The sequence below is a fragment of the Microtus pennsylvanicus genome, chromosome 17, assembly GCF_037038515.1.
Source record: "Microtus pennsylvanicus isolate mMicPen1 chromosome 17, mMicPen1.hap1, whole genome shotgun sequence".
Lineage (NCBI taxonomy): Eukaryota > Metazoa > Chordata > Mammalia > Rodentia > Cricetidae > Microtus > Microtus pennsylvanicus.
Window position 1 is genome coordinate 16,048,671 of NC_134595.1, and position 103,169 is coordinate 16,151,839.

General features: G+C 44.5%; 2 protein-coding genes, 1 non-coding gene and 1 pseudogene across 7 annotated transcripts; 3 read left to right on the forward strand and 1 right to left on the reverse strand.

Moving 5' to 3' along the window:
* Positions 1–5,511: 5,511 nt before the first annotated feature.
* Ralbp1 (ralA binding protein 1) lies at positions 5,512–42,102 on the forward strand. 2 transcript variants are annotated; one of them, XM_075951453.1, is made up of 10 exons: positions 5,512–5,633; positions 25,289–25,591; positions 29,952–30,395; positions 32,038–32,387; positions 33,666–33,827; positions 34,852–34,983; positions 37,820–37,927; positions 39,148–39,269; positions 39,392–39,515; positions 41,562–42,102. In XM_075951453.1, the coding sequence occupies exons 2-10, from the start codon at positions 25,348–25,350 to the stop codon at positions 41,805–41,807; spliced, it is 1,932 nt and encodes a 643-aa protein (XP_075807568.1). In that variant the 5' UTR covers positions 5,512–5,633; positions 25,289–25,347; the 3' UTR covers positions 41,808–42,102. The 2 variants fall into 2 exon arrangements, with proteins under 2 accessions (XP_075807568.1, XP_075807567.1); XM_075951452.1 differs by lacking the exon at positions 5,512–5,633 and adding an exon at positions 5,890–6,129.
* LOC142837187 (PRELI domain-containing protein 1, mitochondrial pseudogene) lies at positions 16,715–17,624 on the forward strand (annotated as a pseudogene).
* A 3,485-nt stretch (positions 42,103–45,587) lies between the features above and the next one.
* Positions 45,588–102,653, reverse strand: Ppp4r1 (protein phosphatase 4 regulatory subunit 1). Of its 4 annotated transcripts, none has more exons than XM_075951445.1 (20): positions 102,159–102,293; positions 101,940–101,984; positions 81,859–81,943; positions 81,093–81,199; positions 73,849–73,991; positions 73,149–73,295; positions 70,921–71,028; positions 70,743–70,808; positions 70,109–70,267; positions 68,592–68,719; positions 62,435–62,946; positions 57,321–57,493; positions 55,801–55,893; positions 52,950–53,135; positions 51,423–51,584; positions 50,408–50,508; positions 49,018–49,138; positions 48,797–48,931; positions 47,933–48,074; positions 45,588–46,583 (listed from the first exon to the last, which is right to left on the reverse strand). In XM_075951445.1, exons 1-20 carry the CDS (start codon positions 102,163–102,165, stop codon positions 46,420–46,422), a joined length of 2,784 nt encoding a protein of 927 aa, XP_075807560.1. In that variant the 5' UTR covers positions 102,166–102,293; the 3' UTR covers positions 45,588–46,419. The 4 variants fall into 4 exon arrangements, with proteins under 4 accessions (XP_075807560.1, XP_075807561.1, XP_075807563.1 ...); XM_075951446.1 differs by lacking the exon at positions 102,159–102,293 and adding an exon at positions 102,601–102,653 and having other exon boundaries at positions 46,281–46,583; XM_075951448.1 differs by having other exon boundaries at positions 46,281–46,583; positions 81,859–81,994; positions 102,159–102,396.
* LOC142837230 (U6 spliceosomal RNA) lies at positions 89,920–90,026 on the forward strand. Its single transcript, XR_012908220.1, has one exon. It is a non-coding gene; the product is annotated as a U6 spliceosomal RNA (small nuclear RNA).
* Positions 102,654–103,169: the final 516 nt, after the last annotated feature.

Consider the following 103,169-nt stretch of genomic DNA (forward strand, 5'->3'; position numbering starts at 1 on the left):
CCAGGTCAGTTCAGGCTTTATTTCTTTCTGTCAGGCAACCAAGGAGTGGTGTTGGCAGTAACAGGGTCTTACTGTCTAGTTACAGTGGGCAGCCAAGAACAACCGCAATAGCCTGTGTTGTTTGGGGGGTACTGGGGCCTCCCTGACAAATGACTTGTCCAGAGGAATCCCACACCTGGGTACCTCACATTTAATAGCCCATGTTTTCTGGGTTAAGCATTGTTCGCTCATGGAGGTTATCTCTGTTTAAATACCTTCTTTTTAAAAAAATCCTATTCTAAATAAGCTTACATAGTAGTGCTTTTCTTAAGGCTTTTTTCAACATATCGTTAGTTTTTGTTAACCTACACCCCACCCCTTCTCTCTCCCAGAAATTGTAAATATTCCTTTTAAAAATGTTTCTGGACTGAAGAGATGGGTCAGTGGCTAAGAGCACTCGTGGCTCTTCCAGAGGCCCCTGGTTTGCTTTCCAGCACCACATGCTGACTTATAACCATTCGTAACTCTAGTCGGAGAGGATCCGATGCCCTCTTCTGATCCCCACAAGCACCAAGTACACACGGCACACAAGCATACATGCATGTAAAACACTCAGATAGGTAAAATACATAAATCTAAAAATATTTATTTTTTAAAAAAAGCAGAGCCGGGCAGTGGTGGCAAACCTCTTTAATCCCAGCACTGGGAGGCAGAGGCAGGCGGATCTCTGTGAGTTCGAGACCAGCCTGGTCTACAAGAGCTAGTTCCAGGACAGGCACCAAAAACTACAGAGAAACCCTGTCTCGAAAATCCAAAATAAATAAATAAATAAATAAAAATAAAAAAATAAAAGAGCAGTTTCCTTTAATTATGATGATTCTTACTTTTTTTAAATTGATGTTTGAAACTAGAATTGCCTCAATTTTGCCTTCCATCCCTGCCATTCCTGATATTTGTTCTTCTGCTTTATCTTGTTTATATGTAATACTTTCTTTCCCCTGTGGCTTTTAATTTATTGATTTTTTTGTTTTGTATTCTGAGACAGGATTTCTCTGTGTAACAGTCCTGAAACTCGCCCTGTAGACCAAGCTAGCTTTTGAACTCTCAGATCCACCTGCCTCTGCCTCCGAGTGCTGGGATTAAAGCCAGGCTTAAATTTTTTTAAATTTATTTATTTATTAAAGATTTCTGTCTCTTCCCCGCCACCGCCTCCCATTTCCCCCCCTCCCCCAATTAAGTCCCCCCCCCTATCCCGAAAAGCAATCAGGGTTCCCTGTCCTGTGGGAAGTCCAAGGAACCCCCACCTCCATCCAGGTCTAGTAAGTTGAGCATCCATACTGCCTAGGCTCCCACAAAGTCAGTGCGTGCAGTAGGATCAGAAACCCATTGCCATTGTTCTTGAGTTCTCAGTAGTCCTCATTGTCTGCTATGTTCAGAGAGTCCGGTTTTATCCCAGGCTTTTCCAGACCCAGGCCAGCTGGTCTTGGTGAGTTCCCAGTAAAGCATCCCCATTGTCTCAGTGTGTGGGTGCACCCCTCGCGGTCCTGAGTTCCTTGCTCATGCTCTCTCTCCTTCTGCTTCTGATTTGGACCTTGAGATTTCAGTCCTGTGCTCCAATGTGGGTCTCTGTCTCTGTCTCCTTTCATCGCTTGCTGAAGGTTAATATTCAGGAGGATGCCTATATGTTTTTCTTTGGGTCAGGCTTAAATTTTGGTTATGTGCATGTATCTATGTGAGTGTGCTGCAGGTGTATGGGTGCTCACAGAGGCCAGAAGATGGCACCAGATCCCCTGGAGCTAGAGTCAGGCAGTGTGAGCTGCTTGTGGGTGCTGGAACTGAATGAACCCAAGCTCAGCGTCTCCTTTGGAAGAGCCACATACGCTCTTTAATAGGTTTCCTGTACCCCGAGAATCAAGCAGAATTGAAAAGGTAAAAGAACAGGTTTATTTTGAGCAAAGTAACTCCCAGTGAGTCCTCTAGCCCCCAAGATCCGATGTGAGAGATCAAGGCAGGAGAAGTCACACACTCAAACTAAAGCAGGAAGATTATATAGCTTGTAGGTGAGGGGTGATGACGTGTCCACCACAAGCTGGGTTTGTGCCCAAGTATGGTCAAAAGCTGAGGGCTTTAGGTGGGGACTTGGACTGCTGGCTACTTCAGGGAGGAGCTGCTATAGACACCAAGAATGTGGAACTGAGTTTTTTGGAGCCTTCCCTTTGTTGGAGATTCTCTGAGAGGGCGGGGTTTGGAGAGGAATGAGGTTTTCACAGGAGCAAGCTGGAAATTCCAGCTGAACACTCTTAACTGTTGAGCTTATTTCTCCAGGCCCAGAATTACCGAGATTTTCATTCTCAGTACATCTGTTCACTTTTCTTCTTAAAAAGCTTAGTTCTCATGTTGAATTTCATCTATTGCTGACTTTCTCATTAAAACAACCAAATTTCTTCTCTGGGTCCTGCATTGATTTCCTTACTTCTTCTTCCCCGCCTCCCAAGACAGGGTTTTTTTCTGTGGCTTTGGAGCCTGTCCTGGTTCTTATAGACCAGGCCTTGAATTCACGGAGATCCGCCTGCCTCTGCCTCCCAAGTGCTGGGATTAAAAGCCTGCGCCACCACTGCCTGGCAACTTCTTTCATTACTTACTTAATCTTGAGTCATTGACAATTTTTCCAAGTACACTTTTGAATTCTTTGTCTAGCATTTCAATCATTTTAGTTTCTTTGGATTCAGCAGTTGAAGAATCATGGTCTGTGGAGGAGCCATATAGTCTTGATGATGTGTGTGTCTCTGTGCTGTGATTTGCCTATCTCTCAGCTTTGTTTGGAGATCTCAGTGCACAGCCTTCTCTTGACAGCACAATTCCCATTACTGCTCAGTGAATGAAATCACTGTAACGGCTACAGAACCAACACACGGATACAGTAATAAACTCTGGTTAGTGCCAACTGCCATACCACAATGGCACACCAAATGGCAACAATAATACAGAGAAGCTGTGAACTACAAATAAGAATGGAGAAAAATGGTATAAATGACAAAAAAGCACAATGTTAAAAAAAAATCTGGTTGCACAATGAACCAAAAAAGGAATAAATGGAGTTAGGCAAACATAAGAGACTAGAAAATAAAAATAAAGTCAAAATATTACTAAAGCATAATAAAGGGGAAATGGGAAAACATAAAGTGTAAAACTAAGGAAAAAAACAAAGTATCAGAAAGATAACAGTTTCCCAGCAGTCTATTATTATTATTACTGGAGCCTTTAATAGTGTAGTCTGAAAGATGGGCAGGACGGTCAGTCAAGCTTGGAGTTTCCTTTCTTTCCCAACACCCCCCCCCCACACCTACACACCCACCCACCCACCCCCACATCCACCCACCCACCCCCACACACATACCCACACACCCACACCCCCCCCACACCTACACACACACACACCCCCACACCCCCACACCCACACACCCCTCCCACACCCCCCCCACCCCCCCCACACACACCCCTTGTGCTTGTGAATAGCATTCATAGTCTTAGCCCACGTAAGTGTTTGATTCAAATTATTAAAGTAGGTTACTGGGGGCGATAAAGTTTGTTTGCATGTATGACAGGAGTATGGTGGGGTGGATGGGGTTGGGTTAGGGAAGGAAAGCTTCCTACATATTCCATGCGACTAAATCAATTGGTCGGTATAAAGTGTCAATAGCGGGAGGGAGCTGAAGTTTGATCTTAAAGTGATCGCACATTAGCCACAGATCACAGATGCTGATGGACGTTATGAGATTTCTGGGTCAGGACTGTATGTTTTCCTCCTAGTTAAAAGGGGTTGCCTACAGCTGCCTGAAAACACAGATTACATTACAATTCATTACAGTAGCAAAATTACAGTTATGAAGCAGCAACAAAAATAATTTTATGGTTGGGATCACCACAACATGAGGAACTGTATGTACTAAAGGGTCTCAGCGTTAGGAATGTTGAGAACCACTACTCTAGAGCAACAAGCTTCCTGTTCACATTGGCTTTCCCCGTCCCCAGTCCCTCGGTGATGATGCAAGTCAGTTCAGCTGGATGTTGCACAAGCAGAAGGTTTGCATCATAGCCGAAGAATGCGTGGATGAGAAAACCCTGGTCTTGTGCTGGACTTCAGTGGTGGGATGCTTGCCTAGCACGTGTTAAGGCCCTAGGTTCAAGCTCTAAGCCTTGCAAAAAGCAACATAAACCAAACTTTTTATAATGGGCTGCAAACAAACCCACCTAACTTTTGTTCAAGAACACATTGTATTTGTTTGACATTAAACTCCTTAAATTCTCATCTGTTTAGCTTTTCCCTGGGAGGAGTCAAAACGGCTCCTACGTTTGCTGATCGCAAATACTTGACTGTACCAGGAAAGAGAGGCGGCCTCGGTCTGGCTTTGGGGGTTCATCGGTTCTGGCTGGACGCGATGCCTATTTCTAAGTTACCAGCGGAAATGGTTATGTGGTGACACTTAAGTGGGAGGGAAAAGTGCTGAGATACGATAAACACGCTCATATTTGGACCTCCATTAGCACAAATAAACAGTGTGTAGAGATTTTTCATGCGTTGGCTCACCCATGTAGGCTCACGTAAACAGGGCACTTACGGATCTGCATAAACTACAGCTCCGAGGGAGTCAAGCCGGTCTTCACCGACAGCTCCTGCCTTTCTGTGTCCTCCACCCCTACTTTAGGCCTCATTCACTTCCACGGCGGACAGGCCAGGTGATGGTACAGTCACTATGTCCACCAGTATAAAACGCCTCTTCCCACCCCCACTGTTCTGCATTCATTTATCACTTTCAGGAGAGGGTTCTATAAAGCCCTGCTTGGTCAGTGCCTATTCCTTGGCCAAATCAGCGCTGCCAGCGGGAAGGAATATTTTAATTGGCATTCTTTCACAAGGCCATCTCCTCACGGAGGCTATTTTGCTGCTACAGGGGCTCTAGGAAGGTTCCTCTGGAACCTTCTGTACAAGGGATAGAGCTGTCATATTTGAGGAAAGATGGCTTGGGAGCACAGTACACGAAGGAGCACAGTGATCAGTTTGAATCGGTAATGTAGTTCTAGAATGGGGCTCTTGGGAATGGCAGTGACCGTGAAGAATCATCCACTAGACAGCCCATCTCCCTTCTGACTGCCAATATCATAAAACCAGAAGACTTCAAAAGACTACTGTTTTTCACGGTTTCGGTATGCTCCAGAGAACACTCCTTTAGCCTTCGTGAGGGTCTTCTGGAGGACATCCAGCTGCTTCCATTTGCCAGCTGAACGAGATGCTATGCGGCTTTAACTCGGGTGCTGATTGCTAAGTGCTGAGGCAAGAGGGTGGGAGAGAGCCAACCAGCACCCACTTCAGAGATCCTGCGGACTGCCCCGCACAGGCCCCACAAGCTTCGTCCCTCCAATCCCCCGGCAGGAACTCTGCAAACGAAGATCCCCACCCAGAGAAAGCCAGCAAGGTGCTCCGCCCAGAGGCGGGGTGGGTCGGCAGCCCAGGCTGGTTTAAATGGTTGGAACCACCAAAGTACGCAGTCGCAGAAAAAAAAAAGTGTCACTTTAGGAAGCCGAGGACGTCAGGCCACAGCTCGAGGAGGAAAGCAGAGCGCGGCAGGGTTCCCACACTGCTGGGATTCGCTCCGGTAGGTGTGCGTTTCGCTCGGTCCCCAGGACACTGCGCAAGCGCCTGCAGAGCTCTAGCGCTTGGCACGTCCTCTCGCGGGGTCCCCAGTCTCCCCAGCGAGTTCCAGCCCCGGGAAGCACGGGGCTTTCTGGGTGTTGTGGTTTATGTCCAAGGCCCTGCGGCGGGGTGTCGGGGTTACTAGAACTACAACTCCCGGCGTGCTCCGCGCGAGGGCACGGGGCGTCTGCCCTGGACGGCCTTAGCCGTCAAGAGCCAAGAATCCGAGGACCCGGGAAGCCGGCTGCGGCGGGAGGTGGGAGTGCGCGTGCGCGCTGGGCCCGCCCGGTCCTGTTCTGTCCCAATCATTGTAAACAGGCGGAGGCTGGGCGGGGTGGGAATGGGGCTCCCGCGGCCGGCCAGGGGGAAAGCGCAGGAGGCGGCGGTCGTGGCGGCCGCGTGAGTGCGAGGAGGCGGCGGCTGCAGCGGAGCCGACGGTCGCTGGGCGGCAGGCACTGGTCAGTGGCGGGGAGCGGTCGCTTGCGGGGGTCGCGGCGCTGCGGCGCGGTGCCCGTGCGAGCCGTCGTCTGGCGCCCGGCCTCGCGCCCGCGCCTGTCAGGCGGCATGCTGGGCTTGGGATCCCGGGCTCGGAATTGGAGTTGGGGGTGGGGGGCGTGGCTGCCGCGCCTTCTGTTCTCCGGGAAGGCTCCCCCGCACCCCCCACGCTTGCTCTTTTCGGGGTGGGTCACGCTGCCTGCCCGAGAGGCCTCCCCGAGTGCTCCCAGCTCTGTCCTGTGCTGCTCCCGGAGCCGGGGACGATCCGGGAACCCAGCAGGTTTCTCGGAGCTTCCAGGCCGCGGGGCATCTGTGCGAGCCACACCTGGCCGGAGCAGCGCCGGAGGCCTGGCCTTCCCCAGCCTTCCGGCTTGCGAGTCGCACCTGGCTGCCCACCTGTCCCCGCGGTGGAGTCGGGGAGCAGCTCCAGCTGTTGCCCGCGGCCGGTGTTGGGGCCGGGGGGCGCTCCTGGTTGCAGAGGTCCTTGTTTCGGGTTTCAATGGCAGTGGGCGCCAGAGCTGGAGTTCAGAACTCCATACTCCAGGCACTTTTCAAGCGTTTTTGTGCCAGCTTTCTTTTTCGTCTTTTAAATATGTCGTTGGGAGACAGGTTGGACCAAATTTTCCACTTCCCAGTCTTCTGAAGTAGTGCTGGTTCAAGTTTGGAGATTATCTCAAGCGTTCTTCCGGAGAGAGCAGCTTGCGTACCCTGAGGTTTGGTGTGGTTCTTGCGGATCCCTGACGTTTCCGTTGGTGGTCTCTACTTGTGACAGAAGTGCTCCCGTGTGGACGTTGAGCTGCTGCACCCCCCCAGTCTTTGGCTTTAATGGGTCTGGGCTAATGCTGTGTGCTTTGGGTAGCCTTCCATCATACTTGGCAGTCATTCACAACACATTTAAGTGATGATAAGGAACAGGCTCACTTTTGGTGTAGTGTTCAGGTTGCCGGCACTTGTAAAGGAAGGAACAAGACTGTGAATGAAAAAGGTCACACACTTTCTGTGGTAGGAATTAACTTGGTCATGTCAAGACCCTGTGTATCTTCCCCGAAGTGAGTAATTTTCGGGCAGTATTATTAGGGGTTAGAATGGTTCCCACTTTTCAGAGTATCTCATAGATCCAAGAGAGACAGATTATTAGTTCAATAGTAGCTGCTGTTAAATAAGTTTTAAAACAAAGTATCTAAACCCAAGGTAAGGTAACTGAATTTGCCGTCTTTACAAAGGTGGCTTCTCATCGTAGAATTCCCAGGGTCTGGGGGGCTGGAGAGATGGCTCAGTGGTTAAGAGCATTGCCTGCTCTTCCAAAGGTCCTGAGTTCAATTCCCGGCAACCACATGGTGGCTCACAATAATCTGTAATGAGATCTGGCGCCCTCTTCTGGCCTGCAGACATACAGACAGAATATTGTATACATAATAAATAAGTATTAAAAAAAAAAAGAATTCCCAGGGTCCATTTTCTCCGTCATTTAGAAAGATAGAAGTGGTATTTTAAAGAGTGTGCATTGGGACTGGAGACTTGGCTCGCTGGGTAAGAAAGAGGCTTGCTGCTTTTGGAGTATGTCGGGGTTCCATTCCGGGACCCACATCAGGCTGCTCCACACAAGGACTTACTGCCTGTAAGTCCAGTTCCCAAAGGAATCAGACAGCTCTAGCTTTGGTCTCCACAGGTAATTGCACACCTCCCCAAGGATTGAAATCTGAAGAAGGAAATACTTTTTTTGTATAATTAATTTGCACAGTTGATTGCTTGACAAGGGAGATTAGTCCAGAACATTGTCCCAAAGTGTGTCCTGTTGTGTGTCTTTATTGCAGGGAGGTTCAGGATCTCACTGTGTAACCCTGGCTGTCCTGGAACCTCCCTAAAACCAGGCTGGCCCTCTAACTCAGATCTCCTTGCTTCTGGCTTCCAAGTGCTGGTATTAAAGGCATGTGCCACCTTGTCTAGCCATTATTTTCTTTTAAAAAGAAAGCCCCTGCTAGAACTTTTGCTAGTATATGTAAGACAGAACATGGGAAAAATGCAGATTTTTTAGAATAGAAGAGTTATGATGTTTAGGGCCTCTTCCAAATGAAGAGGACTTGAAGATGGATAAACCCACCTGCTCTCAGATGGTCAAGTGTATCTCTTGAATTGTCAACAAGTAATACATATGTATGTATAAAATACGTTGTTTATACACACATGTACAGATACATGCTGGGGATTGAACCCAGGGCCTTGGACACATTAGGAAAGCATTTAACCACTGCGCTGCAACACTCAACCTACAAACTAGCATGTTTCTAAGATTGCTTTCTAGAAAATGTGAGGGTTTTGTGAATGTATCCAGGAGGTAATCTCTGTTTCTTAAGGGAGAAGCCACGGAAGAGGGCAGTAGTTAGAAAAGAGCCACACATAAACACCAGTGAAAGCACAGGCTGGGAATGCTCAGGGGAAGAGATCTAACGCTTTAGACAGCCATAGGAATGATGGGCACTTACACAGGGAGTAGTGTAAGCAAAAGTGTATAAAACTAACTACATCTGCAAGGTGTGTGTGTGTGTGGTGTCTCGAGTATAGCTGGGTACTGAGACATGAAACTGGGGAGGTCGTCTGTATACCATCAAAGCTATTTCAGCTTCATCCTGCAAGGAAGTAGCAGTCCTTGAGCCTGAACAGAGACAGGAAGGGGATGGGGTGGGAAAAGCAGACTGGCCAACCTATGCCAGTCCAATCAGTGTTCAATCCTCTGTTATAAATGTTATGTCCTTAAGGATCCAGCAGAATTAATTAGAAAAGGGACTTAAGGCTGAGGGTGAACAGAGACATGCAGGAAGCATGGGCACTTTTTGGAACATCACAGACAGGTGAGTCAACAGCTGTAGCGTCGGTTGTGGACAAGGGAGCGAAGATGAGGCTGTATTAATAAATCTTCAAAAATTGTATGTCATGCCAAGGATTTTAGCGCTGACCCCCATAGGTTTACAAACAATACATACAAAATAATGCAGTGTTTTTATTTTAGAAAGATCATCCTAGAATTGTAGAATGTAGATGTCAGAGCGTGGAGGCTGTGTAAAATTAAGTGCAGAAATGCTTTAAGAAAGTCTTTGTTCTCGTCAGTAACTGAAGTGAGAAATAGGGTCTAAAACTATTGCAGCCTCAGGATACAGATAGCAGAAATATTTAGAGAATACAATGAATAGGATTAGCAAAAATTGGTATTGGAAAGTGAGGATGAAATAACTGGATACAATGACTTTGATTTCATCCTGGGTCCTTGAGAAAACAGTGATAAGATATACTGAGACAGAATTCAGGAAGGGGAGTAAATTTGAGAGGAACTCAATGTTGGCTTCTGGCATATTGAGTAGATGTTATTTGTGAACCTCTAGGTAGAATCTGCTTCAGAGTTTTCCGTGTGTGTGTGTGTGTGTGTGTGTGTGTGTGTGTGTGTGTGAGATGAACTGTCAGCACACTGTATCATCTTTTTAGTTGTGAGTCTTTAGCAGTTGAGCCTGTGTGTGTGTGTGTGTACGTGTGATGAGTGGTCAGCACACTGTATTGTCATTTTAGTTGTGAGTCTTTAGCAGTTGAGCTAAAGTCTCTCCAGTCTCATCACAGTATATTGTAAGTGGTAGCTGAAGCCTTGATTTAGGGACCACCACCCAGGAAGAGTTTGCTGACAGCCAGCAGTTCTAGAAGTAGGCCGCAGAGGACCTTTAAATTCAGACAGAGGAGGGTGTGTTGGAAAGTGATATTCAAAAATGGTTTGTTAGCCAGGTGGTGGTGGCGCACACCTTTAATGTATTTGGGAGACAGATGTATTTGGGAGGTTGGTGGATCTCTGTGATTCCAGGCCAGCCTGGTCTACAGAACAAGTTTTAGAATAGCCAGGACCACACAGAGAAATCCTGTCTTGAAAAACCAAAGACAAAAAAGGTTGATGTTGAGGCATCATGAGAACTCAAAATAGGGTCTTGTCTTTTCTTCTTTTTTTCTTTTCATTTCCCTCCCTCCCTCCCTCCTTCCCTCCCTTCCTTCCTTCCTTTTCTTGAGATTGGGTCTCATTCTGTAGTCCAGCTAGCCTTGACCTTCTGCCTCAGCTGTCTAAATGTTGGGCTGGAAGATATGAGTCACTGAGTCCCCTTGCTAGGACTCATTTTTAGAGAAGGCTACTATCTTCACAACTACAGAAAAGAAAGATGAAAGCCCACCCAGATGTGACGTTGGTACCTGTAATCCCAGGGAGACTGGCAGGAAGTTCACGACCAGAGAGAAAGACTTAGCTCAAAATACAAAAGGGGACATCAGCACCGGGTGGGGAGGTGGGGAGAAAAAGCCAAGCCGTACTTGAAATTCCCTGAGGAGGGGCTAGAGAGATGGCTCGGCAGATAGGAGCTCTCACTGCTGTTTCAGGGACCTGAGGCCCATTCCCAGCACCCATACTGAGTTTTTCATAGCTGCCCAAAACTGCAGCTCCTGAGGGAACCAACACTTCTGGCTTCCAGGGGTGCTCAAACTAACCCCACATTTTATTTATTTGTTTTTTTTTTTTAATCTGTCTGTCTATCTATAGACAGGGTCTTTCTATGTAATCTTGGCTGTCCTGGAACTCACAGTATAGACCAGGCGAACTCAGAGAGTCCTCTGCCTCCTGAGTGCTGGGATTAAAGGTACATAATTAAAAATAAGGAAAATAAATCTTTAATTGCTCTGAGTAGTTGGTCAGAATAAGATTTTCAGAATCTTTTGAATTTGATAAAGATTCTTAGGAGTGTGTTGGATTAAATTTGTGATGGTTTGGTAGGATGGTTGAGGAAGAAACTCATGTTCATTAAGAGGTCAGAGTAGAGAAAGCAGAGTGAGTCCTCCCCCCAGCACTCACCTTCCCGTCTTTTCGTTTTGTGAAAGGGTCTTACTCCTGTTTATGCTCGCCTGGACTCATAGTCCTGTCTTGGCCTCCTGCTTGCTGGAGTAACAGGCATGCATGTTATTTGTGAGAAGTGTAAAAGGGTTGGTAGCCGAAGGTGATAAGACCGTAGACTTGAACCTGCTTTAGAAAATAATACCTTGCCGGGCGGTGGTGGCTCACGCCTTTAATCCCAGCACTCGGGAGGCAGAGGCAGGTGGATCTCTGTGAGTTCGAGACCAGCCTGGTCTACAAGAGCTAGTTCCAGGACAGGCTCCAAAACCACAGAGAAACCCTGTCTCGAAAAACCAAAAAAAAAAAAAATACCTTTTCTGGAATATAATCCCTGTACCCATATAATGACTGTCTTGTGTGTGTGTGTGTGTGTGTGTGTGTGTGTGTGTGTGTGTGTGTACACATGCATCTGGAGACAGAGGTTGAGTTGTGTGTGTGTGTGTGTGTGTGTGTGTGTGTACACATGCATCTGGAGACAGGTTGAGTTGGGTGCCTCCCTCAGTAGCTCTCCGCCTTATGCTTTGCGGCAAGGGCTCTACTCAACCTTGGAGCTCGCTGATTCAGCTGGAAGGCTAACAAACTGTGGAGGTCTCCTGCCTCCGCCTCCCCAGCACCAGGCGTATGGGTGCTTGGAACCTGTGCTGCACCCAGCCTTCAGTGGTTCTGGGGGGCTGAGCTTAGGCTCTCATCCTTCCGTAGCAAGGAGCTTAGGGAATGAGCCATCTTCCAAATTAAAATTTAGTCTTTTAAAAAGTTACAGTTGGGTTTTTTTTTAAGTGTATTTAAAGTTGTGTGGCCATAACAATTAAGTTACTGGCTTTACTGCTGTAGTATTGTGTTCTGGTAACCTTACGTCATAGCTCACACTGTGCCTCCGTCATCCACCTCGCACCTCACACTGGACCTCACGCACCTCATCATCATGGCAGATCCAGACGGGTTAGTAAAATGCTGTATTTCGAGAGGTCATACATATTTCACACCTTTTATAACAGTATCTTGTCATAATTGTTGTATTTTATCATTAGTTACTATTACTAATCTCTTCATTAATCTTTATTGTACGTGTGCATAGTAAAACATACAATAGAGGCTTTGGAACTTTTATTTTTTTTAGGTACTAACTGGGGGAGAGGTCTTATTTAGCCTTTATACATTCTTAACTTTCAGTCGGCTAAGTTTCTACGAATAAAGGAATAATTTGCTAGGAAAACATTGCGGGGAGCAACCAGAACTTGGGGCTGGGAGCTCTTTGCCAGAGGAACCAACTGCATGATTATCTGTTGGAATTTTCTTTCCTAGCTGGGAGTAAGGTGGGAGGGGAAGCTGCAGTTTGTTTGGTTACCAATGGCCAATGAGTGTACCTTTGAAATGAGACCTCCATAAAAGCCCTTCAACAGAGCTGGAGAGAGGGCCCAGCACTTAAGAACTCATGCTGCTCCTGTGGAAGATCCTAGTTCAATTCCCAGTGACCTGAGTTCAGTCTCCAGGACCCGTAAAATGTTGTGGTGATTTCAAACACAGCTCCTTAAACTGTGGGTTGTGGAGCTGTGATAAACTGCAGGGGACAAGGTTTCTGCTCTTGAGACAACCAAAAGTTCATCCACAATCAAGTGGGTAAGGAAGCCCAAGTGTGGCAGTGCTTGCTCATATTGGATTGTGACTTTGCTGTACCCTGGGTTCTGAACGACGAATGCGTGCACCTAGCACCACGCAGTGTTCGTGAATGCTGCTTAAAACCCCTCTGCTCAGACTGGAGACTTGTATGCTATGAACTGCGGTGTTACTGCATCCCCAGTTTCTGCTCTTAGAGAAACATAGTGATTTCATTACTGAAAATGAAGACTTAGTGGTTTTCTACCATCGCTCTTCAACATGTAAATATCAAATCAGTACATCTCTGGATTTTTTTTTTTTAAGAATGTTTGACTTTTAAAATTGGACCCGGTAAGATGGGTAAAAGTTCTATATTTGGAACTCACTGTGGAAGAGACCCCATTTCCCAAAATTGTCGTCTGACCTCCACACAAGTGCTGTGGCACTCACATACACATGCATCACACATACACACATACAATAATAATTTTTTGTTAAACAACAGTGCTTGAGAATCTTGGGAGCTGGCTCAGATGGTGATATGCTGGCTGTGTAAACATGAAGACCCAAGTTCAGATCCCTGGCTTCTTTGTAAAAGCTGGGCATGGTGGCACAGCCTGTACCCTGTGCCGGGGCGGGGCATGATGACATGGGCCTGAACCCCACCCACACACACTGTACTGGGGTGGGGTATGGTGGCACGGGCCTGCACACCACACACCCCACGCTGGGGCAGCAGAGACAGGCAGATTGTGGGAGTTCACTGACTGGCCAGTTCAGGTTCGGTGAACAATTCTGTCTCAGAAACTAAGTGCAGAGTGACTAAGGAAGGCAACTGTGTTGACTGACTTCTAACTGATGTGCACACATGTGCATGTGTACCTGCATGTCACATACATGAACCCTCCACACACAGTTGCTGGAGTTGCTGACTTGATAAATACCAAATGTTTATTCAAGATTTTTTATGTGCAGTGGTGTGGAGGTGTCAGATCCTCTGGAACTGGAATTACAGACAGTTGTAAGCTACCATGTGGATGACCGGAATTGATCCTGGCATTGATCCTCTGGGAGAGCAGCCAGTGCTCTTAACCTCCGAGTCATCTCTCCAGTCCCAGGATTTGATTCTTTATGTAAAAATAAAGTCACATCCATCTTGTTAATGGGTAGGATTGCTTCTGTCTTTAAGGTGCTAAGTTTACATATACTGACCAAAAAAGCTTGTAAATGTTTTGTTTGTGTGTCAGGGACGTTGTAGGACAGCCTGTGGAAGTCAGTGTTCTCCTGCTTCACGGGTCAGGGTATCAGATTTGTGGACAAGCACCTTTACCCACTCAGCTATTTTGCAGGGCCCCCAAATTGTTTTAAAATACATTCCTTTATTATCGTCAGTAAAATACCTATATACCTGAAATAATATAAAAATTTCTTAAGAAGGGAGTCATGCGTGGTAAAAATGTAAGAATCTCTGATTTATATTACGTGGGAAGATGTGCATATATTATATGCAAATAATATATCACTTTATATAAGGTGCTTGGATACCCTCAGACTTCGATGTCTGCAGGATCCTTAGAATAAGATCCTGTGACCATAACAATATCACTTAGTAGCCACTTGAAAAAATAATATACTTAAGTTGAAGGAAAAAAAATAGCATTTTATTTTATTCTTAAATAGGTAAAATTTCTAGTGGCTGTGTATGTCTGTGGGACTACAGCTTCTAATCTTTGAGGGCTAACTGTCACTCTCATTTCCTGCTTTGAGTTTTTTTTTTTTGCAGAGCACTTTTTTCATTTTTTTGTCATACTGGCCCAGAAAATGGCTGTTTACAGAGGCAGTAAGAGGCGTGAGGACAACCTGCTGTTGAAAGGGAACTGCTAGCTAGAGGTGCGGTGCCCAGCAGGTACAGGACCCACTGCTTCCCTCAGAGTTTGCTGGTGTCCTTGGGCACTTTGGTGCAGTACTGGAGACCATGGTGCGCTAAGTTTATCCAGTTCTGTTCTGACCAGTACTTTGAACTTTATCCCCCTCTCCTTGCACAAGTCTGCAGTTCAGGTTTACTTGAGAACAGATAATGAGATCATGACATTGTGTCAGGTAAGAGGTCTCCCTCTAGGAGGGGTATGATAGTTCTTCAAAAATGCTTCATTGTTTAGTTCCTGGTGATAATTAAAAAAGAACATTACTATTATTTTTTCTATCTATCTATCTTCTCCCTCCCTCCCTCCCTCCCTCCCTCCCTCCCTCCCTCCCTCCCTCCTTCCCTCCCAGAAAGGGTTTCTCTGTGTAGCCATGGCTGTCCTGGAACTCACTCTGTAGACCAGGCTGGCCTCAAACTCAGAGATCTGACTGCCACTGCCTCCCAAGTGCTGGGATTAAAGGTGTGTGCCGCCACTGCCTCCCAAGTGCTGGGATTAAAGGTGTGTGCCACCACTGCCTGCCCTATTTTTATTATTTTTAATTATGTGTGGCTTGTCTGTATTAGGTATTTGCATGTGAATGCAGGTGCCCAAGGAGGCCAGCCACCTCAGTTGCTTTGAGCTGGAGTAGTAGGTGCTTGAACTGCCTGGTGTGGGTGCTGGGGACTGAACAGTGCTTCTGGAAGAGCAGCAAGTGTTAACTGCTGAGCCGTCTGTCCAGCCCCTTGCTTATTACATTTACGTGTGTATGTGTGTAAATATCTGTGCGTTACATTTAAGTGTGCATGTATATATGTATATATACATTTATTTATTTTTTTTGGGGGGGGCAATCAACTCACGTGTTTATTGAGTGCCTGTTATGTGCTAAATATTGTTCAGGGTACTTGGGACACATCAGAGAATAAAACAAGGAGCCCTGCCCTCGTGGAGCGCACAGTCTATATCATGTGTCGCTGCTTCACCTGTGTACTGCTTCTGACCCTGGGCAAGTCACTGCGCCTTTCTGCCCAATGGGGTAAAAGGAGGCTGGGCTCAGTAGACGCTGAGCCGGGTGTACTGCAGATGCGGACCAGGACACCACCCGAACCCACCACCCAGACAGCAGAGAGGGCTGGAGGCGCATCTTTAATAATCAAGTACAGTGAGGAGAAGGGAGAGGAAGGGAGCAGCTACACCAGCTGCTGCTGCTGCTGCTGCTTGGTGGCGGCCTTGTTGGCCAGGTCCTTGGCCTTTTCTGTAGCTGCCAGTGCCTTCTCCTTTGCTTTTTCTTTGGCCTCTTTGGCTGTCTCAACGAGTGTTCTGGAAGGAGCCTCCCCTTGTAGCTTGGCCAAGATGTGCTCAAAGCCCTTCATCGTCTTGGTCACATTGCTTTTGAACCGGGCAAGGCCAAATTAGAAATAATCCTCTAGACTGAGCAGCAGCAAGAGCCTCCCATGAACACGTGTAAGGCATATGACAACCCATTTACAGGAGGAGTAATTCATAATTCTTAATAGTCCATAATTTCCTTGTAAATCATCAGCCTTAATCTTACACTAAATTTCCCTACCCCTAGGTGCTTATCCAAACAAGTAAACTCTTAATTAAAGAGTCCCCACATGTTGTTTCCCACACAGGTTCCTAGCATCCCGAGGCAGAGTGAAATAACATGCCTAAAGCAAGTCATGTGATATTCCAAAATTACAACAGGTGCCATTACACTGTCTTCCTTATTAACAGCAAAGGACTAATGGGCAGAAAATGGATAAATTAAGTCACCTTAGAACACTGCTGTCAGTGTAAAATTAACCTTAAGAAGCAGCTAAAATCTAAAGAAGCACACACGGCCAGTGTTTATGTGAAAGCTTTAATGCTAAGAGTCCGGATATTAGATGTTGAAAACTCACAGGAGAAACCAACGGCACCCTGATAATTGCAGCTACTGCCTGCAGGAAGGGAGCACCTGCAGCACTGCAAATTGCTGCCAGCACCAAAGAGGATCCTCGAAAAACCCACACTGGGCTTCCGCCTGCAAACAAAACCAAAATGCTAGTTAGGTAAAGACCAAAAGGCTTTCTTTGGAGAAAGGGAAAAGTTTCTCTATATATAAATATATAAATGGGCAGTCTTATAGTCCCTCATGGTGGCCGTAGGGACTTGGGCGCGGCACGGTGGTGACTGAGCTACGAGCCTGGCCGGCGTCCGCTGAGCCACGTGCCTCCCACCCCCAGGCTCTTCACCCTGATGCTGCACGGGTGCTGAGCCCGTCTGGGTCGGGACGATGGTGAACTATTTCCTGGGCCAGAGCGTGCTCCGAAGTTCCTGGGACCAAGTGTTCGCTGCCTTCTGGCAACGGTACCCGAATCCCTATAGCAAACATGTCTTAACGGAAGACATAGTACACCGGGAGGTGACCCCTGACCAGAAGCTTCTGTCTCGGAGACTCCTGACCAAGACCAACAGGATGCCATGTTGGGCAGAGCGACTTTTTCCTGCCAACGTTGCTCTCTCGGTGTACATCCTGGAGGACTCTATTGTGGACCCACAGAACCAGACCATGACCACCTTCACCTGGAACATCGATGGTGGTGGAGGAACGATGTGTTTACTGTGTGAACTTTGACAACAGCGGCTGGACCGAAATCCGTCGACTCATTTCAAGGTTAACAGATAGTGTTTATATTCTAGAGTGCGTTTCACATATTTTAAAAGATTTATGACTTTTTTCTTTTGTGAACGTGGATTTTATTAAGTTTTTAAGTTGAATCCAAGTAATTAGGCAGGATAGCTAGGAAGTGATGTGTGCTTCTGTAGGGAGCTACTGCAGCAGACCTCAGACCAACCTTAGGCCAGCTGGAAAGCTGGAGACACGCGTGTCCACTCCAGGTCCTCGGATGAAACATTCCCTGGTGTCCAGAGTGGTGCACTGCACCTAGACACCACAAGCAAGACAAAGGCCTATGTAGGAGGAGGAGGAGGTGCTCCGAAGTTCCTGGGACCAAGTGTTCGCTGGACGACCTTGGGTGCTGGGTCTCTGAGTGCCCCTTGAAGGAGGAATAGAGCCTGGCCAGTGTGATGCGTGACTGAAGTCTCCTGGGCAGCCCGGGCCTGGTTTCCTCTGACTTTCGCCCGGCTCACCTTTACATTGCTGTTTTGTTTGTATCCTTTCTGCACAGTTTTAGCTGTGAGTACAACTTACATGTCAGTTACATGACATCTAGCAGGGTCAGCCTGGGCATCTGGGGACTCGAACACAGAATCAACACTGTTTCTGCCCCAATCTTGAACCCTCTCAGTTGTAGCATTTTTCTTTCAGGTATTTCTTTTGGAATTATTTTTCTGTCTCAATATATTTAAGTTCCTCCCTCCCTCCCTCCCTCCCTCCCTCCCTCCCTCCCTCCCTCCCTCCCTCCCTCCCTCCCTTCCTTTTAGCAAGGTTGCTATGTACAAAACTGCCTTGATGCCCTCATCTCCTCAGTGCTGGGAATTACAGGTGTGCAGTACCGTGGTCATCTCTTAAACCGCTATTTCTTGAGACACCGGTTTTGAAGATATCTGGCGGACTCTGCAGCAGATGGAGATGTCTGTCTCTGGCACCTTTGCTCCGGTTCCGTGCTTTCGGTCCTCTACTGTGGCATAGCCCCATGTTTGGTTATGTCTGCACTCATCCTCGTGATAGCTAGACAGTTACTCCGTAGTACAGTCAAGTAGTGGCTCGAGTTTTGTTTCCTCCTCTTTCTTTCTCTTGAGGTGATGGTTCTGTCGTCTGCTTCCTTTGCTCTGTCCTTAGGGCACGGTTATCCCACAGCCCCCGCGGTTTCTTCACATGTCAGCTCATGTTCTCCTGTGTCTGGACTAGGTGGTTTCAGACTGCTTTGCCTGCTGCCTCCATCACCAGTTTTCCTCCTGCTCAGTCAGTGCTCTGGGTTTGTGGCTTCTTGAGAAGCACATGTCGGAAGCAGGTTCTTGGGGTCCTGCTTGAAAACAGGAGCTTTGTTTGGCCCGCATCCCTGAATGACTTGGGAATGGCCCACCATTGTAAGATACGACTTTAATGTCCCTAAGCTGCAGTGTCTGTTAGGTTGGACCTGTTTTTTTTTTTTTAAACTCTGTGCTCATAAATTTCATGAAATGCTTGTGGGTGTGCGTGTGTGCATGCATGCATGTTGTTTGAGACACTTAGTGACCTTACAGTTTGGACTGTCTTGTTCTGGGACGGTCCTCTTTATTTGCAAAACAAGAATGAATTATTTAACAAACACTGCTTATAAGACAGACATTCCTGAGCAGGTGATCTGAGGTTTCGGCAGGTTGATTGGCAGGAATGAAGACCAGCCTGTCCTTCAGGCCAGTGTGGGCCACAGAACAAGATTCTGTCTCAGAAAAGCAGCAACCAAACCCACAGATCCTCACAAAAAGTACTACAATAATACTCTGAAATATAGGCCGGCGGTAGTGGAGCATGCCTTTTATCAAAGCACTTGGGAGGCAGAGGCAGGTGGATCTTTGTGAGTTCAAAGCCAGCCTGGTCTACAGAGCGAGTTCCAGGACAGGCTCCAAAACTACAGAGAATCCCTGTTTTAAAAAACCAAAAAAAAAAAAACCTCTGAAACGTTAGGTTCATGTTTCATGTTAGTTAATGTTCAGTATACAAGGCCTCCAATATTTAGATACTTGGATCCTTGGTAGGTTAGGTTAAAGACTTCTAATTTATACATTATTATTTTTAAGATTTATTTTAATACACACACAGAGTATTCTGTCTGTATGTATGCCTGCATGCCAGAAGAGGGCATCAAATCTCATTACAGATGGTTGTAAGCTACCACGTGGTTGTTGGGAATTGAACTTAGGTCCTCTGGAAGAGCAGTCAGTGTTCTTAACCTCTGAGCCATTGTTCCAGTTCCATAGATTATTTTTAAGAACCATAAAACGAGAAAAAGTGGGCAGGAGAGATGCCTTAGTGGTTCAGAACACTTGCTGCTCCTGCAGAGGACCTGATCTGGGTTCTCAATACCTCTGTCAGGGGCCTCAGAGCTCCCCATAATTCTAGCTCTAGGGGAGCTGATGCCTTTGGCCTGCTCTCTTTTTCTCTCTCCTAGATCTCTCAGTTGCTATCTCTCTCTCTTGCTCTCACAAACACACCCACTCATTTATAAAAGGAAATCTTATTAATACGGACATTACAAAAGACTGAATTTAACTTATAATTGGCTGAGTAAGCTGTTGGTTTTTCTTTTGTTTTTGTGTGATTTTTTTTTCTGAGACAGGGTTTCTCTGTGTAGCCCTGGCTGTCCTGAAACTCACTCTGTAGACCAGGTTGGCCTCAAATTCAGAGTTATTCCTGCTTCTCCCTTCTGAGTACTGGCATTAAAGGTGTGTGCCACCAGGCCAAGCAGTTACAGGTTTTCTAGAATACGCTTTTAATGTTTGAACGGTGTTTAGTGAATCGGTAGGTTTGATTTTGGAAGCTCATGACAGGAGATTTAAATTTAGTAATCTTAATTTTTTGTCCTGTATTTATATTGCTCTCTGTTTGCATGAGTGGGCGAGTCTTGTCTTTTGTGCTGATTAATTGGTACAGGAGCAGAGAAACCACTTGAAGGAGTATGTGCCGTGCTTCTTTGGAGAAATGTTCTTAAACATTTGTCTGATAATTGTGAGCTCAGGTCTCTCTGGAGAGAGTTTGTCCTGTCACATGAACCAGCATGGGACTTCATTTTAGACTCACTGGAAATCGACACACCTGTTCTAAGTGAGAGTGGTGTAGAATGCTGCCCTTTGGAAGGGAAGAGCCATCTTTTTAATAACTCATCAAATACCTATGGTCTTTTTATTTCTTCTTTACAGTTTATATTCAGTGAAATACATCATTTTGATAACTTTGAACAGATGTCTAGTTCATATGCCTCTCTGAACAGAATGTTCTCTCACGTTCCTGTTCACACAGCTCCTCCTCATGGGACCTAGATGGCAGCTTGTTTTTAGAGCCTATCATAAATACAGGTTGATCCTACACTGGGCGTTAGTGGAAAGATTGAGAAGTAATAGTGAAATCCATAGGGTGTTATTTATCTGAAATACTTAGGAACAGAGCGTTCTCTGTTTTTCTTTCATTTTTGGAGTATTTGCATCAATGCAGTGAGATAATCTTCAGGATTGTGTTCAAGATAATATGTTTCATATTTACCTCAAAACATTGCTGTTTTCAATGTCTGGTTCAGACTGACCCCTCAGAGATCAGACTAGAATCTGTTAGCTAGGATGTCAGTGTTCAAAGTTTCTTGTAGTGTTTCTAGTTTTAACTGCTGTTTATTTGTTTTTGTTTTTCGTGACAGGGTTTCTCTGTGTAGTCTTGACTGTCCTAGAACTCCTGTAGACCAGGCTGTCCCCAGACTCACAGATATCCTCCTCCTTTGTCTCCCAAGTGCTGGGATTAAAGTTGTATGTACACCACCGTGCCTGGCTAACAGTATCTACTCTGGTCATTTCTGTCTTTTTGTTTCTAATTCTCTTGGGTGGATGTTCATGAATGGAATTGTTGGATCATGTGGGAAGGTATGTTGACTGGGGTACTGGCAAACACATTCCACCATCAATATTTAGACTTCTGGGTGCCCCGAGTCCACACCAGTATTGGGAATTGCCATTTCTTTAAATATTATCCTTTCTAAATGATGACTATGATAGCTTAAGATATTTTACTTTTCATTTATTTCTTGGATGGTTAGAGATACAGAGCTTTATTCCTTGAATTTATTGATCACTGGTATACTTTTGTTAGTGAACTGTACAACTCAGCAAGTTCTTTTAGATTATGCTATGATTTAGATTTTTTGAGGGTTCTCAGAAACCCATTTCCTTAAGGGTTGGTCCCTAGGTTGGCATTATTTGGGAGTTGTTAAGATGCTTAAAAGATGGGGTGCAGTGAGAAGTTGGGTCATTGAACTCACGTTGTCCAAAGGGGTAGTAGGGCCGCAGCTACTTCCTATCTTTTTGCTGATTTCTGGCCATGTGACCAGTGAGTGTCTTTGCCCCGACATCTTCTCTAACAGGATGTACAGCCTCACAGCAGGCCTAAGAAAACAGTACCAAATTCCTTGCAATCATGAGACAGACTTGTTCTATAAAGTTGATTTACCTCAAATTGTTACACTGTGGTGTCTTAGAGTTTTTATTGCTGCACAAAATACCATGACCACAGCAGCTTGGGGGAAGAAAGGGTTTGTTTATTTCAGTTTACACTTCCAGTAATCATCCATTATTGTAGGAAGTCAGGAACCTGAAAGCAGCAGCTAATGCAGAGGCCATGGAGGAACACTGCTTACCGGCCTGCTCCCTGTGGCTTGTTCTGCCTGCTTTCTTATGCAATCCAGGACCATCTGCACAGGGTGGAACCACCCACAGTGGGATGGGCCCTCTTGTATCTACAGTGCGTGGGTGCGCGCGTGTGTGTACACACACACCCCCCCTCCCAGAGAGAGAAAGAGTGCTCACCACGGGGAGGAGGGTGGAAGAAGGAACAAAAGCTTGGGAAACTCACCCCAAGTCTCATTTGTCTTTAGGTTCTTAACTAGCCTGTCTTCTCCTCCTCCTCGTACTCCTCTTCCCTCTCTCTCTCTCTCTCTCTCTCTCTCTCTCTCTCTCTCTCTCTCTCTCTCTTTTAAATCTACTATCTAGAAATTTTAGTTATTACTAGTAGGAATACGTATAAACTCTTTATTCAAATTGAGAAAAATGCCAGATTTCCTTTTGCATTACAAATAGGAATTCCTGGGATTTGATATTTATTATCTTGTCTTTGGATATTTATACTTAAACTTACGGCATATATACCATTTGAATTCTTTCTCTTCTACTCACCTATGCAATTCCAATTTGCTGTAGCACCCTTCTGGTCTAACACATTGTTCTTCCTCATATTTGACTCCCACAGTTCTTCATATCTGCCCCAAACTCCAGCTCTTTCCATCTATATTCAACTCAGGATGTCTTATCATAGTGCTTTAACAGAATTCAAAACTGGTTCTACTCATTGCTTTGGAGGCTGGGTAGCCTAAGATCAGTGTCTTGGGCCTGCTTGCTGTGTTCTGTAGTGAAAGAAAGGTGAACTCTGAGCTCTTCAGTCCTTGAAGATTCAAATTTCTATGTGGGATTGGGGGAGACACATTCAGTCCATAGTATAAATAAAGTATTCTTTGGGCCAGTTTTGCAAGATAATTGTTTTATGAACAAAATTCTTATTTTTGCCAATTTAGTATGGAAATTTAATAAAAATCATAGTAAGTCAGGATTATATGAAAATGTAGTTAGTTTTTAAAATGCTTTGGGAGCACAAGAGGCTGACTTGTCAGAATCTGGTTTGGTTTGGGACTGGAGAGATGGCTCAGTGGTTAAGAGCACTTGCTACTCTTGCAGACGACCCAGGTTTGGTTTCCAGCACCCGCACTGGGTAATTCATAGTTGCTTGTAACCCCAGTTCCAGGGATCTGATGGACTCTTCCTCCTCCATGGGGACTGCATGCATTTCATGTACGTGCATGGACGCTTTCTCATATGGGTAAACTGCAAATAAGCAATCTTAAACAAACCCGGCGTTCTCTGCAGGTCTTTCTGCCCTTGGGCTGTGCTCAGTACATTTGTGCTTCATTAATTGGTTGACCTGGAGTTTGCTCCCTAAGTCCCATGTGCTCCTTTTTTTTTTTCCCCTCTCATACTGACTTTTGTAAATATGCATGAGGGCGGTGATGTGGAAAGTAGGGTTTTATCTTTATTTAGTTGTGTGATTTTTAAGCTCTCTGAGCCTTAGTTTTTCTGTTTGTAAACCGAAAGCCACTAATTTCCCCGGAGGATGTGCTAACTGTATTAACTATATGAATTCCCAAAGGAACTAAGGAACTCCTGTAAAGGACCCCCCCCCCACCTTTTTATTTTTTTCTGGATTGTAATTGAAAACTAAGGGCAAGGTTTGTGGCTTCATTTTATCAGCAGTACACATGTTGGGAACAAATAATAGTTTATTAAATAGTCATTTGAATATTTGGATGCTTTGGATTGTATTAGCAAGGAAGGCAGACAGATACATGAATATATAATTCAAATAGGTGTATTCAAATTGTGGGGGCCTGTGAGTAGTGGATAGAGTGGCTTACTAGTGCTGGGAAGGGCTACTGATGATTGCCTTTTTTTCATAAAGCTTTATTGAGGTTTAATTTGTGTACAATAAAAATTACCAAGAGCCAGATCTGTCTGGTGGCCCATGCCTGTGACCCCAGCACTATGGAGGTAGAGGCAGGAAGGTTAGAAGTTCAGGGTTATTCATGGCCACATAAAGAGTTTGAAGCCAGCCTGGGCTACATGAGGCTGTCTTAAAAACAAAATGAAAGCAGGCAAGCCAGGCGTGGTGGTGCACACCCTGCAGGATCTCTGTGAGGTCAAGGCCAGCCAGATCTACATAACAAGTTACACACCAACCAGGGCTATGTAGTAAGACTCTGGTCTTGAAAAAAAAATGTTTTCTTTTAAGGACAGTGTGTAGCTGTACGGCCTGGTCTGGCCTTGAACTTGCTTTTCTGTAGTCCAGGCTGGTCTTAGCCTTGGAATCTACTTGGCTCTCATTTCTGAGGATTAGGGTTACAGGTGCGCACCTCAGCTTCTAAGTAGCTTTTGAACACAGAACTTTGTGTATACTCTGTCTGAAAAGGAGAAGCAACCAACTGGAACACCTCTTATGCTTGTTTATTGTAGTGAAACACTTCCTGGGCAGGCATGATGAAATGAAGCTGCTTTGTATCTTCCGTGTAGCTGTCATACAAAATAGACTAGTTATTCCCACACATGAACCATCTGATTACACACACACAGAATTATAGTTAGTGAGCTCTTATGTGGGCCATTAAACATTATTTTAGCCGTTGTAAATAATAATGATATGACATGTATGAACTGTTCTTGTTATAGTTATATGACTTTTGTAATTTCTTTTTGATGAGCACAGTTTAAAAATAAGGTTTTATGTTGAATATCTATTAAAATGAAGCCCTTTATATTGATGAGTTATTTTAAAAATTTTAAAATTTATTTAATTAATTACTTTTTTTTTTCGAGGCAGGGTTTCTCTGTGGCTTTGGAGCCTGTCCTGGAACTAGCTCTGTAGACCAGGCTGGTCTCGAACTCACAGAGATCCGCCTGCCTCTGCCTCCCGAGTGCTGGGATTAAAGGTGTGCGCCACCACCGCCCAGCTTGCTTTTTTTTTTTTTAAGAAAAAAAAGACAGTCTTCATATAACCCTGGCTGTACTGGCACTTACTATATAGACTAGATTGGCCTCAAACTCAGATCTGCGTGCCTCAGCCTCCTAAATGCTGGGATAAAAGGTGTGCATCACTATACCCAGAGATAAGTTACTTTTAAAAGGGACTCATTATTATTATTCCTTTGTTTGAGACAGGGTCTCACTCTGTAGCCCAAAATATCTTGGAATTTACTGTGTTCAAGTTGGCCTCAGACTTGTAGCTCAGCTTCTGACTGCTGGAATTACAGGCACCTGTGTCTCAGTTGTGGCGGCTCTGGTTTTCATCTGTGCCTGAGCTCTGAGAACCGAAGTAGATGACGCGTAGAGAGGACCGTGTGGGACTAGTCGGGGGTACCCGTTAGTGCAGGATTCGGCGGGGTGTCCACGGTAGTGTGCTGACTGCATGCTTTCTCCACGCAGGTGTGACAGATGGATAGGTAACAGAGAAGACCGCTTCCCTTTCTTGTCAGGGCGTCAGCATGACCGAGTGCTTCCTGCCCCCCACCAGCAGCCCCAGTGAACACCGCAGGGCAGAGCATGGCAGCGGGCTGACTCGAACCCCCAGCTCTGAGGAGATCAGCCCTACAAAATTTCCTGGATTGTACCGGACGGGTGAGCCCTCGCCTCCTCATGACATCCTCCATGAGCCTCCTGATACAGTGTCGGATGATGAGAAAGACCATGGGAAGAAAAAAGGAAAATTTAAGAAAAAGGAAAAAAGGAGTAAGTACTGGTTTTCATTTTATTTATATTTTCATCTATCTGTCTGTCTATCTATCCATCTATCCATCCATCCATCCATCTATTGGTTTTTCGAGACAGGGTTTCTCTGTAGCTTTGGAGCCTGTCCTGGAACTAGCTCTTGTAGACCATGCTGGCCTTGAGTTCACAGAGATCTGGCTGAGATTAAAGGTGTGCGCCACTACCACCCAGCTTATTTATTTATTTAAAAATTTTTATAACAATTTTTTTTAATCTTTGGTTATTTTCACATCATATATCCCAACCGTACTAATTTCTCAGTCCTTCCATATCTCCCCTCCACCCTTGTAGCCTCCCAAAAGTAAATAAAAAATAATGTAAGGGCTGGAGAGATGGCTCAGGTTAAGAGCACTGGCTGCTTTTTCCAGCAGTCCTGAGTTCAATTCCCAGCAACCACATGGTAACTTAAAACCATCTGTGATGAGATCTGGTGCCCTCTTCTGGTGTGTGTAGGTAAGACACTGTATACATAATAGATAAATCTTTTAAAAATTTTTAGAAAAGGAAAGAAAGAAGAAAGAGAAATCAAAACGCCTGTTGACCCCTCCGGGCAGTGACCCCATCACCACAGTGTCTGTGCATGTCCCGTGTGCTCCTCCAGCTTTCCCTCATCTTCACCACGCGCCCGGTAGTTTATCCTAGTGGCGTCCAAGCTGTGGTGAACGCAGTACAGCCTTTTTCCCAAACAGCTTTACTTGCAAGTGTTCATTGCAATGAGGTGTTAGGTTAGTTCAAGGCCTCTGGCTTCTGCTACAGCATCAATACTGAACCCTAATAGAGACTCAGAGATCCGCTGTTGCCTTGAGTCATGAGGATCCGGAGGTCAGCCGCTCACTTACTCCAGCAGCTGGGGTGAACCAACTCAAAGCCCTGGAACTGGGCCTGGGGGGTATTGAGTTGATCAGCCTGCCTGCTCTCCCACAGTCACGCCACCAGAGCCGAGCCAGTATTGGTTTTCTTTATGCTTTTGAAGGGTTTCTTGAGGGATTACAGGCACATACCATATCGGGGTTTATGTTGGGATCAAGCCCCACTAAAGGATTGCTATAGCAGGTGAAAACTGGCTGAGATATCTCCTCAGATATCTAAACGAAATAAATTAGCTTAATAAGTCTTTATCATGTCTCATTATTCTTCCTATGCTCTCTCCAATGCTCTCTCCGTCTTTTGCTATTCTACTCATCCCACATGGTTTCCCTTTTATGTACCCACACAGACAGTTAACAAGCATGCATTTCACAGAATCACAAAAATAGGTAAAGGAGGCAGGCGCATTGCCTCTCGGGGGGGGGGGGGGTGTGTGGCTGTGAAGCTCTCTGGCAGATACCAGGAGGATTAATTAAGGATTAGTACAAAATTCTAAGAAGTTTTCATGCAGTAACTACATTTCTTAAGTGTGATTAGTTAAGCTAGAAGTTTGTGATTAATAATTGTAGAAAAATGCAGCAGCGCTGTTGCGTTCTCTAAGCCCTGCAGCTTCTTCCCCAGCAGCGGGGCACACAGCATAGGTAACTGTAGTAAACCTGCGGGCCTGCGAGGAAGGCAAAAGTACTTGATTGCATTAGTGTCTAGCTAGCTGAGTTAAAAGGAATTTCTTTGGAGATGGAGCTTCTAGCTCTCGTGGGGTGCCTGCCAGCACCCAGATGAGAGGGAATTTCTTTCTCTGGGGCTGGTTTAGCAACTCAAGCCTTTTCCCTGTATTTCTAGAGGTAAAGGCATAAACAGTTAATTTCCTGGGTTAATCTTACATTAACTGAAACCAAGGTGAAGGGGAAATACAGAATATTAGTAGCTTGTTAGGTTAGAGCAAAGACCAGTAGATTATACCTTCCTGAGTCTGCTGCTAGAGAATTCTGGGCCACCCAGACCTGTTTATCAGTGAGAGCAGACTCTGCTCAGTGCCTCCTGCTTGGGGCTCCTTTCTTATCAGTGAGTCCTGTCAATAAGGGTAATTGTGGGAGTTTAGCTTCATGTAGATTTGACTTTGAGAACAAAGGTTTGGCTGAGTGAATGTTCACACCAGGGCACCATAGTGTGGGAGAAAGTATACAGTTGTAAGAAAGAAGTTATCTCAACGAATGATTTATACACTGCTGGGGTATTTTGGGAATGAATCCCATTATGGATGGGAGAAACATGATTTCACAAGATTTTTACAGAATTGATAGTGACTGTCCAAAAGGCAGGTGTTCCCGAAGCTCTGTCTAGTGGTCTGTCAGCTGTACTTTTACTGTATAATACTTATGGGCTCACATCGCCAACACACCTAGCTTGGCATGTTTGAGATATGCTTCTGCTCTACTCAAGTGTTCCATTGTCTTCGGAAATAGTCTAGGCAGAATCTCTCATTTCCCATTTCTGGGTTTTGTTTTGATTTTTTTTTTTTGAGACAGGGTTTCTCTGTAGTTTTGGAGCCTGCCTGGAACTAGCTCTTGTAGACCAGGCTGGCCTCAATCTCACAGAGATCCGCCTGCTTCTGCCTCCCGAGTGCTGGGATTAAAGCTGTGCGCCACCACCGCCCAGCTTGCCCTTAAGATCTTTACCATTCTGGTGAGTAGTGCAAGGTTCATGGTGTTTGAATTAAACGGTAACTTGTGAGCTACGTTTATTCTGTGTTATAAAGTACCTCGGAAGGTAGTTAGCTACTGGAAAGAAGAATTAGGGCTATTACAAAAAAGCAACAAAGTAGGGCTAGAGTATAGCTCAGCAGTTCAGAACGCTTGCGGCTCGCAGAACCAATAACCTCATAACCACCTGTGACTGTGGATCCGGGGCACCTGATGCCCTCTTCTGACTTCCATGGGCACATGTAGCACACACTGATGTAGACACACACATAAAATAATAGTATGAGAAAATTTGCCCCAAGCGTTGTAGCGCATGCCTTTAATCCTAGCGCTCAAAGGTAGAAGCAGGTGGAACCGAGTTGGAGGCCAGCCTGGTCTACAGAGTGAGTTACAGGACAGTCAGAGCTGTATCCAGTATAAAGAAAAAGCCAGATGCAGTGATACATGCCTGTAGTTGAACTATTCTGGAGGCCGATGCAGGAGCATTGTCTGTGCCTAGTTTAAGGCAGCCTAAGTAACGTAGTGAAACTCCATCCTAAAAACAAACAAAAAGAAAAGCAAACTGACAATTCTGAATTGGTGTTAAGACAATTAGTGTCTTTGTCAAAATGCAAAAATTACTTCTAATGTGGCAGCCAAAGTGAGGGAATAATTGCATTTGGCATTCAGTTTAAAGGAGTTTGTAGTCCCTGCTCTAGTTTTTCCAGAAAGGGAGGAGTAGTGGTGGAGCTGTGCCTCGTGAATGCCGTTAGAGGACGAACAGTCGCCGAGCAGCAGCAGCACCCGCTCTGCCCTGTAGGCTTCACCTCGTTAGTCCTCTGTTCAGTGTTTGTGTGTGTTCATACTTGTTTCCAGAGCTCTGCATACATTCACTGTGAAATATAAAACTTCCTCTCAACATCGGCATTGCAAGGATCGCTGCTGTCTGTTGCCCTCTTGTGGTCATTAGATGTCATCACACCATTGCTCTTTTGCTGGTTTTCTGGAGACCCTAGAGGTGGAAAGCTGTATAGCTTCTGCCAGGTGGAATCTTTTTTTTTGTTTAAGAAGCATGTGTATATTCCATACTTTCTTCATCCATTCTTCCATTGAAGGGCATCTAGGTTGTTTCCAGGTTCTGGCTATTACAAACAATGCTGTTATGAACATAGTTGAACATATACTTTTGTTGTATGATAGGGTGTCTCTTGGGTATATTCCCAAGAGTGGTATTGCTGGGTCCAGAGGTAGGTTGATCCTGAATTTCCTGAGAAACCGCCACACTGCTTTCCAGAGTAGTTGCACAAGTTTGCATTCCCACCAGCAATGGATGAGGGTACCCCTTTCTCCACAACCTCTCCAGCAAAGGCTATCATTGGTGTTTTTTATTTTAGCCATTCTGACAGGTGTAAGATGGTATCTTAAAGTTGTCTTGATTTGCATTTCCATGATCGCTAAGGAAGTTGAGCATGACCATAAGTGTCTTTTGGCCATTTGAACTTCTTCTGTCGAGAATTCTCTGTTCAGCTCAGCTCACCTTACTAGACCTGGATGGAGGTGGGTGGTCCTTGGACTTCCCACAGGTCAGGGAACCCTGATTGCTCTTCGAGCTGATGAGGGAGGGGGACTTGGGAGGGGGAGGGGGAGGGAAATGGGAGGCGGTGGCGGGGAGGAGGCAGAAATCTTTAATAAATAAATAAATAAGTAAATAAAAGAAGCATGTGGACAGTTTGACATTGAAAATGTAATTTATACCTACTGTGTTTCTTTGGCAGCTGAAGGCTATGCTGCCTTCCAGGAAGATAGCTCTGGAGATGAAGCCGAAAGTCCATCCAAGATGAAGAGGTCCAAGGGAATCCATGTGTTCAAGAAGCCCAGCTTCTCTAAAAAGAAGGAGAAGGATTTTAAAATCAAAGAAAAACCCAAAGAAGAAAAGCATAAAGAAGAAAAGCACAAAGAAAAGAAATCTAAAGACTTGACAGCAGCTGATGTTGTTAAACAGTGGAAGGAAAAGAAGAAAAAGAAAAAGCCAATTCAGGAGCCAGAGGTACCTCAGGTTGATGTTCCGAGTGTCAGACCCATTTTTGGTGTTCCCTTGGCTGACGCGGTAGAGCGGACCATGATGTATGACGGTGTGCGCTTGCCAGCTGTCTTCCGTGAGTGCATAGATTACATGGAGAAGCACGGCATGAAGTGCGAAGGCATCTACAGAGTTTCAGGTATCGGGGACATACATGTTGCTTGATGGTTTTCAAAAATTAGCTTCTCTTTATTTCCTAAAGGAAGGAAAGACTATTAACTTGTAAGGAACACTTTGGTTTGGATCTAAACCTTCCTCACGCCCTTGGTCCTTGCACCACGTTTGATTTTCCATTAGGATTTATTCCTAAGTTATTCACAGCTGCAGCTGGGCAGAGTGAATCACCTCTCAGGATGCTGTGCCAAGCCTGGGCTCGCCTCTCTAAGTCTCGGCCCAGTGGTGGGGAGTCTGAGGTTGGTGTGAAGGAAGCTTCTCAGCCAAGATGAATGACTAATGACATGGCCATGTTATGTGTTTCCTTAGCCTGACTAAAGACGCCAAGTGCTGTTTGCTAAGTAGCTGGGCCCCAAATGTGTATACTCCGCCAGCCACGTAGAGCTATTGCAGCTGTCCCCAAGACTGACCCATTCATTTACATAGTTTATGCGAACCATTGTAGTGCATACTTGGCCAGAATGTGTTTCCTATTAGATATCTAAGCAGTACAAAGATTTCTTTCTTCAAAAGCAGCATGAGTTTTGTGTTGCCATGGCGTTCAGGTCCCAGGCTGAGCAGTGTCTGTGCATCAGTCATTATGCTCCCCAGGGGGCTGTTGTGATGAAGCCCCTGACCACACATCTCTTCATGGGGTGAGAGGTAAGTCATGTGCATTCAGAGAGAAAGAGTAAGCAAAGTTTCCACTTGATTGGTTCATATCCTTTCCAGGAGATAGATTTGATACTTGGGATAACATTTCTGTGACTCAGTAGATAAATGCTGCATTGCTACTATTTTATACAAAGTAAAACAGTGCATTTTTGTATAATTTACTTCCTTATAAAATTAAAGACAAACTTGCAAATTTGATTTTTAAGCGTTTATTATATATTGAAAAGTTTTGAAGGTTTAAACAATGTTAGAAACTATTTCCTATATGATCTTGATAAGCATGAAGACATTTTTGGGGGGGATAAAAGTTTCTCTGAAATTTTCTGTAACTTTGTTCAAAGAATTCTTTTGTTTCTGACCTGTCTTTGATATTTGCAGTGAGTCTGATAAACTAGGAAACTTTGTCTCTTATTTACAAAGCGACAGCTTGTCTACTGCCCTGTGGATAAGCTACTTGTGTGTGGGAGCTTCTTTTTACATTGTCTGTCTTGTGAGGAGTTAGAAAGTTGCCTTTTATTTGTACAGTGTATATGCTTGGTTTATAGTTTCATTTCCCCCTGAATTTTTATCTAATTGCCATTATATTTAATTTTTCTGGATTAAGCATATTTTCTTAGTATACTATGGCTTCTGGGAATATTCAGTTTTTCATTGTATTTTATGTGCTTATGTTTGTAGGGAGTTGTATGGCTCACGTGCAGTACTAATTCCCATCAGGAGGGCTCTTATTTAGTTCTGAGCAGGGTCTTGCTCTGTAGCCCAGACTGGCCTTGAACTTGAAGCTGTCCTCTTGCCTCAGCCTCCAAGTAGAGAGATTACCCGTGTGAGTCACCACACCTGGCTTCCAGAGGTGGTTCCTGGATGTTTCTGTGTCTCTGCAGCAGGCGTGTATGGGGGGGAGAAAGCATTTCTGATTTCTGGTATTCTTTCTCTTTTAAATTTAATGTTTTAAGGAATCAAATCAAAGGTAGATGAGCTAAAAGCGGCCTATGACCGAGAGGAGTCTCCAAACTTGGAAGAATATGAGCCCAACACTGTAGCCAGTTTGCTGAAGCAGTATTTGCGAGACCTTCCAGAGAATTTGCTTACCAAAGAGCTTATGCCCCGATTTGAAGAGGCTTGTGGGAGGACCACGGAGATGGAGAAAGTACAGGAATTCCAGCGCTTGCTCAAGGAACTGCCAGAATGTAACCATCTTCTGATTTCCTGGCTCATTGTGCACATGGACCACGTCATCGCGAAGGAGCTAGAGACGAAAATGAATATCCAGAACATCTCCATAGTACTTAGCCCGACCGTCCAGGTATGGGTCCTGTCTGCACGTCCCTTTGGGTGTCGACACTGGGAAATTAGGGAGCAGTCTGTTGCCAGAGTGTCTGTGAAACATTGACTCCAAGAAGGTGAATGATGGGTAACCCAGTCATAACATACCTGGCATTCTTTTCTGTTCATATGTAGGAATTGCATGTGTGTGGTATGCATATTTATGTGGAGGTGTAGGACAAACTCAAGTATTGTTCCTTAGATACTAACCATCCACCTTTTCCCCCTCCTTTAGACAGTGTCTCTCACTGGCCTAAACTGACAAATAGGCTAAGCTGGCTGGCCAGCAAACCATCGGGACCCTCCTGTCCCTGCCTCCCCAGCACTGGATTGCAAGTGTGTACAGTCATGCACCTGTGAACTGGGGAGATGGAGCTCAGGTCCTCCTGCCTGCACCATAGGTGCTTTAGTGACTAAGCTGTCCTCCTAGCCTCCTCTCCCCTCACCACTGCTCAGTGATGCTGTCCAGGACTGTGTTTGCATTTGTAGTAAATTATACCTTATTGTGTCAAAAGAAAAGAGGAGATAGTAGGTCTAAATTTTGTTTTGTTTTGGTGTTTTGAGATGGGGTTTCTCTGGGAAAATCCAGCTGGTCTCAAACTCAAAGACCTACCTGCCACTGCCTCCTGAATGCTGGGATTAAAGGCGTGCACCAACATTGCCCGGGAAACAAACTTTATTAAATTTCTCAAATATCAGTTTTGTTAGCCTGGGTTTCAGAGTTTGGTCAATACTACATTGTTACTCATTGCCATAGCAGGGGTGCTTATACCACAGAAGCTCTAGAGGAATTTTAAGAGAAAGTTTGAACCAGGAAAAAACTTGTCTCCATTGTTTAGCCATCCTGCAGTCCTGACTTCCTAGTCTGGGAACATCATGGAATGCTGGTGCACGCCCCACAAGACTGCCAGCTCTGACACCTGCAGGTGCTCCACCACCAGCTGTGTGTGAAAGGTCTCGAATACAGTGGAGAGGACCATTAGGGTAGTCAAAGCCAGCTAATGGGTGACAGGAAAGTGCAAATTGGTGGTCATGTGTTTTGTATCCTTTCCAGGCTTTTCCCTTATGGTGCTTGAGACATGATTAAGTCAGGCTTTCGTATTCTCTTCTTACATTGACCATTCTTTAGTAAAGCCCTTTTGTCTCTGCTGTGGAGTTTCCTTTCCGTGTCCAGGATTAACGGATGCACTGTGACCGGTGCCGATGGAGTAAGAGATCTCCTCAGCGGTTTTATGAACTCTGCACCTATTTTCTACAGATCAGCAACCGTGTCCTGTATGTGCTCTTCACACATGTGCAAGAGCTCTTTGGCACTGTGGTCCTAAAGCAAGTGACAAGACCTCTGCGTTGGTCCAACATGGCTACAATGCCCACACTGCCAGAGACCCAGGCAGGCATCAAGGAAGAGATCAGGAGACAGGTGTGTACTTGGCCTCTGCCCCTGCCCTGCTCTGACCCCACCCTCTCCTTGCCTGCTTCTGTGCTGACCACATGAACTCTAGCTTCCTGAGTAGTGTGGCTCCTGTGTGCCTTCCTCCATCTCTTGGTGCACCCTGGGGATGGAGCACAGGCCTGACGGAAGCCCTCCGCTCCTCCCTCTGAACTCGGCCCTGTCTTAGGAACATGCTCTTCATGGCATGTTTTCAGCTGACCCTAGTCACACCACATAAGTAACCATGGTGGGAATGGCATAGGATTTTAAACTGGAAGAACTGGTTTCAAGCTCCTGCTCTGCTCATTCCTGACATGCTAATTTTAGGCAAATTGTTCAACATTCGTAGCAAGCCTTGGTCTTCTCATTTTAAAATGGATGAGCTCCGGAATTAATGTGGGGGATAATACCTGGAAGGAATCACCACAGCCAGGATCTCAAAAATGTGCTGTTATCCATCATATTTTATAGCTAAAATACTGGAAAGGGAAGTTTTAGTAATTTACTTTGTGGCATAATTTCTAGACTATGTAACCAATATTTAGCTCAAAATTTGAACTTTCCCACTATGCTGCTTTGATATAAAGGAAATCCAGTAAATGTGTGTGTGCCTATGTGTGTGTGTGTGCGTGTGTGTGTGTGTGTAAGGAGGAGGTGGAGAGACTGAGATGACCTGGTAAGAAATTCAAGACTGAATAAAAAGCTTGCATACATTGTGTTTGCATGAACATGGTCACATGTCTGCTTCTCTGCTGCGTTCTCCTCGTCAGTTGCTGTGAGGAGGAGACAGAAGGAAGTGCATTGGTTGCTGTTGAACTGCTAGAAACACATGAATGAGGGCCTAATTCCTCGGTAAAGCAAATGAAGGGTGGGTTTGCAAGTCAGCGGCAGCCTTGTGGAGAGAACAGTCGGCACTGTTTCCCTCAGAGAGCTGGTTCTTCATCATAGAAGTCGCGCGTGCTGCCTTTAGACAAGACGTGAACAGCTTTCCACTTGTCCTTTTGTTTTCTAGGAGTTTCTTTTGAATTGTTTACATCGAGATCTGCAGGGTGGGATAAAGGACTTATCTAAAGAAGAAAGATTATGGGAAGTACAAAGGATTCTGACCGCCCTCAAGAGAAAACTGAGGGAAGCTAAAAGACAAGTGAGTGCAGTGTGGGGGAGTCTTCTGTACACTGACTGTAACAGACACGGAGATTTAATATCGTTAGGAATGCTTGGCCTTACCTGAAGCTTGTCCCACTAGCTCTTGTAACTCCATTTATCCTGTTTCCCATAGCAGCAGTTTGACTTGGAAATGTTTACCTTTCTGTCATTCTGTATGTTCTGCTTCACTGCTCCCTCTGTGTCTGTCTGTCTGGCAGCTGCCTGGCTGACCCCAGGCATTTTGCTCTTTTTCTCCCCCATTCTCTCTTGAGCCTGGATTCCTTCTCCTACTTATTCTCTCTGCCCTGGCAGCCCTGCCTATCCCTCTCCTGCCTAGCTATTGGCCGCTCAGCTCTTTATTAGACCTATTGTACCTTAGGCAGGCAAGGTGAAACAAATGGCAGTACATCTTACATAGTTAAACAGATGCAGCACAAACAGTTGTAACACACCATTACACAGTTTAATTAATATCTGCAACATAAACAAATGTAACACATCTTTACATTGTTATATGTTATTTCTTTTAAAAGTAATAGGTATGGCCGGGCGGTGGTGGCGCACGCCTTTAATCCCAGCACTCGGGAGGCAGAGGCAGGCGGATCTCTGTGAGTTCGAGACCAGCCTGGTCTATAGAGCTAGTTCCAGGACAGGCTCCAAAACCACAGAGAAACCCTGTCTCGAAAAACCAAAAAAAAAAAAAAAAGTAATAGGTATGTATATGATTGACAAATTCTCTAGTGGAAAATTTATTCATAAATGTTTCTTGTGCTGTGTTATTCATATTTTAGCTTGGTAGAAATCAAATGTTTCATTAAGTTTAGACATTTTTTTTTATTTGAATTAAGAAGGTGTTTATTTCCTGCCTGGTTTGTGTGTGTAAACAACTCTCTAAGGGTGAGAAGCAGGCTGGGTGTGAGACCTTTGGAGACTTCCGAGAAGTTTGAATTTTGAATAGAAATGCAGGGATGAAGGCCTAGGAGGGTTCCACACAGCAGGGGAGGAGCTGTGTGCAACTGCCGCTGCAGATAGAGTTCACAGGTCACACTTTAAGGTGTGACTTTAAGTCTCACTAGTTTAAGGTGCGAGGCTTGGTACTGGACTCAGTTTCCTGGCCGCACCAAAGCTAAAATACACATCCCCAGAAGTTCTTGCAATCTACATGCAGATCCAGCAACAAGATTCAAGCAGCACACTCTACAGAGACATTGACTAAAAAAAAAGAGAGAGAAAGAAGGAAGATGGAGAATTGATTGAGGAATAACATCCAACAAATGCCTTCTAGCCTCTATATACAGGCACCCAAGTCCACAAATGTGCACACATGCACATAGGGAATTCTGGATTGAAACCAGAGGCAGTATAGCAGTTTGAAAAGGACGAATATCTTCTTTTTATTAGCCTGTATTTCTTCCCCTACCATTCCCTCTTCTTGCTTTTTTTTTTTTGTAGCTGTACCCCCAGATTCCATTGTGTTGACTTAGCCTTTGAGGGTAAAATGACTTAGAGACAGAAGTAGCATCATTCAGTGGATTAGTGACTAAAAATAAGAAAAATACAGTATCAATTTAAACCACGATATCATCTGGTCACTTTCTTATAAAAGTGTACCAGAAATTTGTCCTCTAAGAGAGCAGCAGCCCTTAAGCCTTCAGAGTATCTGCGAAGTGTTCATAACAGCAGAGAGCAGCAGAGGACTCTGAGCCTCTGGCGGTTGAGCACATCCGTGCCCTGGCCGTCACTCAGCTACTCACATCAGCACAGTAGACAGAAGCATCTTAAGCTAAGTGTGCGGCTCGAGAGCCTGCTGACTGATGGAGTCAGCTCATCCGAAACGGAGAGAGACTGTAGGGATAGAAAGCAGGCTCATAGTTGCTGGGTGTCAGCAGATAGTGGAGCCAAGGGGATGTTTTCTAACAAGGGGCGGCAGCTTCTTGATTGTGTGTGTATGGTAAAATTAGTTAAACCAGGCTTAGAACTGACGGCCCTAGTAGCCCCCTTCAAGGCATCACACGTGGTACTAAAGTAGTGAGCATACTCATGAGAGCTGAGCATTCTTCATAGTGCGGCCACAGGCTAAGGGGAACCATGTTATGCTCTCTTCTTACCTTTACATTTGTATTATTTATTTGTGTGTTAGTGTGCACTTGTGTGTGGACATGCCACAGTGTGCATGTGGACAACCAAGGACAACTTGCAGGAATCAGTGTTCTTTATCATGTGGGTTCCAGGGAGGGGATGAACTCAGGTTGTCAGGCTTCCTGACAGCAAATGTCTTTACCACTGAACTACCTTGCTGTTTCTACTCATATTATATTCTTGTTTTGGTTTGTGTTTGTGGGTTTTTTTTTTTGGTTTTGTTTTGTTTTTTGTTTTCGAGACAGGGTTTCTCTGTGGCTTTGGAGCCTGTCCTGGAACTAGCTCTGTAGACCAGGTTGGCCTCGAGCTCACAGAGATCCACCTGCCTCTGCCTCCCGAGTGCTGGGATTAAAGGCGTGCGCCACCACCGCCCAGCCTGTTTTTGTTTTTTTGAGACAAGATTTTTCTATGCCATCCTGTCCTGGAATTCATTCTGTAGACCAGGCTGGTCTCAAACTCACAGAGATCCTCCTGTCTCTGCCTCCCAAGATCTGGGGTTAAAAGTGTGCGCCACCACCATGCCTGGTTCTACACACATTATTTTCTAAGCCCAGTTAGCAAATGCCCATCCATCCTGTTAGGCAGTGCCCCTGATGACTGCTGGGGTTTTCTGTAATTTTGGTAAGTTAAGAGAGACGTTTGTTGGCTGTTTTAGACATGCGCTGAACAGTTAGTTCATTTGTCTGCTTTGACAGGAGTGTGAGACCAAGATTGCACAGGAGATAGCCAGTCTTTCGAAAGAGGACGTTTCCAAAGAAGAAACGAATGAAAATGAAGAAGTTATAAATATCCTCCTTGCCCAGGTAAGCTAAACTCTTTAATTTCTGAGGTCATTTATTGGTCATTTTTTTCAAATAGAAGCTCAACTATAGACTTTTTAAACCAAAATTGTAAAGTGACTCCCAAGGACTTGTGATCTATGGCCCTGCCCTGTGTGGTGTTTGTGTGGAGGAGAAGCGGCCTTCTGTCTAGTTTCTTAGTTTTGTCCACAAGTAAGTTTATGTTGTAGGCTTTTTTCTGGATTTACAGGTGTCAGCGAGAACAGGAGAGAATAAAGTTCTACATTATTCTCTTCAAGGTTTTCCGTCTGAGATTTCTTGGAATATTAACTACATAGGTATCCCAAGGCAAAGGGGAAGTGTCTGTGTTTAAACACGGAGAAGTAACTTTCTTGATAGCTTTTCCATACTTACTGTATCATGACCATGGTGCCTTCCCTTCCCCCTTCTTTGGAAAGATGCTGAAGCTTTTGTCTCCAGCTCCTCATTCCCGCTGACTGCTTTCCCTAGGCTGGGGGACCCTGGATTGTGAGGATAGAGGTTATCCCCATATGATTATCTGTCAAGCAGATCAGGATGGTTAACTTGTCAAGTAGAGTTCTCTCTTTTATCTGGAGGGCGTGGCCAAGTGCAACGAGGAAGTAAGATCTGTAACTTTCCTTCTCTGGTCTGCCTTCCACTGGCGCTGGAACCAGCTACACATCATCTCTTGGGGTCCTTCTTTTCCTAGTGACCGTGAATTCTGAGAGACAGGAAGCCAAAGCAGATGATTTTTAGATTGTGCTTTTTATTTGTGTGTATGTGTTGCACACACATGCTCAGGTACCTGCTGAGGCCAGAAGAGGGTGTTGGCTCCCCTGAAGCTGGTTCCATATGGTTGTGGGTACCCCAGTGCCAGTGCTGAGGGCTGAACTGGGTTCTCTGTAAGAAAAGCAAGTACTCCTAACTGCTAAGCAATCTGTTTAGCCCCCGGAAATCTGAAGCAGATTTTGACTTTGATCCTTGGTGTTGGAGTGGTAGGCTCATAGGGAGCCTTGCAAAAAGAACACAACAGGTTCTTGCATATACCCTGTTGTTGTGGAGAGTCTAGACGGTCTCTCAAAATAACTGTGTAACCTTTCTTGATTCTGAGGAAATATGTGATTTTGGTTGAAGTAACTCATGTTCAGCACCAAGCTGGTGGTGACTGGAAAGGGGGCATTGCCTCTACCAGAACTCGGAAAGGTGTTCTGCAATCGTTTCAGGAGAATGAGATCTTGACTGAGCAGGAGGAGCTCCTGGCCATGGAGCAGTTTCTGCGACGTCAGATTGCTTCAGAGAAGGAAGAGATTGAGCGCCTCCGAGCTGAGATTGCAGAGATCCAGAGGTAAAGGAGAGCTGTGGAGCTTCTTATCAGGTCTTAAAACAGCGCAGGTAAATTCCTGAGCATGGGAGACCTCAGAGAGCTGGCCACCAAGCCACAGTAGAGTTCCCTTTGTCTCTTCACAGTCGCCAGCAGCACGGCCGGAGCGAGACCGAGGAGTACTCCTCTGAGAGCGAAAGTGAGAGCGAGGATGAGGAGGAGCTGCAGATCATCCTGGAAGACTTACAGAGACAGAACGAAGAGCTAGAAGTGAGTTTGGGTAGACACCAGCCAGAAATCAGTAGTTTCTAAAATGTGCTTGAGACTGCTGCCTATTTTCCCACTGCAGACTCGCAGAGAGGAGTCCAAGGGCCTTCTACCCAGCATGAAATATGTGATCTTGGCTGCTTGAAGTGTGGTAGCCTTGACCTTAGTGTACAAATGGGCATTCCTTTGCATGGGCTAGCCCTTCCACTGGCAGAGATGAGGTGCAAGAGGTAAAGTGAGCGACAGTTGTCTTGTCCTTGTGCCACAAAGTCAGTGTGACAGAAAGCTCTGGGCAGCAGCTGTGCTGGGAAGAGAAGGTTGATTTAAAAGATCTCCTTTCTTATCCGAAGTAAAATGTTGTCTTTTGTGGTAGGACCCAGTGAGCAGAGGGACAGCTTGCTTTATTCGTGGTCATCGAACTGCCAAACAAAGCGTAGCCATGCCCATGTGGGCGTCAAGAGTTGCACAGAACCTGGGCCTAGGGACACACATCTATAATCCAGCACTCACAAGGCAGAGGCCGTGAATTTCTAAGTTGGAGGCCAACCTAGTCTACAGAGTTAATTCCAGGACAGTTGGGTTCAAAAAAAAAACAACAAGAAAAGATCTGAAAACTATCATTTTAGGGGCTGGAAGATGGCTCAGCAGTTGAGAGCCCTGGGTCCTCTGGAAGAGGACCCAGGTTCAATTTCTAGCACCCATATGGCAGCTCACAACTGTCTGTAACTCTAATCCCAGGGGATCTAATACTTTCACATAAATATACGTGCAGGCAAAACACCATTGCACATAAAAGTAAATAAAATTTAAAAATATTTAAGAATTGCCCAGGACCTCTGCCCTCCCACTGTCTGTGTGGAGGGTGGGCAGAGTGAGAGGAGGTGCTGGTGTCAGAAATACCTGTTGCTGCAGGAGTCCGTCCTGGGGGAGAGGTGCAGGGATCCAGGGAGGTGGCCCAGCAGGTGAACATGCTGCTCTGCAGCTGAGGATCTGAGTTAGAGGAAGACAGCTCCCTCCTGCAGGACAAGTTGTCCTCTCATCCCCATATGCATGCACCGTGTATCCATGCCTATGAAGTGATCCCAGGACTTAGGAAGGCAGAGGCAATTGGGACTCCATGAGTCTGAGGCCAGCCTGGTCTGCACAGTGAGACCTTGTTTAAAACAAAAACAGGAAAGGAAATAAGCAGAAATGAGATGTGGGTCTTTGGGAAGTCTGCTATTTAGAAGACAACATTGGCACATTAGTTTGATCTCTTCATTTTACTGAACAGGAAGACAAATGGCAGAATCCGCGTAGTGTTTTATTGTTCGGATTGTGTAGGCCCATTATTCACAGAGCTTTCCCATTTGGGGCCAAAGTGGCTGCCCTGAGTCTTGCCATGTATTAGTAGGGGAGGGAAGGATCCAGGACACCCAGTGTCATGTTGGGTCATACAAGTAGGACTTATCCTTGTCTCAACCCATTTGAACAAGGGATGCTGGGAAATACTGAGGACGAAGAGAGGGCTCTGAAGGATGGAGGCAGTTGCTGCCAGAAAGAGCCTGGGATTAGCAAACTCTGCTGAATGAGGGAGTGTACATCATTTAGAAGTGAGCATGGTTTCCTGTAGACTTTAAAGTAGCACACTTCGAATATAGTCATACAGACGGATTTTGATATGGAAAAGAGTTGCAGCTCCAATTCCCTCTCCTAATTGCGGCTAAAATTATCTTTGTACTCTCCTTGAAGTCTGTTCAGAAAACAGTGTAAGGAAAAACCCATCTAAACACTAAAATACTTCCTAGAACAACTGTTTCTGTTGACACCTTGTTTTCTAGATGTGTTTACTCCTTTGTAACTCCAGGCAGAGTTTATATTCTCCCCCATTCAGAGCTGTATTTATCTGGTCATTTGCATATTCATGTTTGTGTCTTCTGTTGAACCAGCCAGGTTGGCTAAAATAGAAGTAGATCTTTGTGTGGGAGGGCTTGCAGCTTGTGCTCTGCCCCATTCCCTGTTCTTCTGACCTTGCTCAAGAGGTGACTGCCCTTTTTGTTGTCCCCTAAGATAAAGAACAACCACCTGAACCAGGCAGTCCACGAGGAGCGGGAGGCCATCATTGAGCTGCGTGTGCAGCTCCGACTGCTCCAGATGCAGCGAGCCAAGTCTGAGCAGCAGCTGCAGGATGACGAGGAGCCTGAGAGGCGAGGGGGCATAGGCCCGCCGCCCTGTGATGGCGTCCTCGAGGTCAAAGCAGCTAAGGAGCAGGTGAAGCCCTCCCCCAGCAAAGACCGGAAGGAGACGCCCATCTGAACTGCCTGCCGGGCCCTGTGCGTCTTACTGTAAGCAAGTCAGCGGACTCTGCTGCTATCCCTGCTGTAGAGGTTCTCACAGATGCTTCCTCTTGTACACATCTGACTCCTCGTCAGGCTCAGGTCCTGGGAGGGTGAAGCAGTGGACACACCAGGGGCTTACAGGGAACACATGAGTTTCCAGATAGTGTCAGCTCATTTGAAAATTAATTTTCTTTGTTAAAAATAACTATTTTAACCCTTGAGTGGCTTCTTTTTAAACCAAAAATTGTCTTTCTTTGCTTTTTTTTTTTTTTAATCACAGCAGAATCAGGATCTCTTATCAAAGGGTGGGAACCAAACCAGGTCACTTCTGCACCTGCCTTGTGGACGCTTGTGGTCTCGCCAGCCCCACAGGGTCTCTGGCCACTCTTGCTTGTGCCTTCCACACCTTTTGGTGCAGATTGTTCAGTGGGGAGCTGCCTCATATTTTCTGACTGGCCAAAAAGGCTCTCTCTGGGTGTTCCTTCCCTGCCCTATACCACTTTGCTTTTACAGTTAAAAATCGAGTCCGTCAGTGTGAGTTATCAGGATGGCCTAGTCTGGTGGCAAATAGAAGTTCTGTGTGCGTGGAGCCTGCCACCAGTCGGCAGTGCAGGCCCAGTCACTCACTGCCAGGGATCAGCAAAGGCCTTTTCACTGAGGTGGTCAGAGGTGACCACCTTGACCCTGAGACATTAACACAAAGGATGCGTCTCAAGCCAGAAACCTTTTACATAACTGACCTTCCAGGGAAACCAGACGATTTCAGTTGCTTGCTTGGGCTAGGATGTGCACACCTCTGCCAGAGTAAGCTAGGTGGATGCTGTCATGCAGAAGTTCTTTCTCATTCACATCCTCTCCAGGAGCTACTCAGGACTCCCTCTGACAACACTGAGCAGAGGAAGACATGATCCCACCTGATTTTGCTTCTAGATCAGGTGACTGCTCCGAGGTGTCTAGGAGGCCTGACTCTGGGCAGCCAGCCAGATTGGCCCCCTTGGGAGGTCCCCTGAGGCTCTGAAGACAAACTCCACACACTAAAGTGAGAAACAAACCCACACGAGGGCTCTAGTCTCCTAGTTAGTATTTATTTCAGCACCTGTTTAATGCAATTTTTTTTTTGTTTTAGCCTCTACCTATTGCACTGTTGTGACTTGTTGGCCATTATTTGATTTTTGTACGGAAAAAAAGCTTTGTTATAGAAATCAGCATACTATTTTTTTAAATCTGGAGAGAAGATATTATGGTGACTGGAAATATGGTCAGGTGTCAAATATAAATGTATAAACGCCTTGCTGTGTCCTGTCAGACGTACTACATTCATTTTATATTTGCTGGCATATTGAAGACTTCTTTTTGTTTGTGTAAACTCTAATTTCTATCAAGGTATCATGGGTTTTTAAAATTAGTATTTCATTACAAATGTCTCAATGTTGGTTAACTAACTTTTGCCAGGATCGATATTGATCAAGGAAATAAATTCAACAGCCATTTGAGAAAAAAAGAAGTTTTTCTTGTACACTGTTTTCTTTGAACTAATTGCATGCCCAGCAGCTGCCACAGAGTTGGCACCGGAGCTTCATTCAGGTTGAGTGATGAGATGTTACTCCCTGTGCTCCTCACCAGGGCACACGCAGACCATGTCCTGCTTGTAGTCTTCCACCTTCGTCTCACCCGTGCTTGTTGCTGATCCCGCTGCCCACAGGCTCAGTCTGCAGTTCCTGAACTCTGACAGTTTTCTGATGCTGTTGGGAAAGCAAGCTCTGCCTTCCAGGTCAAGTCCAGGCCCATCTTGGCCCTGGTTGTTGGTGTTTACAGAGGTTTGCATTTTAATTTTTTTTTAAATTTATTTATTTATTAAGGATTCCTGCCTCCTCCCCGCAACCGCCTCCCATTTCCCTCCCCCTCCCCCGATCAAGTCCCCCTCCCTCATCTGCTCAAAAAGCAATCAGGGTTCCCTGACCTGTGGGAAGCCCAAGGACCGCCCACCTCTATCCACGTCTCGTAAGGTGAGCATCCAAACTGCCTAGGCTCCCCCAAAGCCAGTATGTGCAGTAGGATCAAAAACCCACTGTGATTGTCAAGGTCCAAATCAGGAGCAGAAGAAGACGGAGCATGAGCAAGGAACTCAGGACCACGAGGGGTGCACCCACACACTGAGACAATGGGGATGTTCTATCGGGAACTCACCAAGGCCAGCTGGCCTGGGTCTGAAAAAGCATGGGATAAATCCGGACTAGCTGAACATAGCGGACAATGAGGAATACTGAGAACTCAAGAGGTTTGCATTTTAAATATGAAATGAGGACTTAGAACAGTTAGCATGCTGGGAATGGACAGGTCTAGAATAAAACAGCCTTCTCATTTTGTTTTTTTCTTTGGGGGGGGGATAACTTAAATTTCACAATTAAAATATCTAATATTTAAAGCATGACAAATATCTGGATTCTCTATTTTGTATAGTTAAACTATACAACAATATTTATGTAGGTGACTTGGTTTCCAGACATCCTGATGTGACATTTAACTTCAGGGATCTGAGATAGAAGGGTGAGGATGTGGATCAACTCCCAACCAGGAACCATGGCTTTCATGGTGGTCAGCTTTTTACTGCAGATGTTTCTATGCTAAGTGATGTTTCTCATGGACTGGAGCCAGCACGAAGGGTAAGTGCTTGTACAAGCATGAAGATATGAGTTCAGTTCTCAGGACCCACATAAAAGCTGGGTGTGAGTTGGGGAGATAGTTTAGTGTATCACTAACGTGTTTGCCATGTGTGCATGAAGACCTGAATATATTATTCCCTGGTATCCACATAGGAAGCCAGGAGTGGTGGGAACACCTGTAATTCTTCCTCTGCATTCACTGGAGAGTAATTCACCAGGAAGGCTTTTGTACGCACTGTGTTGCGGCTGCTCAGCAGTGCAGCGGCCTGTCTACAGTGACTGCACTGAGCTCTGAAGGAAGCCTGGTGTCTAGAGGCTACACCTTTTAGCACTCTTAACTTGCCGCAGTTGACTTCCTTCACCCTAAAATAGTTTCCATTGCCACTGTCTTCAGAAACTGCACCTGCTAACATCAGTTACAGAACTGAAGTTCTGAGGGGCAAGATTACTGTTGTAGAACGTGAAATTCTGCAGTTAGAGCAAACTAAGGGGAGATGACCCTCTCCCCAAACACAGCTCTGGTGTTGTCTTCAGAAGTCTGTGCGAGCCAACACCCAGAGCAATTACTGTCCTGGCCCACCCATGAGTGTTAGCGTGCATTTCTTGCCCACACTTCCATTTTTATTGCACAGGCTTGTCTGTGGGAGTTTACATGGAAGCAATCTATGTCTTCTGATAGCAGTTCCGAGCAGTATAAGTCAGCCCGTCACTGGGACCGCAGAACAGACAGGGATTGCACAGCAGGAACTAGACTCTGCATTCAGCACAGTGCCTTCGCACGCCCTCATGCAATTACACAACTCTGTGGGAAACAGGGTTTTTCTAGTTCCCATCTAGATAAGTAAATCGAGACTTTGAGGTGTCTCTCTATATTTCAGAAGCTTCAGGATAAGGTTGCTGATCTCAGCATCCCTGGTCTTTAGGCCGCTGCTGTCTGCCAAGGAGTGATGGATGAACACCTGGCAGATTTCAAACAGACTACTGAGCTAAGTGAAGACATTTTAATTTTTCCCCCGTCTTATGCTAGCTAAGTAATACAGGTCACACATTACATTTATTTGTAGACATTTAGAAAACGAAGTGGGTGATATCTCTTTATAGATCCTATTAATAAATTTTATTTGGAACTTGTACCACAACAGTTCTAACAGCATGATTAAGGCTGCACGCCCCAGAGTGGTCACAGGTGTGTGCAGCATGGGACGAAAAGGTTGCACCTCAGAGCTGACCATGATCAAGTTAAAACACCTGACACAATATTCGTGCTAAGAAATTTCCTTCAGGTCATGACCAGCATGAAAGAAATCAGGAGAGAGATTCTGCAAACATTCTGTAAATGTGTACAGCAATGTGCTGCAATAGGAGTCAAAATTCTATTTAGTGTTAACATCAAGCCCTTAGGAGAAAAAAAATCTCCTTTGTCTCATATATATACCAAGAACTATTCACACTGAGGGCTGGGCAGGGCAGCCAAGGAGCTGAACAGGCTCCGCACCTGTAAGGAATGCTTAGGCTAATACTGAAGGTCTTTCCCGACGTGCACATCCACCTCCGGCCTTGAGAATCTCAATTATCAGCCATTAAATAAAACCAGGAGAAAGCAATGCAGATCTCTGGGAACCTCATCCTTTCCAAAGGGAAAATGCTCTGCCAATTCAAGTCATTCAGTCAGGAAGATGAAGTAACAAGTTAAGGCTTTGGTGACAGTTATAATCCTCTGAGAAATTACTTTCCCTTAAGTCAAGATAAGATAATAGTGTTTACTGTACTTTCTCTTGACTCTTAAAACCACTGGTATTGGGAGTAGGCAACTTGCACCTGCGAATGAGTTGGCAGGAGGAAGGTCCCCCCACAGCTGTCACAGACTGGTGCAGGGCAGTCAGGCCTGGCTCTGGTAGAAGCAGGAAGGACACGCGATTCTGGGTCTCAGTATGTGGAGGAAGCTGTACTCATCGCATCTTCAGAGACTTTGGTGCTGGAGGGGTGGATGCTCGCAAAGTACTTGACGTCACTGTCCCGGTCCATCTGCAGGGCCATGATGGTCTGTTCCACGGCCTCCTGATGGCAGCTGGCAGAGGCCAGGAAATATTCTGGAAGTGACATGTGCAGTACACAGATTAATTTTGCAATTTTGGAGCGATATAGGCATGTATAAAAAGCTCACTGTCTAATAAATACAGCTCTTCCCAAGTATAAGCAACCGTGACTCAAATAGTCTGCAACTCGTTTGTTGCAAGGAAAAGAAAAACCACTAGAATCAAAAGATTGTAAGATTTATTGTTTTTATGATAGACAAATCTCTTGATAGTGAATTAAGCTCATGCCCAGAAAAAAAAAACTATATATGCACCCCTTTTCTGGAAAAATACCAATTTTCTTTAGTCATTTAAAAACGTAAACATATTGCATAGACAGAAAGCAGCATTAATTTATTTACATTGTATGAGGTCACTACAGGTTTCTTTCATGCTTCAGTCATGAATTCACACACTCTCTGTGCATCTGGAGATGCAGTCAGTACCCAAACCAACAATATGCGGTGCCCGTCTCTTGTGCCTGGTGAATGGAGGAAAAAGACAAACCTTGACCCTCAGCCGCAATGCCAACAGTCAAGTGGATATGTAAGCCGTGGCACATGGAGAGGGCAGAGAACAACTTTTAGGAGTTGGTGCTCTTCTATCCTGTGGATAATGAGGATTGAACTCAGGTCTTCAGGCTTAGCAGCAAATGCTTTAACCTGCAGAACCAGTTTGGCTCCTCTTATTCAAATTATTAAAAGTTTTGCATATGTATGAATGTGTCTGGGTGTGTGCAAGTAGAGGTGCACCGTGTTTGGAGGCCAGCTAAATGTTCTCCTTGATTGTATTCCACCTCTTATTTTGAGACAGACTCATTGAACCTCAGTGGTCTCCAGTTTTTACCTCAAAGCATTTGAGCATCTGTCCATGCCCACACCCCCTTTTTTACATAGGTTCTTGGAATCAAATGCAAGGCCTCGTGCCTGCAGAGCAAAACAGACTGAACCGTCTCCCCAGACACCATCATTACCAAACGTTTACGACTGCCAGGTTTGGGGCTGGAGAGAGGGCTCCGTGGTTAAGAGCACTGGCTATTCTTCCAGAGGTCCCGGGTTCAATTTCTAGCACCCACTGGCAGTTCAGAACTGTCTAACTCCAAGATCTGACACCTTCACACAGACAGGCATACATGCAGGCAAAACACCAATGCACATAAACTAAAAATTTAAAGTTTTAAGCTAAAAAATATGCATAGGATTAGCGAAAATTTCCGCCCACATACCAATATCTTAATTAAAAGACCGTTAGTGTTCTATACACTCTGCAGAAACCATCAACTTATCTTCCCGTCAGGTTCTTTATTGCTTAGGTGTGACCCAGACCCTCCTTGCTGCCCACACTATCCTATCACCACCACCCACCTTTCTCTAGCAGAGTCTGTCGCAGGGTTTTTGCAAGCAGCACTCTAACGTTCGGAACCCTGTCATTGGCCAAGGTCAGCAGATGTGGCATCAGGTGCACAGCAAACTGGTCCATGGGGAGGCAGTCATCTTCAATGACAGTCTGGGGGAAAGAAGCACGTGCTTCAGCTGTTGGGCTAGTGCCCAAACCATCATACAGAGGCCAGAGCCCTGAGTGACAACTTAAGGGGTATGGATTTTTATGTGCATGCTTAGACCATAATTCCAGGTGCATGGGAACTCAAACCCAAACAATACACATATATTGTACGTGCTAAGTAAGGTACCAAATCGTGCTTCAGTACGTTTACAATGTTTGAGTCAGGATAAAGAGGGTTGTGTCTACTTGGAATGCTGCCCCGTCCTTGGTGTTGGTAAAAACAGTCAGAACCTTTCCTTTTATCTTTAACTTTAGGGCTTTTTGCCAGTTTGACTTGATCTTTACATCCCTCAGCTACCTTCCCCCATTACATTTAGGTCATTAGGAATCATATAGTCTTCTTGCATCTACTTCCCAAGTGCTGAGTGTGTTCCATCCACCATGCCTGGCTTCGGATGCAGTTTTAAATTACGGAGACCAAGGATGGCAGATCTATACCTTTATTTCCAACCTGGATTCTGGTGCGCACTGTCATGTGTATGGAGTGCTGTGGTGATGTGGGTATGCCAGCTGGCTGGAGGAACCAGACAGATGCCTAACTTTGAGAAGCATGCACCTCATGATAGGCGGCCAGATAGTGAGTTCAGTCTTGTGATTAAGGGAGGAGGTCCGATAAGAGCAGGGACTGCGAGGAGTCTGACTGGCTGTGCCCAGGCCTTTCTTACCTGGCAGACAAAGACGAAGGCTTGCCGACCAGACCACCTCGGACACCTGCCAAAATTCTCTACCAGCTCATTTATGAGATCTACTCCAAATGTTGGGGGTGTTGCTGTGTGGAGTTTCTTCACCATTTCACTGACCTAAAGGAAGAATAAGGTTAAGGCTGGCTCCCATCAGTCCTGTGACTAGACAGCAATGATGGGAAGGCCAGCGAGCTCAAACATACCAACTTGTAGGAAATCCAACGGACTGAAGAAACTTTGTCTGCACACAGATTCAGAGCAATGGGACGCAAGTAATCATAAACATCTCTGGGACTATATAATTCTAGAAGTAAAATCAGCTGTCTACAAAGATAAATGACAAAAGAATTAAAATTCAACCAAGGTTTAAAAATAAGACAGCAGATTGTGTTGTAACTTTGTGATATCAGACAAGTTCTTATGATCAAGTAGGCTTCTGTGCAGAGCAACCCTAGGCTCTCCTGGAATACACAGAAGGGGACTTCAACAGCAGTGAGTTTGAGGCATGCCACATCCCCAAGAATTGGGGGGGGGGACTTTTTTTCTGTGTTGGGACAGCAGCACCAGAGGGTTTCCACTTGTACATATTACCCAGTGTCAGGTATTGAGCTAAAAGCATTTAGGAATGGAACAGAGCAAAGCACTTCCTTATCTGTTCACTGGATATTATGCATGGTTTCCCTACTGCATTGGTTTAGAACAACAAACCTCAACCTGTGGGCTGTGACCCCTCTAGAGGTAGATTGACCCCTTTCACGGGCTGCCCAAGATCATCCTGCATATCAGATATTTACATTAGAATTCACACCAATAGCAAAGTTATAGTTAAATAGCAACAAAGATAATTTTATAGTTGGGATCACCACAACATGAGGATCTCTATTAAAGGACTGCAACATTAGGAAGGTAGAGAATCACTGGCTACAAGGGTCTGAGACTAGTGAAAAGCATGAGTGAGCTCAGTAGAGAGCAAGAAGCACTAGCTCACCACACGGGTCAGGACAGGACTCCATCGCTCTTCAGGGCACATGCTACGGGCAAGGGGATTAAGAAGTCCTCTCCTGACATTAATTCCCAAGAGGATAAAATGTGCCGGGCAATATGAGAAAACCCAGCTCAAGTTGCTGACCAGACAGCTCACTACCACCTGTAACTCCAGTTGGCATGCATGAGGTGCACTGGTAACACATGAAGACGAAACACTGACGTACATAAAATTAAACACTGAAATTAAGGGCCTTCTTTTGATACCAAGCAAACATCCTGCAGCTGTAGAAGACCTGCACAAGACTGAACATTGGCACAGACTGAAGCTGGGTACCAGTGGAGGGGACAGCGGGGAGCTGAGGAAAAGGCACCGGCACCCCAGTCCTAGTGACAGGGACAGGCAGAGTGCACAGACAGCGCCCTGGGAACGGATGCAAGTAGATTTATTAATACCCAACTCCATGGCGGCCAGGGAGGTGAGGCAGGGACGATAAAGGCTCAGAACCTAAACAAGCTCGGGTGGGCATATGGCCAGGAGGACCATGAAAAGGGACAGCTGAGACAAACCTATCCCTGCAAGTCAACGTCAACAGGGTGAGAACTTACTCTGCCAGTTCAGCGCGAAAGCGCCAATTCCTACTGTTATCTGTCACCAAGAACTCCTGGAGCTGATAAAGGTACTCTCTCCTCTTATCAATGTGAAGAAGCTGAAGTGACACAAGGAGACATTTGTATTTAGCTAGGACAAGGCACAGACATTTTAGACTGAAGAATATGATAATTCCCCTGAAGAAGTGTGCAGGCAGGTACAGGTACATGTGGAGGCCAGAGAGCCTCATGTGCTCTAGCTCATGTTTTGAGCCTGTCTTTCACTGAACCTGCTGCGATCTGCCCATCTCCATAACCCATCATGGGGACAGACTCGGGTCTTTGGCTTTCAGCAAGTGCAGCAGCCATCTCCCCAGACCTTGTTTTAAAAAATGGGTCTTAGGGGCTAGAGAGGAGAAAGCTCAGTGGTTAGGAGCGCTCGGCTCTTGCCAAGGGCCTACGTTCTGTTTCCAGCAGTCACATGATAGCAACTCTGGTTCCAGACCTTCTGACCACCACAGGCTCTGAACATATGTGTGGTTCACACATATGCACATCAGATTCCTCTGTGGCTTTAGAGTAACAGGCTACGGATAAGACAGTCACAGAACTCAAGGCCTGTCTCTCCAGTTTTTACTACCATGGAGAATGGCTGATTCTCAAGGAAATCAAGTAGACCGCACATGAAAGTGATCAAACTTAATGGAAGGTGTCAACGTCATGTTATCCCTAAGTGAACACATTTGGAAAAGCATATCATGCCACAACAAACAAAACTTAATGGCTACATTTCTTTAGTAAGAAACAAACAGCCAGGTGGTGGTGGCGCAACACCTGAGTTTGAGAACAGCCTGGTCTACAGAGTGAGTTCCAGGATAGCCAAGGCCACACAGAGAAACCCTGTCTTAAAAACAAAAACAAAAACAAAAAAATACATAGAAACATTACTAGCACAAAAAATAAAAAGAAAAGAGGAATTTAGGCTTAGAGTAGACTTTTAGTACATTTTTATGCAAAAGAGTTTAAAAGTTACCTTTAGAAAGTCATGCAAGTGTTTAAGAACACCTATCCTGACTTCATCAAGGTCTTTTAGAAATCCATTAAAAATTGGAACCAGATCTGCAGCTGTCAACTGATCTCCAAGAATAACCGCAAGCTCATGGATGGAGAATGCTAAAGTTCTTCGGACTTTCCACTGTAGAAATAAAAACTGTGTTAGAAATTTAAACACAAAGTGCGTTGTACTTTAAATGCTATTAATCTCAAAATCTTAGATCAGGGCCAGTGAGATGGCTCAGCAGGTAGATGAGCTGAATCCAGAGTGTCCTCTCATTTGTGCATGCACGCACACATTTTCCGGCACCCACATGCACAGATACACTTAAAAAAAATCACATCATGTCTTTAATCCCAGCACTTGGGAGGCAGAGGCGTTGGATCTCTGAATTGGAGGCCAGCCTGGTTCCAGTTCACCCAGGGCTACATAGTGAGACCTTGTCTCAAAACAAAACAAATTACATCAGAATAGAATGATAAAAATTTCAGATCTCTTTATGGTACTAGTAAGTAGTTTCCCTTTCACTTATAATTAAAGTGTTTGGGAATCAGCTCACAAACTTGTGTAGCTCTGTGAGCACTAGATCCCTGATCTGCTGACGTCCACTTGTAGTAAGCATTCCCCTGTTGCCCCACACGATGCTTTCCCTTCAGAGTCTGCTGCGTTATCTTGGATAAAACCCAAAACTTGTCTGTACGAAACTGGCAATTTAAGAAACACAAGAATAAAAGATGTGTGTGTAACACACACACACACACGTAAGGTAAACCTGTACACTCTAACCACATGAAAGAGACAAGCCAGAGGGCCCTGTGGAGGATGGAACAGAAAGAAAGGCCATGTAAGGGCATCCTAGAGCTCTCAGAGCAGAGACTGAGAACTGCTGAGGGCAGGGTTCACGGGATGGAAACTGGGGCTCTGCGGTTCCCTGCCCAGGGCCTGGATCACAGAGGGTTCTATCCCGCTGAGTCAACAGCACTTGTGCCATGAATGGTTATAATCACTGCATTTACTACCTGCAGAAACCAGTCCCTTTCTAAGTATAAATTGCACTAAAGGGACAGGATTTTTGTTACTGGCTTTTTGGTTTGTTTTTTTGGATGGATAGGAGGCAGGAGGAACCAATTTTTGGCACACAGAAATCAGACTAAACAAGAAATTAAGTCAAAGCCTAGAAGAAAACATGTGCATACACCCCTAGGTCAAGGGTTTACCCATGTGCTCTGAGAGATGTGCCCTTCAATGCTCTGGGCACCCAGGCACCAGAACTTAGGTCTAATTACAGTTCTATTACGGTGTGAAAAATCACGTTAAGTGTAGAAATCAAAGCAGGATGTTTAGTCTCAAGAATGATTCTACACTGAGGTCTACAACACATGACTGTGGAGAGCTTGTGCTGCTACACCCAGTCACGGTTCCCTGTAACACCAAACACATCTAGGACACAACTCCTGAGACTCTGGAAGCCAACACTATACCACCTCCAGACCCACACTCACTCACCTGCATGTCTGACGCCAGGGTCTCGTAGGTCTCTCTCAAGCAGTGCCAGTTCTGCCTGCCGAGAGTCAGGGCCACACCCGGCAGGCTGTATGCACAGTGCTTTGCAATCTCAGTGTCAACTGTCTGTGCTCGGGAGGGATCGGTCATTGACAAGTACTGATCTAATAACGCTTGTGGTACAACATCCTAACCAAGAAAGAGAAGTGACATAGCACACTGTCAACATTCAGATCCATTTTCAGGAGGTCAGACATAAATGTGACAAATGTAAAGAGTCACACATGCAGGGCTGGAGAGATGTCTCAGGGGTTACCAACACTGGCTGCTCTTCACAAGGACCCGGGTACAATTCCCAGCACACAGGTGTTTGTAACTCCAGCTCCAGGGAATCTGACACCCTCACAGAGACACAATTCACATAAAATAAATAATTTTTTAAAAAGGGTCAGGCATGCTGGGTAAGGAGATAGAAGCATTCCTGGGACTTGCTGGCCAATTAATTAGTCTAGCCAGATTGGTGAGCTCCAGGTTCAGCAAAAGGCCTTGTCTCAAAAAAAAAAAAAAAAAAGTAAAATAAATTGAGGGGCTGCAGAGACGGTCCAGTGATTAAAAGTACTTGTTGCTCTTGCAGAGGATCTGGGTTCAGACCCCAGCACCCACGTCACACCTCACAAACACCTGTAACTTCAGCTTCAAGGGATCCAGTGTCCTCTTCCAGCCTCCACAGGCACCAGGCACACACGTGGTGCACACATGTACATGAAGGCAAAAGACCCATACACATAAAACAAAATTTTAAAAATTACAAAAAAATAAGGTGGGATTGACTGAGGAAGACCACCATCAACCTGTGGTCTCCACACACATGTACACAAACACCAACATGTCACAAACATACACTCCAAAAGAGGGCATATACTAAGCAAATGTACATATATATGCATATATACACATATATAAGTTATTAGACAGATGAATAAATTCATTTAAAACAAGTTAAAGTCCAGAATTAATTGCTAAGTTGATAAGAAACATTACAAGCAAGACTTGTAATGTGGTGGTTCCTTTTGAGCTTCCGCCATGACCACATGATTGCCAATGTGTTTCTAAGCAAGGGCATGATGCTGTGTGCCTCTAATCTCAGAACTCAGGAGGATCAAGCCTGAAGCCAGCCTGGGTTATATGTACTAGAACTATGTTCAAATAAAGGAACAAAAGGTTGAAGCCACATTCCTTATATGGAAATTGTAAAACTTATTAAGCTGGGCATGGCCATGCACACCTGGAATCCCAGCACTCAGGAGACAGAGGCAGGCGGATCTCTGTGAGTTTGAGGCCAGCCTGGTCTACAAGAGCTAGTTCCAGGACAGGCACCAAAGCTACAGAGAAACCCTGTCTCGAAAAACCAAAAACCAAAACAAAAAACAAACCCACCACTTAAAAAAAAAAAAATCAAAGCCCATATCCCTTCTAGGAGATTTAAAACCAGAGTGCAGACATCTGCTGGGAGACTAGGAGGAAAACGTGCATACAGTCTTGCTAAGGCGTGTGCAATGGGAGATTAGGAGGAAAACGTGCATACAGTCTTGCTAAGGCGTGTGCAATGGGAGATTAGGAGGAAAACGTGCATACAGTCTTGCTAAGGCGTGTGCAATGGGAGAGTAGGAGGAAAACGTGCATACAGTCTTGCTAAGGCGTGTGCAATGGGAGAGTAGGAGGAAAACGTGCATACAGTCTTGCTAAGGCGTGTGCAATGGGAGAGTAGGAGGAAAACGTGCATACAGTCTTGCTAAGGCGTGTGCAATGGGAGAGTAGGAGGAAAACGTGCATACAGTCTTGCTAAGGCGTGTGCAATGGGAGAGTAGGAGGAAAACGTGCATACAGTCTTGCTAAGGCGTGTGCAATGGGAGAGTAGGAGGAAAACGTGCATACAGTCTTGCTAAGGCGTGTGCAATGCACTTTTGGAAGATGAGGTAAAAGACTAGGTACTTCTCCGGAGGTAAAATGGACGAGTAGAGAAGAATCTACTGCCTTTCTCTTTTAACTATGTTGCACACAAACATAAGAAATTTGCTAAAAGAATAAGATGATCTATATGAACTGACTTTAAAATATTTTTACAATATAGGTGAGAAAAAGTTGTGTGATGCGTGATGATTTTACTTTTAATAAGAAACATTACTATGACCATATACTGTCTAATAACACCTCCCCGAGGCAAACAACACGCCGAGAGTTGGTCTGGGAGACTGGTCTGCAGGGATCCACAGCACCTATGGAGATAGGGGTGCAGCTCTCAGGCTATAGGAGGCTCTGACCTGCTCATGGGAAGACTGCCAAAGTATGTTTACACTAAGGAAATGAAGGACAAGGTAAGGCATACCCTGCATTTACATGTCTGTGACATTATGAGGACCATAAGGATGAAGGTAGCCTAGACTACACAGTGAGACCCTGACTGAAGAACAAAAACAAAACAAGGTAAATAAAAATCTCTAAAACTGGAATGCAATCATAATAACATCAATAATATTTTATATTGGCTTTGGGCAAATTTTTACATTCAAATCTCCTAGGTCAAGCTATACTGTGCAATTCTTAGCAACTTAGACATGAGGAAATAGCTAAGCAGCATGAGATGACTATTTATCTCCAAAGACAAAAAGGGCACACACCTTGATTTAGATACCCTATGAACACCAGGCCTTAGCAGATCTGAGGGAAATCATGTGCTCTGCGTTACTTCTACCAATCACCCGTGATCACCACCCATTACATAGGACGATCCACTGGGTCAGAGTAGCTCTGAAGGAGGGTAAGAATCCCGCCACACCACACATCTGCCACTCACTTGCACTTTGGATCTCCTCTCTTCAGGGCTGAAGCCACCACTGGCGGTCATGTCCGCACCTCCGTGGACATAGTCAGGAGTGGCGTCCATATTCTGTCAGGAGAAAAATCTACTTCAAGAACTGCCCTGCCCAGGACTGTCCTCCCTTCTCAACCTCTCTGACTGGGTACTTACCACCCATGATAGTCAAAAGATAGAGATAAGAGAGATTCTTTAAAATTTAAGGGTTTATAAACATGCTAAGGCCTCCTAAGAAGTCCTGCTTTAAACCAAGCTTGTGGAATAGCTGTTAAATGTAGAAAAATGAGTTTCAGAAAAATGAAAGTTCATGGGGCTGGAGGGATGGCTCAATGGTTAAGAAGACCTGGATTCAATCCCAAGTACCCATATGGTGGCTCACAACCCTCTAAAACTCAAGTTCTCAGAGATCCGATGCCCTCCTCTGACTTCTGTGGGCACCAAGCACATACATGGCACACAGACACATAAGCAGACAGAACACTCATACACATTAAATAAATCTAAAAAATTATAAAAACAATGAAAAATTAATCAGCTCATTAAAAAATATCAGGAGGGTTCTTCCAGTCAACTCTCTTACAGCCAACAGTGTCCTGTGGTTTTCTATTATTCCTCCTCATGGTTCACAGTAACTCATTTTACAAGGAGCTGCTTTTACCAGCCACACTCCTACACAAACAAACACAAAATCTGCTCTGCAATGCGTATGTATCACAGCAGTCAAATCTCCACTACATGGTCAGGGTTTCTCCCCAAAGCACAAGTACTGTACATTTCCAACTGCATCGGTTGCCATCAACAAAAGCAGAAATACACTGCAGCGCTAAGAACTCACTCTCCCCCTCACCGCGGGACTCTTCCCTGAAGGCTATCACTTAAGTTGCACACTACATTCTGGCAACGAGTGGGATTCCTTCTCTGTGTCTATAAACAGGAGAAGAAACAGATGCTGTGTGACTCTGGCTTGAGGGAAATGCAGTAGGAAACCAGGGTAGGAGCATGTGGACAGCTATGGATGCAGCAAAGACGATGCTAGTAACAGTACCCACCCTCACACTTGAGTCCAGACAATGCCACAGCCCTCCGCAACATGGCCTCAAGTCCCGATCTTCTGCTCAGAATACTGTGTTGCTTGCTGCAGTGAAATGGTCCGATCAGAAACAAAGTGCCTCTCCAAAAAGAAAAGGGAAGAGTTAATTATTCTTGATAAAGGGCTTTGTTTCCAGTAAGACTATTTCACTGCAGTGAGCTACGTTAACATCCACTCGCCTAAAAGGGTCATATAGACAGGACTGGGAATGACTTTGAGCCTTTAATCTGACACTAAAGTCACAAGGACAGGATGTGGTGAGGATAATTATTTTTACTTCATACAAAAGGAAAAGCTAGAAAATGAGGAACAAAATAGAACTCACTAACTAGAGTGCTGGTTACAACCGTCCCCAACAAGACTGTGTGTTCACAACACCTCACTTGGTAAACACCACTGAGCTCATTACCTCCTCGGCAGCGCTGATTAAAGGCATAGCAGCGTCTTGCTCTAAGCTACAGTCCGGCAGCTCATTCACACCCAGGTCATCTTGCAGCTCACTCCGATGCTCCCCACTGCTGGCCTCTTCGTGAGCATCCAGGCTAGAAGCGCGCAGTGCAGCCGACAGCACTTCCACCTGTGCTGTGGGCAAAGGACAACAGTGAGTGGAACGGCAGCATCTTCTCTACCCAAACGAGTTATCAGTACAACGTGTATGTCTGACACAGCCAGCAAAAAAGCTGAAGAAATCTACGATGGCCAATCATCAGTCTTTCAAGAGAAGAAGCAGAAAACTATTGTGCACGATGCTGCCTGGCTGCCGGAGGCTCCTCTGGGCCACCACAGGGTCAGTTTCAGAGTTTATACTTTTCTCTACCAGCCCTACTTATGAACCTGTTCCGGCAGAAAGGCAGTGACACAAACCTGCCAACATAAAGTGACGGCAGTTACACTTAAACACTGACTTTACCCCACTTCACTATCCCTTTTTGATACTGAAATTACTACAGTTTGTTCCAAACATTGGGATCCCAAGAATATTGTCTTACTTGCCCAAAGCCTAAACAACTTAGCAAGCATACTGCTTTCCTTATACACAAAAAATTCAAATTAATAAAAAGGCATTCTCTTCTCCACCCAATAAATGAGAAATTTATACATGCGCATATATACATATATTATTAATATTTATTTCAAGTAACATTCCTCTTGCACATATAAAATATGACATTTCAAATGCAAATTTACTGCTTAAAATAACATTTGTATGTAACAACATTTCTAGAATTTCTTGCCTTTTGTGCAGACATCAATGCAGACTCTCGTATCTGGTCAAAGTGCTGTGAGAAGTGACTGATGCCCGCTCAGCCTTCAACTGGCCATTTATGCTGCCCGCCCCCCCACCCCCCACAAAGGCACACCCTTGTGAAGAGCCAAAGGACAGGAAGGGTTGCCCTGAAACAGTCATCCAGATCCGGCTGGCAATTGTGACTGTGAATGACTGTGAACACAGCAGGGATCCCTGAACGTTCCGTCATAGATAGATGTCTCCCGAGGAACTGTTAATAGGGCGGAAGAAGGAATGTCGTCATCTTTCATGGTGTGGTCACTGGGGGACGATGTGGGAAGACCAGGTATAGAGGAAAAGAAAGGGGGACAGCAGGCAGTAATGGAGGTCAATATAATCACAATATTGTATATATGTAAGAAACTGTCAAAAAATAAAAACTTTGAGAGACCAAGAAGCAGGTGGACAGAGGACTGGACACCTTTCCCACTGGGCTCCATGTAAACAGAGCAAGCCTAAAAAGCAGGCACTACGTAAAGGACCTAGAAAGGGCGATGAGCCTTATGGCAGAATGCTTGGCTTGTGAGCTCAGCCATCCCTGGGCCCACTCTCACTCTTAATAAACTGTATTTTACTGTGTGTGTGGGGGGTCCTCTAAAAACATTTAAGCGCCTGGCCATGGACACACCAGGAACTCCTGTTTCAGTGGGTCATCGTTACCTAAATAAAGCCAATAAAGGTGTTTATTCCTGGAAAAGTCTGGTGATTTTGTTTTCAAAAATTCAGCTGTAATCTGTAATTATCATTACACGTTAGCTCTCTTTGGGGGTCTTTCAGGTTTCTAATGCTGAAGAGAACGGAAAGCTGACTACACAAAAACACTGTGTAAAACATACCGTGCCACTGGAGTGCACACGACAGGATCTTAACCTTGTAATCGCTGCTCAAGAGCATCAGAACATGTCTCCACCCGGGCATGTCCTACCCGCAGGCCATACGTCTATCAAGATAGTTATGACTGCAGTTCAACATGCCATCTCTTAGAAAGGGGGGCCTTTCTACCATCTTTTGTGTTTCACCCCATAGGATGTGTCCTGTAGACCACTCCTTGGAGAGCTATTGTGTCCACCGCTAGCAAAAGGGTTTTTCCTTCTCCTCTTGTAGTCTAATGAAAAAGTTTAAACTTATGACGAAACTCAAAGAAGGAATAAGAACACCAATGATCACAGGAGGGTGAAGCTGTCTTGTTCCCATAGGACGATTCCTATAGGATGACAACAAGGGAGCAAGTGACACAGCTGCTGCAGTGACCTGGATGTGCACACGGAAGCTCCCTTGGAGGAGCCGCATGCTTCCTTTCCTGCTGGTCTTACTGTCAGGAGAGATGGTTTGCAAGGCAGCATCGCACTGGTCTCCCCAACTGCTCGGACCTGTGTTTCTAGATCAAAGGTCTGCCTTAAAACACACACATACACACAGGTATTTTCTCACAAATTAAAGGGAATGGCTGCTCTATAACACCATTTTAGAAAAGAAAAAGAAGCCAGATGGTGGTGGCACACACCTTAATCCCAGCATTTGAGAGGCATAGGAAGGTAGACCTCTAAGTTCGAGGCCAGCCTGGTCTACAGAGTGAGTTCCAGGACAGCTAAGGCTAAACAGAGAAACCCTGGTCTTGAAAGAACCAGAAAAGAAGAAAAGAAAAAAGAAAAGAAAAAGAGCCCCAAATTAATGAACAAACTTCTAAAAATTCAAAACATTTTATGATACAATGGAAAACAGCTACTTAAATTAACATAGATTAAACCAATATGCTCTCAGATTTCAATAAAAACTAAAAGCACTGCATGACAAATTTAAATTGTTCCGGGTGTCACAGCTGAATTATAAACACAATCAGTTAAATTACAATATAATATTTATAATGAAATTCCTTAACTACAATGTAATTTTAAGTCAAATAATAGCCATCTTCAGAAACACAGTCATATTATGAAACTTAAAAAAGGTCTATCATTTTATTTTTTGAAAAACTTAAAACCCTGCATCAAATATTTTTTTTAAATATATTTATTTATTATGTATACAATATTCTGTCTGTGTGTATGTATGTAATGGGGGCACCAGACCCCATTACAGATGGTTGTGAGCCACCATGTGGTTGCTGGGAATTGAACTCAGGACCTTTGGAAGAGCAGGCAATGCTCTTAACCTTTGAGCCATCACTCCAGCCCCAAGCATCAAATATTTCTATTAATATTTGTTGAGTGTCTACTGCATGTCAGAAACTAACAGGTACTATAGTGTAATGAGAGACCCAGAGCAGATCTGAAGCCTGGCTGGCCAGCCTTTCTCATAAATATTAAGTTTGAGGAAGAATAAAAATGAGCCCCGCTGTGGTGGTACAGGCCTATATCCCAGCACTCAGGAGGCAGAGACAGGGGATCTCTGAGCTCGAGGCCAGCCTTGTCTGTACAGAATGAGTTCCAGAACCGAGAGAACCCTATCTCAAAAGACAAAAATTAAAATAGAACAAAAAGGTGGGGGCTGGAAAGATGGCTCAGCTGTTAAGAGCACTGGCTGCTCTCCAGAAGACCTGAGTTTAATTCCCAGCACCCACATGGTGCCCTCTTCTGTGTGCAGGCACACATGCACACAGAGTACTCATACACATAAAATACATCTTTTTTAAAAAGCTGAAAGCATAAAAGATAAAACACTTGACCATCACTGGCTGTGGATACACCTAGTTTCTTCTCCTCTGGGGCTGAGGAGAATGGAAGGGAAGAGGGGAAGCTTCTGAGAATTCCGGTTTATCAACCCTCAGAAGTGCTCTATCACTGAGCTGTCTGAAGACGCAGGAAGGCGGGGGGGGGGGGGGGGGGGGGGGGCGGGGGGAGATTTGAATGGATGGATGTTCTGTAGCTCAACTGTAGCAGCAGTCATTTGGCTATTTCTCAGATCTCACAGAATGACATTTATTGGTATGAACTATGCCCCAGTGAGTCTTAAAGATTAAGATCAGAACTAGAAGTAATGTTATGCACAATAAGCCAGACTCAGACAAATATGATAATATGTTGTCATTTGTGGGACCTGATTTTAAAAATATCTATCTATATAGATAGATATAAAAGTCAGTCAAACTAAAATAATATTAATGATCAAAGATGTAATAAAATTTCATTCTTTTCAGGTGTAAAATCACAACAGGAAAACTCTAAAAATCACAATAAATGAAAACAAAGATGCCTGCTAACCTACCGGAGAGTCGAGGTCTTTCAAATTTTAACAAGGTTTTGGATTGGGTATGGTGCCTCATCCTATAATCCCTGCTCTCAGGAGGATAAGGCAGGAAGAAGATTGCTGCAAGCTTGAAGCTAACCTGGGCTATAGAATGAGATCTTCCCCACAAAGAAACCAAAAGACAGGTCTTTGTTTTAAAAGGATTACTTAAGATTTTACTTTATTTGCATTAAAATGGGGATTTCTCAATACTGAGCAACTCTATATTTTAGAAATTTTTGTTTTTGGAACAAAGGGGAAAAATTCAGAAAGCGGTATTGGATCTGAAGATCTGCAGTTACGGGATTTACAATTTTGGTTTTATATTTTTCCTAAGAACAAGTTCTCCCTGGATGAACTCAGAGGGATCTGCCTGTCTCTGCCTCCTGATGCTGTGATTAAAGATGTGCCGTCATGCCTACACTTGAAAACATTTCAGTGAACACCACAAGTCACCAAGGGACAGGAAGCACCGTCCTGCCTGTCTAGCTCCATGACTGCAGCAGGCAGAACAAGGAGGCTCTGTAACATCCCATTTTCCATTCCTAAGGACTTGATACATCCTCCACTTGATAAGAGGCTATCTTTAGAACTGAACAACCATTAAAATACTAAAACTGTTGTTCACAATGGAAGACATAGGCCATGCATGTATAATCCCCCAAACAAAACACAAAATTGAAAAATAAATCATTCTTGTAAAAGTCTACAGCTCCTAAAACAACATATATGTGGGAAAACAGAAACCTATGCCCACCATATAGACTATAGTTCTTCCTTTAAAATGAGACCCAACGCCAGGAAGTGGTGGCGCACAACTTTAATCCCAGCATTTAGGAGGCAGAGGCAGGCAGATCTCTGTGAGTTCAAGACCAGCCTGATCTACAGAGTGAGTTCCAAGACAAGCCCCAAAGCTACAGAAAAACCCTGTCTCAAAAAAACAAAAACAAAGCACTTTTTTAAAAAATCACCTTTAGAATAAAAAAAGAATATAATGGACTCTTCCATACCTTTAACATCCGGGTCATCCATGTGTGGCTCTAGGTTCTCTATCATTTCTTCCAGTTCCTTCCGGGTAGCCATGGTGATATTAGGAGAACCTGGTCCAGGGACTCCAGGTGCATCTCCTGCTTTTTCAGGGCTGGGTGTCTCCCCAAAGTCCTGCTGGAGCTCTCTATCAAGATCTATTTCAGGTAGAGGAGTCCTCCAGAAATGGAAGGAGTTGAACAAATCCTGATCTAAGAGAGTGGAATCTGGGGAGCTGGTGCCAACCTCTGGCCGGAATGCAGTCGTGCAGTTAGCAGGCTTTTTATCATTCTCATCGCTAGCTGCTTCCTGATGAGACTCTGAGGACAAAGTACAGAGTGAGGAGCTGTCCTCTGGAACACTTATGTCACCTGCAGAGTTCCCAGCAGTCTCAGCAGCACAGTCTTCGAGTGTGCTCTCCAGGCTGGCACTGAAGTCTGCGGGAGCATCCTCTGGCCGGACCTGCTCCTCTTCTACAGCATCAAAATCTTTGATCCTTTGATTCATTTAGGGGAAAAAAGAAACATGGAAGTACAGAAATAGTTACTGGGAAAAGATAATGTCAAGTATGGCATACAGCATTTAGACTAGCTAAGGGCTTTAGAGTATAGATTACCCACAGGAACTGAATAGTCTTGTGGGCTACACACTTCTTCCCTTCAGCTGTCCTGCGTTCAGAGATGTAAACATGTGTCAAACTTGTCTAAGCAGTCAAGCATTATTAACAGCTGGAGACGGTGACACTTAGGAATCCTGGATTATTATAATACTACTGTAATATCAGTAACAGCAGGAAGAAACCGATACAGTGGATTCTAAGATACATAAAATTTTTAATTATTTATTTGGGGATTATTTATATTGCCACTGTTCCAACAACACAGTGAAAGCTGAGAATCAAAACATTTTTGCTTATAAAAGGGATAAGGAGGGTAGCAGAGAATACACTTACTAACCATTTCATAAAATACATTAAAATCTATTTAATGTAAATAAAGGATTATTTTTATTTCTTCATCTTCCATGCTACTTCAAAACCAGGTTTTTCAAGAAGGAAATCATGATGCAACAGATAAGGACAAACAGTACACGCTCCTGATGAACTGCTACCTGCCACCTGAACTACAGCCTTCAGTTTTACTATTTCTCTCCTATCGTTTATTAACAGGTAGTTACTGGGCACCTACTAGGACCCAGGAATAAATCAGGTTTCAGGATTTGGTATGTAGGCGTAGGTAAAGTGCCTGCTGTACAAGTGTAAGAACCCATGTTCAAGCATCTATGTAAAAAAGCCAAGAGGAGCCCCACACCTCTAGTCCCAGTGCTGGGGATGGAAACAAAGCTCCCATGTCTCCTAGCATGACTGAACTGGCAAGCTCCAGGTTCAGTAGGAGACCCTATCTCAACAAATAGGGTGGAAAACAACTGAGAAAGATGCCTGAATTGGCCTCTGGCTTTTACACACACACACACACACACACACACACACACACACACACACACACACACACACACACCCTAGTACAGTGATCCTTAGCATACAAAGGAAACAAGCCACTGCAGTTTCCAAGCACACTTGTAAACCCAGCCCTTGAGAGACTGAGGCTAGAGAATCAAGAATTTGAAAGGAGCCTGGCCCTACATAGCTAAACCCAAAACAAAAATTCTCACCAAAACTCTAAAACTGAATGTAAATTGTAGCTATTACCCTTGAGATTATAATTACAGGTAAACAAACAGTAAACTACAAAAGCAAATTACCATCATGACAATTAAAATGCAGCCAGGAATGGTGGCTCACACCTTTAGTGCCAACAGAGGAAGAAAGAAGCAAGGGGATCTCTATGAGTTCCAGGACAGTCAGGCTATGCAGGGAGAGACTGACTCAAAAATAAATTTCTACCCCATTTCCCAAATCAGTATGTGATTCCAAGCAAAGAAATCTGACATCATCGAGCAAAGGGACCACATGGCTATGGGGCAAATGGAAGAGCATTTTCCAGAAGAGACAGCAGTATAAAGGCAAGTGCTGACGCAGAGATGGCAAAACCAGAAGCCAACTGTGACTTTCTGAAGTGGGGCGAAACCCGGGTGAGATGGACGCAAAGTCTCTGGAAAGCCACTGCAGCTCAGCCAGATGCTCTTGACTGCTGTGGGCTGTCGGAAATAATGACGCAACTGTAAAACCTAACAGATGGGTCTTTTTTTCCCAGGACCTTTGTAGAAGCAGTGCAGGAAATAAGCTCAAGAGCTGGAGTGTCAACAGCAGACATGGTGCCTGCGGCTGCAGAGGAGCACTCGGCAGTCACTAAAGGGTGGGTGGGCTGCAGAGGAGCACTCGGCAGTCACTAAAGGGTGGGTGGCAGGACGCACTCATTTCATGCTGGCGGTAAGAAACAAAGGAAGAACATGCTGGGCACCCAGATTCTGGTTAGGGCAATGGAACGGATGCCTATAGCACTAATTAGAAGCTAACAACCCTGGCGGGGTGTGGTGGTGCATGCTTTTAATCCCAGAGGCAGGAGAATCTCTGTGAGTTCCAGGCTAGTCTGGTCTACAGAACTATGCTATACTGGCCTATTGTGGGAAGTCCTTCTGTGTGTGGGTTGCTTTTACTGGATAATGAATAAAGCTGCTTTGGCCTGTGACATGGCAGAATAGAGTAAGGTGGGAATTTCAAGCAGATGGGGGAGGAAAGAAGGAGGAGTCAGAGAGATGCCATGTAGCTGCCGAAGAAGACAGCACCTGAAACTTTACCAGATAAGCCACAGCCTTGTGAGACACACAATAAAAGAAATGGGTTAATTCCAGATGTAAGAGTTAGTAAGAAGCCAGAGCTAACAGGCCAAGCAGTGTTATAATTAATATAGTTTCCGTGTGATTATTTGTGCCTAGGCGTGGGAACAAACAAATAGTCTCTGTCTACACTCGCCTCTAAGATATGTGCATACAAGAGCACCAGAGGTAGGTTAGAGATTTCTCTCAAAAAAACCCCTATGTAAGCCAGGTGTGGTGGTGCCAGTCTGTAATTCCAGTACTTGGCAAGTAGGAGCAAGAAGATCAGAGTTCAAGAACAGGTCCAGACTCATGAGACCCTCTCAGTCTTGCTTCTTATTCCCATGCACGTAAATAACCAACACCCTCAGGCTTTCTTAGCAGAGGCCATGGTACCTGGCAAACCTAGTACAACTACTTCAAGGAGAAACTGACTCACAGAACGTGGTTAAAGAGAACCAAGCCAAACTAAAGAAAATACCATGACACAACTTCCAAGAACTACCCCAGGAAGTAATCAGACGAAGCCTTAATGTTAGTGGAATATCTCCAAAGTATTGATGCCAATATCAGTTTTATTGTTCATGTACTTAAGATTTTGAAGATCAAACCCACAGGTTCTTAGAATAATTCATTCAAAATCTTTATTTATGGGGGTTTTAATTAAAGAAAAAACAAAAGCCAGGGTGTGGTAGCACACTCCTTTCATCTCAGCATTTGGGAGGCAGAGTTGAGCAGATCTGTGTTCAGGACAGCCAGGAATATACAGACAGAACCCTGTATCAAATACCCATAAGGGTGGGAGAAGGCAGGGAGGGGCACTAGGAACAGCTTCATGGAGGTAGTGATTTACTGCATAAATGTATGGATCTTCCAAATAATAATAATAATAATAAAGGTACCCAGTATGTGCCAGGGCCAGTGAAGGTGTTAAACAAACATAAAAATCAGACTGCTACACTGGATTGCTTACACACGACAGCATGATCAAAGCAAACATGTAATTTTAAAAAGACATAGTTTAAAACAAGTGGTATATAAAAAATGCTTTTAACTTCCTGGCAGAGTTAGGCTATGATTCTGGAAGGTATGGGTATGGAGACAGTGGACATACTGACAACGATTTTGTTAACAGACAATACACCTGAAATGAACTGCTTTCCAACAGAGCAGTAGGCAAAACAGGCAGGGTGCGCCCACAGAGCAGGGTGCAGGCAGAACAGCAAGCAGCCAGAGAACAATGCAACTGTTCCAACAGACACAGGAGTGTCCAATTTGCATAATTACTTGTGTTCTGATAGGAATCGATCCAGGGCACACTGTAGGCAAGGGCTCCATCGCTGAGCTAAAGCCCCAGACCTTATTATTTTAAGGTTTGCATAATTGTACAGAGCAGATCTCAAAGCTTTATTTACCCTGTCTCTGTAAAGAGCCTTTATCAGTATCTTCAGAAGTATTGATAGCCTGACAGATCTGATAAAGACAACATATCTATAATCAATAAATCTTTCTAAGAATACTATGTGACAGTAAATGTTTCACTACACACAAAATTAACAGTAGCAGAAACCTAGAAGCAAAACTTTACTAGGACTGGAGAGATGGCTCAGCCATGAAGAATCCAATGCTCTTGTTGAAGACACAAGTCTGGGCCTCAGCAGCCACAATGGGTGGCTTATAACAGCCTGTAAATCCAGCTTCAGCAGACCTAATTTCTTTTAGCTTCTATGGGTACCGGTGCACGTGTACGTACACAGACAGATATACATACACAGCTAAAGATACAATATATCATTTAAAAAATAACAACTAAACATTCCTTTCTTGGTCTGATATTAAGAGATATAAATTCTAGGGAACTGAGAAAACCCTGAGAAGAGAAACCAAATTCTAAGTTCTTACTGGGTTCTCAGCTTCTATACTAGCTTGAAAATATGGCAGTGCTATCAAAGGCAAAGCAATACCAGACTAGGATGTAGAAGAGAAGTGTGCCCAAGCTTTGATAGCATTTACAACAAATCCTTCCCTACTCAGCAGTTCTCTTCCCTTTACTAGTCATAACACAATTCAATGGTAATACAGATAGTCCAGTGCTACAAATAATATACTCGATACCATACATAGCTCATATTATAATGCAAAGTCAATATAAAAACCAAACTACTGTTAAATAGTTGTTCCATAAAGCCACATACCTCCAGTCATCAAGTACAGCGCAGTAGCCCAGCGACTGCTCTGACTAATAACATCTTAATGAAGCACAGCTATGCACTGTTCACGCCGTGCTGACGGCGCTTTCTACTACAAGAGCAGAGCCAGGTGTTTGTGACAAAGAATGAAAAGGTTTACGATCTGCTTCTACTGAAAACACTCTGTGCTGTCTCATACACTTCCCTATATATTCACACATTCACTTACCAGACCTTTCCAGATTTAAAACCAAGTTATGTGCCACCTTCACTATACTTAAAAAGATCATTTAAGAAAAAGTAAGTTGACTTCAAAAATGTAAAGCAGGTTAACACTCCCCCACCCCACCATTTTCCAACATCTGTTTTCAAAAGCACCACAACCATGCCTGCTAGAAGCCATTTTCTTCCTTTAAAAAGACAGTACCTCAGATGTGTTTGGCAGGACAGTAGGAGAACGGGCAAAAGGGTAAAACAAGGCAGCAGAGGAGAAAGGAAGAACTGTCAAATCAAAACACCAAGAAAGCAAATACCACAGTATCAAGACCTACAGAAGAGAATGGTCATTAGCATCATGGCAAGGGGGCTGTTTCAAGAACATGTACGTAACTGCAGAAGCTTATGCAACTTCCCATGCACTTAGACCCAAGCAGTTCTCTAAATATATAACTTGCATAAATCAACTGAAATTCTTTAGTGCAGAAATCTTGAAATAAGACTGTCAACCTTTATTGAACTTTTGGTTAAGTTACGCTTCTATTTAATAAGTACATTAATTTAGGACAAATTACTAAAATGCTTCCTCCAATTGAGGGATTATAATGATCATTCTGTAGACAGAATCCAAGATACATAGATTAATTGACTCTAAGGAAAAATAAAAGTAAGTGTGGACTACATATAAAAATAAACATTATTAAAGTAGGTTTTAGAGGCAAAGTTTAGAAACTATTTAATAAATTTATAATCATTAGCCTGTGTATTCTGAGCACCAACAATTTACTAGGCAAATAATTCATTAAATTTTCAGAAACTATCAAATTTGTCACTCAGTTTTCTCTGTGTGAAGCATCAAGCTAAATGTGTTAAATTCATTTTCTCATTCAACACGTAACTAACTTAAATACAAGCATGTGTTTAAACAGGCCAAGTGGAACACAAAGCTCTGACGGTATACCTGCTTCCGTCTCCTGCTGATGACTCTTCTGAACTCTTGCCCTCATCTTTAAAACACTGGCCTGAGCTGGATGGATTCGCAAAGGTGGATATGAAAGGCCCCAGAGACTGAAAGGCTGCTTGGCGGACCTAAGGGGAAGTAAGAGCAATAATAAAACAATAAACAAAAGTAAGATGACAATGCACACATATTCAACGATGATTCTGCATATACCAAAGTACAGGAGAATAGAAAAGCCTTGTGAAAAAAACCTGAATCTTTCTTTACTTAAAATTTACAAAGCATTGTAATTTTTTTTTTAACCTTCAGTTTTTAGTCTGACTTGGCTATTCGAACAATGAGAGTGTGAATAAGACAGACTATTACTAAACACAAATAGATCATATCCTTAAAAAGTCTTCTTGTAAGCTTCAAAAACAAAAGTGAAAAGAAGCGAGACTGTCAAACAGAAAGTACACTCAGCACTTTCAAAGAGGGGAGACGGTTAGCCATAACGAGGCAGACAAACTCTGCGACTCTAGATTTAGAGAATCCAACACTCCCTTTTACCCCAAGAGCACATACGGGGTATACACACACAGACAGACACACTTACTACGGATGTAGTTTTGGCAGGCATAGAATTAATTATGTAGACCAAGGCTGGCCTGCAACTACCTGCTTCTACCTCTTGAGTACTGAGATTAAAGATGGATACACTCAGTGTCTAGTAAAAATAAGCATTAAAAGGGGTGGGGGAGAGATGGCTCAGTGGTTAAGAGCACTGGCTGCTCTTTCAGAGGACTTAGGTTCAATTCCCCACACCCGCATGGCAGCTAACAACAGTCTGTAACTCAAGTTCTAGTGTTTCTGACTCCAAATACCAAAGCATATAAAAATGAAAAAAAATTTTTAAAAAGAAAGAAAAAAGCCAGTGAGTATTAAACATCGAGCTAAATTAACGTGATTTGTATTTGCAAAAAAAAAAAAAATACTCTCCAAGTACCAAAAAGACAACCTTTAATAACCTTCCATTATCTTCTCTTACATGTATGAATCACATATATTGTAAATTCTGGGTTCGGGGGCAGGGGGCAATTGGAGACAGGGTTTCTCTGCGTAGCTCTGGCTATCCTGGAACTTACTCAAATTCAGAGAACCATCTGGTGCTGTCTCCCAAGTGATGGAATTAAAGGCACACGCTGCCACCACCTGACATTTTAAATTATTTCTTAATTTTAAAACATGGAGTTAGAGAGATGGCTCAGTGGTTAAGAGTATTGACTGTTCTTTAAAGGACCTGGGTTCAATTCCTAGCACCCACGTGGTGGTTCACAACTGACTGTAACTCCTATTCCAGGGGATCTGACGTAGAGGTTCTAGCCTCTATGGGCCCCAAACACACATGTGGTATACATACATGCAGGCAAAACATACATAGACATACAAGAGAATAAACTATTAAAACAAGTTTTTTTTTTAAAAAAATCCTATTTAGTTTGAAATGGACTCAAAATGTTTAAAGAAAAGCACGTTACCCAGCGTGAAGGATCACTGATCAAGTTAATGAACAGCGCCGACAGCTTGGTCCGCCGGATCTCTTGGCACGTCGCACAGGAGACAGCCATGAAGCACTCAGCACAGGCCTTTCGCACTCCCCACACGTTATCAGCGCACAGCTGGAAAAACCTGGGCAGCTATGTGAGCACAAACAGAAAGTGACTGCAGCTACCTTCCATTTTCTATTTTAAATGTTGGATATTCTTTAAAAGTAGAAAATGTGTTTAATAAAAGTACTCAGAAAGTTTTAATGAATTCACCCTAGAAATGCAAAAGCACCGACTAACGACTTGACACCCCAAGAGCCCACATCTGAGCCATCTGCAAATCCTACACATATGAACTGGTACAACTTAACTAGTGAAAGACCAAAGATTCCGTTGAGTAAGTTAGACTTTATTAAGTTGAAATGGGGAAGCTAACTGTGCATGTGTTTCTCACACGTTTTAATTTTTAATGAATCATCATCAAAACATTTCAAATGCCACCTTGCAGAAACTTAAAGTACTAAATTTACAAACATCATTCCATTTTGTACTCATGGGGCCATGTTAATAAACTCTCTGCTACTCTGTAATGCATTGTCTGTTCTTCAACATCTGAGATACTTACCAACATTTCCTCTGTAGCTTGCTGGCCAACCACACTGCAAATATCTCCGAAATTGGCAGCACAGACCTGTAACAAAACCATTACTAACACTTCAGTATCACATGTAGAGTTCCTTTAAAACAGTCTATTAAACTCCATCATCATCACATTAGAGGACCAAAACAGGATGCAAACACACCTTCCGAACGTGAAACATTCTACAGTCACAGCACATCTCACAGAACCTAGGGAGGATGAGACGCTCTGTAATGTCCTTCCCAACCATGGGAGCCATCTTGCACATTATCTAAAATAAGTGAGAAAGAAATTCACATTGAAAACATCTAAGGCCTTTTAAGATAAATGAAATAATTTAAAGAAATATATATTAATTAATATACAGCAAATGTACTAAATCTAGAAAAAATTCCATTTTATTTTTCTATTACTTAATTATTATTTAATGACCTAATCACTTTGGTAATAACTTTGAAAGTAAGAAATAAGGAAAAGGGCTGGACGGTGGTGGCGCATGCCTTTAGTCCCAGCACTCGGAAGGCAGAGGAAGGCACATCTCTGTGAGTTCGAGGCCAGCCTGGTCTACAGAGCAAGTTCCAGGACAGGCTCCTAAGGTACAAAGAGAAACCCTGTCTCAAAAAAAAAAAAAAGAAAAGAAAAAGAAAATTCTATCTTTAATCCTAACATTGGAGAGTAGAGACAGGTAGACTGTGAATTCAAGGCCAGCCTGATATAAAAAGGGAGTTCCAGGACAGCTAGGGCTAAACAAGAGAAACCAGGTCTCAAAAAAAACAAAAGTCACCACCACCAATAAAAAGAGTAGCCTGTAGAAAGGCGCGCTTGTGTCTAAGAAGAGGACTGAGTACAGCTATGTTACTGAGGAAAAGCTCCACAGCAGACACTGTCGACTCAGAATGTAGTTAACTCAAGCTGACGTGGCAGGCAGAGCCTGCCTCTGCAGAGTCTGGACTCAGGACACAGTCCTAATACACAGATTTTTTTCAGCTAATAGTGCATGAAGCAAGAGTTATCGTTACTGAAAATTAGCTCCTACTGTAAGTTAGCACAGAAGGAAACATGATGCCCGTTGGCATTTTCCAAATACATCTAGTCCCAGACTGTGCAAACTGACAACAAGTGGAAGGCACAAAGATCGAAAAGAAACTCTTTAGTCAAGTATGGCAAGATTGTCTGCAAAGAAAACTCCAATCAGTCTACAAAGAAGTCACCAGAATAAATAAACAGATTTAAGAAAGTTGTAGGGTATCACTGGGTGGTGGTGGTGGTGCACACCTTTGATCCCTGCACTTGGGAGGCAGAGGCAGGCGGATCTCTGAATTTGAGGCCAGCCTGGTCTACAGAGCTAGCTCCAGGACAGCTAAGGCCACACAGAGAAACCGTGTCTTGAGGGAAAAAAAAAGTTGCAGGATATCTACATCAGACTAAAAAGGGATTATAGTTCTATAAAATATCAATGACCTAGATGTTTTAAGAACACATCATTTACAACGTTAAAATATGAAATCTACTTTCTATTAAAAATTACAAACATAACTTTAGTATAACCAAATACTTAAATAAGTTTCAAGCTCTGTCATGTTCACGGGTTGTTAGGCTGGTAATGCTCCCTAACTGACCTGAAGGTTCAACGTGATCCCTACCAACCCCAGCTTCACCTGACTGCAGCAGAACCTACAACCCCCAACTCGCACAGCCAGCTTTGTGTTTCCAGAAGCACAGCTGAAGATCTGAAGTCCAGTCTGCTCACTGGTCTAGGCAACATATTAGCATTATTGTTTTCCTAAAACAAACGTAAAGCAGATGTGGGTGGGGAAACCATAGGCTTCTTACCAGTGCTGAACAATAGAGCTACGTTTCTAGGCTAGGTTCTCCTTACTATAACCAGCATTATGCCTGAACTGATTTTCTTTACTGAGGAATTTCTGAAATTAAAAGCAAGTGTTTTGGAGCTAGGTATGGGCGATGATCATATATTGTGATTGTACTAAAATGAATGAAACACTATACTTTAAATGATTAATTTTCTGAGTTTCACATCAATAAAAATAATACCAAGAAAAAAAGCACCTAAACTGATTATTAATTGATAGTGAGTCTCTAAAAAATAATGAAAAGGGAATTCTTCAAGGGACAGAAACTAGAGATCATTTCTGTTCTCATGAATGACCTGGGAACACTGGCAACTTGTTACAATTTTTTTATATCAACAAAAGACCAGCGTTATAGGTATAAGAACAACGCCAAGTAACAATGAAATGTGAATAAAGCCCTCGTTTAATTTAGGACTTTTCTATCTTGCTAACAGGAACCACAGATCTGAACGACAACATCTATTACTAAGTTTTCAAGCCTTACTCTAGGTTTGCCTAAATGAAGAGATAGACTTACAGCCACAGCCTCTGTCTTCACGTCATCATTGCTATCTGGAGCAGTCAGCTCTATGAGAACAGGGCACACCTTGGTCTCCACATCAAATCGCTCAATCAGCTCCTGCTCCAACAGAGCCAGCAAAGCTGCCTGACTGGTTTTCCTCACCTGCCAAGAGAAACCCCACAGTATAAACAAGTCACAGACATGACTTCATAAAAGTGCTACAACAGCCTGGCGGTAGTGGAGCACGCCTTTAGTCGCAGCACTCGGGAGGCAGAGGCAGGTGGGTCTCCGAGTTCTAGGACAGCCAGGACTATACAGAGAAACCCTGATTCAAAATACCAAGACAAACCAAACAAAGAAACTCTACAACATAATTTTTGTAAAGGTAAATGCTTCTAAACACAATGTAGAATTCCATAACTTACAAAACCTAGTTAGTAGACATTTGTGGGTATTCCCTTCAATTCTTATAGAGTCAGAGCTTGGCAAACAGGGACAGTGGGGCACTGGGAAGACTGGTAAACGGCACCCTTTATGATAGCACTGGGGGCTCTAACAAGCATGCCTTAATCTAAGACAAGTAGTCACTTCTAGAAAACACAATCATAAAGTTAGATCCTAAAAAATATTCCAGTTGTATCACTTAGGGTTAGGCCATTCTGCATATATTATGCTACACAAAGTTCCTTTAAGAACAAGTAAATGAGACTCTTACCTGGTTATTCTGATCTGCGAGATATCTAACCACAATTGGTAGTAAGTATTTGGAAAAAGCATATGGTATCGAAGGCCGGTTCTCTTGACAAAACAGTGCAATATGTGGCACTTGTTCCATCAGCTCTGCTCTCACAGTTGGTTCTATTGAAATAATAGCAACATGAACAAACACATCCTTTTGTGGAGACAACTGCTCTGTCTGGGCTGGAGGTGACTTAGGAACCAGCACGGTAAGAACTGATCACATTCTCTAACCCTGCAGTTCTCTCCTTAAATAAAAGGAGGACATCACTCCCAATCATCCTCCTTTCAGTCACAATGTGCACTGGGTAATGAGTACATTTACCAAGCCTTACAATGAGTCACACTGAGCTGGGGGTTAAATACCTTACGTGGTATTTCTATCACTTATATGGCAAGAAAGTATTTGTAAACTATGTCAATACTATCAGAGACTTTAAGAACCGCCTAGGACCAGTTATAAGGACCACTGGCTCCTCCTCATAGTGCCATCTATGAAAGATTTATAACTAGACCTAAAACAACTCATTTTACTGTGCAAAAACATCATTATAGACAACAGGTATCACATTAGTAAAAAGGTAAAACAGCCTAGGAAAAAGTATTAACAGTCAAATATATTCCTGTCACTGATGAAGGGATGTAAGAAACAAATCGCAAACTTGAGAACAAGCATGTGGCTGAAAGAGACAGTGACCACCATCGCAGGAGACCTGAGGATCACGGCCTCAATCGCATAGACCTGAGGTGACGGTGCTCTAGTGGACTCCAGACTCAAAAGAAGTTCATCTAGCCTTCAGTTAAAAATGCAAGGATCCTAGCAACAAACCACATTTGGAGTTTTATTATATTTTGTAATGTGAGAGGACTTCTCTTGAATAAAATTCAAATTTTAAAACACAGACATAGAGGTTTACACTTCCCTTCACAGACTCCATTTACGAAGTTAACAATGAGTTAATTGCTCCCACATATTTGTAAAGTAAAAGGAGTCACAGACGCAATTTTAGTTAAGAAATCAGAAACTTTCCTTTCTTTAGAGCTATGCTTAGGCAAACAGACAAAGGGAGCAGAAGTAAACTCGAGACAGATCATGCACACAGAGATAAGTCAGTTATTACAGGAGGGAAGGAGAAAGCCTTTCCAGTAAAGCCCACAGAAAGGCTGGAGAGACGGCTCTGGAGCAAAGAGTGCTTACTGCTTTTGCAGAGGACCTGGGTTGCTTCCCAGCACTCACATGGTGGCTCACAACTGCCTGTAACTCTAGTTTCAGGGGATCTGACAGCTTCTTCTGACATCTGTGGGCCCCTGCACACACGATGCACATATATACACTCAGGCAAACACACACTCACATACCCTTAAAAAATAAATCTAGAATCATGTTTAAAAATATGTAAGAAGATCAACTTACCCCTGGACCCAGCAATACCACTCATGGGAATATACCCAAGAGAGGCCTTATCATACAACAAAAGTATATGCTCTACGATGTTCATAGCAGCATTGTTTGTGAGAGCCAGAACCTGGAAACAACCTAGATGCCCTTCAATGGAAGAATGGATGAAGAAAGTATGGAATTTATACATATTAGAGTACTACTCAGCAATAAAAAACAAGGACTTCTTGAATTTTGCATGCAAATGGATGGAAATAGAAAACACTATCCTGAGTGAGGTAAGCCAGACCCAAAAAGAGGAACATGGGATGTACTCACTCATATTTGGTTTCTAGCCATAAACCAAGGACATTGAGCCTATATAATTAGTGATCCTAGAGAAGCTAAATAAGGAGAACCCAAAGAAAAACATATAGGCATCCTCCTGAATATTAACCTTCAGCAAGCGATGAAAGGAGACAGAGACAGAGAGCCACATTGGAGCACCGGACAGAAATCTCAAGGTCCAAATCAGGAGCAGAAGGAGAGGGAGCACGAGCAAAGAACTCAGGACCGCGAGGGGTGCACCCACACACTGAGACAATGGGGATGTTCTACTGGGAACTCACCAAGACCAGCTGGCCTGGGTCTGGAAAAGCCTGGGATAAAACCGGACTCTCTGAACATAGCGGACAATGAGGACTACTGAGAACTCAAGAACAATGGCAATGGGTTTCTGATCCTACTGCACGCACTGGCTTTGTGGGAGCCTAGGCAGTTTGGATGCTCAACTTACTAGACCTGGATGGAGGTGGGGGTTCCTTGGACTTCCCACAGGACAGGGAACCCTGATTGCTTTTCGGGCCGGGGGGGGGGGGGGACTTAATTGGGGGAGGGGGGGAAATGGGAGGCGGTGGCGGGGAAGAGACAGAAATCTTTAATAAATAAATAAATTAAAACAAAAGAAAAACAACAAAAAAAATATGTAAGAAATAGTTCTAGGAATATTCATCATGTAACATAAATGAATGAATGAAATTTATGCCCTGGCAATGCTGAAGCATGCATGGACAGCCCGTATATGGCAGTTCTGTTGAACTTGTCCATATTGGGTCTCATGGTCTAAGTTGATGAGAACAACTGACCAGATCTCTTCTCATACACACATACACACACACACACACAAATCCTTTATTTGTCAATTTTTCAAAGTTATATGTGGCCGGGCGATGGTGGCGCATGCCTTTAATCCCAGCACTCGGGAGGCAGAGGCAGGCGGATCTCTGTGAGTTCGAGACCAGCCTGGTCTACAGAGCTAGTTCCAGGACAGGCTCCAAAGCCACAGAGAAACCCTGTCTCGAAAAACAAAAAACAAAAACAAAACAAAACAAAAGTTATATGTGGACTATAAAGATGAATGTCAAAAGCAAAAACAATAAAGGGTTTACATTAGATAATACATGAAAATAGTTAAGACTTTGAGGTGGAGAAATTTCTCAAAGACGATACAAACAATATTGCCTGTAAAAGAAAAGAATCCTAGATGGGCCTGGTGGTACACACCCTTAATCTGAGCAGATCTAGTAGGTGACCTCTGAGAGTTTGGGGACAGTTGAGTCTACAGAGCACGTCCCAGGACAGCCGGAGCTATGTGGTAGGACGGAGCAGAAGGGAACAAAGCCGTGCCAGAGACTCTAGTACACAAGTGCAGAGACACGGTAGAGAAGAGCATCAACCATGGCAGGCTCGCGTAGCGTGAAGACTCCTTGTGAAAAAACTCTAAGGAAAATAACTGGCAATTTAAAAGGGAGAGATCAGAACAAATATTTTAAAAAATGAAGATGTCCAAGAGCCAATAAGCATGCTCATTTCACAGGTCACTGGAGAAGCCTACATTAGCTCCACAACACCACACCACGACAGACCCATCCCGTGCCTCTGTGGTAATGTCTAAAGTATCTGAAGATGTTATGTTTATCACAGGAACTCATACACGCTGCTTGTGAGAATGGCAACTGCAATAGCAGATCTGTCACGGATAATAATCTCTGCATATCCTATAACCTTGTGACTCCTTTCTGAGCATGCACCCACAAAAATATTTGTGCTTGTGGTTCCACATGACTGCCCCGCTGCTAACAACAGTGTCAGTAGCCTGAAGCTGCAAGCAGTAAGGAAGGTGCCGCATAGCATACTATGTATCTGATTAGTAATAAGCCATACACAGCACAGGCATGCCATGTATCTGATTAGTAATAAACCATACACACAGCACAGGCATACCATGTATCTGATTAGTAATAAACCATACACACAGCACAGGCATACCACGTATCTGACTATTAATACACCAGACATACAGCACAGGCATACTATGTATCTGATTAGTAATAAACTATACATACAGCATAAGCATACTATGTATCTGACTATTAATACACCATACACACAGCCACATGGGTATGCCAGACAAAGTAACTACATTAAGTCTGAAGAGACAAACTATTTGACCACTATTCATTCAGGAGTCAGAACAGAGCTGACTTTTAGGGGGGATAACACTCACTTGATTTCTAATCATACGGTTGGATCTTTATTGTGTGAATGTGGTAAGGTTTGTACACTTACTCATGTCCTGTAGCTGTGTGTTATATTCAGTATTAAGAGAGCACCAGCATGGACTGAAGAGATGGCTCGACAGTTAAGAGGACTGGCTACTCTTCCAAAGGTCCTGAGTTCAATTCCCAGCAACCACATGGTGGCTCACAGCCATCTGTAATGAGATCTGGTGCCCTCTTCTGGCCTGTAGGCATACACGCAGGCAGAAAGAACACTGTTTACATTTAAAATAAATCTTTTAGGGGCTGGAGAGATGGCTCAGTGGTTAAGAGCTTTGCCTGCTCTTTCAAAGGTCCTGAGTTCAATTCCCAGCAACCACATGTGCTCACAACCATCTGTAATGAGATGCGGTGCCTTCTTCTGGCCTGCAGGCATACATGCAGGCAGAACACTGAATACATAATAAATAAATAAATCTTTAAAAAAAAATAATAAAATAAAATAAATCTTTAAAAAAAAGTAGCAACAGCAGCAAAAAAAAAAAAAACCCAAAACAAAAACAACAAAAAAAATATTTTCCATGTATTTCTGAAAGCCAGATAAATATCTAGACTGGATAGAGTTCCAACCTTACATATCCAACATAGCCAAACCCCATACTCACAAAAAATACACACCCACACTCGACACACCATGACATCGACATGAAACCACTGCCATTGTTAACATCTCCAAGTCACTGTGGGGCACTCATTATCAAGACGGGGGCAAACACAAAATTCCCAGGGACTCACAGACCCTAAGAGACATGAAAATGAGCCCTTGGCAGTAAAAAGATTAAACCCCAACAGAAGGATTGGATACCAAGACTTCAGCAACTAGACAGGGCTGAAAAACTTCAACTATTTTACTTCAAAGACACATCAGGAGACATAACCAAGGAAAGAACACCATGGGGCAAGAAAGCAAGACCATGACATAGAGAACCTGAAGTCCCTGAAACAAAAGTGTCGTTAACAGCGACAAAAAAAACACCCTCAAGATCAGGAGGCAGGCTGGACTTCTGCAGCAAGCACTTTGCCGAGAGAAACTATCAAAATGCCCACTGAAAACCAGACTGAAAAGGAAAAGCAGTGGAAAGTAATGGAGATCTATTTATTATTATACACTTGTTTAACAGCTCCACATTCTCAACCATGTTAAAAACATCTACTCAGCTGGGGCTGCAGCACATGTGGAACGCTTATCTAGCATGTACCAAACCCCAGGCCCAGTGCTCAGCAGCTGGGGCTGCAGCACATGTGGAACGCTTATCTAGCATGTACCAAACCCCAGGCCCAGTGCTCAGCAGCTGGGGCTGCAGCACATGTGGAACGCTTATCTAGCATGTACCAAACCCCAGGCCAGTGCTCAGCGCTGCAGAAAACTGAACATGGCAGAGAACAAGCCTGTAATCCCTGCACCTGGGAGGTTAAGGTAGGAGGATCAGAAATTCAGGATCAAAAGAATAAACCAAATTTTTTAATTATATTTTTTTTCAAGATCAAGATTATTCTCAGTTACATAGCAAGTTCAAGACCAACTGGAAATCATGAAATCTAAATATACACACAGATACACAACCAAACTAAAGATTTAAAGGTAGAGGAAAAACAATACTCAAAAAATTAATGGTTGAAATTTCCTGACAGATACCCTCAAATTCAAGAAAAATGGCAAATTTGAGTAGAATCCATTTGCACCAAAACACAGCACAATAAAACTAGAGCTCTACATGGAGAGCGCTTTTAAAAGGAAGAAACAGAGACAAAACCAGACGAGCTAATTTCTCCACAGGAAGCCCCTGCAGCTCCGCACAGCCTCTTTCTCTGACACAGTCAGGCTAGCCAACCAGGGAAACTCAAGAGTCAAGCTAAGCGTGCCCAGCTCTCACTCCTGGAAGTCACTTTAGAAATGGCTCCAGGCACTTCATTTTTTGTCCAACAATTCATCTTTGTAACAATCAGTATGACCTCTCAATTAGTCTTCCTGTCCCCACATCTCCTGAGCCAGTTCACACTGCTCACCTGTTATAAACCAGCCTTCATGGCCTCCACCCACACACCTGTGACCGAGACTGCCATCTTCAACTTTTCTGGCTTCTACCCTTGGTTTCCTCAGATATGCCCTCTCCCTCCTGCACTGTGTCAGCCCAACAAATCTAACACACCTGTCACGTGACTAAAGAACTTAAACAAAAACTACAAAATGATAGTTTACTAGACCTTTCTAAGGCCACTTCAGAGTAAGCAAACACAAGAACAATTGTATGAAAAGATAAAATAGTACACTTAGAAATATTCTTTCCACTCTGAAAAAAACAATTAAAATTTTTACCTTAAAACTTTAAGTTTATTAAATGATTAGTTCATTTAAAAAATGAGTCTTGTTGAGAAGCCAAAGAGTTTGTGAGAAATTAAAAACATTTTAATAAAGACTTAAGGAAAAAGAGATTTTTCACATTTATTTTTGGATTACTTGTAAATTCAAGTATAAATATGTACTTAAAACTTGCTACTGGGGCTGGGGAGACAGCTGGAAGGGTGAGTGCCTGCTGTGCAGACATGGGCCCCAGACCACCAACCATCAGCACTCCCGGCAAAGTGGTGTGACCCTGCGGCCCAGCACCCAGAGGAGAGGAGACAGGCAGATCCTGGCCACACAGAAAGCTCCAGGTCCAGTGAGAAACCTGTCTCAAGGGAGTAAGGCAGAGTCACACGGCAGGACAGCTGGTCTCCTCCTCTGGCCTTTGCAGGCACATACCACACACACTTGTCTTAAAATGTCATACTCTACATTGTGTTCATTTTACCACAATCAAAAGCTCTTAAGTAACATCACATCATTATTATCTAATGTTCACATCAAGTCCCCCTTCCTTATGAACCGCCATGCCGCACTTAGGTTTACCTCTTTCCTAAGAGAACTCTCCCGTCTTTAACAAGCCAATTTTCATCATACAAATAATGACTAGAAGACGACATGGTGGCACTATAAACTGATTTTCCCCCCCTATGACTAGTGGGTTTAATAATTTCTTTAAAAAAAAATTTTTTTTTCTGAGATAGGGTCTCCCGATGTAGTAAAGGGCAGCTCTGAACTCAAGGTTTTCCAGAGTGCTGGGATTACAGGTGTGGGTCACTTGCCAAGTCTCAGGAAATCTTAAAAGAACTCTCTTACCATGGTAATCTCTCCAACAGGGTTAGAAGTAACAACACACTCCTGTTCTCTGTGTGGACACATACCCGAGTCATCCGCTAATCTGCCAATTCTTTCCAAGACAGCAACACAGTCTCCTTCATCATCGCAGACTTCCCTCAGCGTATCCAGCAGACTCCGGGCTACCATTTGTCTACACAGAAAGAAATCCATGGAGTTCAATGCTTTCGATACATAATAGAAGTTTAAAATACAGAAACCTTATGTTTCATAAAGACAGCTTTTCTTATTGCAAGTCACATACTAAACTCGTAATTTCCTAGGTAGCAAAAATTGTACCGATTTTACAAGTAAGATTATTATCAGCTTATTAAACCTTTATCTAAATAATTAGGGAAATTTGTAGTCACTGAATTTTCATTTCAATTATCCTCTTATCACAGTTAACAGTAAAATATATTCATTCTTCATTATAGTAAATGTTATATTTACTAGCATGAGTTGTTTTTTTTTTTTAATATACAGTGAAAATCTGCTGCAGAGACTCAGCCTCAGCAGAGTGCGGCAGGCAGGCTCTAGCTCTCGGTCTCTGCTGTGTTCTGGGCCCTGGCACACACAAAGTGCGTCATGTCATTGGGTGAAGGAGCAACACGCTCCCTAACAAGCAATTAAATGAATAACAAAATTAGCCCAACAACAAACAAAAAGCAGTAAAGGACAATGAACAATAGAGATCAAGCTGTAAACTTGGGGACACTAACTGCCACCTGGCACTTCCTCTGGGATGGATAATTTATATCCTTACTGAGGCGAGCCCCTCTCTTCCCTTACATGCTAACGAAGAACACACACCTGTTAAACACGTTCTCACTTGCAGCATACTTGTCCAGCCTCCCCAGCGGTGTCAACATTTCATCTTGTGAGACGAAGTCCAGGGCTGAAGGTAGAATAATCACGTCAGACTCTGAGCTGCAGTCATCCACACCAACTAGCAGAGACATCACAAACACTCTTTATAACACTGAACGGGAACACACCCTGCCTGCTGGAGCAGTGTGTGTTTCCGGAGCAGTACAGAGAACTGTAAGACATCTTCAGATCAGCCCAGCGCTAGCCGCTGTCCTCCTCCACCCACATTTCTAACAGCCCCCAGCAGCATACAGCCAGTGGTGACACAAACTCAGTATCAAGAATTTACATGTTTAGCAGGTGGGTGACATATGCCTTTAATCCCAAATTTGGGAGGCTGGGGCAGATAGATCTCTGTGAATTCTAGGCCAGCCTGGTCTACAGAGTGGGGTCCAGGACAGCCAGGGCTACAGAGTGAGATCCTGACTCAAAAAATTTAAAAACAAACAAATAAATATGTAAATTACATGCTCAGTGAGAATAGCTTGTGAAAAAGCAAACACTGACTTAGTCAATTCTATAATAAAGACACTAAAGCTGAAAAGTGTCTGACTTCACTTACTGGAAAAGAACTAAAAACTATAATTAGCGTTTATATTCATTAAACAAATATTAAATACTACTGTGTCAACTACTTGACTTGTGTTGGGGAAGCAGTCATGAAAATGCTTGCTTTCTAAGAACTGACATTCTGTTGAGAAGAGTCTGTTAAGACAATCAGTATGGTTACACGTATGTACACAGCCCAAGGCAGATCTGCCACAGCAGTTGGAGGGGAAGACTGAGCCAAGAGTTCAGAGGGAGGACTAAGGAGTTCTGCGCACCCAGAGAGGAAGGTAGGAGTGGGAGATGTCCATGATTGCTGAGTTCGCCACACTCAGGCCACCTGACAAGGGCATTTCTCCACTGTCTGATGACGGAGGAGGAAGGGGCCTAGGGAAGTGAGGCTATTCAGACGTGCTCTCCAGAACTGCGGCTGTGAACAACCAACTGGACCAACAGTCACGGGCAAAGTGAGCGCTGCTGCTGCTTGAGCAGGATGTGCTGGTGTGACACAGCAGTGTGAACTGGGAAGGGTGTGCTGGTGTGACACAGCAGTGTGAACTGGGAAGGGTGTGCTGGTGTGACACAGCAGTGTGAACTGGGAAGGGTGTGCTGGTGTGACACAGCAGTGTGAACTGGGAAGGGTGTGCTGGTGTGACACAGCAGTGTGAACTGGGAAGGGTGTGCTGGTGTGACACAGCAGTGTGAACTGGGAAGGGTGTGCTGGTGTGACACAGCAGTGTGAACTGGGAAGGGTGTGCTGGTGTGACACAGCAGTGTGAACTGGGAAGGGTGTGCTGGTGTGACACAGCAGTGTTATTTGGGAAGAGGGAATGTCAAGTGAGGAACTGTCGCCATCAGACTTGTCCTGTGGGCAACTCTGTGGGCACCATGATGGGTGCCAACCCTGGCCAGGTGTTCTTGGGAGATGTAGAAAAAGAAGCTGAATACGGACCCGAGAGCGAGTTGTTGGCAAGCAGCTTCCCTTCATGGGTGGTGCTCTGCTCCTACTTGAGCGCCACCCCCAATTCCAAAGACGGACCGTGATCAGGATATGTAAGCTAAATAAACCCTTCAGCCATAATAAATACATAGGTAAACAGAGAAACGAATTAATGAATGAATGAACAAATGCTTTTGGCCATGGTGTTTATCACAGAAATAGGAAGCAAATTAGCGCACAGGGTCTTCCGATGTAGTCCTGGTCAGCCTAGAACTCAGAGATCCACCATCTCTGCTTCTTGAGTGCTGGGAGTCTGTGCCACCATGTCCAGCAAAAATACTTTAAAATTTTATATTTTGTTTTAATTTTTCTTTTTAATAGTTAAGAGAAGCTGGGTATGGTGGTGCACACGTAATCACAGCACTCGGAAGCAGGAGATCACACCGAGTTTGAAGCCTACACAGGCTATGTACTAAGCAGCAGGCCACCCTAGGATGCACAGGAAGATCCTGTCATGATGAAGGAAAAAGGAAAGAAGAGGGACTGGAGAGAGGGCTCGGTGGTTTCCTAGCCACTGCTGCTCTTCCAGAGGGTACAGGCTCACTTCCCGGCACTACTGTGGTAGCTCAGCTGTCTGCACTGCAGTCCCAGGAGACCTGACGCCCTCTGCTGGCCACTGTCATACCAGACATGTGATGCAGGCAAAACACCTGTACACATAAAAGGAAAGGAAAGAACTGGAACACGGTTACACATGAAACATAGGTTAAAGTTCAGGAGTGGCCAACAGAATGAGGCTGGCAGGGAAGCCTGGCGCTAATTCCATCTAATAGGTTCCAGGGCATTTCCAAAACCCTAAGAACTGACACTGTTTGTCTGTTGACAGGATCTCACTATGCAGCCAGTCTGACCTGGGACTCACAGCATAGCTTAGGCTAGCCTCAAACTCATGCAATCCTCCTGACTCAAGCTCCCAAGCACTAGAGTTAGAGGTATCTACCCCAGGTCACAGCAATTTTTTTTCCTATTCTTACTTTATGCCCCTTGCTCTAGTAATTGCCTTTTCTTATCAGTGCCTGACACTGCCTTTCCATCTCATTCATATACATGCATACATACATATATACACATATATCTAGTTAAAAGGAAAATCTTATAAAAACTTCTCCTAGATATTACTTTAATAATACAAAAGATTGACTTCCCAATCAAATCCCCCCAATGTTATTGCTTATTTAAAAAGGATTTTTAAATGCCTTAAATGAGTGTGCAGCATGGGCCTATCCTGCAAAACTCGCTAAATAATATTCCCATGGAATACTATTAAAGTGAATACAGAAGACTATTTTAACTTGTTAAAGTAAAAATCTTTTCTTAAAAAAAAAAAGTAAACCACTTAAACATGCCCTTCCACTTCTAGGAAAGATGATAACAATGACCAAATTTATTCTCATAAACTAGGTGGTTAATGAAACAAAGGAGATTAGCCCCATTCTGCCAGTCGACTGCCTGGAAAAACAGGTCTCGCCACACCAGGCAGATCCTCAAACATCCTGGCAGATTGAGTTGATAATCCAGGGAGGCCAAAGCTGCAAACTTTGCAGGACTAAACATCTTAGGGGAGGGCTTCAGAGGGTTGGTCCCCTTCCTCCTGAGTTTCTAAAACAGGTTCACTTGGACTCTCCACACTCACAATTCTGCCTCAGCCCCTGAACCATCACACATCCATTTCAGAAGGTCCACTGAGTCTTTAGATGAACACTGGAACTACATACATGTAAGGGTCCAAGGAATAACTATGAGATCAGGGGGGACAGATCTCTATCAAAAAGTCCATGTCTCCATCACTATAGTGAAAAAATAACCCCGACCCACACAGGATCACAAGCAGCCTCGGAGGAGCCAAGTCTGACACCGAGGGCTGCTCTCGTGCTCAAGCAAGGGTCAGGCTCTGAAGTGCGATTCCCACAGTGACAGAAGCGACTGCAAAAACAGACGTGGCCCTCAAGGGCAACACCTTCGATGTCTAGTATTGCGGAGGCCCGAAATATGAGCCTATTTCTAGGAGACCTGTAGTGAGCCGGACAGGATCGCCATTACAAGATGGCGCCGACATCCTGTCTTGTTGGAAATAAACAACTCCATATTTGGCTACGCCTTTGAGAGCTGCACAGCCCTCGCTTCCCGCATGCACGGTGGATGAGGATCCTTGAGCCTATCCCGATGCGGTCTGGTGTCAGCTGTTGGTGGCAGCCAATCACAGGGCGACCCGTGTGCCAATTCCCTATTTAAGCAGCTGCCCAAGTGCCCTTCACCCCTTCCCTTTATGCTCTCTCTCTCGCCCTGTCCCTTCGCTTCCTGCTGTCTCTCCCCTTCGCTCCCTGCCCTTCTCTTCCTCTCCCTCGTTTTCCTGCCCTCTCGTTTCCTGCTCCCCATCAATCAAATCAATCAAGGGCACTCCAGTAAAGCGTGTTCTGAGTAGAATCCTGATGTGGTGGTCATTCTTCCTTGCCGGTCGAGAAGCCCGCCACAGAGACCAAAGGTCAGAGAGTAGGAACTTACAAGGCTCTTGTGCTTCTACCTCAAAGGCCCCACCTAGGTGTTGAGCAGAGAGTTCTGTAGTAAGGAGGCTGCTTGTTGTCACAGCACAAAGGGAGAACCTGCTACTGTCAACAGGTGTGCTAATTGTAGACCTTGTGCTACAGGAATAGAGAAGATCTGTTCCTACCTCAAACAAGAGTCTAAGAATCCAAGTAAGTTCCAGTTCCCTTTATGGAGAAAACTTGAGATTCTACCCAGGGAGTGGTTTGCCTACAGAATGTTTTGGTTTAGGGTACAAGTGTGACTTGTTTGGTTCTAGCTACAGAATGTTTAACTGTGAATGTAGTCCGTGACTTTCAATTAGCATGTTCATTTCCCGTATCATGTTAGTGCAGTCTTTGGTCCTACTCTTACCTTTTGGGGTCAGAGTATTTTAAGTAGTTGGAAATTAAACATGGGCAAATTTTCAGTACTCACTGGAATTCCCTCCCGATACTATCCTATATGTTTCTCTGTTTTATTATTTTCATTCGCATCGTTATATTCTTTACTATGTATCTAAATCTCCAGGCCCTTATTTTGGAGAAAGGTATTTTTGTCGAGGCTAGTCCCCGACATAGTATACAACAACAAAAACAACAGGATATGGAAACAAAGTGTAAACAGACAAATTCAACAGCAGCACCAGACTCAATTAATCAAGACAGCAGGACTAGTAGACAAGGACACAGACACAATCTAACTGTACTGCAGCTGCGAAGAGCACATGGACGGCCTGCAGTGCACACCTAGAAGCATCAGGACGGCGCAGGAGGGAAGGAGTATAAATACTCAAAAGCCCCTGGCTTTCGAGTGAAGGAAAAAAATTCACTAGGTTTGATCAACAGATTATATAAAACAAATGAACAGGGAACATGAAGAAATAGCATTAAAAATTTGAAACAAAAGCCAGACAGTGGTGGCACAAGCCTTTAATACCAGCACTCAGGGGGCAGAAGCCGGCAGATCTCTGTGAGTTCAAGGCCAGCCTGGTCTACCAGAGTGAGTTCCAGGACAGGCTCCAAAGCTACACAGAGAAACCCTGGGGGTGAGAGGGAAGGAACAAAATAGCAGAATAGAGTATCACTCAGCCATAGGAAAATGTCAGGCATTCTAATATGCATACATGTGAAGTCTGCAAAGGAAGGGGAATATAATATTTGAAGAAATGATGAACCCCACAAAAACTCAATTTGATGAAAACTATTAATGCATAGGCCCAAAGGAGTCAATGAATCAATGCTATTTGAAAAACCATAAAGAAAAATGCACCTATCTACAATAAAACTGCTTAACACCAGTCACAGAACCTTTTACACTAGAGCTGACTCATTTTACATATAAAACAGAACAAGACTTCCATAGGCTTCTATAGAAGTCAGTAGAGCAGCAACTTTAAAGTCCCGACAAAGATCAGGGGCTGGAGAAATGACTGAGTGTTTAAGAGCACTTGCTGCTCTTACAGAGACCATGTTAGCTTCTAACTCCAGTTACAGGTAATCTGATGCTCTCTTCTGGACTCTGCCAGTACTGCATACACGTGGTGCACATATATACATGCAGACAAAACATAAATAGATAAAAAGATAAATAGAACTCTTTTTTGAAAAAGAAAGTAAGGTCAGTCTAGCACTCCATACCCAACCAGAAACCTTTCAACTACAGGCTTCTGCAGACATGCAAAGGGTGACGTCAGCAGACATTCAGTAGAGGACGAGAACCTACATCTACACAAAGGAATAAGGAGTATCAGAAACGGTGTAAAGAAAAAGGCTAAGCCGGGTGGTGGTGGCCCACACCTTTAATCCAGCACTCAGGAGGCAGTGGCAGATGGATCTCTGTGAGTTTGAGGCCAACCTGGTCTACAGAGCAAGTTCTAGGACAGCTATGGCCACACAAAAACCCTGTCTCGAAAAACCAAAAATAAATAAATAAATGGCTATTAGCTTTGAAAGGTAAAGCAAAAATATATACAGTAAAATGAGTAATAAGCAGTATAATATATACACAAACATACAAGTCAGAAGACTAGAAAAGCATAGAGCATGTTTCTGCAAACTTCCGCATGAAGAGATACTACATGACATCAGTCACAGCTGTAATAAAACACACCCAGATTAAAAACTTGAAAGCAACCATTACTTTTAAAATCAAAGGTGAATAAAAAAATAAAGTCCATAAACAACACAAATGAAGGGAGGGGGAAAAGATAAAGGGAGTAAAATAGAGATAGGATCCATAGGTAGAAAAAAAGTCAGAAGAAATTTAAACCCAGCCATATTATAACTGGGAACATTAATTGTGAAAGGCCTAAATATATCTATTAAAAGAACAGGGACTTCAAAATAGGTTTAAGAAAACAACACTAAACCATGTACATAATTAGTGCAGAAAATTTTTACCTAATTTCTAACCTATAATTCATAAACTACCTTATGCATTATGAACTAAAGGCTACAAAGCTACTGGACACTCACTTGCCGTCAGTTTTCTCTTTCACAATGTAAGGCTGCTGCACTAGCGTGATCTCATCAGGCACCTTCATGTGGGCTCTAGAACTCTACGACTATGACCAAACTGTTTCATCGTCTCACATGTGTTCACCTTAAAGATAAACATGACTGGATCATAAAAGGGAGAGAGCAGGGGAGCTACTGTTAAACACACTGCTGTGTTTAAGACAGTGTGGAGATTTATCAAAGACTCAGAAATTGTTTATGCAGGTCTAGAAGGTGGCCTAGAGATATCTATGTATAATAAGTATCCTCACTAATTTAGCCTGTTTACCAACCACATCTGAAAAACACACTCTTAAGACGAGAGGAAAACCATGTCTGTTCCTAACTTGTCACCCTTCTATCAATTATGGATGATATTCTACACAAAAATGAGGCTCCAGTCTGGAGTAAGAGGCTCATTTTTCTAGTTCTAGTATTGCTGCCTCAGTCAGGAGTCATGGAGTCATTGTGAGTTACCTTCCCTGGTCTATTTAGAAGTCCACCCCCTTTACACGTGCCCACGTGCCCCTAATCTCAGGGTCCTCGTGTCTCAGCATGCTGAGCTGTCACCACCAAACCTGCTTTTACACTGTCCTCGATTGGACTTACTGTAACTGTAGATTTCATCCCACTGAAGGCCATAAAACCTTACTACAGATGACTGTAGTTTGTCTTACCTAGCCTACCGTGCAAATGCCTGCCACCAGTTATAATGAGAAACTTACAAATAATCAACAAGGCCGGGCATGGTGGTATACACCTTTAATCCCAGCACGTGGAAGACAGAGATAGGCAGATCTCTGATTCAAGGCTGGCCTGGTCTATAACACGGCAGGACTACTCAGAGAAACCGTGTCTCAAAAAACCAAAACAAACAAAAAGAAACTAAAAAAATAAAAATAAATCCTATAGCAATACAAACAACAATGATATATGTGTATATTAAATATCAAATGTAATGCATACATATGAAAACATCACTAAAAATGTTTAAAACCTATCACTGCTGGAAAAAAATTCCTGCATCACATATACCCTGAAGGATGACAGGGTATCTTTAAATGAAACAGCATCAGATTGTAAGGGTCAATACACAGGACTGGTCTGTGAAAAGGTCTCCACAGTCTTTTGAAGCAGTACATTAAACTTACACTTTAAACACTTATTTCCTTGGATATGTGTGACAGTCAGTGCTCTCCTTCCACCATGTGGATGCTGTATGAAATGCAGGCTGTCAAGCTTGGCAGCAGTGCTGAAAGCTGAATGTAAGGCCTCAGTCATACAAGAAGGCAAGCACTGAGCCATTTTCACCCTAGTACATTCACGTTAAATAGATGGTAACACAAATTAAAATCACAATTCTGGAACTAACCTTTAACACATACAAAAAGGTATAACCAGAGGGAAAGAGGACTAAAATGGAGCACAAAGTGGTCACCCGTGCTCGCTTCAGCAGCATATATATTAAAACTGGAACGATACAGAGAAGATTAGCATGGCCCCTGCTCAAGGATGACATGCAAATTCATTAAGCGTTCCATTTTTTTTTAAAAAAAGAAAGTAGCCAATCCAAAAGAAAAAGTAGGAAATAAGCAAAAAAATAATGAAACAAAAATGCCAGCCCTAAATCTAACCAACTATTCCCAGCTAATTAAAATTGGGCAGGACTATTTTCAATTAAAAAGAAAGATTGCCAGACAAAAGTAATATAAGCTACTATCCATTAACCTCTTTTCTGTTTCTTTCTTTCTTTTTTTGAGACAGTATAAGGCATACTGTCCTCATACTTACTATGTAATGTACAGCCCTGGTGATCCCTGAACTTAAGAGGCTGAGGCAGGAGGGTCATGAATTTGAGTCCAATCAGACCTACAAATGTCCTACTCAAACAGAATGGACTCCTAATAGGAATCTAGCCATTCACATCTCAAAGCCCATTGAAAACTACTTCCAGGTAAGTTAAATTAAACACATATATTCTTCTAATTCTGGAGCATGAGAAAAGTAGTTTGTTATAATTTTAAACCCAGGAAAGAAGATGACGAAGCAAAGGAATAACAAGAATATTTATACTAACAATGGAGTACTTCTCTGTATAAAAACAAAGTCACAAAAGCCAGTCTTGCTGTCCATGCAAAGAGCACACCTACCTCCTTGCACTTAACAGAAATCCAAGTAGTTGAAACATCCCAATTTTTAGCCTTTTACAAGAAAGCATGATCTAAAACGTTAAAAGTTTAAAAGCTAGAAAGAACGAAAATCTCAACCAGGTCTAGGTTCAGCTCTCATGCTCTGCGGCTACTTATGAACTATCTACTTGAACTTGACCAATTACTTAATTAGAATAAATTTTATCATTTACAAAGTAGTTGTTTGCACCCTATTTTTTTTCTCAGACAAGGTCCAGTCATATAAATAAGAACTTACTATGTAGCCCAACTGTGCCTTGAACTTGCAATGATGCTTCTGCCGCTGCCTCCTCCACGCTGGGAATACAGGAGTATATCACTACACTGAGAGCCAACAACAATGATGTTGTCTATAAAGATCTGACAAAGCCCACAAATATCAGGCCTCTCTACATGCAAACTCTGCATTTAGGACTGTTACTAGAAACACAAAATTTCAATGTGCCTTCTGCATGAAGAAACCAGTGAATAGGATAGCACCTAACTATAATAGCGACAGGTATGGACCAAATGATTAAAAAACAAAAATCAAAGCAAAGGCGAAAAGGTCACCCCAAGGAGGTACATATCTGAGACGGCATGCATACATGTGGGCACACACATGGCCTACTCTTAGTTGGCCCGATAAAGAAATAAAACTGTTTTTTTGGGGGGTGAGATGCGATTGAAGCTTGACCAATAGGACAAGAAAGAGGTCATTTTAAGCAAAAATCCAAAAGATGATGCTCACCTTTAAACCCAGCACTTGTAAGACAGAGGCAGGTAGATCTCTCAAGTTGGAGGCCAGCCTGGTCTACTGAGTTCCAGGACAGCCAGAGCTGTGTAGAGACCCTGTCCAAAAACAAAATGATGGCCCAAATCTCTATTTCAGTACAAGACTTTTGAAGGGAAAAGCCTGAGATGCCAAACCTGCAGATATATTTTCATACAGACATGAGAGATGCGTTTTCCACTTGTTTAAAGAAACCAGTAAAGAAATCCACTAAACTGAATTTTACGTTCTTTTTTCTTCCAGATCACTTTCCGTTTTTACCACAGAATTTTATCCCAATATGACTTTATGTTTGCGAATTTGTTTCTCTGTACCAAAGAGAAGCCTAAACTGTGAACTTCCAGGCTGGGGAGATGGCTCAGTGAGTGAAGGACCCAAGTTCAGACCCCCAGCCTTCACATAGAGAGCTGAGTGCAGTCAGTCTCTGTAATCCAATCCGCTCTAGCCAAAAGTCAACTCGATTCGGTGGGAAGCCTCACCTCAGATAAAGCAAGGAGTGACAGAAAGAAACTGGTCTCTGATCTCCACATATGTGCACACAAACACACACACACTTTTCTTCAATCATACAACTTAAAATGTTTGTTTTCATTGCTGCTCTTAATGCAATTGACCAGGTAGAATATAGCACTGACTGTGACAAACAGTAAACCAATTTTATTGAAAAGGCATCGGTTTTTGTCAACACAACACAAACGAGTCAGCTGAGAAGAAGGAACTCTACACAAAAAGCGTTAGTCTCTCTGACAGGGTGTGGGTATGTTTAGATGTGGAATACTTTATTAGCAATTGCTTACACTGCAGCATAAGAACACAGAACCAGGGATGGAGAGGCGGACCAGCACGCTCCACGCTCAGCCAGGATGAAGGGGAGGAATGTTGCAGACGTGACGTGGCCACTTCACTCAAGAGCTCACAGCACAAGACTGGGCCTGTCAACATTCTGTTATAAAAGGTAGGAGCTTACAGGGCCACACCCTTCCCTGAGGATTTTGTAAGCAGTTAACAGTTGCTAGGAGCTGAGGGACTCCACAGAGCCTCAACCCACCTAAGAAGCTATTGGCAGTTAAAGGTTACTGGGGGAAAAGGGGCCACTGCTAAGGGTCCATACTACTGTAAATACCCCCCTCAGCCTTGCTCACAGAAGCAGCCCTAAGGAAAGTCGATGGCTACTGCCCCCAAAGGCACAAAAGTAGAAGAGTAGATAAAGGCAATCCCTGAGAGTAGGGGATGACGACAGAGTAATGGGAGAGCCGATTAAATACACTGTCTACATTGAGGGAGCTGGGCAGGTAATCATAGACTACACCTGGAATTCACTAACACCCAAGCAGCGGGGATAATGTGGAGGATTTTTCTTTTCTTTTTTTTTTTTTTAAATATTTTATTTATTTATTTATTATGTATACAGTGTTCTGTCTGTGTGTATGCCTGCAGGCCAGAAGAGGGCACCAGACCCTATTACGGATGGTTGTGAGCCACCATGTGGTTGCTGGGAATTGAACTCAGGACCTTTGGAAGAGCAGGCGATGCTCTTAACCACTGAGCCATCTCTCCAGCCCCCGAGGATTTTTCTTAATTAAATCATTTTAAGTGGGAAGGCCCACTTTTATTTAACCTTAATTTTTTGTTTGTTTTTCAAGACAGGTCTCTGTGTAGCCCCGGCTATCTAGGAACTCTGTAGATCAGGCTGGCCTTGAATTCAGAGCTCCTCCAGCTTCTGCCTCCCCGGTGAGGGGATTAAAGGTGTGAGCCAGCACTGCTTGGCTCCTCTTGATCTTCGGAGGTGGAACGATCCACCTATAACCGGCCACACCTTTTGCTGGCAGCCTATATAAAGGACTGGAAGAAGGGAAGAAGGAAGCCTGCCCTGCTTGCTTGCTCTCTCACTCACAAGTCCATTCTTTTACCGGCATCGGAGCATGCTTCATGGGAATTCTGATGTATACTGAAGATTTGCTGAGACAACCAACCTCATAAAATAAAGAACTATTAAATTCTTTTTTTTTTTAGTTTTTCCGAGACTGGGTTTCTCTGTAGCTTTGGAGCCTGTCCTGGCACTAGCTCTTGTAGACCAGGCTGGCCTCGAACTCAGAGATCCACCTGCCTCTGCCTCCCGAGTGCTGGGATTAAAGGCGTGCGCCACCACCGCCCGACCAGAACTATTAAATTCTTGGACCTTCCATTGGTGACAGTCATTGTTGGGCTAGTGGACTATATATTTTATCAGTCTGATCCTCTGGAGAACCCTGACTAATATAACATGTATGAAATTACTACTAAAGTAATAAAAATGGGACTTTAATATATTTTAACAAATAAACATACCAAAAAATGACCAGGGAGCTCCCTTGCAGGCAAAGTTCCAGTAAGTAAGTCTGACAGACTCAGGACAGACAGCTGTCACTCTAACTGGGGTGGAGAGTGTCAGGCAGTCATCACTCCTCCCCTCCTTACAAGAGGGGAGCCTGCCTTTTACAGTGCTGAAATCTGGCAGGCATTACTTCCCAGAAGTGGAACTGAAAGGCTGGAGTGCTGAGCAAATAAAATGACCACATCACTGTCCTGACAAAACTGTCTAGATGCCAGTGTCTCTGGTACAGTGCTCACACGCCCGTAATCCCAGTCTCTAGATGCCAGTGTCTCTGGTACAATGCTCACACGCCCGTAATCCCAGTCTCTAGATGCCAGTGTCTCTGGTACAGTGCTCACACGCCCGTAATCCCAGTCTCTAGATGCCAGTGTCTCTGGTACAATGCTCACACGCCCATAATCCCAGTCTCTAGATGCCAGTGTCTCTGGTACAGTGCTCACACGCCCGTAATCCCAGTCTCTAGATGCCAGTGTCTCTGGTACAGTGCTCACACGCCCTTAATCCCAGTCTCTAGATGCCAGTTTCTCTGGTACAGGGCTCACACGCCTGTAATCCCAGTCTCTAGATGCCAGTGTCTCTGGTACAGGGCTCACACGCCCATAATCCCAGTCTCTAGATGCCAGTGTCTCTGGTACAGTGCTCACACGCCCGTAATCCCAGTCTCTAGATGCCAGTGTCTCTGGTACAGGGCTCACACGCCCATAATCCCAGTCTCTAGATGCCAGTGTCTCTGGTACAGGGCTCACACGCCCATAATCCCAGTCTCTAGATGCCAGTGTCTCTGGTACAGGGCTCACACGCCCATAATCCCAGTCTCTAGATGCCAGTGTCTCTGGTACAGGGCTCACACGCCCATAATCCCAGTCTCTAGATGCCAGTGTCTCTGGTACAGGGCTCACACGCCCGTAATCCCAGTCTCTAGATGCCAGTGTCTCTGGTACAGGGCTCACACGCCCATAATCCCAGTCTCTAGATGCCAGTGTCTCTGGTACAGGGCTCACACGCCCATAATCCCAGTCTCTAGATGCCAGTGTCTCTGGTACAGGGCTCACACGCCCGTAATCCCAGTCTCTAGATGCCAGTGTCTCTGGTACAATGCTCACACGCCCATAATCCCAGGCTCTAGATGCCAGTGTCTCTGGTACAATGCTCACACGCCCGTAATCCCAGTCTCTAGATGCCAGTGTCTCTGGTACAGGGCTCACACGCCTGTAATCCCAGTCTCTAGATGCCAGTGTCTCTGGTACAGGGCTCACACGCCCATAATCCCAGTCTCTAGATGCCAGTGTCTCTGGTACAATGCTCACACGCCCATAATCCCAGGCTCTAGATGCCAGTGTCTCTGGTACAATGCTCACACGCCCGTAATCCCAGTCTCTAGATGCCAGTGTCTCTGGTACAGGGCTCACACGCCTGTAATCCCAGTCTCTAGAGCCAAAGGCTGGAAGACTGCAAGTCTGAGGTCAACCTGGGCTACATAAGCTCTGGCCACTTTACACTACATAGGGAACACTGTCTAAAATAAAAATAAAATAGGGAGGGGCTGGAGAGATGGCTCAGTGGTTAAGAGTATTGCCTGCTCTTCCAAAGGTCCTGAGTTCAATTCCCAGCAACCACATGGTGGCTCACAACCATCTGTAATAAGGTCTGATGCCCTCTTCTGGCCTGCTGGCATACACACAGATAGAATATTGTATATATAACAAATGAATAAATAAATATTAAAATAAATAAATAAAATAGGTAAATTAAACTGAAAAATAAAACCGATGTAGCATCCCAAGTGGTGAGCACTGAGAAAACAGACACAGTGCGGTGTGTGAAGTTCAGTTCGCAGTTACGATGAAGGATGACGCACTGCAATATGGACTTCCACCAGTGCTACACGTTTCAGGGCGAAAAGTGACTGTGTCTAGGAGAGAATGCCTCTGCTCTTAGGAGATGAGGACTAGAGGTAGGTAACCACTTATTCCTGAAAGGCTCACTCAGAAATTAAGAGTAACCCATGCACTGTATTTTGGCTGTTTGTATAATTATGTGGACGGAGGCAGAGCCAACTGGAAGAATGTTAACAGTGACTGGATACAGGTGGAGTTTCAGTCCAGAAAGTCACTACATTAGTGCTGCTTTTATGTGAGAGTGAAGACTTAAAACTAGTAAGTTTAATTTTAAAATAAATTATATAACCCAAGTTACGATTTTGTTCTAATTTAGCTTGCTCAGAAAAGTAAAGGTCCACCTCAGTAGTTGGTAACTCTATCAAGTTATGTAAAGTTATATACCAAAGGCCTACTATGTTCTGGAGACTCAGCTATGGGTAAAAATAAAAGTGTCAGACCTTGGATTTTACAATAAAGAAGTCGGCAAACTACGGCCAGCATGTCAAAAACAGTTCCATCTTCAACTGTTGTAAATCAAGTCTTATTGGGAAACATCTTAGGTTCATCTATTTATACAGACACTTTTACTCTTTTATGGTAAATCTGAGCCATACAAAAGCAGCCACGAGTTTACAAACCTACTGCTTATACTACCTGACCCATTATAGACTAGCTTAGTGTTGTAGCAAAAACATAATTAAGCCATTCCTGGGGGGAAGAATACTATTTTTATTTTTGGAGACGGTCTCTCTCTATTATGAGCTCTGGCTGTGCTAGAACCTGGAACTCACTCAGTAGACAAGGCTGGCCTTGAACTCAGAGTTCCTCCTGCTTCCACCTCCTCAGTGAGGGGATTAAAGGACTGTGTCTCATGCCTATTTTTTGTTTGGTGCTGGGGATGGAGCTCAGCACCTCCACTGAGCTACAACCCTAGCCCAAATCCTAACTTTAAAAAGACAAACCTGAGAAGCATGGGATTCAGTCTTTACATAGTCTCAGGCAACAATGTCTGTCAAATCTGAATTTGAACTTTGCAATAATGTGCAAGATGTTTATTAAAACATATTAAAGTTACTGAAGTACTGAACAGCACTAACTCTTTAGAGATGGTTTTTCTAAGTAACTGAAACACTATCTAGCCAGGTGGTGGTGGTGCGCATCTTTAATCCCAGCACTCGGGATCTAGTTCTAGAATTTGACCTTGTGTAGCCTAGTGAGACTCAAACGCACTACCTTCCAGCCTCAGCCTCCCTTGTTTTGGGACCACAAGTAAGCATCCCTACCACCCTATATGGCTAAGAATAATCTATGGCACAATGGACCTTCCATATGGACAGATTTGGCATCCATGAATGGGGTAGGGGAGCTTGCTTCTATATTGAACACATATAAATTTTCGTCATTATTTGTGAAATAGCACAATAACTCTCTGTATTCGATATTAGAAGAAATGTCCTCACACGCTGAGCAGTGTCTGGTCCTGGGTGCTGACCGAGGGCTGTAAATAAGCACAGACCAGGGAGTGAGCAAGCTCATGCTTTCTAACCGCTGACTGAGAGAAACACAGCTACCAAACAGGACTCACAGGTGTGGGTCACCATGGGGTCCCCTAAGTTTGAGGACATTTCTCTTATGGTCTCATTAGCCCAATTACTTTGGTTAGTCATTCTTTTTCCATGGGTAATTCAAATAAAAAAGTGAATAAACCCAGATCCAAATTATCATAAATTCCCAGCAAGCAAGTAAAGTGTTAAGTGAGTTATTTCTACCAAAACACAGCTGTAGTAAATGTAAAAATGATCGACTTTAGAACCCAGCTGTAAATACGAAGGTCCTGTTCAGCATTAATGCTGTACTGACCAGTTTCAACAGGTCCGTGCCTGCCTCCTCCCGCTTCCCTCACAAGTGCACAGTACCCGTAAGGGAGAACTACAATTGGGCGGAGGGGCACAACAGTTCATCTGCTTCTGCGTGGTTCTAAATTCTCACCCGAAAATCATGTTCTCGAAAACCAACAAAGCACACTGGAAACTAAAAATGTGCAATCTTCCTATTATTTGACAATCAAACACTTATTCCTAGTTTCCAGAAACTCTCAGCAAACTTGAGGAACTCTGAGCCTGATGCAGGAGGGAGGGCATCAGTAGGACTGTGGGCTGAGAGGAATAGCTACTTCTAGCCTCGTCATTTCTGTCCTCTACTTGCACACTCCCCACAAGTCCCCCAAAAACATGTAAACGGATTCTAGAACCTCGCCAATGGAAAAACCTGTGAAATGGCACACTCTACACCCGGCTCCAAACGCTCAGAATCACGCTGTTACTGTTAAAACAAGCGTAAACAAGAACTAAGCTAGATCCCGGGCGCCACAGCAGCGCTCTGGAAACTGAAACCCTAGTAGCACCCTGGATTAGATGTCATAACTTCAGGCCTGGCTTCCAACCAACAGTCTACATGACAATGTTATAAACCAGGCAATGTAAATCTCAGTATTTTATTTTAAAAATTTTAAATTATGTGTCTGGGTGTTCTGCCAGGATATACGTCTGTGCGCCACCATGCCTGGTGCCTGCGGAGGCCTAAAGAGGATGTTGAATTCCCTGGAGCAGGAGTTACAGCCGCTTGTGAGTCTCCATGCAGGTGCTAGGAACTGAACCTGAGTCCTATGGAAGAGCACAATGCTCTTAATCCCTGAGCCATCTCTCCAGGCCCCAAATACGGTATTTTAAGAACCTATGTTAAAGTTCTGCCTGAACTTGGGGAGTTCTGTCCCTGTGATCAGCATCCAATGACCAGAGCACAGAGGAAAGACTGTCTCTCTGGCTATGGTGAACCACCCAGGTTTACTTCCGTATGCTGCTTTAGTAAGTCTACATGTTACCCAACTCCTACAGTGATTTTCTAGCCACACTAACAACTTTTCCTGTAGCTGTCCTAACTTATCCATTTCAGAAACTCAGCAACATCAAATTGTACCTTTGGAAAACTGACAAAAAATGCCTAAGCATTTCTCTAAAAATCTATAATTATATATTGATTCCATTATTCAAGAAAGATAATCTTAAATTTTTAAAAATTTTACTCAGAAATCTGCTGAAGCATCTATTCAAATAGCCACTTGTTTGCCTTCACTTTGAAAATACACAATACGTTACTGAAAAGTTTCAAGCATGAAAAGTTTTATTATATTTAATTTCAATACATTCTAATAGTGGCAACATTCATCTTTATGGCCTTTCCATAAACAATACAATACACTTACTATGACTGAAGGAAAATTTTTCTCCAAAGGTCTTTGATCAACTCCTTCTCCCAGTCTACAAAATCCATACAAACTCAGGGACTGGAACCAATTAAGACCTGGTTCCCACCTTCTCCTTTCTTGGTGTCCCTTGCAACATGGCCATGGCCTTAGAAAAAGATAACCAAGACTCAAGGGCCTGACCACAAACTAATTTTCTCCCTATCATGAGGGCACCCCAGCTGGCTGCCCTCTGCCGTCCCAGTCTCTTGACAGTGGTTCTCAACCTGCGGGTCGTGACCCCTTGGAGTCAAATGATCCTTTAACAAGAGTTAACTAACCCATCAGAAAAGAGATATTTACATTATACTTCACAGTTGAAAATCACAGTTGCGAAGTAGCAACAAAAATAATTTTATGGCCGGGAGTCACCACACCATAAAGAACTGTATTAAAGGCCACAGCGTTAGGAAGACTGAACCCGCTGCTCTGGGATGTGAGAAGCCTTCTTCTTTCTTTACAAGCCATCTTGCTCTCTATGTGGGCAGTACAGTCAGATTCTCTTCCTCACTCTTTCTCCCTTCACGAGAGACCAGAGTGGCTAAAGACACTGTTCCCAAAACTCTAGGTACAGGTATTAATGTGTAAAAGCTTTAGTAACCGAGAAAATCCAGGAGTTTCTCTAAGAATCTTCAACCAAATTACAATTAGTTGATTTTGCCTTTGAATACATTACCTAAACCGAATGAGAACTAAACCTTAAAAAAGTAAACTCCATAACGTCACACCGTTTCCTCCTTTTCTCGTGGCTCACGTCAGTACTATTCTGAGAGCAGTACACACTGCTCATGCCAAGTGATGAATGATGATATAAGGGAGGGGACTTTTCTCAGACCTGTCCCAATAACAAGACATAGGCATGAGGGAGCTAAGTGAGACACCCCAGTTGATCCAAAGTGCCCTTGCCAAGACTGCAACAAGGCAGGCCACTGGCACCTTCCTGACAGCACTCTTGAGAGCTCAAGTGGTGCTCATCCTTTCCCTTTCTTTCTACCCAGCAGACCCCTAGCTTCCTCCTCCAGACTGCTGCTCCCCAACAGCCTCTGCAGGGGGGCATGGCACCTACCTCAAAGTGAAGGAATGCTCAGATGTTCCTGCTACAGCCAGCCACAAAGACACACACCTTATACCAACAAGAAGCCCCTGCCCCAAGATAACATGATTAAGGCCACACCTCCAGTCCTAACCTTGCTAGAGATCTAAAATCAACAGGTGCTTTGGTTAATACCCGAAGCATACTGCTAGGCCAATAAGTGACCCATGTGGAAAAAATTAAACACAGAAGCTGTCTTCACTGTGTGTACTGCTCCCTCAAGACAGTTACTTAAGGAAACAATACTAGGCATCGGTCCCCAAACAGAATTTAGCAACAGGTAAGTCTGATATGACTCACCGGCTTTAAAGACACTCCTCAGAGATGCCTTCCGCACAGGTTAGTTTTGTGTGGAGGTAGAGAAAGCTGAGAAGAGGGTACCTCCTTATCTGGCAGCAGGCAAGCCTATAGGGCATTTTCTTAGTGACAGATGTTAAGAGGGCCCAGCCTATTGTCTGTAGTGTCATCGCTGGTTGCTGGGTTCTACAGAAAGCAGGCTGAGCAAGCCAGGAGGAACAAACCAGAAAGCAGCACTCCTTCAGGGCTTTTACATCAGCCCCACCCCCACCCCGTGCTAGCCTTAACTTCCTTCAGTGATGAACTGTGATGTGGAAGCATAAGCCAAATCCTTTCCTCCCCAAGTTGCTTTCGGTCATGGTGCTTCATCAAAGCGATAGACGCCCTGAGTGAGGCACTTTCTAGACAGTACATCTCCCTTTGCTCAGAACAGGATTTCAATTGGGTAAAGACAATCATACCAGACAATGCTAAGGATTATCTTTGGAAGAGCAAACTATGGCATCTTTGGATTACCTGGGCAGGTATTAAACCACACTTCCTGTCTGGGCAGGGTTTCCTGTAACTAGACAGCGCTTGAACCAGGGTAACCAGCTCAACTCTGCCTAGTTTTTGGTCCCCTTAAGTCTCCCATGATCTATGCTTGATACATTTTCAGCAGTCTCTATTCCTAAAACGCATTTCAAAACGAGTGATCTAATTTTTTATCAGTCCCTATCTGCATTAGCATGAGTAGAAATCGTCTCCACGCAAGTGTAATTTACAACTTCTTCCCACATAAACTTAGCCTAACTCATCGCAGGCTTTTCTGTCTCCAACCCATAACATTTTCCGCTTAGTAAAACATTCAAATGAAAGATACCTAAATAATTCACTTCCTTCACCACAATGGAAACAACGTCCAAATGTTGAGCAGCTTTCTTCTTTTTTTTTTTAATGTACAAAAGAATCAACTCTTTTTTTAAAAAAAAAAAAGCTTCAATATCTCAACGAAACCTGCAGTTTTAGCATTTAAATATGAGGGTGAGCTTAGAACGTCCTGGATTAAAGAAATCTGCTCTCTGAACCTAGTCACTGCAGCCTGCCAAGGCCACACCTTCTAACCACCCCGAAATTCCCAAGTCAAACGCGTGAGTGGCGGTGAGGGGACCTGAGACGGCTCAGGGCTCAAGTAAAACACCAGTCAGCGAGCTGCACACACTGGGGCGAGGGAACCCCAGGAGGGCGGGCCGGGGCACCGGGGCACAGCTACCGCGCAGCCAGGGAGAGCTGCGGAAACACCTCCCGGCGCCGGCAGCCTCCTTCCTCGGGGCGAGGGTGCGGAAGACACTCAGGAAAAACACACCCATGTCCCTCACAGGCCTCCGCCCCACGGGCTTCTGCTTCCCCCCAACAGCCGCCCCGCGGCCCGAGGGAGCTTGCGGGCGGCGGCCGCAGTCGGGCCACGCGGGAGTCCCCGGCGCGCCGGGGTCCCGAGTCCGCTCGCCCACCCCCAGGGGCTACGGGGCCGCCCGCCCGCCGGTCCGTCCGTCCACCAACCCGCCAGCCACTCACGTCCGTCCGCGTCCTCCGGCAGGTCCTCCTGGAGCAGCGAGAGGTCTGCGCCGGGGGAGAGAAGAAAGGCCGGGTCAGCGTCCTGGGCCGGCGCCGCGCCCCAGCCGCCCGCCGCCCGCTCGGCGGCGTCTCCCCGCGCCGGCCTGTCCCGGGTGCCGCCAAGCGCGGGGAGCCGCCGCCGCCGTCGCCGCCGCCGCCCGGGGAACTGGGGCCACGTACCCGCCATCTTGTGCTCGCCCCCGCCTCCTCGTCTCCCGGGATCCCGCTCCGCGAGCCGCGCGAGCCGGGAGCCGGTGGGCGCGCGCGGGCCGGCGGGGGCGCGCGCGGGGCGGGCCGAGGTCCGGGCCTGCGGCGGCTGCGGCGGCGGCGATTCCCGTCCGCCCGCCTCCCGCGCCCCAGCCGCCCTTCGCCCGCCTCCCGCGCCCGGTGGGCCGGCGGGGCCCCGAGGCAGGCGCGTTCCCACCCGCGGCTAGAGGCGCCCTGGCTCCGAGTGTGCGGAGCGCGGCGCGAGCTGCCCGCCGGGGTGGACCTGCGGCTTGTGCCCCAGCCCGGCGGGCGGGGTCCCCGCGGCCCGCAGCTCTGTTGGGTCACCGGGCCTCGCCCACCGCCGGTCGCCGCCCGCTCCGCCGCGCGCCGCTCGTCGCCCGCGCCCCTCCCAGACCTGCTCGTGCGTCGCCGGAGGTCCGCGGCCCAGGCTCCCGCCTCCGACTGGAGGAAGCGCCGCCTCCGCCCGCCCGCCCGCTCGCTCGCGCGCCGGGGCCTCGCGAGTGACTGAACAAAGCCCGGGCCCCAGGGCCGGACGACAGTTGAGTGACAAAAGTTCCGCTCGGCTCGGCCGGCCTTCCCGTGCGGCACGTTAGAGCCGCGGCATCGGCCTCGGAGCCCGCGCGCCGCCCGCTCGCCCCAGCTGCCCCTGAGCGGCCGCGGGCGCGAGGGCCGGGCCGAGTCCAGCCACTCCGAGGTTCCTAGCCTTGTGACCGAGCGCAGGGAGGCTCGACGAGGATACCTGCCCCCTCCGCCTCTCCGGGGAATGGCAGACTATCAGGAGTCTAGCACGGTGCTTGCTGCCTAGGGAATCTGGTGGCGGGGTGTCAGGGATTGGTATTTTTTTTTTATTTTGGGGGTGATTTAGCAGCGTTTTTCTCAAGTGAACTTTGTACCACACACAGACCTTTTGTTTGCAGAGAGTTAAGTGGTCCTCTAGGGTTTCCACGTACAAAGTAGGGCAGA

Excerpts from the sequence above, each read along its gene's own strand:
- Ralbp1 (XM_075951453.1), top strand. The coding sequence starts at position 25,348 with ATGACCGAGTGCTTCCTGCCCCCCACCAGCAGCCCCAGTGAACACCGC. Across the intron at positions 25,592-29,951 it reads TAAGAAAAAGGAAAAAAGGA|CTGAAGGCTATGCTGCCTTC; the intron begins GTAAGTACTGGT and ends TTTCTTTGGCAG. Across the intron at positions 30,396-32,037 it reads AGGCATCTACAGAGTTTCAG|GAATCAAATCAAAGGTAGAT; the intron begins GTATCGGGGACA and ends TAATGTTTTAAG.
- Ppp4r1 (XM_075951448.1), bottom strand. Across the intron at positions 70,268-70,742 it reads AAGCTACAGAGGAAATGTTG|CTGCCCAGGTTTTTCCAGCT; the intron begins GTAAGTATCTCA and ends GTGCTCACATAG. Across the intron at positions 46,584-47,932 it reads ACAGACTCTGCTAGAGAAAG|AATATTTCCTGGCCTCTGCC; the intron begins GTGGGTGGTGGT and ends TGTCACTTCCAG.